General features: G+C 37.5%; 5 protein-coding genes and 2 long non-coding RNA genes across 9 annotated transcripts; 6 read left to right on the plus strand and 1 right to left on the minus strand.

The window, feature by feature from the left end:
* Positions 1 to 1,635: 1,635 nt before the first annotated feature.
* cwc27 (CWC27 spliceosome associated cyclophilin) lies at positions 1,636 to 49,469 on the minus strand. Of its 2 annotated transcripts, XM_067433587.1 has the most exons (15): positions 49,422 to 49,469; positions 49,239 to 49,324; positions 48,661 to 48,757; positions 48,438 to 48,550; positions 48,144 to 48,287; positions 47,664 to 47,762; positions 47,474 to 47,574; positions 46,330 to 46,399; positions 46,154 to 46,233; positions 45,206 to 45,233; positions 44,979 to 45,121; positions 22,099 to 22,199; positions 10,120 to 10,229; positions 8,040 to 8,152; positions 1,636 to 2,130 (listed from the first exon to the last, which is right to left on the minus strand). In XM_067433587.1, the coding sequence occupies exons 2-15, from the start codon at positions 49,278 to 49,280 to the stop codon at positions 1,968 to 1,970; spliced, it is 1,404 nt and encodes a 467-aa protein (XP_067289688.1). In that variant the 5' UTR covers positions 49,281 to 49,324; positions 49,422 to 49,469; the 3' UTR covers positions 1,636 to 1,967. The 2 variants fall into 2 exon arrangements, with proteins under 2 accessions (XP_067289688.1, XP_067289687.1); XM_067433586.1 differs by having other exon boundaries at positions 49,239 to 49,453.
* Positions 49,470 to 49,961: 492 nt separating this feature from the next.
* srek1ip1 (SREK1-interacting protein 1) lies at positions 49,962 to 53,800 on the plus strand. The gene is made up of 5 exons (XM_067433362.1): positions 49,962 to 50,176; positions 50,568 to 50,615; positions 52,488 to 52,643; positions 52,795 to 52,870; positions 53,318 to 53,800. Exons 1-5 carry the CDS (start codon positions 50,164 to 50,166, stop codon positions 53,499 to 53,501), a joined length of 477 nt encoding a protein of 158 aa, XP_067289463.1. The 5' UTR covers positions 49,962 to 50,163; the 3' UTR covers positions 53,502 to 53,800.
* Positions 53,801 to 55,411: 1,611 nt separating this feature from the next.
* Positions 55,412 to 60,182, plus strand: plac8.1 (placenta associated 8, tandem duplicate 1). 2 transcript variants are annotated; one of them, XM_067433654.1, is made up of 6 exons: positions 55,412 to 55,537; positions 58,303 to 58,334; positions 58,504 to 58,617; positions 58,775 to 58,862; positions 58,974 to 59,098; positions 59,416 to 60,182. In XM_067433654.1, exons 4-6 carry the CDS (start codon positions 58,778 to 58,780, stop codon positions 59,524 to 59,526), a joined length of 321 nt encoding a protein of 106 aa, XP_067289755.1. In that variant the 5' UTR covers positions 55,412 to 55,537; positions 58,303 to 58,334; positions 58,504 to 58,617; positions 58,775 to 58,777; the 3' UTR covers positions 59,527 to 60,182. The 2 variants fall into 2 exon arrangements, with proteins under 2 accessions (XP_067289755.1, XP_067289756.1); XM_067433655.1 differs by lacking the exon at positions 55,412 to 55,537 and having other exon boundaries at positions 58,296 to 58,334.
* Positions 60,183 to 63,375: 3,193 nt separating this feature from the next.
* LOC137062877 (placenta-specific gene 8 protein-like) lies at positions 63,376 to 64,502 on the plus strand. Its single transcript, XM_067433814.1, has 4 exons — positions 63,376 to 63,588; positions 63,747 to 63,834; positions 63,914 to 64,038; positions 64,174 to 64,502. The coding sequence occupies exons 1-4, from the start codon at positions 63,541 to 63,543 to the stop codon at positions 64,276 to 64,278; spliced, it is 366 nt and encodes a 121-aa protein (XP_067289915.1). The 5' UTR covers positions 63,376 to 63,540; the 3' UTR covers positions 64,279 to 64,502.
* Positions 64,503 to 98,111: 33,609 nt separating this feature from the next.
* Positions 98,112 to 119,226, plus strand: LOC137062739 (up-regulator of cell proliferation-like). The gene is made up of 3 exons (XM_067433638.1): positions 98,112 to 98,183; positions 110,285 to 110,370; positions 113,848 to 119,226. The coding sequence occupies exon 3, from the start codon at positions 113,856 to 113,858 to the stop codon at positions 118,455 to 118,457; it is 4,602 nt and encodes a 1,533-aa protein (XP_067289739.1). The 5' UTR covers positions 98,112 to 98,183; positions 110,285 to 110,370; positions 113,848 to 113,855; the 3' UTR covers positions 118,458 to 119,226.
* A 211-nt stretch (positions 119,227 to 119,437) lies between these two features.
* Positions 119,438 to 122,351, plus strand: LOC137062845 (uncharacterized). The gene is made up of 4 exons (XR_010901291.1): positions 119,438 to 119,966; positions 120,502 to 120,594; positions 121,122 to 121,243; positions 121,953 to 122,351. It is a non-coding gene; the product is annotated as an uncharacterized lncRNA (long non-coding RNA).
* Positions 122,352 to 135,810: 13,459 nt separating this feature from the next.
* Positions 135,811 to 136,872, plus strand: LOC137061903 (uncharacterized). Its single transcript, XR_010901183.1, has 3 exons — positions 135,811 to 136,032; positions 136,363 to 136,418; positions 136,508 to 136,872. It is a non-coding gene; the product is annotated as an uncharacterized lncRNA (long non-coding RNA).
* The last annotated feature ends 7,307 nt before the right edge of the window (positions 136,873 to 144,179 follow it).

Raw genomic sequence — 144,179 nt, forward strand, 5'->3', positions numbered from 1 at the left:
CTCACCTGGTTTAAATTTGCAGCGGCTTTGGCCACGCGGCTCTTATGGTGTAACATTAACTCTCCTTCCTGTTCCATATGAAAATTTAAGCGTGATCCCAGAGGGGCAGTAAAAGGTTGCACGCTGGCCAAACCGTGCTGCTGGTCGCGCACACTCGTGGTAGATCATTTAGACCAAACCACAGTCAGCCGACATCATCAGGAACGCCAATGGACTCGGCTCTTTGGTAACAAAATACAAGACCGATAGGAACGACAGGAAAAACGATAGGAACTGTTTATTATCTCGCCACTGTTTTAAACAAATGGGAGGTTTTTTGGTGGGAGAATTAAGCTATGATTCAGACTGTATTTTTTGGAAGTACGGCTGCAGGACGAGTCAAGCGTAACTCTGGTTTACTTCACTACGGTCATGTGTGTCTTGCATTACTCCTGTTATTTAATGGACAGGTTGAACTCTGAGGTTCGTACTTGCTCGATTTAGGGCAGATGTGGAGTGGATCTAGCTTTCGCACGTTTTCACAGCTTCTGCAGAAAAGCTCTCTTTTTTTACGATGGCAGTCATGGCCGGTGATATGAAGTAGAGATAAGAGACGCTGCTATTGCATCATACAGCTGCATAGGCCTAGCTATTAAAACAATTAGATTAAAAAATGAATAACCCAAACAGGCGTTAAAAAGACTAGTATCTGCAATAACAGATTTGCATAACGTGACAGAAAATATAAATGTCTATCATGTATATGGAAAGAAACTATTAACTATTAGAATATAATAAAATAAAATAAACAAGATCATCCAATAAAGGTGCATTAAAGCACATTTGTAATATTCTCTAAATATTACATAATTTTATAATAATTTATTATTATAGTCTATTATAGGCAATACACATTTTTATATATATAAAAATATACATACAAATATATCAGATTTAATTTTTTTAACATTTATTTCTCTATATTATTTTACAAAATAATTGTATTGTATTGTTAGATTAGCTATATCGTATATAAACAAGTATTTTTGTTGTGGATGTGGCAATTGGGAAACAGGATTTGCAATTTGTGGTGAGTTCAATTCAATATTCATAGTTCATACTACTTTTTGGTGTCATTTGTGAGTTGATAGAAATGTCTCTGGTTGTGTAAAACAGACACATAATATTGTAATATCAACCACAGGCTCCAGAATCTAACCAAACTGTAATTTTATCACAGCATGTTTTAAGATATATAGCAAATACAATGGCTAAAGTAAAATAATGCAGATTTTTATTTTTAAATAGAATCGAAGCATGTTTTTTCACAGCCCCAAAAAGTATGTCTAACAAACTACAACACTCTAATTATAATCAGTGTAGACTGTGTGAGATTTATTTTGCTTTGTTATAATGGGAGTCTACAAATAAGTGTGAAAAGTGTGTATAATCTAACATTTATATCAACTAATGGCCACCCTCTCTGTATTGGCATTAGATGCTATGTGACTTTGATTGATTTTAGAATTAATTGGTCTATGTAGCTTGACGATGAATCCAGTCTACTTACAAACATTTTTCTCCCCAAATCAATTATGTTTAAGTAAATTCAATCAATGTATCAGTTAGGTCACAAAGTGAACAAGAATGCTTAAACATTAGAAGTAATGACTTTTATTACCGGGATGAAAATGTACACTCATTTTAAAAGCATGTGATTTTGTATGAAGGACTGAGCAGATGCTGTTGCTTTTCCTCTATGGGTAAAAAACAATAAACGCTTGCCATCTTTACAAGTATCTCCAGTAGGTAGAAATTAATGTCTTTTTAATAAAGATCCCCCATTCACACTGACAGAACCATCAGTTAATATGATTCCTCTCCGGAAGAAATGCATTTGCCCCTGATGTTATGCCATTTCTAATGGTAGGAGTCATTCCAGATGGGCAGTTTGAGGCAGCAGGTGAACGAAGAGTGTAGCTGTAGTCTCACCTCCTGGCCTTCTTCTCTTTCATGAGTTTTTTGCTCTCCTCACGTCTCCTCTTGTTGACAGGGTTGCGTGGATCATAGATCTCGAATGTGTCTTCATCCTGCATGTTGGCATCTTTTACCTTTCTGCTTTGTTCATCAAAGTGCAGAACATGGGCCATCCTAAATCACAAGGGGAAACAGAGTTCAGTTCAAAAGAACAGCAAAGTGCAGCTCACAGGCAAATAAATCATCAAAATCAGAGTGGGAAGTTCCCGGTGGAATAGATCAGATCAGAGCAGACTTACAAATCTGATGAGTCCACAAACAGCCTGTTTTACAGCATCTTTAACTCTTTCCCCACCACTGACGGAAATTTCCTTCAATTACGACACAACACTCTCCGCAATTGACTTTCCGTGTTTTCACGATTATACTGTAGGGGATGCTATTACACAACTTCTTGAAAGTACTGAATCTCTTGATCAAAACACAGGCGAAGAAGAAGCAGAAACAGTATATGTAATCATATGCATATGTAAAATAATGCGATCATCAACATTAAACAGAATATAAATCAAAACTGGCTAATTGTTACTGACTAAAATGTCAACCAAGGACAAGCTATAGGACTGTTCAATCTTGATAGTCTTTGACAAAAAAACGGGATGCAGTGGCTGGGAACGTTTTTCAGAAAAGCTGGTGGGAAAAGAGTTAAAAGGGAATAACTTATCAAAATATTAAAATTGGCATTTGCTCTCATTGTGAGTGTTTCCTAGCAGATAAATAAATAAATAAATAAATAAATAAATAAATATATATTAATAAGTATTATAGATACAAAAATATAACATAATAAATAATGCAAATAACACATGCTTGTTCTTTTTTAAGTGATATAAAATGCTCTACAGTATAATATACCTAGAACCAACAAGACAGTATGTGGAAGCCAAAATAATAAGTCCTACTAAGTTGTGTCTTCAACAAAGCAGCATTTGTTCTTTTTCCAGCTGTCTTATGCCTACTTGCAAACATGTTTTCCCCCCAAACCAATTAAGTGCAAACAATGCTGCATGGCCAATTCTAAAGATTTCATTGGCATGTGATTTACACTAAAACAAATACTAACCAAACCATAGACTCTAAACTTAACCTTAGTTTTGCATTGGTGGCAAATCCGTTACCACAATCAGATCCACCCAGGAAATTTCTGAAGCATGATTGATCTTCAGCTTCTACCTCGACAGTAGGTGGTTTCAATAATCCAGCACAGATGCTCATCTACATTGCATTTCTACAGTAATGCTCTTTTCCTCTCTTTTCACGGCACGGCTGGAGAGGTGATTGGCAGGCAGACTAACATTCCATGGAGCATTCCTGAGTGCCAGCATCAAAAAGAAGAGCTCACAGCTGGCTAAAGTCGCTTCCTGAGGACTCCTGAAGACTGCAGCCCAATCCAAGACACAGTTTACACTAAGCCAATAGGTTTCTGAACACAGAACTACAGTTCTGTCATTTCTGAGTGGTTCTATTGATGGCTACAAAGATTTCAGGAGTCCCCGCTAAGATAATAAAAAAATAGGAAATGATGTCATCATTTTATCACTCTAAACCCATGTGGTTTATTTCTTCTTTGTCTTTACAATCAAAGTTAACTTTCACCTTATGCACAAAAACAGTCATAATATATATATAAAGTCATAGACTCTTAAAAATGAAGGGTTCTTTATTGACATTGATGGCTCATGAAGAACTTTTAACATCCATGAAACCTTTACATTCCACAAAAAAGTTATTTATAGTGGAAAATTGTTCTTGTTATTTAAAATATTTTTGTTTTTTTTCACTGAAAAGCTATTAGGAGAACCAACAAAATTCACTTGCAATCAATGCAAAATCACCTTTTTGGAACATTTATTTTTGAGTGTAGAGGTTTGAAATTATATGAGGTTGAGAATGGCTGAACTTTCATTCTGTCTGAGGTCATGCAGATCCACACATCTAACCCCTGCTCTGCTGACCTACATTTCATACTGAGATGATGGTTTCTGAGGAACTGTCAGAATCAAGACATGGAGAGTACCTCAAAGAAGTGTCAAGAAGGGTGAAACAGGTCATTGTTATACATCATGGACATGGCTGGATGGCTCTCTGGGGTCTCATTCTAACCACAAAAAAGAAAAAAAAGATTCTAAAAGAACTGACATTCCACACCTGTTTGAGCTATTCTGGTGAAGGTCAGAATTTCTGGAAAGACTTTATCCTTCAAGAATCCAAATCTGTGGTGCAGGTATCGTAATGAACGCTTTCGCCTCCAAAGCATAGAGCTGGTTTTAAAGAACAAGATGTGACGGGACTTTAAATAATTCAATGACTGCCAGCAGTCATTCAATACGGTGCAACTTTTGGTGGTTTCACAGAAGTGTGTCAGGAAGTAACTGTAGGAGCTGAAGGAAGATTTTTAAATTGAGCTAGTTGTCCGAGTCAAGATGAATACATTAAGGAACGGAGAATGGAACCGGCCTCCTCTCTAAAATTATGAGCCTTTTCGTTGTAAGTAATCCTCCATGCTGCTATTTTTGAGCAATCGCAGAACCCCTGAATTCGGCCAAAGAGATGCATAAAGAAACTGCGAGTGCATGCGAGCCCATTTTTAAGTGTTAAACCGAGTGTGTGTGTGCATGCTTGCATCCATTTGAAGTCCGTAGGAGATGTGACAGCTCATCTAGAATGTCATGGCTATACTCTGGCAGACCCACAGGTCTCCCGTCGCGCAAGGCAGTCGGCACTGATAATTTGTCTAGCAGTCTCGGTGATGACAGCCCGTCGGACTCCTCGCCTAGAGTTATGGCTCACACAAAAATCCCACCGTTTGATTGGGGCTCTTATCAGGGAGGGGCTCCCGCCATGATGCCGAGGCCCTCGGAAGCCTCTTCCTGAATTTATTTTTCTTTCGCTTTTGCGAAAGAGGGGGAACCAAGAGAGGAGGCCTGGGCGAAAAGGGGTTTTTGTAGACGCAGACACAGATGGAATAGTTTACAATCTGGCCCAGACTTGACTTCCAGTGTCTGACCTGTTGTAACCCATGTTCCGTTCGTGGGGTGCACCAGGCGTTCAGAAAGTGGTACAGACTTCCCACTGCTGTTTTTCTAGCACTGGGGGCCTCCTGTCCCTCCTCCGCCCCAGAATCAGTCCTGAGACGTCCTAGCGTCGTGGGGGTCCTTAGACAGTAATGACGGCCTATCCAGAGGACGAAGTAACTGATAGGAAGCACATAGGAACTCAAGCTCAGACGGCGGCGCCCCTTTTGCACTCACATGTGGTATTTGTTGGAACATTTGAGTGGATATATTTAGATAAAGACTCAAGGTCTTTGAAGAAAAGCAAATACGAGAGAAAAACACACCGTGTCCATTCATTTCCCTGCGGTGGCTTGCAGCGTGAAGAGGGAGGACGACGGTCTGACAGATCTTCGCTTTATCCTCAGCACGTCACCGGTGTGGCTGCGGCACGGACTCGCACACCATTAAGACTGATAATTAATCAAGCATAAAGCCATTACTTTCCACAGAGGCATGCACTCGACCACATTCTTTACGTTTGATTGTGATTTACGGTCTTCCTTCGAAAGCATAAAATAAATGCAGCGGACGTCTACCAAAAAGTTAAGCAAAGACGAGCTGCATCCAACCCGCAGAGTCGCTTCAAAACACATCCAGTGGAAAACTACCCTGGGTTTGCAATGAACTGCATCTATGGATTGGGCATACCTAAAAAAATAATACCCAAAAAAAGCAAACCACTGAAGCTATACGTTTTAACTGAGAGCGAAAAAGCAGAATGATTTACCAGTCTGCTTCCCGTAATCCTCAGAAAAACTAGAAGTGCCTTGTGACGCATTGGTCATGGCAGTGCTTCAGAAATAAAGCATATCTATGAATCACAGTAATGTCCAATCACGTTGAGAGTTCATTAAATAGAAAAACACATCTTTCAAACTGAAAGCCATAAACGTGGATGAGCAAAATCAGTTTTTAAGTACCTACCGCCATCTCAGAGGCCGTACTTACAAACACATGCATCTTCATCACATGTGCTCAGAAGATTATGGAGAAAACAGAATCAAACTGAAACATTTCTAATTGATATTCTATTTGTGTATTTAAGCGCACAATCAGGGCCATAACTTTATGCCTCGCATACAGCATTAAGATTGATGCTCCCTGGAGCCTGATTCATTTTGCAGCATCATAAATGTTATCCTGGCCAAAGAACTCAGCTGTCAATAACACCCTCGGCCCAACATGGAAACGTTCCCATCAGATCAGGACAAAAAATAATAATCTAGAGGATGCCAAAAAGAAAAGCTAAGCTGTGTTTAGTCTTCATATTTAAAGGAGGGCAAAAATAAAACCGAACAGACTTAATATTTGCACAGTGAGTGGTGTGTGTGATTTAGTGATCTAGCACCGGTGTGACATAGTAATTATTTAATTTCTGTCTTCATAATCTAGTAGTATGGCGTTGGATTGGAATGTCTCTAGTGACGTATAGACAGTTAAGGCAGTTGTTACAGCTCACAACATACAATACTGTCCAACACAGTGCCTAGTTGCGAGTGATAGCGTAAAAAAACAAACAGTAGGGGAGAGAGTGGGGTAAGTTGTGCCACTTTTTAGTCGTCACCAAGGAGAAAATGTAAAGAAATCCTTGATTTTATAAACAGATGTCTGCTATCAAATTAAATTACAGAAACGCATCAATAACAAGGCATAAAAAATATAAAAAGTGGTACAGTGCCACAAATTGTTAGAGGTAAACATGTCAAGGGGTAAGCCGATCCATTGGGAAAAATGGAAATGATTTACATTTCAAATAAAAATGTGAACATAAATAAGAAAATAAGCTTCTCGTTCCTAAGTACACATTATTTGCATTTTCATAAACCATCCAGAAAAAAGGTTTAATATTCATGCAGTAAAAAATATTGTTTGTTGTCACTGGCACAGGACTGTATTTGGAAGAAAATTAGTTAATAAATTCATGGTTAAAAGTGTAGCCAAAAAAAAAAAAGTGAAATTCACTAACAAACATATATTTTAAGGCCTTAATTTTTTCAGTAACGTAAAATATATTTTGCTGGATATGGTGTGATAATTTAAAATATGAAGAAAAAATATTGTAGTTTTCTGGATTCAGGCGTGCCACATCTTACTCCACATCTTACTTCACTATGGATTTAATAGTGCTGTAGAAGTCAAACTACCATGTCTCTGGTCATCATTGGGAAAGCATAGACAGAACACAAAAAAGCATTCATTTGCAGAGCTGGCGAACAGAGATACTTGGGCATATTGTTAGTGCTGGCTTTGTGCTAGTGTAGCTGAATCCTGTTGACCAACTTGGCGTGAGAAGCAAACTAAAAATTGGTCTTTAAAGTGAAGCTAGTTGCCCAAAAAAAGTCTCACTGGTTACGCGGATTAAAAGCCTGGTGGGGACACCAGCACACCCCTTATCCAAAACACATGCTGGTGTTATGGAAAATTCCAACAATGGTTTATCGCTGAACGCTCGTTCTGCTGGCATCCGTAATGAGCGTCTGTTAAAAAGACAGCACGCGTCTGACTGCAGGTTGACGTGCCCTGTCTGGCGTACGGTGGGTGTGACACGTTCCATCTGGGCACTTCGTCTGCTGAAGCAGTTATTTACTCAGTTAAGTCAGCTGAGAAAACTACTTCTCCACAAGTGGCTATTGCAGCGCAGCAAAAACAAACACTGCATACTGTTCTAATGGTGTCAGTGCACTCCAGAGCCAAACGCATTACTTGGCTGGAGAGCGAGGTGGTTCAGGCACACTTAAGGAGAGCAGCTGTGTCTGATGTGGAGAGAGGTATGAACGTTTCGCTATGTTAGTCCAAATAAATAGCCCTGCTACCTTAATGCGAAACAGTAGCTGTGCATTGGGACAACCAATGAGGCGCGAGTTATTGAGAATGCATTTGATCACAGACAACTGCAAGTCCATTAGTGCATTAAACCTCTGTAGGACTGGAGAACTCGGCGTACAGAACCAAGTAAAAGCCACTCACCAGCCCTTATCGTCATCCTCGCCTAGTTCCTCCACGTTTTCCTCTGGAACACTAGGAGTCTCCGTAATCGCAGATGATAGCTTGGATTTGAAGCTTTCCAAAAGGGCAAGTGTCTTTAGAGCCAAGAGAAAGTATGTTATTTTGACTTTTCAAATTGTATTTTTTTATTTATTACATCATTACCCTAAGTTAGTTTCAAACCTGTGCAATTTTCTTTCTTCTATAAAACAGTTGAGTAATCGAAAACGCTGCAAAAAAATGTTTTGTGATGATGCAAGTCAATAGAGTAGTATGCGAGATTAACAATTTTCTACTTTATATTGGACTTTTTAGTTTTCTAAAGTCAAAGTAAAAGTTTTCAGTGTGTCCAAACAATAAAAGTCAATAGGGTCCAATGTAATTAAACTGTAATTGTTTGGAGAAAAACAGCAGGAAAAGGCTGTCATCCACTGAAAATCACATGCCCAACAGCTCTACTTCCCACACTCAAGAAGTGACACTCGATTCATTCTTGAGTCACATCTTTTCAAATAATAATTCTTCAAATAATAAACCTTCCAAAAGGCAAACATCTCAATATTTACACAAAGTATGATATTTGTTTTAACGATTTAAATAACGCTTCTTATTCTTTATGACTTTTGTTCATTTTACACTGCTGTGATTTGTTTCCTCCATTAAAAATACAAAGCACATACATGCATCCAAAGGTAACTATTTAAAAAAACAAAAACATAATATTTATCATAGTTTGCATCTGCAGAAAGCATCTGTTACACATTTTTCATTTATGATAATGCCAATATTTACGACATATTTATGACTTATTTAATCATAGAGATATTGTACTAGGTACAATATTTAAGTTTATCACTAATTAAACAAGTATACACTGCCGTTCAAAAGTTTTTGATCTGTAATATTTTTAATGTTTTAGAAGTCGTCTCTTCACCAAGGCTGCATCTATTTTATTAAAAATACAAACAAAAAACAGTAATATTGTGAAATATTAAAATGTTAAATAACTTTTGTTTTATATATATTCTGAAATATAGTTATTTCTGTGATGCAAAGCTGAATATTCAGCATCAATACTCAGAAATAATATTCACTAATATTCAGAAATCATTCTAATGTGATTTGATGCTAAAGAAACATTTATGATGATTATCAATGTTCAAAAACACTTGTTTTCAAAAGAACAGCATTTATTTTATATAGAATATTTTGTAAAATTAAAATGCTTTTACTGTCACGTTTGGCCAATTTTAATGCATCCTTGCTGAATAAAATGTATACATTACTTAAAACTTTCTATTCAATAAAGAATCCTAAAAACTATGTTTTACACAATTGTTTTCAACATTGATAATCATAAATGTTACTTAAACAGCAAATCATCACCAATAAATCTGTTTGTCACAAAAAATACAACTTTGGAGAAATTATGTGGACAAGTAGCCATAATAATCTTCAGAAATTCACCTTTTGTGTTCCACAGAAGAAAGCAAGTTTAACAGGTTTGGAACTTTAGTAAATGATGGAAGCATCATCATTCTTGAGTGAACCGTTCTTTTAAGAAGAAACTTGTCATTTAGTTTGAGCAGGAATGAGCTAGCACTTCCAAAATCATAACAAAACCTTTTTACCATTAAAAGAGTGCTGCATCCGAAATCGCATACTTCCCTACTATATAGTATGTGAAAAACAGTATGTGACAAAAGAAGTATTTTATTTTCAGAAGTCTGAATTCACAGTACTCATAAAAGAGTAGGCAAAAAGTACCCAGATGAACTATTTGAACACTTGTCACTACGTTGAACACTTTACTGTCCCATGAGGTCACAGGAGAGGATTTGTAAATGGCAGGTAAGTGACGTTACTGGCGCTGGTAGGTCACGTCATGATAATGACATCATGGCTAATATAGTACCTCAAGACTACATCCATACTACACACACTCATACTATATAGAACATGTTTTGGCAGTTTCAAAGTCATTACTTATTCGAAATAATCACCTACACAGGAGAGCATGCGATTTCAGATACAGCCTTAGTGTCTTAAAGCAACGACCTACCTGAGCCTCTCGACCCGAACCCTTTTTTAGTTTCTGCTTCCTTACTTCTTCATACTTCTTCCTGCTCTCCAGGTACTCCATCATCGCCTCATTGGTCGGCTTACTGTCACCTTTGAGAGAAAAGAAGAGTGATCACAATCTAGATAAGAGAAATTAACTTACCCTCAGGGATCAATCTGTCTATTAGTTTAGATTTTATATATAGTAGTGTGACTAACTTGAAAGGATTTACATGAAAAGAAAAACAGCTGAATTCCAGAGCAGAAGTTATTACTATCATATGGACATAACTATGAAATACATAAAGTTTATACTGCTATAAACTTAGATGAAGATGACAGCTCCTGTGGGCCGATTTCTTCCAAGAATAATCGTATCGCCAATGCCAAAATGTAGGTCCTAAGACCCTCATCAGTGCAAAGGCCAAAATTTATGACTTTTGCAGTCCCAATGACTTTCTGTGCTATAAAGAGATGAATTTTATTCAAATTATAAGGAAACACGTGATATACATATATATATGCTGAAAGGATTACACAAATGAAATAGGAAACGCATCAAAATGTGTTTATGTAACACTGAGGCTCTCCAATCTTTCAAAATAATCACAACGAACACTACCAAACTAAGGAAAAAAGAGAAAAGGTACAAAAGAAGGTGATATGGCAATGTAAGTATGTTAAGTATTTAATGAAATAAAAGTTCTGTAATTTCCAACATGATATTATAACAGGTTTATTTGTTGGCAATTTGCAGCATACAGTACCTGTCAAAAGTTCAGAAACATTAAAAAAAAGTATGTTTTTGAAAGATGTCGATTCTGCTCACAAAGTCTGCATTTATATATGATCAAAAATACAGTAAAAAAACTGGAATATTGTGATAAATGTATCACATGTATTAAATGTATACAAATGTTCTATTTTAATAAATTAAAAAAAGTTATTTATTCCTGAGGCAGAGCTAAATTTTCAGCATCATTACTCTAGTATTCAGTGTCACATGAGCCTTCAGAAAATCTTCTAATATGCTGATTCGATGCTCAAAAAACATTTGATTATTTTCAATGTCGAGTCAATTTCATTAACTGATAACATTAATATACTAACTAACCTATTGTACTAAAATCTGTTTATAACCTTTATAATACACTGATTCATCATGTGGTTTTCTTATTACCACTTAAGGTTTTGTATCTGTCAAAGTTAATCACAAAACACCATCATGGTAACACACAACACTGACAAAATGCTAAATATTATTATTAAATAATATAAATATTATTTTTAACAACAAGACGTAGCATTAAGATATAAATCATTGAATTTAGGTGTTCCAAACACTTCCATGGCCACAGGTGTATAAAATCAAGCACCTCTCAGGAGATCAGTGAATTCAAGTGTGATACCGTGATAGGTTACCACCTGCGCAATAAGTCCATTCGTGAAATTTCCTCACTACTTTATATTCCACGGTCAACTGTTAGTGGTATTATAACAAAGTGGAAGCAATTGGGAACAACAGCAACTCAGCCACAAATTGGTAGGCCACGTAAAATCACAGAGGGGTCAGCACATGCTGAGGTGCACAGTGTGCAGATGTCATGTGGCCTTCAGATTAGCTCAAGCACAGTTTGCAGAGAGCTTCATGGAATGGGTTACCATGGCCGAGCAGCTGCATCTAAGCCTTACATCAAGTGCAATGCTAAGCGAAGCAATCTGATTGACGAATCTGGGTTTGGCAGTTGCCAGGAGAATGGTACTTGTCTGACTGCATTGTCAGTGTAAAGTTTGGTGGAGGGGGATTATGGTATGCCGGCTTCACTAACACCTCTTCATGCAGCTACCTATTTTTCCCAGTCTCCCATCCAAGTACTGACCAGGCTCAGTTTTTGAAGTCATACAGGGAAATACTTGAGAAAAAAACATTTAGAAACTTATTTAAATCATGAGGGAGTGTATTTGGCACAGAAATACTCCGTCATACGTCCAACTAGTTTTTTGAAATTTTGGCCATGTTTAGAATGAGAATCTATAAGATGATGGCGGTTCAAAATTCATGCTTCTTAGGAAGTGGAGCCACGCACAAATTAACAAAAAATATGCACATGCAGCCACGCAAAATAGGGTCTCGCACGCTCAATGCACACCTTCGTGCTTGCGCGGACGCGGAACTAAGCGATAAACCATAATTTACATAACTGATAACAAATTTATAATAAGAAAAACTTTGGGGACCTGAACCCGGGAAGAGGATAAAGACAATGGTCATTTATTATTAATTCTCATTCATTACTAATTCTCTCATTATCATACTCACCAATTGGAGAAGTGCTTAAAAATAAAGTATATTCTATAAATTCCATGCCAGATTTGCAGTAACTGGAAAAGTCAATAACATCAAAGCTGGACTGTTGACACTAGTGTCTACAGGCATTAATGTGCCACAGCAAATTCCCCCACTCAGACGGCTGGCACTGATTGCCCGGCGGGTACAGTGCTTCTTTCGACTACACCTGCCTTCACGGCAACTATGACTGAATGCTTCTCCACAACAAGCTCAAGGGGAACAAACTACATCAGACGGAGCCTCCAACATTTGGGTGATTTATTTCATGTTAGCGCTTGTCATGTAACGAAAAATCTTTTTCCCCTCACAAATGGAACGCTTGTTTATTCTTCGTATTTATGGTGCAGCAAAAACCGCATTGGAAAGAGGCTGGAAATTTGTTTTTCAGCAATGAGAGTGTGTGCCATGCGTTAGTCTGAGAGCCAGTGACTGTGTTTGAAAATGTTTAGTCTGTGGCATGAGCTAATAGAAAACTAGAAAGACAGAAAGAAAGTAATGAGCCAAAGACTATTAAAACACATTAACTGTGTAGAAAACCGAACACTCTACCTCTTTTCAAATCTATGAAAAAAAACAGGGCTGCCAATATGGGCTGAAAAGGCATGTTTATCATGATTGTAATTTAAACAATGAAAGATACAGCACTGATAGGACTGAAATAAACAAGTATTACAACAAAGTACAAGATCTTTGACATTCTTTAAGTACATGGCTGTCAATATAAATATAAATCAGCGAAAAAAAATATTGCTATAATAGTTTTAATGTTTCTTAATAAGGACTGTTATATTAAATGATATATTAAGACCATTGAGGGGGAGATTAAGCTCACAATGTCTTTCTGTAAAGCATCAATTATTAGTTATAAGTTTAATTATTAATAAAATTGGTCATTTAAAAAAATCATGAGGTAATTGTCAGTATCCAGTCCAATCAAAAAGCCCCCCAAAAAAACCCGGCTGGAGCAAGCAGTTCCATCAAATTTGTTAACTGAATTTTGTATAAGTTCTTTTTATTTGATTTCTGCCCCTCCATTAGCAGTCTAAGCAACTGCCATTTTGACGCTTTAAAAAGTTAGATTATAAAACTAATCTATAATGAATTGAGCCATTTAGTCCAAATTTTATTGAAATCATGACGGTTGCTTTGTATGATGAACAGATTAAATTTAGGCTTTAAATTTAGCTGTGATTAATGGAAACTCAAGCATGCTCGCTTGACGTGTGAGAACCAATGAGGTTTATCTCGTGTTCTGCAGCACGTTTGAGCTTCTGCAAGAACAATGTGTTCATTCTCCTGTTCCGCAGCACGTTTGAGCTTCTGCAATCTACCAATGATGTTCTTCTCATGTTCTGCAGCACGTTTGAGATTCCAGAAGAACCGATGAGGTTGATTCTTGTGTTACACAGCATGTTTGAGCTTCTGCAAGGACCAATGAGGTTCATTCTCCTGTTCCGCAGGACGTTTGAGCTTCTGAAAGAACCAATAAGTTTCATTATTGTGTGTTACACAGTACGTTTGAGCTTCTGCAAGAACCAATGAGGTTCATGCTCATGTTCCGAAGCATGTTTGAGCCTCTGAAAGAACCAATAAGATTCATTCTAGGGTTTAGAACGACAATGAATAAGTGTAATTAATGATAGAATTTTAATTTTTGCGTGAACTATCCTTTAAAATCGAGACAAAAGCTGAATTATTGTAAAGTTCTTGAATAACTACAGATTTAATAGAATACCCAAGAATTACAATAGTTGCGACTGATGCTTCACTTTAGGCAAGACCCACTTTATCAGAAAGTGAGAACCTGATAGAACCCTTCGACACAGCTTGAACTGGATCCAATTAATTTGCCTGACAGACAAACATCTCAAACTTCAGCTAAAAACATTTCTGTATGTACTGGGCCGGACTTACCTGAGGTGTAATGTTCAGGTAGAGTGGAACTTAATTGAGTAACTAAAGTTTGAGTGAAACAGGTTATTTGAACAGAATGGCTGTCATTAGCTACTCGAACCATGCATTTATTCATTCACAGTGGTATTCGACACATGAATGCCACAAATTCAGAGCCGTGATTGAAATAATCACCTTTCTGAAAAGTCAGTGCTGGTAACAACCCTTTTCTTCATGATTTATGTGAGCAAAAAGTGATGCCTTACACTCGGCTTGCTCAATGCTCGCGCTTCGGCCCAGCTGCAGACCGCGACTTGCAGGATTGCTGAATGATGGCACCCTTAGGGCCTACAACAGCAGCACACTCCATCTACTCCAGCTGGTGTTGCTAAGTACTGTCTTTGAGTTTGACGGCTATTCTAACAACATTCCATCCCTCTCCTGTCACTCGGGCCAAAAAGAGCTACAAATCAAGCAACAGGCAACAGGGGGTTGATGGGGACGACAAACACCTCATCATTTGGGAGGTGGATTATTTCCCTTTTGCTGGTCAAGAATGAGTGGATGAATTCGAAGCTAACTGTGGTCTATCAGTCAACACCAGCATCTTCAGCAAGCCCAGCAAGGGAGGAGGACACAAGTTTCTGCTGAGAATTACACTTAATAATTCAATGCTGAAGGTTAGAACTTAATCAAGAGAAACACACAAAATGGAATTAGTAAATACAGCATGCACGAGATCATTTGGCAATCAGCATTTACAATTATTTTTGATAGCCTACACTTTTATGAAAGCAGTGTTTCTCAACCTTATCATTAGTTATGGGGAGTCGATTCCAAAAGAGTCGATTCCTCGACTCTGAATAGCCCCAGAGTCAGGGTCGTCTCCAGTACAGGAATCGACTCTCAGTGTCGACTCTGTTGCTGTGTCCGAAATCACTCGTTTACTGAATCTCTCATCTAAAGTGCATGGCAGTTGCGTGCACTATAAGCAATGAGTGAATGAAATCAAGCGAGCCACGAGGTAATGTAATACATTGCGTCAGAGAGCCGTCGCAGAAACTTTGTCACACACATTTATTTGAGTGCTTACTTTAGAAATAGAAAACCGTCACAGCGACTTTAGTTTGTAATTATAGGCTTCCATGCTAGGTTTAGTTTAATAGATGGTATATATTGTTGCAATAAATATCGATTTGGATTCCCATAAACTGTGTTCATTAAACTAACCATAAATCATAAAAATACTAACATCAAGAAGAAACGCATCAATAGTGTGCAGTATTTTACGTATAGTATCTTAAACTGACAATGATCATGTGCGTTTAGCGCCATCACTCGACAACATCTTTTTTCGTGACTTTTCCTGTGTAAAATGATGTATTGGCAATAGATACAGAAACGTTGATAGCCCCGAAAGTCATCTCTAAATTGGACTAATTTGGATGGCCACGCTAAAAGTGTGCGGTTTTCATAAGAGGATTTTAGGACTTTGTGTCGGGGGGGAAATAATTTAAGTGTGTAACAACAGCAATTTTGTCTGATTTCTAAACCTGTTTTGATGTAAAGTAAATGGAGTCGAGGAATCGATTCCATAGACTCCTACAGTGGAAGTCGGGAATCGGAGTCGACTCCATAAAACCTGGAATCGAAAATCCCTACTTAGCATATCCAAAGTCAGCCTCTGGCAAAGTCGAAAGTTGAACTTCGAAACTTAATTTACATTTTAAGCGCCTCACTGTATCCCAAATTTCACACACAAAAAAGTTTTTTCCACACAAAAGAAGAGATAAGGAAACTTTACACAAATTCTGTTGGTTAATCTTAAATACACTGACAACTCTTTTGAGGACCAAGTAATTTTTTTTTTACAGTTTTGTATGCTGCGGTGCAAAATATAATTAAATTACAAAATGTAATTAAAATGTAATTTATTCCTGTGATTAAAGTTGAATTTTCAGCACCATAACTCCAGTCTACACTACAGTGTCACATGATCCTTCAGAAATCCCTGATACTTATTGGTGGCAAAACGAATACATTAAAATGCTTTGATAGAAAATCATTTGCTAATGTGTCTTTTTATAAGATTATCCTCTGACAATTTCTCTTACACATCAACGTGTTTGACTGACAAGGCTCCCTTGAAATAAAACACTCTGTGCACACAGGCATAACCTGTATAAATAACTGAGTAGTAGAAAGAATGTTGCCACATCATTTAGGGTGGGTAGAAAACGGACAGTGTTTTTAGCATGTCTCTCTTATTTTTGGCTCTTACAAATGACAGCCATGCCAAGAAAGAGAAAACCAGACTAGACGAACATGCTATAATTTATGTCTTGAAAACTAAAGTGATGCCTGTCGAAAATAATAATTCAAAAAGGTACAAATGTCTTCTAGTTTGCTTGGTGAATTGCGGAGGAGACAATTGGCTTCTTCCTAAAATAAGATACCAGATGCCAAGAGAGCGGGTTGCTGTTATTAGAGAGAGGGGAGGAATGTGTTTGCTTTTGGGGCTGAATACAAAGCTGGAAGTAGCCTCTGTGGACATATGAACACTAGAGAACCGGACTCAAACCCAAACATTGAGATTAGGGGGTGGGACCAGATGACTAGATGGCAAGAGAGCCAAATTCTGGATATTGACATAGAGATGGAAGCAGAACATCGATGAAACTAGTTTAAAATGCAATGATTGAAGTATAAATAATATATATATATATATATATATATATATATATATATATATATATATATATATATATATATATATATATATATATATATATATATATATATATATATATAAACAACAGAATATACAACATAAAACAGAACAACTAATCTTGTGCAGGAAAAATGCATTAATGTGTATTTTTTCATAGAGCAGTCATAAATAAATGTTTAATTAAATTTAAAAATAAATATTATAGAAATAGAAGTTTTTTAATAGAAGAACAATTTAGCAAATATTTAATTATTATTCTTACATGTTTATTATATAAAGTCATATTTAATTAGTTAGAAGTTGTAGTAGTAGCAGCAGCAGCAGTAAAATAATTATAAATTAAGGAATTACTATTATTATATTAATATTATTAAGGATTTAAAGGGATTTTTCTTTCCATCAGAGCAATTCAAGCGCAAGTAATATTTGAAAAGTTTTAATGGTTTTTAACTTTGACACAGCTTCTTAAAAGCATTGTATGTATAGTATATTTATGTAGACAAACAGTTAAAAACTATAGCATAGAAAGAGCACAAAAATGTGACCTGTGTGAACAGCCCAAAAAAACATACCTCTGACAGACTGACAAATGGCTCGCTGTGGGCAGACATGCATTTCTTCCACCAATTTTCTTCTCGTAAATAATTAAGATCAATACATAAATATCTGCATATTTTTCAAATGTGACTTGGGAATTTCACGTGTCTTCAACAGTTTGGTGAAATTTGTCTTTCACAGTCATTACGAAAGCCCTTCGAAACAAAACTGACAGTCTTAAAAATATAATATACCTCTGTCAGCATTACGATTTGTAACGCTTACTTTTTCATTTATTTCTTTTAAAATCTATTGCATAAGCAAAGGCTGGTCACTCTACATTACCCACAAAAATGTGGATAATGTCAACACCATACTGGCACAAGTGACTGTTTAAGCGTTTTGTCAAGAAACTGTCATAGCGCCAAATGAAGAGCCAATGAGAGAATGTTTAAGTTCTTCTATTGTGCATTTGCATGTGCTATTGAACAAACAAGACTTTTTACATTTGACAAGTTCTAAATCTAAGTTTAAACTAATGATTACCAGGGTATATTTTGTGTTACAGGTGAAACAAAAACCACGATTGAAATTCATTCCTAATTCACTGGAACATCCCATCACACAAACTCTCAGAGACAGCTCTTTGTAATTCTTTTTATAATAAATACTGTCCTGCTTGCTAAAGCAAGTAGGCCTCAAACATGAACTGGCTGCTAAGTGTAAATAGGACATTCCAGGCCAAACGTTAAAAGACACTGACAACGACAAGGGTGAGGGGACACACATTTGCCCTCTGAGAGCACACAACGTGAAGACAGTGATATACAACAGGGCCATTGCAAAGCTCTGCAGAGGTCAAAGGTTTGCCTGCACAAATCTCAAGCATGCAGTAATCCTCACAGGAAGTACAGGGAAAAACTAAGAGCCAGGAGTGCTTTCTGCATCTGACAAACAGAAAAGTCTCTGACCTTGTCTGTTTGAGCTCTGTGTGCACTTTGAGCAGTGAAATTGAATGTCCTTAGTCTCTTTACCAATGGATGCTCGATTGAATGGACCCTCTAAGAGAAAACAAATTAATTCTCCATCTCAAGTTCTGTGAGGATAATGTCTTTAGTAATGAGCAGAAACTTCGAATAACTTTTGTTCACAACGTATCAAGTTTGCAGAAATGAAGGAGATGAAAGGCAGAGTTGGGGGCAATACAAGTAATGCAAGTTACATAATTGGATTACTTTTTTCAAGTAACTAGTGAAGTGACACATTACTTTTAAAATTACACAAAATATTTTTTTTTCAAATAAGTAACAGAAGTTACTTTGTTTTGCCATTTATCAACTGACAGCTCTTCTGTCCCCATGTTGAGTGAAAGAGAAAGTAAGTCTAGAGGCGTTGTGTGCGCTGTGTGAACATGATACTTAATGTAGAACCAGACAAAATGTGAACAAGCGTTGCATTCCATTTCTTTGTTTTTTGACTGAAGTGGTTTAACTTTCTTCCGTGTCCTGTTCTTCTGCAATCTAGAATGGCAGCTGTTTTGAGCAGCGCCCTCTACAGTACAGACGTGAATTTACATTTTCTTTAGCCAGAGGTAGTTTTTTATTATTAAAAACAAACAAGCAAACCTAACGAAGATGAGAAAGGTAACGTAAAAGGTACAACGTAACATTATTTTCTATAAAAAGTAATTAGGTAAAGCGATTAGTTACTTTTTTTAGGGAGTAACACAATATTGTAATGAGTTACTTTTGAAAGTAACTTTCCCCTACACTGGAAAAAGGATAAACACATTTGCATAAATCAGCTGAGAAACACATACCTATGGGTTATAATAAATATTAGAAAGGAATGTTGTCAGACCACAGAAAGACTTGACTTTGCCAACAGAAGAATATTAGAACTAGACATAGTTCAAATTTATTGTAATAACTTGACCCAGAAATGTCTTGATGACTCGCACTGTACCTTCACATGAGTTTGAGAGTTCTGTTACATTTGCTTACACTCACTCACACCAGTAAATGAGTCACACAAAAATTTGTTCAGGACAGGTGAAAGAAAGAAAGAAAGAAAGAAAGAAAGAAAGAAAGAAAGAAAGAAAGAAAGAAAGAAAGAAAGAAAGAAAGAAAGAAGAAAGAAAGAAAGAAAGAAAGAAAGAAAGAAAGAAAGAAAGAAAGAAAGAAAGAAAAGAAAGAAAGAAAGAAAGAAAGAAAGAAAGAAAGAAAGAAAGAAAAGAAAGAAAGAAAGAAAGAAAGAAAGAAAGAAAGAAAGAAAGAAAGAAAGAAAGAAAGAAAGAAAGAAAGAAAGAAAGAAGAAAGAAAGAAAGAAAGAAAGAAAGAAAGAAAGAAAGAAAGAAAGAAAAGAAAGAAAGAAAGAAAGAAAGAAAGAAAGAAAGAAAGAAAGAAAGAAAGAAAAGAAAGAAAGAAAGAAAGAAAGAAAGAAAGTGAATATTTTAAAGCACTATGAATTAAACATTATAAAAATCATACAATTAATATATAAATACCTCATTTTAATTTATTTATTGAACATTTTAAAGTAAAAAATAATTATATTTTTTGTAATTATATATTTGATTCTTTTGATTTTGGGATTGAAATATAGTTTGGTTATGTTCATGTTTAGATTTAAAAAAAAAGGGTTTAAAAATAAGAAAAGAAAATATTACTAAATAATAATTTTGAATTTTGGGGGGAGGTAAGGGGTAATACCACAAAGGTATTGTTTGGCTTCAAAATAAAAATACAAATATTGTGCACAACTAATACAGAAAGCCCCTGGTCACTGCTGCTTTTATTGGAGATATTTAAACTTGGTCATTTTGTGTGTTTTTACCAGAGGTGGGACAAAGTCACTGTTATGCAAGTCACAAGTAAGTCTCAAGTCTTTCCCCTCGAGTCCCAAAACAAGACGAGCCAAACATGAGGCATGTCCCGAGTCGAGTCAAAAGTCTTACCATTTTCGTTTCGAGTGATTTCAAGTCATCTTACCACAGAAATAAAAATTATGCAAATAATGGATGTCTGTAAGATTTGAATTTATTTAAACCTCTTTTTATACAATGACATTAAGCAAATACAGTAAAACACAGAAAATGTAAATTTTCACAAAAAATTGCCTGTATTTCAACAGCATTTTGCACTAGAACAATACACAGCAGCTTCAGTCCTGTATTGTATTGACCTCATATTGCAAAACAGTTCAACTTTCAAATAGACATGGGTCCTTTTAGCCTAAACTTAAGGCCATTATGGGAACATTGGACGAATTACTACACCACTTGTATTGTTGCACTAATGGCTATTAGCTGTGAGAAGACAGTGTCAGTCAATGTATTTGGACAAAACAGCGACCATAAATGTAAAGAAACTAAGTTGCTTGTCATATTTTCCTAACAAGCAACCACATTTTTTAAAATAAGCCCCAAAAAACGCGACCCGTAACTCGAGATTTTTTACCGCGACTTGTCGTGTTCTACGCGGACTTTGCAACTATGGATGCTGTCGAATCAAACCAACGTCGGACTACAGTGATTGGATGTCATGGAGGCAGCGCGCACGCTCTCGGAATGCATCCAGATGCATTTTTTTTCACAGATGCAGATTGAGAGGGGTGCGACCGTGTAAAAAAAAAAAATTCCCCAGGTTTTCATGGGAAGAAGCAAGACTTCTCGAGTCAAAAGGCACAAGTCCAAGTGAAGTCACGAGTCATTGATGTTATAGTCCAAGTCGAGTTGCAAGTCTTTGTACATTTTGTCGAGTCGAGTTTGAAGTCATCAAATTCGTGACTCCAGTCTGACTCGAGTCCAAGTCACATGATTTGAGTCCACACCTCTGGTTTTTACTGACCAAATAGCTATGAGAAACCCAAGTAAACAGCAGTCCAATCAACACCTCGGAATGATGTAAATGGGCCCATTTTTAGAACATTCTGCAAAAAATTTAATCTCCTTTTGTAATCCAAACATTACACAGATTTGGAACGATACGGGGTTAAGTAAATGATTACCGAATGATGACTGAAAAAAAGTTTCATTGCTCTCTTCAAAATGCTCACAAAAGGTAAGCAATCAACTAGCACGTCCAAAAAATAAATAAAAAATAGACTAAATAACAGCTAGAAATGCCAAACGTTTAATGTTATCCACACGCTCGCTCACAGCCAACATTCAGGCTTTCAAAACACGCATAAACACAGCAGCTTCAGATATATATATAAAAAAGCCAGGGCTGATGTACAAAAACAAACGTCCAAAACTGAACAATTCAGCTGTTTGGAGGACCACAGTGCATGCTGACTTGATTTTAGGAGAGGTTGAAATGCTTTCAGTACACCATATGTGTGAAATAAATTACGCTTTCACTCTTAAAACAGTACAAAACAAAGAATACTGGTAATTTAACAGAGCTATTTTCAAATGATGTCAATAAAAAGACAAACAGCTGTGATTTTGTGGCATAGACACTCACCCTCAGTGACATCCTCTTCTTTCTTCACACCATCTTCTTTTCGCTGTTTGATTGCGAGTAATTCTTTCTTCAGCTGGCGAGCTTCTTTTCGCAATTCATCACTGTGGGAAGACATTCAACCGAGAGCTGGAATTAATTTCCAGTCTTGGAAGGAACACTTTTCCAATAAGTCTTGCAAAATGCAGAAGGGAAAAACATGTTACGGAAGGAAAAACATGTAGCACAGTTTTTTTATGCATAGCAATTGAAGATATTTCCCTGCTATCTGAGATAAATCATTCAAGTAATAAATAAAACATTTTAACAAGTTGACGTGATGTGGAAACTTACCAAATCTTAAATATACTCAAAAGACCAAATGTTCTCAAGAACAAATTGAAATAAAAAACCTTTTAAGTCTACAATAAAAAAGCACTAGAGAGGAGCCAACACATCACAAACATAAAAATATTTAGTGATTATTATTAAGTAAAATGTTTAAATAAAAAAAAGAGCAACTATAAGTCTGGTGTGCACAACTAGAAAAAAGCAATAATGAGCAAAAAGCTCATGAACTCATTATTTTTTTCTTTCTTTTTTGGTGCAAATGTGTGCAAAATCTTTCATAAGCCTTTCCTTTCCTTTTTTTTTGTTTTTTTTTTTGTTTTGTTGAGATGCTGTCACAAATCCAATTGAGATGCGATATACATGAGATCTTACAAGAGCAAATTTTAGGATGGTAATTATAATCAGCAAGGAAAAAAAACTCAAACATTTTTTGAATGTCTGCAGGGTGTTGGTCGTCTTTTTTTATTAATATGTATTTATTTGAAATGGTTGATATGAAAATACAATCCCCAGAACAGAACACAGGATATGACCATCTCCTTAGCTCCGGGGTTTCCAACTGATTAAGCTTCTCGTTCCACAATTAACAAGGGGATTGTGTGTGTTCACATAAAACGGGAATAAAACCAACAATTATCTTAGGCATAGTGTTCCAACATGTGTCAGAAACAAATATGTGCATTAGAAGTATAAAAATCTCTAATAAATCGTGTGGCGCCTTGTTAGATCAAGAGTTCAGCACGGTGTCCAGACAGTCCAGGGTTCTGGCACCTCAAGAAGGGATGTTGTGGCTGAACTGATACACCTCAACCCTAAAGAACGCCAACAGTGAGCTCTTATTATGGTCTTTAGCATGGCTGTGGACCTAATCTGTGCTCTCAAACTGGCAACAGAAACATACAGCATCAAAGTAACGCATATAAGTCCGCTTGAAAAATGGGGAATGTTAATTCATATCGACTCCAAAGCGGTTAAAAATTAGTATAAAAGCAATTTGGCTCAAATTGTGGAAGTACATTACTGTTGATGATCATCCAATAAATGGGAAGTGACACTGATGTCCTGCAAACGGCTAAGTAAATTATCACCTCTGACTCTGTCCTTACCTAGCTCCAATGCTAAAGTTAAAGGGGTCATGAACTAGCTTTTTTTTATACTGTTGTTTGACGTCAACTTATGACGTTTGTGTGGTTTTTACATTCAAAAACATCATAATGAATCAATGTAATAGGCTATTTTTTACCCTGGTTTTGAGCCTCGCTCCTGCACACTCTGTTTCTATGGGCGTGCCGAACTGAAGACTTGGAAGTAAACGCTCACTGCTACGATTGGATGATATTTACAAGTGGGAATCGTTTCGAAAGCATGTGGAGAAATGCTTAGAGGGCTAACAAAATGTCTTTATCAAACAAACACAATGATTCATCTATCATCCACTCACGATTGATTGTAATGTTAGTTTTGAATGTTACTGTGGTTCAAATCAAGTTCACCCACAATGAGTAGGCTTGACAATGGGTGCATCTCAATCAGCTCCCCTAGTTCAGCAATCAGGCCATTGATCAGGGAGTTGTCTTAATCTCAAAAATCCTAGCAGTGCACTGAAACGTTCACTCCAAAAAAAGTCCCACAATGCACTATGAAAGCCAGGGAACGTCGATGTGCACTATGTTCGGAAGTTGTGAAACGTGAAACATAAATAACTTGAGCCAACTCACTACAAAATGATACGCGATATATGTTTTTAAAAATACAAACTATTATTTAAACCATTATTTACCATTCATGTACATGATATACTAATTTATGACCTAGGAAGCTAGGGAGCTGACTGAGACACACCCAATATATTTATGTCTTGTAAATACACATAATGGGCCTCATTCATGAACCACGAGCAGAACGAATTTGTGTGTAAATTTTCGTAAAGCCGCGTTGTCGTAAATTTTTGGATTCACAAAATTCAAGTGTGTCAAAATGTACGTTTCGTACGGAAGGAATTTACACCTGCTCCCTACCACGTGCTCCCTAAATGGTGCGTAAAACATTTGAACTGTCTGTGTTGGAATTTAGGCAAACTGTTGACATTGCATTTTGATGCACTATGTAGGCTTACAACCATAATAATATGTCAAGAGTTGATTTGCCCCACCTTTCTTTTTTTTTTCTTTTTTTTACTGTTTAATGTTGGGTAATAGGCTAAACGTCAATGGAAAGGTATTCAATTTAAATTATATTAAAGGTAAATGGCTCATCACTGCACTTTTTACCAGGCCTTCCAATCAATCACAGTGGGACAAAAACTACACCGACCAATCATCCCACTTGTACACCGACCGTACAATAATAACAGAGAAGTTAATACTGCTTTTTACTGCATTTTTATTTTCAGTAATATTCTTCAAATTGAGGTACTACTAACACATTACTGCCATGAATATTCTGTATCATAGCAACCAAAGTATCTCAGCAGGAAAAAAGCTGCCCCCAACTGGCCATTTTCAGAAGAGTACCAGGCTTTTTTTCTTTTCTTTTTTTTGATAATTGATAATTGAATATTTATTGCTAATCATATGGCCAATTAGTCTCTTTAGCATTTATGCAAAAAAACTGGAGCCAAAACTGAGAAAGAAGTCTAGAAGATTGCACAGCATTCTGGGGATACATCATTTGCAGTTGTAACTCATGGGCGGGGGATTATGCTAATTATGAATGCGCGTGTACACGCATCTTATTTATGCATAATTGGAATGCATTAATATAAACACGTTTAACTACTGAATCCATGGTATACAAAATGTTTGTGAATCTGGAGAAGAGTTTTCATAAAGATCCATTTTACGCGAAAATTACTTTTGCTCATATATTTACGAAAGGTTCATGAATGAGGCCCGATGTGCCACTTTGAATAGGAGCAAGTGCTAATGAGATATGTGATGGGGAATGCCATTTATAAATTATAACTTTTGATGTCACTGCATGAACATTCTGCTAAACATCTCCTGTTATATTCCATGGAAAAATAAACTTGAGAAACTTTTGCTTTAAAAGATTTAGGAAGATATATAAAACATAAGATTGCATACCACACAGGGGCAATCAATGAACTAAACTTTGCCATTTAGCAAGGTACTTTACCTCTAGTTGCTCCATGAGGATTGAAGGTTTAAATTCAAAATGGAGCAACTACTACAAGATGACATGCTGTCTCCTGCTCCATAGTAGCTTAGAGGGGGAAAAAACAAGAAAAACAACCACATTGTCACTGATGTCCAACCAAGCAAGTGATAATCAAATTTGTTTAAACTGGTCTTACACCTGAGGTAATATAACCCCTCCCCCCCATCTCATAGCCAATGCTCTTGTTCAGACAATAGAGGCAGATGTCACAGGACAGCTGATAAGGACAGGCCCAGGCAGACACACTTCCAAGGTGTGAGGTCCTCATTGATAAACTGCCAAGCTTGACTCGATGAGAGGAAGTTGCTTCCATTTGCAAACACTGCCCCCACCCAAAGCTGCTTTCTAGAGAACCGAATCTTCTGACGGCTCCCAAGACAGACTCTTCTATTGGGGTATAATAATATTTTCAAAGGACTTGACAGCTAAGGTTTGATGCCAGGTTCTTACATGGCTACAAAGCACAGGTAAGCTGCAGAGCCTGGGCCTCCAGCCCAGAAACACGTGAGCCATTCAAGACCATAACAGTGACTTCCTTTGTTCCATCCATCTGCTCCTCTCAGCTGACAAACATTCTCTCCGGCAGCTCTCTTCTGTTACTCCTGTTGAACCTCGGGTCCCCAAATGCCAGGTTCCTTTCTATGTTCTCAAGGGACAAGCGTACAGCATTGTGGACGTTTTAAAGGGGCTGACCTTGTAGAGGACCACTTCTAGTGTTTGGAAGCTCAGGTAAAGGGGAATTGGTATTTGTTTGTTCTCCTCCTTAGGCCCCCAATCCCGAAAAGAGTGATTCACCTTCAGTGGAGCCACTCAACAGCATCCCACTGCTGGAGATCTCAGTAGCCAGATGATTGCAAAGCCCTCGGTTTTGGTTAAGGCCGACATTCTCATTTCCTGCAGACGTTTTGCTACTTCATAGAAGGAACAATAAGTTGACACAGAGTTTGAATACAGGTCAGGTCATCTTAGTTGGTTCATGTGCTTAAGAGCTCATTGACTTCAAACCTGGCTAGGGTGGAAGGTGATTTTGATTGTGGCCTCTCACACAAATCTCTTGTATGGCTTCACAAGATCTGGAATATTGTACATAACTCTGACCACTATTATGGAGCGGTTAAGTCAATTAATTTTACCACAAAGTGCTGAGTCTGTCCTTACTAAACATGGATACGCTTCAGAAACATGAATAAAAATGAATAGTTGCACTACTGCTCAAATACACTTTAATTGTACAAAAGGAAAACTCATTTTAGTGTTCCTTTAATAGCGTCCATTGTGTTGGAACAGACAAACGTACATTTCAGCAAGAAAACAAGAGGAGACGTGAAGATTCCATAAGGGTGAAGAGTTATCTATTAGAGGCCTACAATGACCCTTGGTCGGAAATAAGAAGGCAAGGCCATATGGGGAAATACCTCCAGCTAAGTGATAATTTTGCTTGCCTGGACATGCAACCATTTACCAAACAAGAGAGGCATATCCTAGGCAACAGCAACACAATGGGCCTCTCAGCCAGATTGCCAGTAAGAGTGGAGAAAGCTGAGAAAAATGCAAAGAGAGCGGAACACCTGCTAATTTACTCCTCGGGGCTCAAACATTTCCTCAGAATATCCTTTTGTTCTTCAGGTGGAGTCCATATCCACCACATTTCGTTTAATAAGCAAAGTGACAATGGCCGTGACGATATCACAAGAGATAACAACTAATTTTAACCAACTTATATCTCAACAATATTCTTTTAAAACTGTAGTTCTGCTAAGGTAGCAAAAAAAAAAAAGTGTTGTGAAATCAAGCTTGTCGAGCTAGAAGCGTTTGCTTTCATGTACTTATGTAGAGTATTGCAAACAATGCGAATTAGTACAAGTACAAAAAAGCCATTTGTATCAACTGAAAGTAATTGTGATCCTGGCATTAAGAAAATTAGGCAATTTGACTAAAATAGCACCGCTATTAATAAACAGAACTGCTCTTAAGTGTGATGGGTTGTTTAAAATAGCAGTGCTGTGAGATATGCCCTTGTTAGACAGCAGCGCAAGATAAAAAGGCATTTGTTAACTCAAGAAAAGAAAAGAACTGTGTGATAAAGTGTCCTTGTGATAAAAGGAGGAGGGGATGAGAGTTTATTAACGAGTGAGCTCTTTGAAGAGGAGCCAAAGTGTGCCCACTGTCTTGCAGCCTCATCAGCCAGAGGGCACAGACAACCCCCCTCAGCCAACACAATGACAGCCATTCACCAAACTCCCCCGGCCCGCCAGCAGGGAAGAGACCGTCATTTCACAAATCAGACGAGAGAGAGAGAGAGGGATTGGTGATGAAGTGCTGGACGAGACCTGACGCACACATTTAATGTCTGAAAAGTGGGGGAAAGACTTTGTCGTCACTCACGGCTCTCCAGACCAGCCAGAGATTGTCGCTCATTCAGACAATTCAAATAAGCGAAACCCGGGGAGCTCTGGATGATTTACTTTTCATAAAGAAAGCACACAAAGTGACTGGCCACCGACCAATCTTTCTCATGAATCGAGACTTCAAAATTTTAACCCTCGCCCCTCCACCAGCCTGCCGTCGCAGTCCAAGAACTTCTTGTGAGTAGGTCGTTTTTGATCTGTTTTTCCAAAACGGATGCAGAGTGTCTCCTCACGCTTTGCAGGAGTGGAAATACTGTTCCTCGAGCTCCACTCTCTACTGATTTTGACTTTTATGCACGGTTCAGAGTTTTATAATCAAGCAATATAATCTCAGTGTTGCGTGGAGAGGGCAAATGTTTTCAAGGTCTTGAAGCAAATTGTTAAAGCAGAGGCGGTGTATAATAATCATATGATATCACATTTCAAGGAGGATAGTTAAGAATATTCGTTTTCCAGGTCTCCCTCTGACTCAAATGTAATGTCTACCTATGTTTTTAGAAAAGAGACTGAATAATTGAATGACAGAGTTCCATAATAAATATTAATGATGGAGTTGATGAGTCAAGTGGTGGCCAAACATGACCTAAGCTGCAGAGCGCAGAAATTGAAAATAAGAATATAACACAAAAAATAATCGTAACAGAGAATGTGTATATGCTGCATCCTCCAACCACTAGTTTGCTAACAAATTAGTACACTTTACCACATTTAGAATGTGTGTATCACCACAAGTAAAGTTTACAAACATGCGGAGTACTTGCTGCAAGTAAAATTATAGTTCATTAGTAAGCATTTGAGATTCTAAAACACACTTAGATTAAAACTTACAGAAACCTTATCATTTTGCTAATAATATGGGAGAATATATTATATATATATATATATATATATATATATATATATATATATATATATATATATATATATATATATATATATATATATATATATATATATATACATTTTATTGGATATTTCGATATTTTAAGCTGACCCCTTTAAGAAAAAGATTGTTATTGTGTCGTGAGGGAATAGCGTTTCCAAAACTTGAGGAATAAAAAAAAAAAAAAAAAGGTTATTTCTGGATTGTTAATTCACAACGGTGAACAAATACAGAGATGCTCCATCACTTCTTAGCTCTGCTCTGCTGAACGTCAATAGAGCCTCACATGCTGAAGTCTAGAGCCGTTCTGTCAGACTGCCCCAAACAGGGTACACATGCTCAGCGGGCCTGGAGATCCATAAACCTGCAGATCCACAGCACAGCTGCCAAGAATTAGATGATCCCTTCTGCACTCCACACAAAAAGGGCCAGTGCTTTACTGATCCAGGTGACCTTTCACTGAGAGGCTGATAGAGCATCAGATTATGATGGATGAAAACTGACAGGTGCCACTAAGAAATAGCGACACTGCACACAAAAGTCATCATCTTTGGTGCATAATTGTGGCTGGCTGAAGTATAGGTTATAAAACCTGCCCTCTCCATGTAAAAACCTGCCAAAAAAAAAAATCTATTTATACTTCAAAAATATTTTCCCCAAAGATAGTTTCTGTTATTAGTCAGTTCTTATCACTCAGACGTATGTTCAAGGGTTTTTCCAATAAGTTTGGGTTTAGATATTTTAAGGACAGCTCCGGTGAGAAATGAACCTAGGGGTAATTAACAGATGGTTACAGAGTAGATCGTTCTCTGGGATGCGTTTTCATCGAAATCGAATGTAAAGAGTTTTATCTTTAAAAACAGATTAGCTTATAACGCTAGTCTATGGTAGCCTAGAAATCTAGACGCACCCTAGCGGCAGCAAATTTAATTTGCCCGCAAGTGTCGTCTAGGAACTCTCAATACACGTCTGAGCTGTATTCCTCAGAATCTGGACGGGCCAATCACATCGTGTCAGCGGGCGGGGGCCATAATGACGACGGCCGAGTTGCGTTTGCGTGCTTCTAGTAAACACAGAAACTCGCGAACGGCGGCGGTCTTTCGAATCAGCTTTGACCACGATCCTGGAAGACTTGGAGTTAAGCTTTTCTCTGAGAAAAGAACAGCACTGAAGTCATTCTTAAAAAGGGAAGATGTGTTCGGAGCTTAGCCGACCGGATACGGCGAATGTTTAATCTGTCAGTGAGCTCTGTTTCACCTTCGTTGCTCTGGTTGGTGTAGCGCTATCCTATCGCGTGCAGAGGGAGTTTGAAAGACAACCGTTTATCCCGCCCCTCGGATTAAGCCCTGTCTATGGTGAGTTTCCAGACCAAACATCTTGATGTGGGTCTGGCTTGTCAGGCTACGTCTATGGGGCACAGGGTAGTGAAATTAAATCGCTAGTTAATACCACTAACAAGGCTAAAAATAGCCTCACACTAACTCAGTAGCATAATGAGGGTACCTACATGCAAACCGAAGCATTGAGAACTTTGTAAGAGTACAAACAGTTTAATAAGAAGATACTTTATAAACACTGGCGTTCACGGACAGGCGCCATCTTGGAAAACAGTCTCGACTCGTCGAGCAACGAGCGCTCTGCTAAGTGATGAACTGTGACTTGGAATCTCATATGGTCCGTTGTTTCCGGAAGAAAACACTCAACACAACAGAGAAAATAAATAAATAAAAATAAAAATGTCCATGTTATTACATTTCACAAACTTAATTCCTATCGACCAGCTCACTTAGAACAGCGCTTGTGGATCGATTCGTCGAGACTGTTTTCCAAGATGGTGCCTGTCCGTGAACGCGTAATGCACTGTGTTTACAAAATATCTTCTTATTAAACTGTTTGTACTCTTACAAAGTTCTCAATGCTTCGGTTTGCATGTAGGGACCCTCATTATGCTGCCGTGTTAGTGTGAGGCTATTTTGAGCCTTGTTAGTGGTATTAACTAGCGATATAATTTTACCACCCTGTGCCCCATAGACTAGTGTTATAAGCTAATCTGTTTTTAAAGATAAAACTCTTTACATTCGATTTTCATGAAAACGCATCCCAGAGAACGATCTACTCGGTAACCATCAACACATCACCATCAACACGCGCGGTGATCGAGTACTCGACCATTGTTACTCTCCTTTTCGGGATGCATACAAATCTCTCCCGCGCCCACCTTTCGGCAAATCAGATCACTCCTCCATCCTGCTCCTGCCTGCTTATAGGCAGAAACTGAAACGGGAAGCACCCGCCCTCAGGACCATTCAACGCTGGTCGGACCAATCAGACGCTACACTACAGGACTGTTTTGATCACGTGGACTGGGACATGTTCCGTGCAGCGTCTGATGACGACATTGAGGTGTACTCAGAGACTGTAATGTGTTTCATCAGGAAGTGTGTTGAAGATGTTGTACCGACAAAAACAATTCGTATCTACCCCAACCAAAAACCGTGGATTAATAGCGATGTTCGAGCAGCCTTGTCGGCACGACCATCCGCTTTTAAATCCGGTAATGCTGATGATCGCAAACAAACCAGTTACGATCTCAGGAAATCCATCAAAGCCACGAAAAGGCTATATAAAATCAAAGTTGAAGAACAATTCAACAACAACGATCCAAGAAGTATGTGGCAGGGAATCAGTAACATCACAGACTTTAAAGGGAATAAACCAGCTATGGTGAACATTGCCGCCTCTCTGCCGGATGAGCTTAATAACTTTTATGCTCGTTTCGAGGCTCACAACACTGCCCACACAGAGAGCGCTGCCGCGGCTGCTGCAGGAGACGCGGGTGCACTCACCGTATCCGTCGCGGATGTAACCAGATCCTTCCGACGGGTAAATATCCGCAAGGCAGCGGGTCCTGATGGCATTCCAGGCCGCGTGCTCCGAGCATGCGCATTCCAACTAGCCGGTGTCTTCACAGACATTTTCAACCGTTCCCTCTGTCTGTCTGTGGTTCCCTCGTGCTTTAAAAAATCCACCATTGTGCCCATACCAAAGAGAAGCAAAACCACCTGCTTAAATGACTGGAGGCCCGTAGCTCTCACACCCATTTACAGCAAGTGTTTTGAGAGACTCGTCAGAGACTACATCTGCTCTGTGCTGCCTTCCTCATTGGATCCACTACAATTTGCGTATCGTAGTAATCGTTCTACAGATGACGCTATTGCTTTCACCCTACACACTGCTCTCTCTCACCTGGAAAACAAGAACACCTATGTGAGAATGCTGTTTGTGGACTACAGCTCTGCATTTAACACCATAGTGCCCACTACACTTGTTGCAAAGCTCCAGAATCTTGGACTAAACAGATCTCTGTGCAGCTGGATCCTGGACTTCCTGACAGGCAGAAGTCAGGTGGTCAGAATGGGCAACAAAACGTCGTCCTCGCTGACCCTCAACACTGGTGCTCCTCAGGGCTGTGTCCTCAGCCCACTCCTGTACTCCCTGTACACACATGACTGTACAGCTACACACAGCTCCAACGTCATCGTCAAATTCGCCGATGACACAACGGTGATGGGCCTGATCACCGACAATGACGAAACGGCCTACAGAGAGGAGGTAAGCACCTTGACTAAATGGTGTCAGGAGAACCACCTCTCACTCAACACCGACAAGACCAAGGAGCTGGTGGTGGATTTCAGGAGACAGAGCCGAAAACACAGACCCATCACCATCGACAAGACACCTGTGGAGCGGGTAAGCAGCTTTAAGTTCCTCGGCGTTAACATCAGCGAGGATCTCACCTGGACTGCACACACTGACGCAGTGCTCAAGAAGGCACATCAACGCCTCTTCTTCCTGAGACGGCTGAGGAAGTTTGGAATGAGCTCCAGCATCCTCAGATCGTTTTACACTTGCACTATAGAGAGCATCCTGACGGGCTGCATCACTGCCTGGTTCGGAAACAGCACCGCTGGCAACCGTAAATCTCTGAAGAGGGTCGTGCGAACTGCCAGCCACATTGTTGGAGGTGAGCTTCCCTCCCTCCAGGACATCTACACCAGGCGGTGTGTAAGGAAAGCCCGGAGGATCATCAGTGACTCCAGCCACCCGTCCCATAGACTGCTCTCTCTGCTGCCCTCAGGTAGACGTTTTCGCAGCATCCGATCCCGCACTAGCAGGCTTAGGGACAGCTTTTTCCCACAGGCTATTAGATTACTTAACATTCAAAAATAATACACTCACCATACTCCCACAATAAGGCATACCACACACCGCACTTAACTTTAAGAGTCAACACTGCACTATATACACACACACTGCATTTAACATCTACCTGTTACATCAGGCACATCCATCACATTTCTTCCAATCTGTGGCACTTCAGCATTTTTATTTTTATGTGTATATATGTCAATAATGTAGTTTGTATATTCTGTGTAATTGCGTAAACAATGTATAGTGTAATGTGATGTTAACTGTGTGTATGTATATTGTGAGTATAATGTGTAGTGTAGCACTAACTGTAAGCATGCCAATGGTACACTGTGTGTACTGACTATGTATGTGCACATTGCACATTTTACCTGTTGAAGTTTGTATGGTTATATGTTAACTGTTTCTGCAAATTTCTGGAGCCTGCTCCCAAGAATTTCACTTATCGAGGCACATGTGCTGTGGTAATGTGACAATAAAAAACTTGAACTTGAACTTGAATCTGTTAATTACCCCTAGGTTCATTTCTCACCGGAGTTGTCCTTTAATGCTATAAAAATGGGGTGTAACGTCATGATTGACAGCTGTTCTTGCGAACCTGCAGGAGTATCGGGTATCTGGGACCTTGATACCACGGCTCCACCTCAGGATCACTACTGCGCACTCAGGCTCCAAATGACATAAATGGCAAACACTGTTTCTATGATATTTGGCTTCATTTCTACAGTTGAATTTCTACTCGCTCTGTCCATCGTTTTTAACAGTCTATGGTCTGAATTAAATCAATCATAATTTGGATAATCATTTTTTAATAGATAGATAAGATAGGTAAACTAATATGGAGTTGGCCCACCCTTCTGGGTAGGCTTTTCACAAGGTTTAGGAGTGTGTTTATGGGTCTCTGCGCTAATTCATCCCAGAGGTGTTATATTGGGTTGAGGTCAGGTCTCTGTGCAGGCCAGACAAGCTCCTCCACACCAAACTCACTCATGACATCCATGTCTTTATGGACCTTGCTTTGTGCACTGGTGCACAGCCATATTGGAACAGGAAGGGGCCATCCCCAAACTGTTCCCACAAAGTTGGGAGTATGAAATTGTCCAAAATGTTTATATATGCTGAAGTATTAAGAGAAACCTTCTGCGCGTCCAGTGAAAGGAACCTCCTGTGCGTCCAACTTTCACTGGACGCACTGCTCTCCAAGCACTGTTCTTGGGCTAATCTGAAGGCCACACAAAGTTTGGAAGTCTGTAGCTATTGTCTTTGCAGAAAGTTACCAACTTCTGCACACCTCAGCATGTGCTGACCCCGCTCTGTGATTTTAAATGGCCTACCACATATTACAATTTAAAATAAGTTTCCAATTTTGATATATGTGACCATGGAACAAAACTTTGTGGCTGAGTTTCTGTTGTTCCCAATTGCTTCTACTTTGTCATAATACCACTAACAGTTGACCGTGGAATATTTAGTAGTGAGAAAATTTCACAAATACACTTATTGCACAGGTGGTAGCCCATCACGCTACCCACTGACCATTTCTTTCACAAATATTGGTAGCTGCGTCTGCATGCCTAGGTGCTTGATTTTGTATAACTTTGGCCATGGAAGTGATTGGAACGCCTGAATTCAATTATTTGGAGGTGTGATCCAATAATTATACTGGCCAATATAGCCAGAATTTATTTATGTATATAACATTTATTTTTAAGTATTTATAGAACATTTATTTTTAATGTTATCATTATCGGCCCGATAAGAAAATATGGAAAATATATTAAAGTTGATAAATAATGAATTATTTATAATATAATACTATACTATAGTACTATACATCTACTATACAATATAATACTAATACTTCTACTACTACTAATAATAATAATAATAATTATAATAATAAATACATTTATATTGAAAAACATAACATTTTATACATTTAATAAATGCATACAAAATGTTAGCTAGATAATGTTGCAATGAAAGTGCCAGGTACTTGTTTGCTTGTTCTTTTGCCCAAGGTTTCATAGTTTTCTCTTTTGAATTGTGGCTGTGGTATATCACTCGGGTTTAAATGAAAATATTAAGAGCGTATGGCTATATCCAAGAGCCATATGGAAGCACTTTGTATCCTTGTGCCCTGTCGGGTTTAGTGTAAGTGTCGGCTACCATATGTCGTGATGTCGGGACTCCCATTGCATGCTGTTTTATACATTAGCATCTATGCCAATGATATGGACAGCAGCGAGTGTTTATATCTTTCTGTGAAAAAAATAAGTTAAAAGTAAATCAATATCAGGGGGTCACTATAAATTTACAGCTAAAGAAAATGGTTTGATTGTGTGTAAATAAAATAAAAAAAAGAGAGAGAGAAAAAAAAAAAAGATTTTCATTAGAAAGAATACCAGAAGTGTTCTATTAAACCATGCTAAACCATGCCAAAAAACACAGATAGCCAACCAGGAAATGAAATACTATCTTAAGCAGTAGACATGGATCCATAGGAGCTAGCTTTCAGCTCGAGCCTCATAGACTTATTCCAACCAACATCAGATCCTTCCTACAGCTTGTGCTTCCTTCCAGGTGACTGGCAACCAAAGCTTCTCTCTTCACCTAAAAGCTCCTGTAAGCCTGAGTAGGAAAGAGCTCTGTGCTGCAACAATGCTCCCTTTGTCTTGCACCAACACTCTACCTACCAGCCAACTCTTTGATCGCAAGCCAAGACAAACCACTGTGTTGGGTTACAGTTCTTGTAGCCAAACATCACGCTTGTGTTTAATATACTACAGTCTTTCTGCATTTTGCTTCCTGTCAATCAAAGCTGCAAGACTTAGTGGGTTTGGCCATTACTTCATTATGTAGAAAAAAACTGCATGTTTATTATGATCGGAAAATTATCCAGACACATAACAACCGATGGTGAGATAAGGCAGGTGTGCTTCCAAAAGAGGCAGGAGGTTTCTCCGCCTTTAGTGCCTCAGTCAGTAAGGTTATGAATCCTTTAATCCCCCCATTTTCAAAGGTCACACACTGATTTCAAGGACCACATGAAAGAGATGCAACTGTGAAAATGAGTCTGATATGAGAGGCTTTTTAATGGAAAATGGGTTTTAAAGATGAGAAGAAAATGAGATCAAGATCTTTGTCCAAGTAGTTTTTGCACCTTGCAATTTGACTATAATCTCCCACAATGATGGATGGATGGATGGATGGATGGATGGATGGATGGATGGATGGATGGATGGATGGATGGATGGATGGATGGATGGATGGATGGATGGATGGATGGATGGATGGATGGATGGATGGATGGATGGATGGATGGATGGATGGATGGATGGATGGATGGATGGATGGATGGATGGATGGATGGATGGATGGATGGATGGATGGATGGATATAACTTTTTCCCTTGTCTTTTCTCATTAACAATATCCCCTGTTGATATGTTCACAGTTATTGTTTAATGGCGTTGGTGTCGTCTCATCATTGTCTAATGCCTGGTACACATTGTACAATTTTGGGCTGTCCCAGATGAAAGATGACCAATCGTTATGATCCCTGTGGTCATAATTCCTAAACGGTGGTCCTACGTCATACAGTGAGAGAGCATGCTATAATTTTCTGACAGTGTGAGAACTTTAGCATGATCACCACAGTGTGTTTGCTGCTACGACCTGCATGATACATCTACTGACTAGCCAAAAAAATTGCAACATGAAATTGCGATATCCCAAAATCCTGTGCGTTCCATTCGGTGAATGTATGAAAGACTAATATGGAGTCTGAAAATTGTGGTTGTAAATGTGGTTGTAAATGTACATTTTTTACCAATATTTTCCAATTCTGGTGTCATTTCTAACAAAAAAATTATTACTGTAGTAATTAAATATTTGTTTAGTTAACACCAAAGCTCGCTCTATTGTAGTGTAGTTTATAAAACTTACGCTGCCTCAGAAGTCCTAAATCAGATTTGTGAGGTGCCTCTGTATGCAAACGCTGCCTGCAGTCATTGGCACTAAGTTAAAGACTGTCCACGTTTTCGGATGCAGCCAATGATCGAGGCAATGGGAAGACTAATGAAAAAGTAAGCAAACAACTCAGCCACTAAAAGATATCACAATTTATGTCACACAATCAAACTTGAAATGGCTTGAAAACATTATTTTGGAATAAATGTAAAAATGCGTAAAAACACAAACGTGAAACAAACATGATTTAATGAAATCTATACTTGGTTTTAATAAATAGAACATTACTTAGTGTAAAAATACAAAACAGAACTGTATTTGGTCCATCTTTTTATGTAATGCTTATTTAACCAAGAAAATTAAATGACGTGTATGTAAGATTGTGGCCAAAACTGGCACTGCAATCACTTTCAAATGACTGTAGAGCGGAGTATCGAGGCTGCCAGATAGGCTGCAGGATCCAGCAGGAACGTTTGTAGCTGCAGCTGCGGTAACTAGAGCAGATCTGGCAACCGGGAAGTCGAAACACTATTGACTTTGAGATTGGTAGATAGGTGGAGGGCGGAGCTTCAGGCCAAAACACAACAGGTCAACATCAACATCAGTTGAGGGCTGCAACTTTTAAACAACAATATCCTGGCCAGACTACTGTTGTCTGTTATAAGTATTTGAAATTAACATTATTTCTGAATGTCTAGTGACCTATCAGGGCCATTTTGTGATTAATTGAAATACATTTCTTACATACAGTTCCTTTAAGTGTAACAGGGACATAAATTTACATTTGAAGTATTTAAAAAATGTGAGGACTTTGCCGACTCATTTTAAAACAAAATCGCACACCATTTATTCGTTAGATGTCATCGTTTTACATCGTACAACGGCATTTTGGGGGTCTGAAAAAAAGTGCACGTTTTTGTAGAAACGGTGACATCATGCGCATTACTTGTTCAATCTACAGGCACAAGTAGCGTTTCTTTACAAAGTGGCCCACTGGCCTGCAGTTAATTTCGTCAACAACATTTTTTCAATGACAAAATCTATAATGATAATTTATTGAAATTTTCTTTAACGTGAGTGATGAGTGCCAGCTGCGTGCTGCACCGCTCGTGTCTCAGAGGATCTCGGAAGCGACAGTGAAGGATGAGAGAAGACCAGGTCTGGATTTTATGTTGGGTTTTATTATGCGTGTGCGTGGCAGCTGTACGTGAGGGTCTTCTGTGTTTGTTTATTTATTTATTAAAGGATTTAAATTTTATTTAAAAAATGTAATTACCCCATGATTTACTCACCCTCAAGCCAACCTAGGTGTATATGACATTCTTTTTTCAGATGAATACAATCTGAGTTATATTAAAAATCTCCTGGCTTTTTCAAGCATTTTAATAGGATTGACTTGATGGGTCATTTTTGAAGTCCATAAAAGTGAATCTATCCATCATATAACTGCACCACATGGCTCTGGGGGATTTACATTTTTGGGTGAACTATCCCTTTAAAGTTGTTGAATGTTTGCCGGTTCCCACCTTCTTCCCATGACTACGAACTGTGTTGCTGAGAAAGAGAAGAGCAGACATATGAATAGATCTGAGTTCACAACGTGAAAGTGACCTCTATTTGTATTATCTGTGCGCACACACCCAAAGCACGCAGCCATAACACAGGCACAGCTACGTCTCACAGCGCACAAGTGCTGAATTGAGCACTCTTTCGGTTCTGAGTGGACAAATACAACATTATGTCAAAATTCACGTAAACAGTCGGTTATGTCTTAAGAGAACGTAAACAGTTGTGAGAAAACTGAATGTTTTCACTGGATCAGGGCATTCAGTATTAAAGTGATAGCATAAAATAAACCTAATGCAGTCCTTAATATTAAATTAAACAACAAAAGAAAAAGAGAAAAGCATTTACTGCCCTTTAATAGCTTTAATAATTATATTTAATGTATACAAATTATTTTGTTTTCTTAAAAGAATAAAGAATGATGTATGCAAGTTGTTATAAAGAATGCATATCATTCATTGAAAAGAAAACCATGTGTTCTCTAGGAGAAGTGGTTTTATTTAATTCTCAGATTAGTAAAGACATGCTAAATCTGCATTTGTATTGCATGTTCAAACTTTAAATTCATTCATATTAACAGGCTATTAGATTTTTCTACAGGAGTATATAATGGGTTTGGACATTTTAACTTAATTTAACTAAACTGATTCGATTTTAGTTAACTAAATCTAATGTAGATTTATCGGTTATTAACATAAACATTTATTATTGGCTCAACAAGCACGTCAAATGGGGACTTGGAGGTGGACTTTTTTTAATAGTTAATCGCATATCAACCCCCAAGAATACCTAGTAACCCCAAAGCAACGTCCTAACAACAATTCACAAAACTCTAATGCCATTGTAGCCGGGTTTGAACAGGCAAACAATAAAAATATCAAGTCAGTTCTTTGCACATTATTAAATATGAAAAAAAAAGCCTGTCCCTTCTCTAAATTGGACAGCTTATACCTTTAAGCCATATGTTGTAGTACCATATAAATATGCTACTCTTTTTTCAAGAATTCATCAACCTCATTTGTTTAAGAATTTTCCAACCAACCCTGAGCAGGGTCTCTGCTTTTGTAATTGAGCGAAATAAATGCAAGGAGGAAATGAAGCATCTTTGGGCACAGAGCAACAATAGCTCTCTATAAGAAAGCGCTGCATCAACAGAGACGTTCAAACGGTTTTTAAATAAAGAAAAATATTCCAGAAGCATGTTTACAATTCATTTCTCTAATGTAAAACAGAAAATTACACGGTCTCCGGAGCAGCAGTGCTGGGGTTGCCAGGTTGGCAAGGGAGGGAACAGTTTTCCCCTGCTGCGGCAGAGTGATTTGATTTGCGAGTCAGAAATCTCCTTCACCTTGAGCGACCTGACTGTGTCCACTGAAGCGGATCCACTGAAGATGAGGAGCAACTGTGCCACAGTTCTGGTCGACTGCAGGTGTCACTGGTCTTTAGTAACTTCAGGAATCAGAGATCTGGTCAACCAGCAGAGATCACACTGAGCTGACTAACAAAAAAACCCTCAGTGTATCCAACTATTATTGTGGGCTTTATGTATTTTTGCTTTGTGGCACCTGTGTCTAGCACCAAAAACTAATTTATAATAGCCATTTAGAAAGCTAAAACATGCTACAAGTTGTTTAACTCCCTTTAAAACACTATGGGCTAGATTTACTAGCACCTAATCCTCTGTTTAAAAACTACTGTCAGGATTTAATAAAGACACACATTTAAACATTAGCTCTGAAAAGACATGGACAGGGTTAATTTTTTGTGGCTGAAATGATCGCATTTGCATTTGTAGGAGTTTCCCCTTTTTGATGCAAAATTTATGGAGGAGAGTATTTAAATGAATCACGCAAGGTGATTTAATTAAGGTTTGCGGCAATTAATTTACTGGTATCTGTGCCAGTATTTAAAGCATTAGTTTACCCAAAAGTTAAAACTCTGTCATTAATTACTCACCCTCATTTCGTTCGACACCCATAAGACCTTTGTTCATCGTCGGAACACAAATGAAGATATTTTTGTTGAAATCCGATTGACACCAATGTCATTTCCTCTCTTAAGACCCATAAAAGGTACTAAGGACCTCATTACAGTCCATCTCACTACAATGGCTCTACAATCATTTTATTAAGCAACGAGATAAGTTTTACAATAGTTTGTCGCACCACGTTTTCCCCCGTTTAGTAAAGCTGACCCTAAATTAATTTGCTACATTTACTAAATAACAAATATTAAAGGTCCCATTCTTCGCGTGTTTTCAAAGATTTGATTATATTTACAGTGTGCAATATAACATGAGTTCATGTTTCGCGTGTAAAAAAAACACAGTATTTTTCACACAATTTACTTATCTGTACAGCGATGTTTCCTCTGTCCTAAAAACGGCCTGATGATTTCCTTGTTCTATGAAGTCCCTCCTTCAGAAACACGTAACGAGTTCTGATTGGGCCAGCGCTTCCTGTGTTGTTATTGGACAGCAGCTTAGCGCACTTTGCCATAACGGCAAAGGTCCCGCCTCTTACCATAACGGGGGAGATGAAAGCGCTGAATGCGCGCTCTTCTCCACGTGAGAGAGCAACAAGACCACGCCCCCTATTTTACGTGTTCTTGTGGGCGGAGGGTTCGTCAACAAACAGTTCTAGTGACGTCATTCCATCCCTGCACTTCCTGCTGTAGTCCAAACCGGCCGTTCGCTGTAGGCTTTGAAAGGGAACTTCTGTTAAATAAAATATCTCGCTTGGCATTGAACTTTGAGCTTTATAATTTTACAGGTATTATTTATGCTCTAACAGCAACATTACACACTAACTAAAGTTTGAAAGATGGAATCACGAAGAACGGGACCTTTAAGAAAATGGCTAACTACGATAGTTTTTGTGCAAGAAAACGTTATTCATATTTTGCCTGTTTATTTGCTGAATAGGCCTTCATATCAGTAAAAATGCTGCTCATCTTTGATTTAATCATCACAATTAAAATTATTAAATGTTGCTCTATGTATAAATGCACGTAGGTATCTTTTGCTTTTAAACTGTAAAAAAATCTGCAAAAAGTTCTTCTAACAAATGTAAAACAAAGATGTTTTAGAGTCAGTTTATTATTCTGTGCTAACTGAACAAGAATACTCTGAACATGTTTCTAACAAAAGTTGTTATGTTCGATTGTGGCCACGATTTGGCTGTCTTAGACAAATTTTGCGAATCCTCAAAGATTCCTCTGATCCTTAGCCAGAATCTGAAGTCTTTGATAGCTAGTCTGACATGTTCACCGACAGCCAATTAATGACCACTGCGATCAGATTTTACTGCTGATGAAATTCTGGCAGAGTCAGAAGTTTTTAGGCAGAGTCCTGCAGTGTGGCTTTTCTTACAGCGACCGTCAAATAAAAAAACAATAGCACCACAGAACATGATGACAATTAGTGAAACGACAACAAACCACCATTTGCTCAACAGACAGCCTTTGTTTTTTTCCATTTATCTTTTCGAGACAAGCCATGATCCAAATTCAAGTTAGAGATTGTTTTTGTTTGCATTTCAATCTCAGATGTAATGCAGCTCACGTCAACGAACACGTCACGGATTAATGATATAAAACTCCAGACGAGTCTTCTGGTGTGAGTCCGCTTTTAACAAGTCTTGAGTGTCGAAGTCTGACATTAAAAGACAACTGAGATCTTACAGTATGACAAACAACAATTGTAAGGACTACTATAAATCTGTGCATCCGTTTTTACTTAGATACAAGTATTTGTTCAAAATGTGTCCAAAAGTTGTCCCAACTTCATCCAAACAAACATTTTTACATTGCACAATGTTGTGTACGTTCCCAGCATGCATTGCAGCTTAAAAATATTTTAACTATAATACAAAAAGTGATATTTTTATGCTTCTACAGCTGTCACTGTTAGTTAGCTGTCATGTGGTCAGAATTGTTTAAAAAAAAAAAATTGTCAGATTGATTACAATAGGTCTTTACCTTAGGTTAATCATTTTGGTATTTGTATTTTGTATGATATTTTGCTGTTTTGGGTTCTGTTCGAATCTGCACTTCCTTAAAAAGGACTTGTCTACAAACCGATCAGGGGTTCAAACATTTTAATAAATTTTGAAAATAAAAAAGTCATTTTGCACATCGTTGTAATGCGTGAAATGCATGCACATAAGTTGTTATAGTATAAAGACTGCATTATGGTAATTTGTAATATCAACTCTTCTCACTTTTTTTCAATTAATTGTGCATATTAGGAGAAAAAGTTTCTTTCAGTTTGCCAGACTGGAAAAACACTATTGCAAAGTAGGGATTTAAAAATAGAGTGTTTAAAAACAAATTTAAAAAAAGATTTATGCATATCACCTAATCAGTATCTTATTTATTGGCCATGTAGAAACTTCCAATTCATTACATAAGTAGAAATATAAAAGTGTTAAATTTAGATATTGTTACATAGTTGTCATATTAACCTAAAATAAGTAAAACAGTTTTTTTTTTTTTTTTTAAAGACAGAGGTACAAGGCTGCAGCCCAGTTTAGGGGAACACAAAGAACCCATAAAACATTTTGTGACACTAACGCCAAAAGGAACTCATCTGCATCCCAGGAGAGAATGGGCCTCTGATCTTTACAGACCAACAGTGCCTTCTGCTGGATACACTTTAAATGATCTGTCCACAGTACGTACAGCAGTGCTCATTGGTCTTTCAGGATGTACAGAGATAACTGAATTGAGAGCACCCAGGAAACTGGTGCTATAACCCCAGGAATTGCTTCAGGGGTTCAACACCAGGGATGGAAATTAACTTTTTTGTCCACCGGCCACTGTGGCTGGTGGATTTCAAAATCTACCAGCCACTCAATGTTTTTACCAGCCACTTTCTTGTTTTTAAACGACAATGTGTAACTGCATGTGAAAAATTAATACTACAAGCTCTACAATACTTAAGCAGTTTATTTAATCTCAAGTCTCAATTAAATACTGACATTTTCCCTTTCTCTCTTATACACACACAAACCATGAACTGATATACATTTCATTAAATGAGTAGGGCTCTGTGCGCTCTTTTTTTTTTAACCTGGATGTGGCATTTGGATGATTCGTGGTCTTTTATGGCTTCCAGTTTAAGGTTTTTAGTCCCAACAATGAAACTATTAGTTTTGGCATCTTCTGAAGCATGTTGATGACATAGGCCTACTGAGCAGAACATTGTCAGTAGGGATGCACCGAAATAAAAATTATGGGCCAAAACCGAAAGACTAAAAGAAATTATGCCAATTATCCATTGCATTTATGGCTAATGTGATGACTGTGTAACTTTACCAAAAATCAAGGCATTGCAATTGCATTAATTAATATTAAAGTTTCAAATAATAAACCAATTACAAAGCATGCAAATATTTATTTAGCACATTGCAACAACCCACAGTATAACATATAATTTGAACTAAAGTGTTTACCTTGACCTCACTCATGTGTACATTAAATAATAATGTACAGGCCTACTGGCCTGCAGAAAGGTACAGAAATTGAATCAAGTAATCACATTTAAAATAACTGCAAATTTAAAGATTAATCCTTATTAAACTTACAAAAGCGATTAAATCAAGAGCAGTGAGTGATGTCCTTTTTTTTACATTAAACAGAGCAGTAAAGGTTACTGCCCCTTTAAGACCTAGTTCAGGGATATGCTCGTCTTTGTCGACTATACAGTTCACTTAAGGCATATTCAGACTATGTCTGCTTAGATACTTATCAAGATGGACATACTTTTTGCGTGAGTTTGTCCGTTTAAGCTCAAGACTTGAAAGAGAACTCAATATTTACACGCTGAGACACGTGTGCGCGCTTTCGGATACATGCACAGTGACAGATCTCCTCTCAGCTCGCACAAGTTCGTATTCACGTCTTCTGGCATTACATCCGGGTAATGAAGGCGAAAACGGCTGGTCATATTCGGACATACGGCCGCACTCGCATGCATTAAACAAAGTTTACAAAGAGGTGAAACAGTAGGCTATTTTTATATACCCGCCACGGTGGCCGGTAGGTGAAGCGAGTTTTCCCGCCACAACTCAAAAATCACCCGCATTTGGCTGGTGGTGGGTGCTAATTTCCATCCCTGTTCAACACGCTACAAACTTAACTCAACCAGTCCCAGCCCCTTTATTTTGCATATGATTGGGCAAGAATTATTTAAAAGAGGAATATTGTGATTCCAGCTGTCTGAATGTCGTTTCAGAAGTAAAATACGCAAGAATTTGTAATTACTAATTGTCAACTACACAATAAGAGGAAATTACATCATCAGAAGAGAACTCAGTGGCAAGACGAATGGCATACCTGCGAGAGGTCTTCTTCACCATGTCTTGGTGGGTCTTCTCCTCATCCATCTTGTCTTTCTTCAGTTTCTTCGCAATGTTCTCTCGGACCTTCTCTCTCTCCAATTCACGATCGCTGTCGTCCTCTACATCATCGTCTGCGTCCTGTAGTAGATAACAGACACACTCTTACACCACAGTATGAAATCATAAGAAATCTTTAAATGGAACAAATCAAAGAGAACGTACCTCGAAATCTTCTCCGGCACTTCGGTTACTTTACATACAAAAAAACAAAACAAAAATATTAATTTGCACCAGTGCTATTATTATTAACTAAATTTAAAACTATTAAAATATGTGTTAACTGATATAATGCTGAAATAAAATAAAATAGTCACACTTTAGGGTCAAATTCTCACTATTAACTATTAAAGCTACACTGTGTGATATTTTTCCCCATCTAGCGGTGAAAAGGTATATGACCATCCAGTGAATATTAGTTTATGTTCCTCTCAATTCTGATTTCGTTTGAACTCCTACGGTGGCCGATTTAGTCCAAGATTAACATGGCAATCCCCCTCTTCACATTTGACACGGTGCCATCGAGTGTTAAAACGCGAAAGGCGAAGCTTGAATTTATGGGTATTTCCCTCTTTGGCTACTTTACTTTCAAGATGGAGGGGCAACATGGCGACCAGCATTCGAACCCCTCACCCGTATGTATTTTCAATGGCATATTATAAACTTACGAGAATATTTTATTACTTGAAAGAAGTAAATATACATTAATGAGCACATATATTTTTGAAAGAATTAAGTGTTTTTAACTAAGAATAAACTAAAAAAAGTTACACAGTGCAGCTTTAACGATAACTATAGGTATATCAGGTATTAATAATAAATCTCCTAAATACTGCTTATTAATAGTTAGTAAAGTAGTTATTAAGTTTAAGCATTGGGTAGGATTAGGGATGTAGAATATGGTCATGTAGAATAAGGCATTAATATGTGCTTTAGAAGTACTAATAATCAGCCAATATCCTAGTAAAATGCATCCAAATAAGCAACTAGTTAATAGTCATAATAGAATCCATAGAGTTATGGATTACATCTGCATGATTAAGATCAATATATCATGACATTACAATAGAAAGAGGAACTATTCATGAGAAGACTGATGGATTTTTTCCTGACCTATCAAGGACAGGAACAGAGCTTAACTTGGGATCATCCTTCAGCAGGTCATGACTGCTTTTGCTTTTCCCTTTCATGGTCTGCAAGAAAGGACATGTTGAAAGCACCTACTGCTCGTTTTCCCACACAAACATTCACCTCCATAGAGGAATTTTTGTCATTGGACACAAAGCTACCTGGCTGACTTGATTGACCATCTCCTCCTCTTCCTCTGCCTCTTCTCCAAAAGACAACAAGCTGAAGTTCCTATGATAAAACTTTTCTGGTTAATTCTACATTGTGGAAACATTTTTTGTACAGCATCAAAATACAAAAAAATAAAATAAAAAATGTTTAAGTAAAAAATGTAATTAAAAATAAATTATAAAAAAGATCATATTAAGATGGACCCTTCTATAAACATATGGATTTTTTTTACATCTTTTTTTAAGTCTGATTGCTTTACCAAACTACATGATTTGATGTATCATTCATGCCTGTGGTCCAAAGTTAAGAATGATTTCCAAAAGTTTACTGGTCAGAGCATGAGCAATAGTTACAGTGGTGCTTCATACAGTGGAATCATAACAATGCCACAGCTGACTTCCCACAATCCAATTAATACTTATGGAATCAACAATATTTTCAGTTATATATTACATCACAGAATACATCAGCAGTTCTCAACCAGGCGGCTGTGTGCCCAATAGTAGGCCTCATATAAAGGCATATAAATTTGCCTTTATATTGTCATATAAAAATAAAAAAAAATGTTTTTTTTTGTCATATCAAAATAATCTAACTCTAATCTAATTCTAACTAAATCTTATTTTACAACTAAAAATCAAATTTTATATATATATTTTTTGTTATTTGAAATAAAACTTAAAATAAAACTGCAGTATAAAATACCTAAAATATATTTTAAAATTATTTTTTAAATGTATGAAATATTATATACATTTATATCAAGGTATATAGTTTACTATAAACTATATCAAGTAACATTCTATAAACTATTTATCAAACTGAAGTATTAAAACTACTAAAACTATTAAATTAAAGCTAAAAATAAAATAACACAGCTATAAGCACAAGACAAAATAGGATAATACAAGGTTTTTGTTAATTAAAAAAAGTAGCTTTTGTCATAATAACCCAAACATTTTCCATTATGAGAGGGCCTTCAACTATAGCTTTGGACAACAGGAGAAATTTTAAACAAAAAGGTTGTTAACCCTGGAAAACATCACTTGATAGATGTTAAATGCATTGTGAATGCTTGTATCATGTTGTCTGGTATCTACATACATGAAAGAAAGAAATGTAAGTGTGGCCTACTTGGTTGCTTTGGACTGGGATTTCTTTCCTTCTTCTTTGTTTTTTACTTTTTTAACTTTTAGTTCACGTGGAATGATGTCATCAAAGGCAGAATGCAAGACCTGTGTAAGAATGTAAGTCAATGACCGCATATGAAAACAAAGGTCAATAAAATGAAAATGGCAAAGCCAATTCAGGGGACTAAACAAACCTCTGCGGATCGAATTTTGTGTGGGTTGAGTGGCCGTTCATCATTGTTACACGCCACATCTGCCAACCTAAGCATGTTATACACAGTATCGCCTGTGACCTGCAAACAAAATCACAACTTTTGACAATGACACATGTGACAAAGGAATTTCAAAAGGGTATTTTAAAAAAGGTATAAATGAGAAAGATTTAAAGAAAAATGTTTATCCAATGTGGAAAAGTATTTTGGGGTAAGTAACATTTCCACACTTTAGATTGGGCTTGATATTTTTGTAATAACGGCTGATTTTCAGCATGCCCGAGAGTCGGAAAAACATCACATAAACTGTGCGACAAATCAACGCATTCCACACAAATCGACTCATAATCAATTGCATCAATGCGTCGTTTCAGCCCAGGTTTGTTTTTATTTTTGGGTGAACTCTCTTTCAAAGGGGTCATAAAGGCAAAAATGCAAGCACAAATCTTAACATTGCATTACCTTTCCAAAAATTGTATGTTTGTTGTTTAGTTCATCAGCCCGTCCAAGAGTAAAGAAAAACTGGCTCCCATTATCATGAGGTCCTGCATTTGCCATTGCAACCAAACCTCTCCGATTGAAGCGTAATCTGGAGTGAAATTCATCCTGTAATGGAAAAGATAAACTGTTTAAAACTACAGTAACATTTACAATGCTTTCCTTGCACACAAAACACAAGGTCTCTAATTGTATGCATGAAAATGTTTTTTGTTAAAGCATTCATTTCAAATAACCAACTCTTCACAAAAGACCAACCTTGAAAGGGCGACCATAGACAGACTCCCCGCCTGTTCCAGTGCCTGTCGGATCACCTCCTTGAACAATGAATTCTGGTACCACACGATGAAAGACTGTGCCATCATAGTAACCTGCAAACCAGAAGCAATGAAGAATAGTCCAGGTATTTGATAAAAAACTGAGATCATTACAAATGCTTTACATTTTATATCTGCATATTTTACCATATGATGCCACTTACCCTCCATACAGAGCTGAGTGAAGTTTCTACATGCTTTGGGTGCTTCCTTAGACCACAGCTCTATATCAATATCACCTGCAGTGGTCTTCAGCAACACCTATAAGATATTTCAGTTCAATTCAGTTGCTTTGTTGTGACTGTACAAGAAGACACAATGGTTTTGTGCTTATGTGGTATCATATTTGATACATTTTTCTGAAGATCACATTGATTTACATCAAAGCTTCAGAATTTCAACTTTCGTCTTAGCCTTATAAATTTCAGCAACTGCACCCAATTGAATATTTTTGCTCAGTTTGAGCCTCTGAATAAAATTGAGGCTGTTTTTGCATGAGCTGCATATTATCCTATATCATACTGTATGATGTAACAAATATGATTCAAAACATATGCAAATAATAATAATAAATAAGTAAAAAAAATAAACGTAATAAAAAGACTACTTTGTTACCGTGGAATATTGATTCGTTACTTGCTAACTATTACTTATATGAACCAATAAAAGAAAAGTCAAGCACATAACATATCAGTGTATTCATTATTTTCCTTAAATAGGAGTTTAAGATGTTGAAACTCACCTTTCCATTAGTGGGTGGCTCTTGAATATATATGTTGCTCATCTTTAACGCGTATTATTTTGGTATATTTCACTCAAAACTGTTTCCTTGGTTGATAGAAAAAGTACAGAACGTACACAGATATTACAAGAACATAATAAGCACGCTTAACAAATATGAACAATTTTCTAATGTGATGTTTACAAGCGTATCATGCCGCCAGACAGTTTTGGTCACTCAACTCGTCTAGCGGCGTTAGTTCGGCCTTATCGCCCCCTATCGTAGCGGAGTATATTAATTTATCCAGTCAGACTCAAGAGTCAGACTATAATTCACATAAATGATAGTAAACGATAGTAGTATCATCTTCTGTGTTTAATATATTTAATGTATATAAAGCTGAGTATACAAGTTTAAATTATTGACCAGACGTCTTGCAGTCGTTGATGGTGTTGTCATGTGGTACGTGTTACTTTTCTCCGCGAGCTGTAAAGATGGACCAATCTTATCTGATTGTGATTACTAAGTAAAGACATCTCTTTTATTTATTTGTAGAGATGTATACATCATTGGAATGTATATGTTTTAGTGTGTAAATGTCAGACAAACATGTCCTCAGATTTTAATGCGTCTCAAGGCAGGATTCGAGCGCCCCTTAAAACTTTAAACACAGGACACTAATTATTAAGTTACATTGTGCTCTTTCGAAGTTATCTATATTTATCTGGTGCTTACATTTTTAATATATTAATATTTGTCAAACACATTTCAGGGAAATCGATTAACGGTCTGTAAGTGGAACTAAAGGTTTTCCAGTCGTTTCCAGTCGGAGCCTTTTACAGACGGATTGATTTCATGCTTTGAAAAGCGGCGGAACCCAAACAACGAGTTTTTTATTTTTATTTTGCTGTCTAATAATTTAGACCAATAAACAGCCGAGTAGATAATGGCTGCCCCAGGTATGCGTTTGCAGATATGAATGGATTATCAAGTAGTTTTAGGCATTGTTGTCGTTTTGCTTCTTCTAGATTGTTCTAGAAAGTATCACTCCACTTCATTATTATCTTCATTTTAGCTGTCGATTCATATCAAGCGCATGTCAAACTTCATATTTTTCACCCTTTAATGGTTGAATTTGTGGAAACATATTGTTTTGATATAATGCAGAATGCTCGATGATTTATAAACGGTGAACCAGATAAATTATGAAATCTACTTTGTAGATATGGCCGCTTTTATTAAATATCATATGCAAACACGCGTATGATATTATATGTGATATTCATATGTGGTCATGAATTGACGTCTTGAGGCGATATAAGTTCATTTAATTGTATGCCTTGCCAACAGGTCCAAACAAGGACAACATCAGAGCTGGCTGTAAAAGATGTGGATATCGTGAGTATGAATATCAGCAAATGAATTAAAATTGTGCTCTGTCTGTCTATCTACACATAAAACGCATGTTATTTAATGTGTGTTCTGTTATTTTTCTTCTACACATAAAACACATTATATATTATCTATCATCTTCCTTCTGTCTGTCTCTATCTATCTATCTATCTATCTATCTATCTATCTATCTATCTATCTTTCTCTGTCTGTCTGTCTGCACAAAAATCATTTGAATAAATTATTTGAATTGTTTTTATTTGTCTTCTACACATACAATTATATTATTCAAACAGTATAGTTTGAATTTAATTATATTTTTCTATATATCTCTGTCTGTCTGTCTATGTATCTGTAAGTCTTTCTATTTGTTTGTCTGCCTGATTATATATCTGTCTGCCTCTGCCTGTCAATGTATATATCTAAAGTTTATTTGGAATTGTTTTATGTATGTCTGTCTGTCATCAGTTTGTGTTTTGTCTACAGTGCATCAAGAAAGTATTCACACCGCTTCACTTTTTCAACATTTTATGTTACAGCCTTATTCCAAAATTAATAATCTTTGTAAATTAATAAAATAAAATAAAACGAAAATCACATGTTACATAGGTTTATTCACAGCCGTGGCTCATTACTTTATTGAACCAATTACAGCCTCAAGTCTTTTTGAATATGACTATACAAGGTTGGCACACCTATTTTTAGGCTGTTTCTTCCATTATTCTTTGCAGGACCTCTCAAACTCCATCAGTTTGGATGGGGAGTGTCGGTGCACAGCCAGTCCCGTAGCCACTCCTTTGTTATCTTGGCGGTGTGCTTAGGGTCGTTGTCCTATTGGAAGATGAACCTTCGCCTCAGTCTGAGGTCCAGAGCGTTCTGAAGCAGGTTTTCATCAAGGATGTCTGTATTCATCAAGGACTACTGCATTCATCTTTCCCTCAATTCTGACTAGTCTCCCAGTTCCTGTTGCTGAAAAACATCCCAACAGCATGATGCTACCACCACCATGCGTGTTCTGTCATGTGCCTTTACTGAGTGGCTATCATTTGGTCACTACCATACAGGCCTGATTGGTAGTGCTGTAGAGATGGTTGTTATTCTGGAAGGTTCTCCTCTCCACAGAGAAACGCTGGAGTTCTGACCATCGGGTTCTTGGTCACCTCCCTGACTAAAGCCCTTCTCTCCCCGATCGCCCAGTTTGGCCGAGTGGCCAGCTCTAGGAAGAGTCCTGGTGGCTCCAAACTTCTTCCATTTACAGAAGACGGAGGCCACTGTGCTCATTGGGACCTTCAGTTCTGCAGAAATGTTTCTGTACCCTTCTTCAGATCTGAGCCTCGATAAATTTCTGTCTCGGAGGTCTTAAGACAATTTCTTGGCCTTCATGGCTTGGTTTGTACTCGGACATGCACTGTTAACTGTGGGACCTTATATATATATATATATCCAATCAACTGAATTTACCCCAGGTAGACTCCAATCAAGTTGTAGAAACATCTCAAGGATGATGAGTGGAAACAGGAGCACCTAATTTTTAGCGTCACAGGAAAGGCTGTGAATACTTATGTACATATGATCTTTAATATATTTGAAAAGATTTCAAACAAACTTCTTTCATGTTGTCATTATGGGGTAGATTTAGCAGAATCTTGAGGAAAATAATTACTTTATTCCATTTTGGAATAAGGCCGTAACATAAAATGTGGAAAAAGTGCTGTGAATACTTTCTGTCTGTCTATCATCTACACATAAAAACATCATTTTCAGTTTAGTTTGAATTGTTTTGTCTTGTGTATATATTTGCCTATTTGTTAATCACTGCTGTTCATCCTCACCATATTTATACTTTATCTCTTTTGTATCATCCAATTTTTTCATCAGCCGGACATCTTACTTTTGAATGTCGTAATTTTGTTCGCGTGGATCCGAGGAAGGACATTGTTTTGGATGTGAGCAGCACTAGCAGTGAGGAGAGTGACGAGGAGGAACAGGAACCTGTCAGTAAAGAAAAGATCTTCGGCAGCAGCCAATCAAAAGGTTCCTTCATTGTTTAGACTTTAAATGCTTTACATTTCCACTTCTGTCTTGGGTCTTTTCTATATGTATATACTAAGAATTTCAGTGAGGTATTTGCTTGGCTACTGTTAGTTCTCATGATATCATGAATGATTGGAAACTTTTTACACAGGTTCTCATGACGATTCCAGAAAAGAAAAGCATAAAAAGAAAAGCAAGGACAGATCCCATGAAAAGGCAAAAAAGAGGTACATATTTGATAAATCACAGTACTTTCTAACTTGCTTGGCATTTGATTAAAAAAAAACCTGAATGCTTTATAATGTGTTTTAAATATTGCATTTAAAAATTATTTATCAACGTTTGTTACGATTACGAACTACCTTTTAAACAAGAATTAAAGTTGTTTTTATTATTTATTTGCTTAATTTTTTTTTTTTCAAATTGGTGAGGGGTATGTTGTCTGTGTACCTGTTTTTCCATGCAGAAAAATCCAATAAAATAATAATTGATATTTTTTTAGTGGCACTCCTAGACTTTTATAAATATGTACCTGCATAGATTTTTTAAAAATAAAACATTTTAATGTTAAATGTTTCTGTTTTCATCATAAGAGTAGTGATGTCACATTTTTATATATTTTATGTCATTATTTACAGAGGTTTGATCATATGTTTATGCTTTCATAACCTCAGGTCTTATTCATCAAGTGATGATGACGAGGAAGTGAGCAAGAAGAAGAAAAAGCACAAGAGCCACAAGAAGAAAGGGAAAAAGGAGAAAAGGGAGAAAGAAAAGAAACATAAGAAGAAACAGAAAAAGAAAGACACAGAGTCGTCCTCATCCGACAGCTCTGCTGAATCTTCAAACACGGATTGAGGCTGAATCAGTTTGTTTATTTGAAGCAGTTACAGGACCACACAATCTCAGCCAAGCAAAAAAAATCTGGAAAATATTGTGAACCTATAAAATACCTTCTGCCAGAGCCATTTGTACATAATTCTGCAACAGACACCTCTGATTGATGGTCTTTTTTGTGGTGTTTCTGTATTTTGTATATAAATGAAATGAAAAATACCCAAAAACCTTTTGGGCAATACTTTTACCAAACTTGTGTTTTTATAATGCTTTACTAAAACTGTTGAAAATGTGACGCATTTATTCAACAATAAAGGGTCATGGGCAATTGGTTTTACTTTTTTAAACTCTTAATCAAAAAATAGACAAGCCAGAAACTAATGTGTCAGAGCAGTGCCTGCCAGCTACCGGTATATTTACAGTTAAGCAGTCATATCAAATATTTCAGTACAGAATCGACGACCAATGACCAATCAGGATCAAGTATTCCAGAAACGCAATGAATAATAATCTTTGTGATCTCACATTTTCCTCTGGTTATCTAAAGTATCTGGTTATCTAAAGTATCTAGTTAACTATTTCTGCTCACATCCAGAAGTGGAAAAAAATAGCCCAAAACATGAGATTTAGCTGGTCTAAATATAGCTCACATTCATATTTTCCTCTGCTTTGATGGCTTTATTATCCTTCTGATTTTGTAGGTGGAGCAGACACGCATTATTGCTCAAGATTTGGGTCCAGCCTCTTAGACTTTGTCAGGGAAGGGAATGACCCATGTACACGGATGACAAAACTCATCGATATTGACTCTCTCTGTTTGGAAATGAGTTTGCTGATTTTTTTAACAGATTGGGGTATAATAGGAGATTGTAGTGTATACACTCACCTAAAGGATTATTAGGAACACCATACTAATACTGTGTTTGACCCCCTTTCGCCTTCAGAACTGCCTTAATTCTACGTGGCTTTGATTCAACAAGGTTCTGAAAGCATTCTTTAAAAATGTTGGCCCATATTGATAGGATAGCATCTTGCAGTTGATGGAGATTTGTGGGATGCACATCCAGGGCACGAAGCTCCTGTTCCATCACATCCCAAAGATGCTCTATTGGGTTAAGATCTGGAGACTGTGAGGGGCCAGACTGTTAGTACAGTGAACTCATTGTCATGTTCAAGAAACCAATTTGAAATGATTCATTATCCTGCTGGAAGTAACCATCAGAGGATGGGTACATGGTGGTCATAAAGGGATGGACATGGTCAGAAACAATGCTCAGGTAGGCTGTGGCATTTAAATGATGCCCAATTGGCACTAAGGGGCCTAAAGTGTGCCAAGAAAACATCCCCCACACCATTACACCACCACCAGCCTCCACAGTGGTAACAGGACATGATGGATCCATGTTCTCATTCTGTTTACGCCAAATTCTGACTCTACCATCTGAATGTCTCAACAGAAATCGAGACTCATTAGACCAGGCAATATTTTTCCAGTCTTCAACTGTCCAATTTTGCTGAGCTTGTGTAAATTGTAGCCTCTTTTTCCTATTTGTAGTGGAGATGAGTGGTACCCGGTGGGGTCTTCTGCTGTTGTAGTCCATCCGCCTCAAGGTTGTGCGTATTGTGGCTTCACAAATGCTTTTCTGCATACCTCGTGGTAACGAGTGGTCATTTCAGTCAAAGTTGCTCTTTTATTAGCTTGAATCAGTTGGCCCATTCTCCTCTGACCTCTAGCATCAACAAGGCATTTTCGCCCGCATACTGGATGTTTTTCCCTTTTCATACCATTCTTTGTAAACCCTAGAAATGGTTGTGTGTGAAAATCCCAGTAACTGAGCAGATTGTGAAATACTCAGACCGGCCCACCAGGTACCAACAACTGAACACGCTTAAAATTTGCTTAAATCGCCTTTCTTTCCCATTCTGACATTCAGTTTGGAGTTCAGGAGATTGTCTTGACCAGGACCACACCCCTAAATGCATTGAAGCAACTGCCATGTGATTGGTTGATAATGCATTGATGAGAAATTGAACAGGTGTTCCTAATAATCCTTTAGGTGAGTGTATGTCTTGATATGATAAAAAAAAGTATATAACACATCATAACAGATATAACATTTGATGTGTAAACTGTTGCAATATTATGGATTTAATATATATATATATATATATATATATATATATATATATATATATATATATATATATATATATATATATTAAGAAAAGAACACAGCAGGTATATTTTACAATATTATTTGAAAAACTTTACCTCTAAATCAAAGTCATTGTGATAAAACCTATTTATCTTTAGTTTATCTATTAATTAAATCATTTTAAACGTTATTACATTGCCAAATATGTTTTAAAAGGGCTTTTTGTGAGTGTGGTGTAAGGAAAAAGATCTAGATTTTTAAAAGATTTTTAATTTACTTTAAATTTACTCAAAAACTTTAATTTACTCAATTTGCAGTAAATGCCATGTTTAAAGGATTTTGACTTTTTATCATCGTATATTTTTTATGTCACCACTGCAGTCAGGAATAAAGTATTACTTTGGTGTAAAGAAAATAATTTACTTTTATAATTGACATGTTTTTAATGCTCATAAAAGTTTTGATTTTTTTTTTTAAACAAATATTTAGATATTATTTTATTTCAGATTTATTTCAATTAAGGGATAGTTCACCCCCGAAAAAATTTCATTCGCCCTTAAAGTGTTCCAAACCTTTATGAATTTCTGGACCCAGTTAAGGTGGCCTTAACTACTACATACTTACATTTAAATGAATAATTTCAAACAGTGCACTTATTGTGTACATTCATGTTTTTATATTGGACTTACATTTTAAAAATTACCTGCATGTAATTACATCTGTAATTAATTTCTGTAGTTACATTTATATTTACACTGTTGACACTTCCCTTACACCTAATCCTACCCTTAAACTTACCCATAACACCACACACCTGTCCCTAACTTTACCCGAGGCTCAATATCAATAAAAGTGTTGGTTACACTTTATTTTACTGTGTCATTGTAACAGTGTTATTATATATTGAAGTACTGAGTAATATTAATTAACTACATGTACTTATAGGGTTGGGCTATAGGGCTTGGTTGAGGGTTAGTTGCATGTAATTATGCAACATTTACTGTTATTACCATGGGCGTAGATTACGTGGGGGACGTGTCCCCCTCACTTTTAATAAAATGTATTTTCATCCCCCGCACTTTTACTGGGTCTCACCGATCCTAGTTGACCCGCTCCGAGCGGGATTCGAACCGGCGTTACCTGCGCAGCGGCGGGCAAATTAACAGGGACACTAAAAACAGCTTTCTCTATCTCTGTTGATAGCGCATTTTTTGAGGTCACGGGCAACTTAAGTGTATTTATTTACATAGAAACCAATGTGAATACATTAAGATTTAAATTCAAAGACCAAAAATATTTATCTATGCATGACCTGTCATTTTATTCGTTTCTAAATATGAGGAGGGCGCTCTCATAAGTCCAAAAGCAGATTCGTTGAAGTAATGTCACGCTGGTGCTGCACCTGAAGGATGAGAGATGAAACGAGACGACGAGACGACAATATATTTTATGTGTGTTTTTTAAGCCATCTCAATCTAGGCTATTTGTTGACAATAAAGTATCATATGAATGATGCAGCTTTTTTAATATTTAGTATCTTCTGCTCACCACGGCTGCATTTATTTAATCAAAAATATTTAAAACAGTAATTTTGTGAAATTTTATGAAAAATTAAAACAGCTTTTTTTCCTATGTGAATATATAGTAATTTATATGATCAAAGCTGAATTTATCATTATTCCAGTCTTCAGTGTCACATGATCCTTCACTAATCATTCTCATATGATAATTTTATAATCAAGAAACATTTATGATTATTATCTGTGTTGAAAACAGTTGTGCTGCTTAAAAATGTTGTGGAAACCATAATACATTTTATTTTTCAGGATTCTTTGATGAATAGAAAGTTCAATGGACAGCATTTATTTGCATTTATTAAAGAAATGATTATATTTTGTAATATTAAAAATATCACTTGTGATCAATTTAATGCATGTCTGATCAATAAAAGTATTAATTTCTCTCTTTTTTAATTTTACCACAAATGTTTAGATGGTTTCCACCAAAATTAAGCAGCACCATGAGCAGCACAACTGTTTACAACTGATAATAGATGCGATAAATTATATCGGTCAAAAAAAAATATATGGTATTACGACATTTCTGTCCCCCTCACATCTGAAAAGATGGCTACGCCCATGGTTATTACTATGGTAAATACATAGTTTTTGTAATGAATTTGCATGTAAGTAACTTTTTTTCCCCCAAGAAATTCATCCAGGTTTGGAACAACTTGAGGATGAGTAAATGATGACAGTTGTTTTGGGTGAACAATCCCTTTAACAGGACTTTGTATAAAATAAAAAAAAGAACTGGTATAGACAGCCGCTTAGCAGCGTGTCCTTAGAATCTTTAAAGTCATAAAAATTGTACGTCATTACTATACTCATGGCAACAGTGTTTATAGCTAGCAATAAATCAGTTCTGAGCTTCAAATAACTGAGCAAACAATATCTGTCACAAGTCATGCATAAGCCCACTGGTGCTTAAATGTTCTAAAAAATAAATAAATAAATAGTGATATCAATGTTTAATGGCCTTATGGATTAGCTTTATTCATATTTAGACAAATATTCCACAATATAAATGTATTTGTTTCAAAGTCTGACAATTCCATTCATAGGTTTTTAACTATATTGACATTGTATGTTTTGTTCCTCTGACAGGCACAGGAGGCGTGGCAGCACATTGCATCAAGGTGTGAAAGCAAATAGCAACTAATAGCAGATTCTTGGAAAACACATGTTATTTATGACCATTAACTACGCTACAACTTCACTGTTGCAGGACTTTGAACCTATAGAAAGGCAATAAATATTTAGAAAATAAATGATTACATATTGACCTTTTTCCATGAATTTGCAAAGGTGCGCCTGAACGTGACATTTCAAATCATAGGCTATATAATAGGCATAGCCTGCTGTGGATGTTTCAGTGCATTGAGGAATATCCTGACTCAACTGTAAAGAAAAGAAAAACAGGTAAAGCTACTAATAAATATTACTTAACTTTTGGTAGACTTTCTATGTAAGTAAATGCTACATTTAAATGTCAACTTAAAATAAAATAAAACTCTCAAATGTTTTTTTTGTTTTTTTTTCAAAATAAGTGTGATGCCCTAAATGTCTTTAATTGTAGATCATGGAGGTCACATCTCAACCTGCTGCATTCCAACCGCAAGAGTTTCACACAGGCCTAACAAGCTGCTGTGACGACGTGGGTGTATGTAAGTGATTCCAATGGCACTTAACACAAATATTTTCTAAGTAAATTGTGAGCTATACATCTGTCCTGCTGATGTGATTTACATGTAAATAAATCATATTGTTTTTATTAGGCTGTTGTGGTCTCTTCTGCCTCACTTGTTTGGGCTGCTCCATTGCTAAAGACATGAATGAGTGCTGCTTATGCGGTTTAGGCATGACGATCCGAAGTGTATACAGAACTAAATACAACATAAAAGTTAGTATCTATCTATCTATCTATCTATCTATCTATCTATCTATCTATCTATCTATCTATCTATCTATCTATCTATCTATCTATCTATCTATCTATCTATCTATCTATCTATCTATCTATCTATCTATCTATCTATCTATCTATCTATCTATCTATCTATCTATCTATTTATCTATCTATCTATCTATCTATCTATCTATCTATCTATCTATTTATCTATCTATCTATCTATCTATCTATCTATCTATCTATCTATCTATCTATCTATCTATCTATCTATCGAGTATTTACATTATTGCCTTTGGTTTTGTCTCCAGGGTTCCCTGTGCAACGACTGGCTTACCGCGTATTGCTGCTTGTCTTGTGCAGCCTGCCAGCTGAAGAGAGACATCAACATAAGGAAGAGTAACGGAACACTGAAACCATGAGAACTGAAAGAGTTTCGGAGTTATCTGTAGCTGTCTGTCTACACCATTGCACTGGAAACTAAAGATCAATGCAAGTTGATAGAGTTAATCATTTAGTAGAGAAAATGTCTTTTAAAATAAAGGTTCCGAAAGGGGGTTTTCGCAGCGATGCTGTAAGATCCATTTTTGGTTCCCCAGAGAATTTCAGTGAATAGTTGTTAAAAGTCATGTTTTTTTTCACCATTTTAAGAAGCTTTTTTAACTTTAAAGAACCTTTTGTGTAATGGAAAGATTCCATGGATGTTAAATGATCTCCACTGAACCATCAATGCCAATAAAGAACCTTAATTTTTAAGAGTGTATCAAGTTTAATTAAACAAACATTGCATTTTCCATTTAGTATGTTTAGAGTTTATGTCTTCCAAAATGGGCAAAATGCTCATGCTTCCTTCATGTTATCATAAAATGGAGCTCAGAAAAGTTCCACTGGTGTAAACAGCACATTACTGATTATGTGATATTAGTATATTGTCAGTGTGGCCAGTTTGTGTTAAAACATGTTTTCCTAGAGAGTCAAAGTGAAGCGTAATAATGGATGTAGATAACGAATTCTGCTGTTTGCAACAGTGTTGATTTCATTACACTTACAAAACTTACAAAGTCTTGTAAAGGCTACTTAAAACACATTTTCAGCAAGATCATGTTGTAAACTGTTTAGTACAGCATGTATGCATAAAAACTATTTCTGTTAACAGATTATTATAACAACTTTTCTCCAATCCTTCCAATATTATGAGAAAATAAACAAATATTAGTTATATTAATGATAACTAAGTTATATATAGATTATTTATATAATAATATATATTAATGTGTAGCTTCAGAACATCATTGGTTGAGAGCTCAAGCACAGAATCGTCAGAGGTTAGACCAAATGAGGAGAGTTATCAGTGTTATAACAAAGTTATCAGAGTTATTTAGCGTCTGTGAAAAGTATGGGGCCGTCATTTACTGATAACTCTCCTCAGCTGATCTGAGGTCTCAACCAATGATGTGTTGAAGCTACACAAGGACCGCCCTCCTCATGTCCATGTTGCACATGGAAAAATAAAGAGAAATGAATCAATCGATCAATAAATGTAAAAATAAATACATGTGGGAAAAATAAATGTAAAAAATAAATGAATGCATAAATATAAAAATAAATGTTAAATTAAATTAAAAAAATAAATGCTAAAATGATTTTACAAATAAATAAAAGTTAAAAAAATATTTTTTTTAATAAAAGCAGAAAATAATAAATTAAGGGAAAGATAATACATTTTATTGGATTAAAAATGATCCTAATTTATTTTATCAAGTCGTTTATTCTGTTATTTATTTTCCTATTATCACATTTATTTATCTAGTTATGTGTTTATTAATTAACATATGTGTATACGATTTATTAATTAATTTATTTACTCATTCATTCATTCATTCATTTATTTATTTTTAATTTCTGCAGGGTTGGTCCTCCATACATAGAGACGATTCACACAAAACATAGCTATAAGTTCCAAACATAATTAGCAACAACATACTTCTGTTCTGTAGAGCCCCTGAGTCCGATTGTACATAAACAGCAAACTTACCGGGGCGCCTTCGTTTTCCCTTAAAGGGTTATTCCCTCTAAAATGAAATTGATGTCATTTATGACTCGCCCTAATGTCGTTCCACACCCGCAAGACCTCCGTTCATCTTCAGAACACAGTTTAAGATATTTTATATTTAGTCCGAGAGTGTATCTAAGTGTATGCACACTATACTGTCCATGTCCAGAAAGGGAATAAAAACATCATCAAAGTAGTCCATATGTGACATCAGTTAGTTAATTAGAATCTCTTGAAGCATCAAAAATGTATTTTAGTCACAAAATAACAAAAACTAGGACTTTATTCAGCATTGTCTTCTCTTCCTTGTTTGTGTTTAATCCTCAAATAAAAATTCAAACGATTGCGAATCAGTGAATCGATTAATGATTCGGATCGCCAGTGTCAAGTGATTTCAGCAGTTTGGCATGCGATCCAAATCATTGATCGATTCACTGATTCACAACCGTTTGAATCTTTATTTGAGGTTTCATTCATGATTCATAATCATTGAGGATGTTTTTATTCCCTTTCTGGACATGGACAGTATAGTGTGCATACACTTAGATACGCTCTCTGACTAAATATAAAATATCTTAAACTGTTTTCTGAAGATGAACGGCGGTCTTACGGGTGTGGAACGACATTACACTGTAAAAAATTATTTAGAAAAAAAGTTACCTGGTTGCCTTAAAATTTTGAGTTCATTGAAATTAAAATTTTGAGTTAATACAATGAACATTTTTTGAGATTCGACAAGATTTATTAAAATATTATTAAAAGATTTTGTAAGCATATTGGGTAATTGTGAGTGTTTTATTTCTGATGATGCAGTGAAACATGCCACATAGTGCTATTTTCATGATTTATCAATTTTTTTATGTGGTTCAGATACAATAATATTTTGAGTTTCTACAAATTTCCTTCATTGTATCAACTCAAAGTTTTAATTTCAATATACTCACAATTTTAAGGCAACCAGTTACTTTTTTAAGTTAAACCAACAAAGACCAACCAAATTTTTTTACAGTGTAGGGTGAGTCATTAATGACATCAATTTCATTTTTGGGTGAACTAACCCTTTAAGTCATCTTTACAGGTTTAATATCCTTTGTGCCGATCGACTTCTTGAATCAAGACAGACAGGTCATCGTCTCTGATAGGTGCTCAACTGTTTTTCCTGTCCTGAGTATCTTGGATGTTACCATGTGAATATTTAACTTAATTTTTTCTATCTGAATTTGAGCAGTCGAATTAGACTGTCTTTAACTTGAAATTTGAGTTTTGAATTTGAATCAAATTTGATTGTTTTATCTGAAATTCTGTGTTTGTTTTTTTGTTTTTTTGTTACTTTCTAGCTTCCCTGAGGATGGCACTCCTCTGATTCTGCTTGGTGACTTCAACATCCATCTTGATAAACACCTAGCCACAGACTTCAGCACTCTACTGACTTCATTTGACCTTAAGTTAGTATATACTACGGCTCACAGATCAGGTAACCAATTAGACCTCGTCTACACACACAACTGCTCCACGGACAACACTTTAGTTACTCCATTACACACCTCAGACCACTTTCTCATCACTCTTAACCTCATACTGACTCCTGATACAACACGTACTCCTACACAGATTACCTTTCGGCGTAATCTACGCTCACTCTCTCCCTCTCGCCTATCCACTATGGTTTCATCTTCACTCCCTCCACCTGCTCAGTTCTCAGCACTGGACACTAACAGTGCTACTGACACTCTTTGCTCCACTCTAACATCCTCCTTAGACAGTTTTTGCCTCCTTTCATCCAGACCTGCCCGCCCCACCCCATCTGCCCCCTGGCTGTCTGATGTTCTCCGTGAACATCGCTCTGGACTCAGGGCGGCAGAGAGGAAATGGCGGAAATCTAAAAACATTGTGAACTAACATGTACGTGTATTTTTATTAACTAGCATTAACAAAAATTGATAAATGCTGTAAAACACACATTGTTCATTGTTGCATTAACTGAAGTGACCTTATTGTAAAGTGTTACCAAAAAATCTCCCAACCTCAGACTTTAACTGTAGTTTAAATGTTTTCAATTTTCCCAGAAATACAACTACGCTTGCAGCGGCCAATAGATCAGATGCATTTTGTAGTTTATTTTAATCTGATGTTAAGTCATTTAATTTGTTTGACCATAATGATACGCTATCATTTTCCTTCCTTGTAAAAGCATTTCACAAGGACTGGTGATGTGGCAGCAAATATCATCACCGGTGTGACAGCAAATGGAAAATGTTGCTTTTAACTATTTAGCACTTTGGACCTAAATGAAGTGCAATATGAATTTCAACAATATATTAGGCTAACTGTAGATTTGAAGGGTGTGTCTGAACCTGTGACTTTTCAGACTGTATATAAAGACATGTGCCAGTTTGAGTGTGCAGAGTTTCCTGACTCGGTGGCACGAAAGGTATGTTATCTACTTTTTAGATAAACTTTGGGAAACTTGTTGTTTGTAAATGAATGCTTTACTTAGATATCATGTGAACTAAATATGTTTATAACAGTTTTGCTATATTTTCATTTGGAAAAACATTTTAATGTTCCTGCTGCCTCACATTTCTGCAGATCATGGCGGTCACATCTCAACCTGCAGCGTTCGCACCCAGCGACTTTCACACGGGCCTAACGAGCTGCTGTGAAGACATGAGCATATGTAAGTCCAAATTCCATAATCTATAAAGCCTTAACTGGTCATAATGTTATTTTAACATCAATCATGTTGTTTTTATTAGGCTGTTGTGGTCTCTTCTGCCTCCCTTGTTTGGGCTGCTCCATTGCTAAAGACATGAATGAGTGCTGCTTATGCGGTTTAGGCATGACGATCCGAAGTGTATACAGAACTAAATACAACATAAAAGTTAGTACCTACCTACCTACCTACCTACCTACCTACCTACCTACCCACCCACCTACCCACCTACCCACCTACCTACCTACCTACCTACCTACCTACCTACCGCAAATTAATATATATTTTGTTTTTTCTTTCCAGGGATCCATGTGTGATGACTTTAATGCCAGTAACTTCTGCTTGCCTTGTGTAGCCTGCCAGCTGAAGAGAGACATTGAAATTAGGAAGCGCACTGGAGAATTTTGAGGAAACGTTTTTACACAAGGCAAAAGCGGTGGACTGTGGTGAATTGTTGTGTTTTCTAAAGGCAACAAAGAAAAATGCTATCTAGCCATATAGTCCTTAATTTCTGGAAACTATGATAAGCAAATACACTAATCAAACTTTTATGACCTGTAAGAATGAAAATACAGGCTGTTGCTGGTGTCAGAATGAAAATGGGCATTGCTCAATATCATGCTGGCCCTTTATCAGATTATGCCATGTTAGTTTTGGTGAAAATATGAACATATGTAAGTTTATAGGAGAATATATATTTGATTATTTTGAGTATTGAGTATTATGACTTGAAAAGAGCATGTGCAATAAACATGTGAAACACACATTCAGTGTCGTGCACACCTCACTAAATACAGCAATGTGTAACTTTACTGTATTTTTCAAATGGCTGTCTTGAGCATTTTCAGGTAGTGTCCCCAAGATCTGACTTTTTGCATTGGAAAACATTTACAGAGTAAACACTGTCATAATGAAAACATGACAAAGCCATTTGACTATCTTGTTCATAAACAATGGTGTCAGGACTTTTCATCTTGATGTCACTTTCACTGACATGAATACTTGCTTTTGAGGAATGAGCTATCCAATTTGGGCAAGTGACACTTTTGCAGGTTCTCAACTAGGTTTTGCAGTTTGTTTTGAGAACTGCATTAACTGTTGTGCAAATGTAAAGAGTGATGTGAGAAATGCACCAAAGCGACTGAGAAAAACTGTAATACAGTTGTAAATATAGTGTCATGTTATTGTCAAACATTAGTCTATATGATCTCTAAATGCCTTACTATAAGTTACTCAAAACTTTCATAAAGCATTCCAATGTAACACAAAATACATAAAGAAAATAATAGCTTCTTGTCTTTTTGAAGAGATATGATTTAGTGTTTGCTCCATGTTTCACCATGTGAGGAATTCAAATTTTTCACTTTATAATTCTGAGTGCTTGTGGCTACATCATTGCTCCAATTTCAGCATAATGCCCGGTATAATGTTATTCATGGTGTGGTGGTGTGGGTTTGAATAATAATGTTATTCAAAACGTTTAGATGTTTTTTTTCACCATGGCAGTCAAATATGGAACTTACTGTTATATACAAATTTCATGCATGCACATTTTTGAGGACACAGTGCTCATTGTAGCCTACTAAACAAAAATGTTACAAAGCTTACAGTATGTTTACTGAGATTTACTGCAAAGAGTTAGTACTGTAGAACACAGAAAAATATTTAGTACATTTATTTTATAAAATGTTTAAAGGGATAGTTCACCCAAAAATGAAAATTTGATGTTTACACTGGGGGTAAGTAGATAAACATAAAGTTTTCATTTTTGGGTAAACTATTCCTTTAACATTTAAACTGAAAGCTTAAATTTGGCCCAATTTAATTTCTGTGTATTAAATTGCATCAATTCACAGAAATTCAATTTGGCCAACTGAAAAATTTAGATGTGAGTCACTATAAAATTTTCAATTGGTGACATAATTTTTTTTACTATTTCATTATTTATATGTTTTATTTATAGCATCATAAAATGAGAGTTTTTTTTTCTCTCTCAACAATAGTATGACATTTTAAGTTATTTTCTGGAAAATAAAGTCACTTACCAAATTGGTCCTTATAATTAAAAACTGTTTTTCACCGATAGCAACTAACTAAGTCAGTATAGTAACTGACTGTTCAGCAACTCCAGAGCAGCTAAAGGGGAGGTGTCTTCACCACATGACCATATTTTTACCTCTTATATGATCTTTTTTAGGATGGCATATAGAGTTTTTCCTGTCCTTGATACTTTCTTTTTCAGACAGGGATTTTTCAGTTGTATTTTTTTGTTTCATTTACAATGACACCTTACTTTTCAACGGATTCCCTAAAGGAATATTTTACACCCGCCAGCAGTGCATTTGTTGCCTTTTTGTTTTGGATTATTTTACAGTTTGTGTTTAAACTGAATTTTCAATGTCCTTGTGACCCTGGGGAAAATACTAATGTCTGTGTAGTTTACATGATTTTTCCCGCCATCTCACTTTTCATTATAGTGATGATTGTTGACAAGCGCATAAGGAGTATTTTCTGCAGCAATGGAACAGGAATACAATGCAAGAGCGTTATTCTTATAATGTCAATAATTAAAGCATTCTCTGTAGCGTGCCTGTGGATAACTTCAGTACTGATTGATGGGGACTGGTATGTGTGTCTTGTAACAACTAACCCTACTTTGCCTTCTTATGAGCAAAGTTTTTGCAAAATTATTCAAACCCCTGCCGAAGCTGCAGAGATTCGAACCAAGAAAAGTTTGTCACGAGTAAGTATGCTTTTATTTATTTTAAACAGTGTACATTAGGCTTGCCAAGGTAGAAGGTAATTAGTAGAACATACTAGTATTAACATTTACAAGAACAAAACATATATTTATCTATGTTTGGGTAGATGCTGAAACTTACAATATGGACATATTCAAAACAACTAAAACATTATCATTATTACATATCTACAGCTGTATAGCTAGTTGTATACAATTGTAAGTTAAAACATATTGTAATGCACTGTTACCATTTCATAGATACATTTTTGATACCTTAACCTATCCCTAAACACAAATATAACATTTAATAGAGAAAATAAAATAATATGTAAAACACAAGGGACAGAAATATGTAGGCCTACCATGATAATTTTAGTAACAAAATAATTGTAAAATATATTTTGAGCTGCTAATCCCACTCCTACATCTAAACTGTCATGGTTTTGCTTTTGCTTCATGTTCCTGTTTCATGTCTTTTATATTTCCTGGTTCCTGTTTTTCATGTGATTTCCCTTGTCTTCATGTGATGATGTCATCTGTTCATCAGTTCCGTTTTGTCACTTTTGCTGAGCGGTTCCTCGTTTACAGTGGGAATTGTGGTTAAGGGGCCCCACAATCCTGCAGTCCACACCACCGCCAGCACGCAAGGGCCCATTCATGCCTGCCAAGCCATAGTCTGTTCACGTAATGGCTGCCACACCAGAATACGTTAACGTAATGCCTGCTCGCCAGGGCCTGTCCATGTCATGCCTGCCAAGCCTTTTTTTATTTCATGACTGCCAAGCCTGAGCTTCATCACGTCATGGTCGCCATGCCAGAGTCTCAAGCCCTCATGGTCAGAGTCTCGAGACGACGTGGAGCTCCACTACTCCAAAGACCTGGGGCCGGATTCACAAAACATTCTTAAGAATAAGATTATTCTTAACTGCCAATTTCTTCTTATTTTCTAACTTAAAAATTTAACTTATTAAAAATAAATAAGAATATTTTGTATTCCCAGAAACATGTTCTTATCTTTTTTCTTATGATTGTTCTTAATATAAAATGTAAGTATTCATATTCACGAAAAGAATGTTCTTAAAAATCATTGTTAATAACTTCTTAAAGTTAGGATAACCTCCAACCTAGCTTAAAAACCCAAATGTAAGATGTTTAACCAATTTATTAAGTTGTTTCAAATATTAAGCATTACAACATAACAGTAGCCAGCTAAATATAATACTTATAACTAATAGTACCATATGGACAAGTATGAAACCAGCAAAGCTCGCACCAACCGGCAGGTCATTAGCGGATGAGAAACTCCACGTAATTTAAAAATAGTAATACTACTGTTTTTGTGTCACAAACAGTAATTTTAAGACTTTTCAGGCGAGGATGAACTTGTTTAAAGATTAAATCTTTGGTTTATTTCTAAAGAGAGCGCCTATTTGACAATTTGATCTTTTTCTTCTGACGTCTGCCGCGGGCTCGGATGTCTCTGAGATATGATTCGTCTTGTGTAGATCTAACGGCCGATCCTTGGTACCCGAGCAGCGTTCTTGATAAATGGCTAGGCTCTTATAAAATACAGATTTTACCGACACTGCAAAATTAAAACACAACATTTAGTGATTTAATCCCGTCAAGCCAGTGACGACGAACATAGGCTGCACACTTATTATGATATCTCAATACATGTCTGAGCTGTAAAAACCTAACTCTGGTCAGGCCAATCACATCGTTTATAGAGTCGGTTGGCGGGGCTTAACATAATGACAGCCGAGTTGCGCTTGCGTGCTACTAGTAAACACAGAAGCTTTCGAATCAGCTTTGACCGCGACTCTGGAAGACTTGGAGTTGAGCTTTTCTCTGAGAAAAGAACAAAGAACGGCACTGAAATCATTCTTAAAAAGGGAAGATGTGTTCAAAGTTTTGCCGACCGGATATGGCGAAAGTTTAATCTGTCAACTAGTTCCGCCTCACGTTGCTCTGGTTGGTTGTAGCGCTATCCTATCGAGTGCAGAGGGAGTTTGAAAAACAACTGTTTATCCCGCCCCTCGGATTGAGCCCTGTCAATGGTGAGTTTCCAGACCAAACATCTTGATGTGGGTCTGGCTTGTCAGGCTACGAGTCTTCAGTAATACCTTTCAATAAATTAACACCAAATAACACCATTCATGTACTTACATCAAAAAATAAGTACAATGTACTTACTGTGTTCAAATTGTATTGAAAAGCACTTTTGCTGATATTGAAGTGGGATACGGGTAGAATTAGGGACAGGTGTGGTGGTGTGGGTAAGTTTAAGGGTAGGGTTAGATGTGAGGGAAGTGCCAACTGTGTAATTACAAATGTAACTACAGAAATGAATTACATGCAAGACGTAATTACATGCAAGTATTTTTTAAAATGTAAGTACAATGTAAAAACATGTATGTACACAATAAGTGCATTGTATCAAATTATTAATTACAATGTTAGTACATAGTACTTAAGGCCACCTAATATAAAGTGGGTCCAATTTTCTTAACTTCTTTCTTAAGAAAACTTTAGTAAATCCGGCCCCTGGTCTGCCATTGCTCCATGGTCCAGGCACGACAACGTTCCAAAGTCCAAGCCATGATTCCTTCACGGGCAATGGCCTCCATCCCTTCGACTAGGACTACCACGCTCCTGGATTTTTTGTTTTGTGGTGGGTGTTCTGTTAGGGTTTTAAGAGCCACTCATAGAGTGGGGGATCTGTCATGTCTAGTTTTGGTTTTGTTTCATTTCTTTTATTATGAGGTTTACCTGTTTGTCATGTGATTTTTTTTAAGTTCCCTAGAGTATTGAGAGTCCTTCAAGATGGCACTGTGTGTGCCCCCTCTGATGCCAGCACTGGAATGGAGAAGTGCCAAATTGCAATTTCCTCATTGGAAAGGGATAAATTGTACCCTATCAACACCTTACTCTGAGTCTCTGGTTCATCCAGTGAGACATTAACAGATACACCCAAATCCTAAATCTCCAGCCAACAAATGTGACACAATAGCAGATACAAGGTTCTGAGTCTCCGGGCTGTAAAGGTGAGACAATAGCAAATAAACCGTTTTAAATCTCTGGCCTGCAACGGTGAGATAATAGCAGATACAACATTCTAAGGGTCTGGTCTGTAAAGGTGAGACAATAGCAGATACAATGTTCTGAGTCTCCAGGAAGGGACATAAACATACATTATGTTCAGAGTCTTCAAAAACGGATTGACCAAGTTCTGAGTGTCTAGCCCAGAGAGGCAAAAGACATACAGACACATTTGCAATAAGGTTGCTGGCGATGGAGACTGTCACTCCATCACAAACTACATTACCCATAATCCTTTCCCCGGACTCATTAGCACTTACTGTTTACACCTGTGTCTCATCACCTCATTACTTCTGCCTATATATGCCTGGTTTTCTCTGTCCTTCATTGCGAAGTCTTGTTTAGTATCACAACTGCATTTCTGAGCGTTTCTCTGGTTTCATGTATCTTGGTCTTTGATTTCTTGCCTTCTCCGTGGATTACCCTTTTGCCTGTTCCTTCTGTTTTGTTTGCCTTTTCGGACTGATTTCCTGTTATGACCTTTTGCCTGTTCTATTGACTACGACTTTGGATTACCCTTCAATAAATACTGCGTTTGGATCTTCAACCAACCTTCTGTCTCAGAGCAGTTCGTTACATCTTCGCAGCAATTATAAATATTATCATTAGTCCTAAATAGCATATATATTACGCAACATCACTTCAACCCCGCTTTCTCTCTATACTTCATATACATGCAGAAATTGCATATTACATTATTGTGTGTCTGATAATTGAATTAACTAATTGCTCAAATTTATTTTGTATTTAAAGCTGTAAATGCTCATATATTTCTGTGAAGGACCCAAGTAGAGGATGCATGTACAATTCATTGATCTTTCCACTCAAGCATTACTCTGATTTGTTTCCTTCTTTTTGGATGAATGTAGCAGGAAATTTTACTACAATAGAGGGGTAAGTGTTTTCTCTTGCTCTGCCTTGGACGACTAGGAAAATGACAGGATCTATGTCCCCACCCCTAGAACAGTGCATGTTTTTCTCTGTCTTGATTGTTTGTCTTTCTCTTTTAGTGATGACTGGCAAAGAGAAGGGTCCAAGACTAAAAATGTATACGGTAGCTTCTCAGAATTTTCTTTTTCCCAACTACCAGCCTAAAAGACAGGAGAAATGTCTCTACTTCAAGGAGACAGTAGTCTTAGAATTTTTTGTGTGTTCAGTAAAGAATAATAAAAAATAGTCATGAGATAAACTCTTGTTTCATTTCACTTATTTTTTCACCACAGCAAAATGTAAAAAACGAAAAGAAATAGCTTTGTTCAGATTCACTATTTTGTGATAACTCTTTTTGTCTCTTTTCTTCAATTATGCTCAAACCAAACAGAAATAGGAAAACAGTTTTGATAGAACGTTCAAATGGTACTCAGTTGACTCAAAAGTACATTATAGATATTACATTCCAGGTCAGATATTCCCTTCAAGTCAGTCCACATACCGGAATGAGATTCACAACCCAGATTTAAATTTGACCTCACTGTAGAACTGAGTTGGTGTTGGAGTGTCCAGATATGGCAGGCTAATTTAGTCAACAAATGGGAACCTGTTCAAAAACAGAAAGTCACTTTCCTTTGTCAAACACAAGAAAAACAGTTCAGAGAAAATCCACACACAAAAAAAGGTATTATCCACATGAATGCTTGCAATAGATGAGTGTGCAAAAAAATAGGGAATATAGCGAATATTGAGAAAATATAGAAAGGAAGAAAAATAATTCCCAAGGGCAATAGCTGATGTACTCAAAATAGGAAGAAAAATACAGTGAAGAATTTCAAAGAATTCGTAATGCTGTTTGCATCCACACAGTGGCACTAATCTGTCAAAAAGGGCAAGCAAGGATTTTTCCCCCCAACTTTATTCCAAAGCAAAAACATCCACATCATCATCAATTAGATATTTCCCCTCTAGAACATCCATGGGCCACCTTGTGGGAGTAACCTTTTGAGGAATGAACATGTAAGCCATAACTACTTCAGGCCGGTACGTTTTCCAATCCTTTTTTCCCCCCAGGTAACATCCACACCATATCATGCACCGTGCGATTGAACCTTTCACACTGCGCGTTCCCTTGCAGATGATAAGGACTGGTTCAACTCCTGCTGATTCCATACAGCTTATAGAGATCCTTCATTACATTTGCTTCAAAACACCTCCCTTGATCGAGCACGAAAACACACTTCCCTGTAAGCAGACTTCTCATGCACTCTATATCTGCCTGTAGACATCCAAGTACAGGGATGTCTAGTCCGTTTGCAGCAGCGGGGCACGCCCAGTTAGCAGACAACAGCTGTACCATCTTCCATGAGCATTTAATCTTACATTAAAAAAAAAAAAAAAAAAAACTCTTTCCCCCTCTGTTTCTTCTTTCCTTTTCTGGTCTTTGCTACTCTGAGCAGTGTACAAATCTTGGTATTTAGGGCACTTTTTGTGTTTCGTTGCCTCTTCTTGACGGATCGCTTCCTGTTCTCCTGAGTTGTAAGTCGCTTTGAATAAAAGCGTCTGCTAAATGCATAAATGTAAATGTAAATGTACCTCTTGCCCTCTGATATGTTGTTTAAAGTGAGACTCTGAGATGGTGGTGACCTCTGAACCTGTGTCCGGCAAGCATTTGGTGGGCACCCCTGCTATTCTTACATCCACTATCAAACAGTCTCCAAAAGCATTCTCTTTTAGCGTTTCTGGTATTGCATCGGCACACCAGTCAGCTGTATGGCACTGCATTACTGAAGGCCCTTTGGTGCTTGGCAAGTCCCCTGACGAAGCTCCTCTTAACACCTCAGTAACTTGCACCATTTGTGATGACGCAGCTCCCAGGTTACCCAGCTCCTTATGCTGCCCACAACCTCGACTAGTGTGACCTGGTTCACCACAGGTGTAACACTTATTTCCCTTCGCTGTTTTTCAGTGGCTGTCTCCTCGGAAAACCAGGCTGGGGGTCACCTCTCCCTTAACTATGGACTATTCTGTACAATTCTTCCTGACTCACAGCTATCTTCTCTATTGCTTCGTGAAACTTTTCTAACATTAGTGGTGATGAATTGTCACCAGTCTCAACTGTAGTGTGAATTGCTGCTCTTGCATGTACAGGGGTATATATTTAGGGATATTTAGCTTCCCCCTTTAGGTGCTACTTTATTAGCTCCACTTGATCTTCCTTTGGCACCTTCATGACTCAGAATGCTGATTAGATAGAGACTATCCACTCTTCCACACTTCCTTCTCCAGGCTTGGTGGAGCCAGTGAAATCAGTAAGTTTATGATCTCTTGGGATATAAATCGTTGCTGGGGGTGGACGAGTGGATGCTTGCTGCTCCATTACTGCTCTAGCCAGTGACAGCTTCTCAATGTTCTGTCCTGGCATGATTCAATGCCCTGGCTTGTCCTCTGCATTTGAGCTCACCTCAACACTTGTCAAATGCTGTTCACGGAGAATCAAAGAAGTCACAAGAAACTAAAACTTTTTGTCTTCCTCTTCTCCATATTTTCTCCAGTTTGTCTAGCTCATCCCCTCTTCTGTGCACAACCTTTTTTTTTTTTTTATACAAAAACCCCTTTTCAAATTATAGTCCTTGCATACCTCCACATGAACTACTCTTTTAACTATGTGAATTAATAATTTGCTTAATTTTATTCATTTTCATATTTAATTTGTATTTAAAAATACTATGACCATACCAAGCTCAATTTAAAACTGAACATTGGTCTGAGGAGTCTGCTTGGTCTGCTCTTTATTTTCTACTGTACAAGAGGCGTGATAAACGAGCATTATTCAAATGAGTCTGTATGCAATGGATAGTCCTTCAACCAGTCAGACCACAAGAGGCATGATCAACAGGCAACAACCCATCGCTTGCATTATGACAATTGTTATACTGTGGCAAAAATTTTTTTTTTAATAATAATAATAATGTGGTAGTGATTTGATTGTAAAATCTAAATAATAACATCACAATAAGCACATGATTTATATGTCTGTTTTTAAGTTAAAAATAATCACATTTTGATTTACAGAAAGTATAGCTGTAGTAACTGAACTTCTTCCTATTATCTTGCAATTCATTCACATTCCTTTCTTTTCAAGGAGATCGCCATTTTAGTTTTATTTGGAGTAAGTGTAATTTGGACATTCTCAGCAATAAGACAATCTCACTGCATGCAACCCCTTGCATATCAGTACAACAAGTTTCTGCTGGAGGAGACTGATCTCTATATAACAAAGGAACTGAAAAACCTGGCAGAAGACAAGGCAAAGATAAGAGGACGGGAACAAATAGACAACATCAAATCATTTTCACATCTAAATCCTCAACAGGAGTGTGTTGTGCTTGTTTCCCAAACATCAGAACCACAACAGCTGGCAACCTTACAAAACAATGTTGCAGCAAACCCAGAGCAACTAGATACATTTTCAGACACATCGGCTGCATCCAAAACCTTGTAAATCCTGCCTTCGGAGGACACATTTCAAGGCAGGAAGTCATCAAGCCATGTCTGAATCTAATGTTAGCTTCACATCCTGTCTCCTGAGATACCGTCATCAGATTGATTTTTGAAGGCTGCATACATGTATCTTTCGCTGCCTTTGATATCCCACAATCCTGTGCTTTCCATTCAGTGACAATTGAGCTGGAAAAAAAGATGGCGTCCGAAAATTGCGTTTGCTGGCCAGTTTGTGTGTAAATGTATGTTTTTACCAAAATGTTCCACCTCTGATGTCATTTCTAGTGAGAAATTACTAATTGTTACATATCTGTCTGTTTCTGTTGTGTTTTTTTGCATTTGTCACGTTTCCTGGCTTGTCACCATGGTTACCCTTGTTATTCTAGTTCTGTTCAGCTGTGTTTAGTTAATCTCATCTGTATCACCTGTGCCCTTCGTTTATTCAGTCACCTGTGTTTGTATTTAAGTTCCTCTTGTTCACTCCCTCCTTGTCTGGTCACTGTTATGTTAAGTTGTCATGCATGTATTGTGAAAACTGCCTCCCTTCAGAGCCATTTGAATAAATCCTGCATACAACATGACACAGACAAATTTTCTCGGTTACTTTCGTAACCTCGTTTCCCTGAGAGAGGGAACAAGTATTGCGTATGGGAAAAGCTCCTTTTCTCGAGAATATGAAGCAAAACTTTATTATATAAAGGTATCTATGTAAAGCGCAGTGCCGCTGCACTGCAATAGCTTTGATCTGATTGGCCGAACCGCGGCAACTGCAGGAACCTTTGGAGAGGTGGATGAGGAGAGCGAGCCAATGGGGGCGCTCTAGAGAGACCGCCGAAAAAGGGACTTAAATTAGCATACTGGAGGCTATATAAGACCCGGTTTCGCCATAGGTATCAGGTTTTAAAAATCGACTGAAGTGACACCTGAGAAGCACAAGCACGGCACGGAACACAATACTCATTCCCTCTTTCAGGGAACCAAGGTTACGAAAGTAACCGAGTACTTTCCCTATCGAGAGGTCTCTCATATTGTGTATGGGAACACAATGTAAAACGCTGTGTGTGCTGACTTACCCAAAATCCCCAACTGAAATGAGGGAAAGTCAAAAAAACTCTAGAGAGACCGACACAGGCGGGCTTCATAAGGGGAATGAAAAGAACCAGAAGAGTCGGTTCATTTGAACACTTGACCGGACATAGTCGGATCTATGGTAGAGTGCTTATGAACGATTGTGTATAAGCGGAACGCAATATAAACAATCGTGTTGCCAGGGCTGCAGATAGAGCCCTTAGATGGAGAAAAGCACTGCTTGTAAAGCTGGGACCTCTAAATTGTGGAATCTGATAAAAGCAGACGGAGAGGCCCAGCCTGCCGCCGCACAGATATCTTCCCTGGAAGTGCCACATGACCAAGCCCAAGACGAGGCCATGCCTCTAGTGGAGTTGGCTTTAATGCCTATAGGACAGGTTAGGTTCCTAGACCTATATGCTAGTGAGATCACATCCACTATCCAGTGTGAGAGTCTTTGTTTCATGACAGCACAACCTTTAGTGTGGCCGCCGAAGCAAATGGAGAGCTGATCCGACTGCCTGAATGGGGCGGAGCGCTCTAGATGCAATCTCAATGCTCTGACTGGGCAGAATAGGTTCGCGTCTTATTCTCTCTGAGACGCGGGTAATGGAAGCAGTGTAATGACCTGCATTCTGAAAGGGGTTGATAGTACTTTGGGTATATAGCCATGTCTCGGTTTGAGAACAACCTTGAAGTTGTTGGACCCGAACTCAAGACAGGAAGGACTCACGGAGAGTGCGTGTAAGTCATCCACTTGCTTAACTGAGGCCAAATCCAGCAGAAAAGCGGTTTTGAGTGATAAGTGCTTCAAGCTCGTGGTCTGAAGTGGTATGAAGGGGGGACCCTTCATGGCTTCTAAAACCACGGCAAGGTCCAAAAAGGGACTGAGAAATGGCGAGGTGGGTTTAATCTCCTGGCCCCTTTAAGAAAACGTACAATAAGATCACTTTCCCTTGTGAATGTCCCGCGATCTGAACGTGCCTAGCTGCTATGGCAGCGACATAAACTTTGAGCGTGGAGGGGGAACGACCCGTGTCCATTAGCTCTTGGAGAAAACAAGCACTTGTGCCATTTCGTGTGAGTGTGCGTCGATGTTTTGCCCAGCACACCAGTTAGAAAACCACTGACCACTTCAGAGCATAGAGCCGCCTGATAGCAGGGGCTCTAGCTTCCAAAATAGTGTTCATAACTTTGTCAGAGAGGTTTCCGGATACCCATTGATGGGCCATACGTGGAGGGCCCATAGCTCGGGACTGGGATGCCAGATCTTCCTTTTCTCCTGCGTGATGAGGTCTTTCCTCAGCGGAATGGGCCATGGGGCTGTGTCTGACAGCTGAATCAGTTCGGAGAACCATGTGCAGTTCTTCTAAACTGGGGCTATTAAAAGCACTGTGGATACTGTCTCCCCGATCTTTTAAAGGAGCATATAGAGAGAGTCTGGGCCAAACATGGGCCAGGGCGTCCCTGCATTTGGAGAAAAATATTGGGCAGCGAGTATTGTCTTCTGAGGCGAAGAGGTCTACTTCCGCTCTGCCGAAGGTGTTCCAAATGAACTGAATCGTTTGTGGGTGAAGAGACCCTTCCCCTGGGGGAATGGGTCCTCTGGATAACATATTCGCACCCTGATTCAGAATACCTGGCACATGAGCTCAGTAGGGAGCTCAGATTGTGCTCTGCCCATAATAGAAGATGCTTTGCCATGCGGTGAAGAGAGTCTGATCTCGGCCACCCTGGCGATTTTCAGTCACCTGTGTTTGTATTTAAGTTCCTCTTGTTCACTCCCTCCTTGTCTGGTCACTGTTATGTCATCATAACTTAGATGTGCTGTGTTTGACAGAAACCTGGCTAAAACCTGATGATTACATTACTTTAAATGAGTGCACCCCCCGAGATTATTGTTACAAACATGAGCCACGTCTGAAAGGTAAAGGGGGAGGTGTGGCTGTAATTTATAATAATATTTTCAGTATTACTCAGAAGTCTAGTTTCAAATATAATTCCTTTGAAGTTTTGGTGCTTTATGTAACACTGTGTAGTGTAAATGATAAATCCCTTCTGACATTTGTGTTGGCTACTGTATACAGGCCACCAGGGCACAATACAGACTTTATCAAAGAATTTGCTGGTTTTGTATCGGAGTTAGTATTAGCTGTAGATAAAGTACTAATTGTTGGGGATTTTAATATCCACGTAGACAATGAAAAAGACGCATTGGGATTGGCATTTAGAGACATTCTAAACTCTATTGGAGTTAGACAACACGTATCGGGACCCACTCATCGCCTTAATCATACTTTAGATCTAATAATGTCACATGGAATAAATGTTGATACTGTTAAAATTCTGCAGCAGAGCGATGACATCTCAGATCATTACCTAATATCATGTATACTTAATTTACCTAAGGCTGCAAAGCCATCCCCTCGCTTCAAATATGGCAGGACGATAACCGCTGCGACTAAAGATTGCTTTGTACATAATCTTCCTCATCAGTTCCATCTCCTCAGCATTACAGATAGCCAAGATGAACTTGATGCTGCAACCGAAACTATTGACTCTCTCCTTACTAGCACTTTAGACATAGTTGCTCCCCGGCGCTTAAAGAAGATTAAAGCAAATAATCCAACGCCGTGGTACAACGAGCACACTCGGGCCCTTAAAACAGCAGCCAGAAAAATGGAGCGCAGCTGGAAGAAAACAAAACTAGAGGTTTTTCGCAATTTGTGGAAAGAGAGCATGATTGCATACAGAAAGGCCATAAAAACTGCTAGATCTGCTTATTTCTCATCTCTTTTAGAAGAAAACAAACACAACCCTAAGTATTTATTCGATACAGTGGCTAAATTATCAAAAAATAAAGCTTCAGCTTCTGATGTTTGTAAACAACACAGCAGTAATGACTTTATGAACTTCTTTACTAGTAAGATTGATAATATTAGGAATAAAATTATAACCATGCAGCCGTCTATTACAGTATCACTTCAGACAGAGCACTGCAGGGTCACTGAGGAAAAATTACACTCATTCACTGCTATAGGAGGAGAAGAACTGGCTAAACTTGTAAAATCATCAAAATCAACAACATGTATGCTTGACCCTATACCGACTGGCTATTAAAAGAGATACTTCCAGAGGTCATAGATCCTCTGCTTAATATCATTAATTCATCTTTGACATTAGGATATGTACCGAAAACTTTTAAGTTGGCTATAATTAAACCACTTATTAAAAAAACGCAACTTGATCCTAAAGAATTAGTCAATTACAGGCCAATCTCGAATCTACCGTTTCTATCAAAAATACTAGAAAAGGCCATGTCTTCACAATAATGTTCTTTTTTAGAAAGAAATGGTATATGTGAGGATATCCAGTCAGGATTTAGACCGTATCATAGTACTGAGACTGCTCTAATTACAGTTACAAATGATTTACTCTTATCATCTGATCGTGGTTGTATCTCTCTAGTAGTGTTACTCGATCTTAGCGCTGCATTTGATACTATCGATCACAATATTCTTCTGAATAGAATCGAAAATTATGTTGGCGTTAGTGGAACTGCTTTGGCATGGTTTAAATCGTACTTATCTGACCGTTATCAGTTTGTAGCAGTAAATGAAGAGATGTCACACCGATCACAAGTTCAGTATGGGGTACCGCAAGGCTCAGTGTTAGGACCGTTGCTTTTCACCCTGTATATGCTACCACTGGGAGATATCATTAGGAAACATGGCGTTAGTTTTCATTGTTATGCTGACGATACTCAGCTCTATATTTCCTCACGCCCTGACGAAACCTACCAATTCACAAGATTAACAGAATGCATAGCTGATATAAAAAATTGGATGAATAGTAATTTTCTGCAACTTAATTCAGATAAAACTGAATTTTTAATTATTGGACAGAATAGCTCCACAAGTAGTAACCGAGAATACTGTCTAACACTTGATGACTGCTCTGTCAAGCCCTCGCCGTCAGTGAGGAACCTGGGTGTGCTCTTTGATACCAATCTTTCATTTGAAAGCCACGTTTCTAGCATCTGTAATACCGCATTCTATCATCTTAAAAATATATCTAAATTACGGCACATGCTTTCAATGCAAAATGCTGAACAGTTAGTACATGCGTTCATGAGCTCAAGGCTAGATTATTGTAATGCTCTACTGGGTGGTTGCCCTGCTCGCTTAATAAACAAACTCCAGCTAGTCCAAAATGCAGCAGCTAGAGTTCTTACTAGAACCAGGAAGTATGATCATATTAGTCCAGTTCTGTCAACACTGCACTGGCTCCCTATTAAACATCGCATACATTTTAAAATCTTGCTTATTACTTACAAAGCACTAAATAGTTTAGCTCCCCGGTACTTAAGCAAGCTCTTAACGCATTATACCCCATCACGTCGATTGCGGTCTCAAAACTCTGGCCAGTTGATAATACCTAGAATATCTAAATCAACTGCAGGCGGTCGATCATTTTCCTATTTAGCTCCTAAATTGTGGAATAGTCTTCCTAGCATTGTTCGGGAAGCAGACACACTCTGTCAGTTTAAATCTAGACTAAAAACACATCTCTTTACTATGGCATACACATAGAACATTTTTAACTTTCATTATTCAATTCAATTGACTGATTGTTAGGCTGCATTAACTAGGTCAGCCGGAACCGGGAACACTTCCCATAACACCTGATGTACTCGTTACATCATAAAAAGAGTGACATCTACGCTAATGTTAGTCTCTCTGTTTATCCCGAGGTTTATCCCGGATCTGGGCCCTGTCCGGATCGGATGGTGGACCTGCCTGGACATGACCAACGCATCCTGGAGTGTCTGCTGAGCCGTGTCAAATGGTGTCTCCTCCGAATTTGCCTCACTGGCACGACATGCTCAAAACCCGTCTTCGGCGCAATAATTCCGATCTTTCATGTATTCATACTCTTGTGTAATTGACGCCCCATCCTAAATAAATCTGTCTCTTCCGTGATACCCTGAAAATTTTGAATAATCCGATCTAATATGATTTCCGACCTGTAAGGTTGCCAGAATAATAATCTTACACGGTGTGTTAATAGGCCAGAGGAGAACTGGCACCCCGACTGAGTCTGGTTTCTCCCAAGGTTTATTTTTCTCCATCATGCCCCGATGGAGTTTTGGTTCCTTGCCACTGTCGCCTTTGGCTTGGCTTGCTCAGTTGGGGACACTAAAAATATGATTAAAGTTATTCAACTTATTATACAAATAAAATATATGAATTAGGTCTTATTTAATTCTATAAACTATAATACTGATCTGCCAACATTGTCGCTATATGATAAATTAAAATAAGCTGATAACATCACTGTTTTCTCCAGTACGACTGTACAGCCAAATCTAATTTTGTCGCAATATTATCCTGTTTGACACTGTGAAGCTGCTTTGACACAATCGTGATTGTAAAAGCGCTATATAAATAAAGTTGATTGATTGATTGATTGATTTTATGTACGTTACCACCAACATGTCCGTACGGACCAAGATGTGGTGGTTCTTTATGTCTGGAAGGAAAACTCTCAGGGACAGGGTGACCACTTTCATCTCTAGACAGTTTATGTGTAGCTGTTTCTCTGGTTTTGACCGTGCCCATAAGCACACCCTTCTGATATCACACAGTCTCCCTCCAAGGAGCCAGAGCTTTGATACAGCCGTGGTTCACTTTGATGGGAAGTTGGCCCCATTTCCATGCATGAACCGGAACGTGGGAGTATAGCCAACGCTGGAGTCTGCGCCGCCAAAACATAAACACTATCCCCACAGTGTTTCAAGCTAATAGTGTTACAGCACAAACCAATCGGGTTACCAGGTCCCTATTACTAAGCGACCCGCCCCTGAATCTAGTTCAACCCCTGGCTTCACGAGCCCAGGCTTGGCAGGCCATTCCTGGTATTAGAGGTCGACCGTTTTATCGTTTTTGCCGATTAATCGGCACCGATAGCTGATTGGTGGAACAATCGGCTATCGGCAAAAATCAATACAGATAATTTTTCCGGTTTGCGTCCGTTGTGGGAGCAACTGAGAAGGGTGAAGGGTCAAACTATCACTGATTGTTTACATTAACATGTGAGGCTCCGCACTTCACAGCTCACGCTGCACAGAGCGCGCTGACAAATCTGATGAGCGTTTAAAACACCAACAGAGAAATGGTATGAATACTTAACACTTCAGTACATGTTGCCAAATCATTATAAAGTAATTGATTTGTTGACTAGCTTTAGCAGGGAAAGACATTTTTAACTTAGACCACTGTATGTGTGTATGGGAAGCTTTTTGGGTAGGCCAAATCCATGCGGAAATCCAAAAAATGGTCCCAGAATTTAAGAGGTTTCTTTCAGTTTGCATAAAAGCAAATAACTCTCACCATAGCAAAATAAATCAAATTTTTTAAAATTTTATTTATATCAGTGTAATTGATGTGAAAACCATATTGTCGATTTACCGGCAGCAAAAAAATGATTGTGTTTTTTTTTTTTTTTTTTCATTGGTACAGTTACCTAATAACAGAAAATATGATCGATGTTTTAAAAAGATACTTTTAAGTTGTCATTATTTATAGTAAGTAAACTAATTTAAAAATTGTGTAACAAAATAATTCCACTTTCATATTATAGCTAACTTAACTTTTGCTTATGGTGAAATTAGGTTGTAAATAGCCAATACAATATTTATTATATTAACCTACATTAAGTAAAATGTTGTTTTATGTCTAAAGAAAATACATTGATTAGGGCCTGGTTACACAGACAGGGCTTAGATTGAGCCAGGATTAAACCTTAGTTCCCTGGGACATTTAGCTTTTATAAACATGCCTTAGAAAAAACATTACTGGTGTGTATCTTGAGACAAAACAATGATATACACAATCTAAGATATGCCAGTGCAAGTTGCTTTCAGTTAAAAAAGCTCAAACATGCATTTTAGTTTGAGACTAGTGAAACTGTATGGTATAATAAAAGAGTGTGAAAACACAGATTGTCTGATTTACTCAATTATATTATTTGTGATCTACACAAAATTGTTTCTCTTCTAAATTTAATTTCTTTTCTTTTTTTTAATGTTATTCTCTAACATGTAGTCTTCTAGATTAAATTTGAATCATTCATAAATCGGTTGCATCTATGCTGGTATTAATTTTACACGCAATGTCTGTATTTGGTATCTGAGAGTCATTTGTTTGTCATCATTACGATTCTATTTGCCATTTTCTTTGTTCCTGAACATTTGATACTTCCTGTTTCCTATTGGTTTGTCTGCCATCTTTGTATTCCTTTTGTAGTTTTCTTGTTGTTATCTTCTTTATTGTCTCCCCCTTGTTTGTCTTACTAAAATTCTCTGAACCAAATGGCAAAAACATATTTGTCATATAATAAATCACTCATTGTGCAAAACCTTAAACAACTTCAGGCAATTATTATCTACAAATCTCATGCATTCTTAATCACTAAAACACATTTTGCACTAATGCACACTGTGTTGGCAAGCAGGAATAAATACGCTGGCCCAGTAGTGCACAACACAGCGAAATTTAAAAAGCCTATAAGTTCACAACACAAAGAAATCAAGCCACAACAGAAAGAAATCAAGCCACAACACAACGGAAATGCTCCCGACCACTAGGGGGCTCTAGGAGTGCGGTAAAGTTTGTTTTTCTTGTCATTATTTTATAGGTTATCCAGTCTTATAAAGATGTAAACACTGACAACGGGTAAAAGCGCTCATGAGTATAAATATACAGCTATAATGCATGAAGGTGATTTTGAATTGATATTTTATGTCGACACACTTAAAACTGGTTGTAGTGTTTATATATTTGTAAGACTGGTGAATCTATACCCAGATAGCATGGTGACATTGATTCAATGTTGAAATTCCATCAGAATCATCATTTTGGTTGAGGTTGAAATTTCAATGCTAAGTAATATTGGATCAATGTTGAAAATTCAATGCTAACACCATACTGGACCAATGTTGAAAATTCACTGCTAAATAATATTGGATCAATGTTGATAATTCCATGCTTTTCAGTGTTGAAAAGACAAACATTGAATCAATGCTGATGTTTGGTCATCTTAATTCTCCACCGGTGAGGCTTACGGTCAATCTATCTGTCACGTTATTCAACATGTTAAGGCAAGTCCAAATCAATTGGCTACATTTGTGTGAATGTGAGCACATTTATTATCCTCAAAGGATACAATGAGTACACCAACAAGTGTGTGGATTAACAAAGAATACATAAATGTAAATTTTGTAATTGTAAGCCTTTCTTTAAATTTTTCTGGAAGAGTTAAAATTGTATGCGTGTTTGATTTCTGACTCTTCCAATAAGAAAGCTGTAAAAACTATACATCTTTTTAAAAGGTATATTATTTTCCTGCTTACTGGCATCTAATGTTGTCATTAATAACATTTCATGTTATTATAATAAAAAATGTAAAAATAAAAATAAAACAAAAACAAAGAACTTCTAACATACATTTAGTCTATCAGTTTTAAATAAATAAAAATGTAGGCTTTTATTATTATTTAAACCATGTAGAATGTACATGCATTTCATTATTTATCTGAAGAATACAGAGTTAATGAAGAATTTAGAATATGTCTCCCTATCGAATGCGCCACAATCCAATCCAGCAGGTGGCGGTAATGCACCTTCAAGACAACCACCAATCAGACCAAAGCAAGCGCAGCTGAACAGACTTCAATCGCGAAAAAGACACAGGACAACGACCATGTTTTTTAGAGGTAAGTAGGCCTACAAAAATATATTTATAAAATTCATCTCAATTTTAATTTAGTGTTTTTATTCATCTTTATGTTTTACAACTTGTGTGCTTCTCCTCAGCGAGTTTTAGTGAACTGCAATGTTAACACATGAGCGCCCTCGTAAATTACACAACCAACGGCCAGGATAATCTTAATACATTGAGTTTCAGTTTGTTTTTCACCAAACCATATCATATTTGTATTCTTTTTTTTTTTTCTTAAGATTGGCATATACACTGTGAATTGCGTCCGAATTCTGGCTTGTCAGTAATTGTGTTCGCCACTCGTGAGAGTATCTCACAGCTGAAGCAGAACTAGAACTGATTAACCCGTTAGCGCCGTGAGGGGAAATACAATCAGCTCAGCTCTGCTTCAGCTGCCAGATATCATCACGAGAGCAGATCACAATGACATCATTACAGTTTAATCTTTAATGCAGCAAGAAAAAAGAAAAGAGTGAGATCTTTAAGTTCTGTAGGCAGCTATATCAAACTACAGAAATTTAGTAAACAGTTGTGCCTCCAGTTCGTGTTGTAAATGGAAAACAAATCTCTTCCAAACCACCATGTAGCCTATACAGCTCCTCTTTTATTTTCTTAATTTAGCTATTTGGTCATTCATTTACTTGTTTCATTTTCACACTTTATTTACTATTAAATACAATAATATTATTAGATAAAACACCGGATATAGTCACTTTGCTTTTTCATTCATTGTGTGTCTGCAGGTCCTTTAAAGTCTTTACTAAAATGCATTAAATAGTCCTGAATTTAATGTTACCGTTTTAACTGGGATATCAAGATTTTGATAAAATTTCAATTTTCACTTCATTTTGTAGTAGGCTATATTTGTAATGTATAATTAATCACATTTCCAAATATTTACTAACTTCTTGTTGTTTTAGATGCGGTGAATGCTGATAAAAAGAGGCATCAGAGTTTATCTTTGCTGGGACGGTGCAAAACTCTCCATTACAACCTGAAAGGCTTCGGGGCATTGCTCATGGTGGAACCCCCTGAGTTTGGAGTATTTTATTCTTTCTTCTACCTTCTTTCTTTCAGTAGTACTGTGTCATTTCTGTATTTATTGGCAAGTTTACATTTGTATTTACTTCCATTTTGCAGATGCACATTGTCATGTTTTTCCAGGCTCTTCTCATTTGTGTCATAAATTCAGATGTAATTGTTTCAAGTCAATGTGATATTTCCTGTTGTAACTTTGGGGGCATAAATAAAGACATTTGCATGTAAACTGAAGGATGTTGTTTACTTTGAGTGACCTTTTGATGCAAAATCATATCGACTGCAGCCACACATGGTCTCTGATTAAAATGAATAAAATAAAGAGACAAATTAACTGGCATAGAATCCTGCTGTACATAAAGCAAGATTGATCTATTTTTCATTGTTGAAATAACATTATTTCAGGGTGCAAACCTGATGAAAAATCAATGTTATATTTCAATATTGATTCAATGATATTTTGATTGATGCATTAACATTGATTCAACATTGATTCACTTAAATAAGTGGTTTAATTTTAGTTGGAAAACTATTGATTTTAAGCCCATCTTGATCTATTTTTCATCGTTGAAATAACATTATTTCAGGGTGCAAACCTGATGAAAAATCAACATTCTCAACATTGAGATCTCAACATTGATTCAATGATATTTTAGTTGATGCATTAACATTGATTCAACGCTGATTCACTGTTTGTCTGCTATCTGGGTAGACTTAGTCGGCATTACTGTGAACACCCACAAAAACTTCATATCCAATTATACCGCGGGGGGAAACAACCGATTCAAATGAATGCACGTAGACCGTGTGAGACACTTTATCTTTACTTTTTGTAATGATTACGATAGATTTTGCTTGGTGCAGTGCCGTGTGGCGTTCTGCACCTCTAGTAAGTTATCTGAAGTTTTATACTCCCGAATAACAGACAGAGCCATTCGTCAATTCCGAAAGCCTTTGCAATACGTCCATTACAATTAGGGATGTTCGATTCCAGGCTTTTTGGATTCGACTCCGAATCCCGACCCCCACTTGTAGGAGTCTATGGAACTGACTCCTCGACTCCATTAACTCAAAACAGGGTCAGAAATATGAAAATTACAGACCCCCGACACAAAGCCTTAAAATCCCCTTAATGAAAACGCACACTTTTGGCCTGACCGTCTAAATTAGTCAAATTTAGCGATGACTAGATGAGTGGCTATCAACATTTTTACCTATCCGTTGCCGATACCTAATTTTAGAAGGAAAATTCAATTCTGTCAAGTGTTGGCGCTAAATGCACATGATCATTGTCTTAAAAGGTGAGTTATAGATATTATATAGTAGAATACATACAATAATGTACATTTATTGATGCGTTTATTCTTGATGAGATTTAATAATTTATAGTTAGTTTAATGATTATAAACTAAAGCTAGCATAGAGGAAGCCTATATATAATTACAAACTAAAGTCACTGTGACTATTTTTTTCTCTTTTGGAGTCAACTCTCCATCACTAATTATAATGAAACATTTGCACTATGATGCTGGTATTGTTGTAAAGATGAAAACATCTGAGATTTAATTACTGCAATCCCAAAAGTTTGTTTAACAAAAACGCCAATTTAGTCATAGGTTGGTCACGGTACTCGAACTGCGTCAAAAACGGCGTCAACTTCTCATTAAAGCAGTTTCCATGCAAGCTGTGTGAGGTTATTAATGTACAGTGCATTTAAAAGTCTTCTTTATTTCATTATGGGAAGTGCTGGGCTCATGTTTGTGCTTCAGGCTTACAAGCTGATATAGTCGCATTACATGGACGACACTTGAATGACATTTTCTCGTCAGAATACAAGAGAATAGTATTGTGACACTGACATGTCAACTCCAAATTTGCTTTGTAAAATGTAACTGCTGAACTAATTAATTCATGCATGGCTGTACTAACAAGAAAAACTAATAAATAAAAAAATAAAGCCGCATGCATGCGTGTCATTGATGCCAAAAAGCTCATCATATTACTGGATGTTGGGCATTTGACAAATGTTTGTTAAAGGGGTGATGAATTGAGAAATCAACTTTCCCTTGAGCTTTTGATATATAAAAGATCATGGTAGTATAAGAATATCCTGTAAGTTTCAGAGCTGAAAACTTCATTGTTAGTCAAACAAAAGCTTTTATAGACACCAGGCCCAGAAAACGATGTGTTTGAACGTGTGCTTCATCCTTATGTCATCGTGCGACGAAACACGCCTCTATAGAACAATAAGCACGTGTCATTCGGTAGCCCCGCCCACCGTCTTCATCGGATCACGCAGGCCAGCAGAAATACACGTCGAAGAAGATAGCAAGATATTGTGGAAGAACACAGCATAAGCTTCCTTCGGATCCTAATATTAGGAATGTATGATACTTAAGTTCCAGCTCATGTGGGGAAGACAATGTACGTGTTTGCTTCATGTCACTGCGTAATCTTTTGTAAAAAAAGTCTCAGGTGCTGGATTTGCAGACACAATGTTGTGCCTTCTATATTGGATCCAACAGGAATGGTGCAACAAACTTATGTGCGTTATGAATCTCAAATAATGAAATAATATTCCTTTCTTGATTTGGGCCCGTGCGCAAGTGTGTGTGTGTTTGTGTGTGCGTGGTTCACGCATATATATATATATATATATATCGACGTGAAATGTAATACAGAAATAATATTCCAGTCAATCGCGGGTGGATGACAAATAAATCATTGTGTTTGTTTGATAAAGACATTTACTAGACCTGTGATCGAGAGAATTATTCGGGTTGCTGCTTTCAAAACAACCCCTCCCTCAAGTGAACTGAACTGACAGGGGAGCTGAAGCTCATTAAATATGTAAATCTTATCCAATCCTAGCCGTGGGCGTTTACTTCCAAGTCTCCAGTGCAGCACGCCCATCAAAACCCAGCCTCAAAACCAGTGTAGAAAATAGCCTATTAGTTATGAGGCTTGTTCGACTTCACCTAGCGATGCGCAGACCGATCGGCGGCTGACTTGAAGCAGTGCATGCTGGTTAGAAATGTTGTCCGACTTGAGACAGCGCCGACAGCACGTGACTGTGTATGTCAACAAAGTACCGCGAGAGCGATTCAAGAGCAGCCGGCTGATGCAACCGCTGCAGATTCTCAAGGGGGAAAGCCAAGGGGGTAATCTAGCACTCGGAAAGCGTTCCACCCCTTGGGGCTGCCATTGCTAACCAAGCCATCACCTGCTGTTAGCATCCCATTGACTCCCATTCATTTTTGAGTCACTTTGACAGTGAATAACTTTACATCAGAGGCGTTTAAAGACTCCATTTGTCTATTGTTTATTTAGAGAGAAGCAATTCAATTGACTGATAGACAACTACTCTGTAAGTGTTTGTAACTTTTCTCATTTGATTGTTTGTTCATTTGTTGTTGGATAAGTGTGTCTGTGTAGTGCTGAGGTGTGTATTATTAGTTTTGGTATATTCTCTGGGTGTGTGTGGGAGTTAGCATTTGTTGAGTTAGCATTTGTTTGGTCATTGCCACGTTGGAAGCGAGTTTGTTGGGGGCGTTCCCAGCTGCTTTCAATAACGATACTCAAGTGAGTATAAATAGCGTGATAGTCCGCGGCAGCGGAAGCGGCAGTGTGAAGCCCTCCTTGTGTGAAGACCGACGAGTGTAAAGACTTCAACTCTTCCCTGTGCAACTCCTCGCGAGCAAGGACCCCGGCAAGGCACTTGAGTATCATCGTCCTTTTCATTATTTGTGTTCGGCTCTAATTCCTATCTGGCCTTTTCACCATGTGCTTTCAAATCTCAACTATAACTACTAGCACTCGTAAATCACGCTCCGTACGCACGAGACACCGTAATCCTAATAATTTGCGCTATATCCTAACATCCTCTGCTACTTTACTCTTTATTCCAATTGGTCTCTGGAATTGCCAGTCGGCTGTAAACAAAGCAGACTTTATTTCATCTATTGGGACTCATTCTCAGCTTAGCCTCATGGCCCTAACTGAGACCTGGATCAAACCAGAGGACACTGCCACTCCTGCAGCACTCTCAAGCAATTATACTTTTTCACACACTCCTCGGCCTATTGGGAGGGGTGGGGGTACTGGTTTGCTTATCTCAAATGATTGGAAATTTGATCCATTACCGTCTCTACCGGCCAATTCATTTGAATCGCACTCAATCACTATTACTCACCCTGTTAAAATCCATGTGGTAGTGGTCTATCGTCCTCCAGGTCACCTCGGTAACTTTGTGGAGGAGTTGGATGTGTTACTTTCTAGCTTCCCTGAGGATGGCACTCCACTGATTCTGCTTGGCGACTTCAACATCCATCTTGATAAACACCTAGCTGCAGACTTCAGCACTCTACTGACTTCATTTGACCTTAAGTTAGTATCTACTACGGCTACTCACAGATCAGGTAACCAATTAGACCTGGTCTACACACGCAACTGCTCCACAGACAACACTTTAGTTACTCCATTACACACCTCAGACCACTTTCTCATCACTCTTAACCTCATACTGACTCCTGATACAAAACATACTCCTACACAGATTACCTTTCGGCGTAATCTACGCTCACTCTCTCCCTCTCGCCTATCCACTATGGTTTCATCTTCACTCCCTCCACCTGCTCAGTTCTCAGCACTGGACACTAACAGTGCTACTGACACTCTTTGCTCCACTCTAACATCCTCCTTAGACAGTTTTTGCCCCCTTTCATCCAGACCAGCCCGCCCCACCCCATCTGCCCCCTGGCTGTCTGAAGTTCTCCGTGAACATCGCTCTGGACTCAGGGCGGCAGAGAGGAAATGGCATAAATCTAAAAACAATACTGACCTTGCCTTTTATCAGTCTCTTCTCTCTTCTTTCTCTACAAATGTCTCCACTGCTAAAACAACATACTACCACAACAAAATCAACAATTGCTCTGACTCTCGCCAACTCTTTAAAACATTCTCCTCTCTCCTTTGTCCACCTCCTCCCCCTCCTTCATCAACTCTTACAGCTGATGACTTTGCATCATTTTTCACCAACAAAACAGCTCTCATTAGCAAACAGTTCTCCTCATCACTAACTGACATGCACATCTCAACAACTAACACGAACACGCTTCCATCCTTCTCTCCACTCTCCGAGGCAGATATTTCTAAACTCATCCTTTCCAATCACCCTACTACCTGTCCACTTGATCCTATTCCCACTCACCTCCTTCAGGCTATTTCTTCTTCAATCACTCCTGCACTCACTCACATTGTCAACACTTCTCTTCACACGGGAACCTTTCCCACAGCATTTAAGCAGGCTCGGGTAACCCCACTGCTTAAGAAACCCTCTCTGAATCCAGCACTTTTAGAAAACTACCGACCGGTATCCCTTCTGCCTTTCATTGCAAAGACCCTTGAGCGAGTTGTGTTCAATCAACTCTCTATGTTTCTTGAAAGGGACAACCTCCTAGACAACAACCAATCCGGCTTCAAAAGCGGCCATTCGACTGAGACGGCCTTGCTCTCGGTAACTGAGGCACTGAGACTGGCAAAAGCAGCTTCCAAATCCTCAGTGCTCATTCTGCTGGATCTGTCTGCTGCTTTTGACACAGTTAACCACCAGATCCTCCTGTCAACACTTAAGAGGACGGGGATCTCAGGATCTGCTCTCCAGTGGTTCAGGTCTTACCTCTCTGGTAGGTCCTACAGGGTGTCATGGAGAGGTGAAGTGTCTAAGTCTTATAATCTAGCTACTGGGGTTCCCCAGGGCTCAGTCCTTGGACCACTTCTCTTCTCCATCTACATGTCATCATTAGGTTCTGTCATTCAGAAACACGGCTTCTCCTATCACTGCTATGCGGATGACACTCAACTCTACTTCTCATTTCAACCAGATGATCCTACAGTCAGTGTTCGTATCGCTGCCTGTCTGACAGACATTTCTGACTGGATGAAAGAGCATCATCTTAAACTCAATCTTGCAAAGACAGAATTACTTGTTTTCTCAACCAACCCAGCACTTCATCAAAATTTCTCCATTCAGCTTGGTTCATCGACCATAACTCCATCAAGGACAGCAAGAAACCTTGGAGTTGTGATTGATGACCAGTTAAACTTCACTGACCACATTACTGCAACAGCCCGGTCCTGCAGATTTGCTTTATACAACATTAGAAAGATTAGACCCTTCCTATCAGAACAGGCTGCACAACTCCTGGTTCAAGCTCTTGTTCTCTCCAGACTGGATTATTGTAATGCTCTTCTGGCTGGGCTTCCAGCATGCACTATCAAACCCTTGCAGCTGATCCAGAATGCAGCGGCGAGAGTGGTCTTTAATGAGCCGAAGAGAGCGCATGTTACGCCTCTCTTCATTAAACTGCACTGGTTGCCAATGGCTGCTCGCATCAAATTCAAGGCACTAGTTATCGCCTACAAAACAACCTCTGGCTCAGCACCAATATACCTAAATTCACTTGCTCAGACTTACACACCCTCCAGAAGCTTGCGTTCTGCGAACGAGCGGCGCCTCGTGGTTCCATCCCAAAGAGGCATGAAATCGCTCTCACGGACATTTTCCTGGACCGTTCCTACCTGGTGGAATGACCTGCCGATCTCAATTCGTGCTGCCGAGTCTGTAGCCATTCTTAAAAAACATCTTAAGACACATCTTTTCCATTTGCACTTGGGTTGTAGCTATCTTAGCTATCAAAATCCAGTGTTCGGCACTGTGCGGACGTGAGTTTTTGTTGTAGATGTCTGTCTTTTAAAAAAAAAAAAAAAAAAAAAAAAAAATTGTGTATTGTGCTAATTAATTGAGATTTCTTACAGCTCTTACAGGTTTTTGGCCTTGTCTGTTCCGTTGCTTCTATTACTCTCCCCTTTTTTGTAAGTCGCTTTGGATAAAAGCGTCTGCTAAATGATTAAATGTAAATGTAAATGTAAATATAAAGAAACACGACAATGCATAAAAGGCTCCATGACCTTGTATCTTACACTATCGCCCCGCAGAAGCTGTTTTTGTAAAAATAGGCTAACTATTGCGTCATAACCAACGCGAGTCTGTCGCACAGTTGAGAAATGACCGTATAGACCTGAGGAGACGCTCGCAGGCAATCTTCTACTGTCTATGAGACAGTCGGGGGGACGTGGAGACATAAAGTCTGATAAAGTCAAGGGAGAAGAATGGGGAGAAGCCCATAGTGAGCCAAAAGCAACGGAAGAAAATATTCAGATTTCACTTTCCACAACTACTAGAAGACCTACAGCTGTCCGACAGGAGGCTCACGTCACATCTACGTCGTCAAGCTCAGTCTGAAGCCGCCTTTCCACTGCACACGACATTCGGACACGACTGTCGGAGTTTGCCCCCTAGTGACAGTCGCACGGAAATGTTATTATGATCGTACACGGCAACATGGGAGAGATCTTGCGGTCTCATTTGTATACTTCTCTAGAATCATATCGCAACCTTTTCATATACGGTAGACAAAAACATGACGACACACTGCGTCTTTTAAATGTTTTTTTTATTTATTCTCTGATCTGTTCATTCTTCCAACAGCCATAGGACCGGACCAGCCGCCTCAAACTAGTAAACTAGATCACATAAGTTAAACTACTAAGGTGAACTGTGACTCACTCTCACAGACACACACACACACACACACACACACACACACACATACACACACACACACACACACACGAGCGGCGCAGCGATCGTTACACAAGAGCCAGACAGCAGCCGCTGACCTATCTAATATCAGCACTAAATAACACCGTTTACTCTTATTTACACATTGAATATAATGATTGTGTGTGTGTGTGTGTGTGTGTGTGTGTGTGTTTTAATTACCAGCTGACCCCGACCCATTCGGCAGATTTATTTAGAAAAACATATATTTCAATATTAATATATTATGCATTTTTAAAAAGGTTGTAAAACAAAATAAAACCTGATAAACAAAAATAATAATAATTCTCAACTTGCGCGCACACTGATTTGATTGGACAACTTTAAAATACATCACATCCGGTCGGCGTGTCGCATACGGTGTAGTTGCTCAAGTTCAAATATTTGAACGCATCCGAAGCTCAAATCGGATCCGTAAATTCCGCATTTGCATATTGTCGGCACCCCACGCAATCCCTGTACGACTCTCCATTGGAAATGAATGACTTCCGGTCCGACGGCGGTCGTTTGTCGTGTGCAGTGGAAAGGCGGCTCTGCAGTTCGCTCAGCCATCAGGAAGTGAGTGCTCCTTTACTGACTTCACTTAACGCCGTAGAAGTCAATGGGAACGCTCCGTCCATTTCTTTTACTGTCTATGGGGAAAGCAGGTGGATGCAAGAGCTCTGATGACGACACAGCTGATCCATGATTGGCCGATTCACCGCATGACAGCGAACACGTGCGTTTCGTGTTTATTCTAAAACCTTACGTTGTGCTAATGCTCAAAAATCATTTATTTATAACAGTAAATGTATAAATGTATAACTTATTTTGATGTAGCTGTGATGTTATATCATCATGTTTATCAAACTAAAACTGATAAAAACCGTTGACAACACTTCATTGATAGTCTATGTTTATATGTTGAACATTAATCTTGTCCAAATAGACGCTTTATTAAACACTACATAAAGTATTGAATGAAAATGTAATTTGAAACATCTGTGTATTTGAGAAATATTGTATTTATTTAACTTCAGCTGTGATAAAGTTTGCAAACGCAGTGCAAGCGTCACCACGGGAAGCAGAAAGGGTCCGGCTTCACGTCTCCGTTTGCAGCTCCTCCCCGCCTGCACTCGGCTACTCTCGCCGATCGCATCCAGCCGCAGCCGATGTCGAACACATCTATGATGTCTTTGAATGTAAAAACCACACAAACGTCATTAGTTGACCTCAGACAACAGTATAATTTTTTTTTTAAAAGCCAGCTCTGACACCTTTAAACATGGCACAGCAGTAAATTAACATTTGACATTAGACTACGCATTTCATTCTATTCTAGCCCATTCAAATATGAACAAACACCCTTTGCATTACACAAAGCATATACAGAAAAACATTTTCATAGCACAAGACAAGTTTTATGATCATTTTAAAACGTTAAATGTATGTAATGCATACTCTAAATCTATTACATTCGGGAACGCTGAATAAACGTCTTCATTGAAAGACGGTGATTTATGTTAAGTAGGCATGTTGTGTGATATTTCAGGGAGCAGCATGCATTTGAAAAGAAAAGACACCTCTGACCATTTCGCTGGTTCATTTTTCCAGTCTACGATGTTATTTATGACCTAGTTAATTTGTTAGCCACACTTGTGGCATCATTTCCATGTGCATAAATATTGTTATCCGCATACATTTGAACATCCACCTCACCACACACTGTAGGGAGATCAGTAATATAGAGTGTTCACTCAGATATGATTTTATCCAATGCAGTGCACTGTTGGACAGTTTGTAGTTGCTCAATTTCTTCAGCAGCACTGAGTGGTTGACCGTGTCAAATGCTTTGCGAAGGTCTAGAAACACAGTGCCAATGACCCTCCCTTGTCCAGTTTAGCTTTTACCCCTTCTATAAAATGACAGCATGCAGTTTCAGTGGACTGGTTTTTCCTGTATCCAAATTGCATGGGATGTAGAAGATTATTTTTATTTAGATGTTCCAATAACTGGGGCCTGTTGCACAAAAGGGATTAAGCCAGGATATCTTGGTGATCCTGGCTCAATTGATCCCTAATCCGGTTGCACTAAAGCTGGATAGGGGCCAGGAGGATATGTTATGGTATAAATTACCATGGAGATTTATTCTGTGGAGCTAGCCTGCTCCAGACCAGGCTAAATTCCAGGATCTATTTAATCTCATCCCTAATGTCAGTCAGCAGTCGCCACAAATGGAAACCAATAGTTATTTCACTGCTCACTATACATTGTTATCACATATAACTAGACCCACTGTAAATTATCTAATGATAGCAACATCATCTAAAAATCATTATTTATCCAAAATGATTGAAATTAATGATCACAAACGTTTAAATAATGACAGTTTCCAATAGACTATAAGGCTATATATAAAATGATAGAATATTAGGGCCACAGAGAAAAAAAAAAAGACAAGTCATAATATTGTAACCAGTTGTTTTAAAGGAGGACAGTTGTTAAAATGACAGATGTGGGGCATTTCGTGAAATTGTACTACAGTATGGTTTCATAAACAAAGACATGCTGATGTGCCAGAATATGAAGTATCACATTGTCATAACTATCAAAACTGTAAAAAGAATATGTTGCTTTTCTGCAGAAAGAACCAGCCTCATAAATTTATGACTTTATCCTTTTTCCTCAGTGGGGCCCTAGTACTCTGTCATATAAACAAATACACATTCCATATGAATATAAAAACACAATGTGTAACATTATGTTCCTTTATTAAATAAGGACAAAAAGCAGGTAAACTATCAGCTCCTTTCGAAACTGAAGTCACAGTGACTCTACAAGAGGGAAAGCACAGAATCAAAGCATATTATACAAAATGATACATACACAAAGGTCTGTATACAACACACCCTGCATGTCTGCACACTAAAATAAATGCAGGACAAATCCATACACATCAACTGAACAGACAAATGAATGGATGCAGTAGCCTCCCTGCAGCCTTGTATTACACACAGTATACCGCACAATCATCATAAGAGGCCAAATTCGTAAAAAAAACAACCCAAAAAAAAATTCCTCTGCCACAGCAGGACATTTTTTACCTAAATTGAAAGCACACATACTAACTAAAATAATTCAACACATATTGGTCCCTCAGCAGCCGACCACTGTCGTCATCAGGGAAGATTGCCGGATTGTCCCAGTCCATGGCTGGTGGCACTCTGGGGGCCCTCTCCTTCCTCAGGCAGGCCACATTGTGGAGGACAGCACAAGCCACAGTAATATCACATGCCCTAACAGGGTTGACCCTTAATTTGTGAAGGCAGTGAAAGCGTGCCTTCAGGAGGCCAAAGGTCATTTCAACTCTGGCCCTGGTCCTGGCATGGGCATGGTTGTAGGCCTGCTGTGCTTCCTGGGGGTCTGTGAAAGGTGTCAGGAGAAAAGGCTGGCAGCCATACCCCCTGTCTCCCAGCAACACACCAGAGAATTCACCTGTCAACACAAAATCTCATCATTACTACCTCATAAACAAAGTGATATTCTTGACACAGCCATGATGGTTATAAATAGGGGTTGTGTGGCTTACCTTGTGATAGGCACTGATAGATAGATTTTCCTAGGTTATTTTGCTCTAGAAAATATTTAAGATTTTTAGATATTTTTTTTTAGACTGAAAACAAGACAAAAATACTAAGTAAGAAAGGACCCAAGGTTGGTTGCAGTGAGCAACCAACCTTGGGTCCTTTGAAAGGCGCTATATAAATTAAAGTGATTATTATTATAGCTCATCTATGTATTCAAGAAAATTTTATTTATATAGCACTTTTCACAATTGTTTCATTCTGTCAAAGCTGCTTTACATTAATAAAAGCAGGGGAAACACAAAAAAAAAAACCGGTGGACAACATAAGCAGAGTACAACGGCTAAGATTAAACCGTACTGAGCGTAGTAACGTAAAATAATAATGTAAGGCTTTAATAATAATATATCATAGCTTTATACAGTGTGATGGAGTTACGTTACACAATTTCACTCATATATGCAGTGCATTTCAATAAAAAATTTAACCGTTTCATAATTACAGTACAACTGCGTTTTTGGAGATGTGAATTAAATATTTGATTTGTAATTGTGATGTTTCAGCGGAGCGGTGAGTGTGTAATTGTGCACTACTTACGCATTCAGGCGGTCTGCAATACTTTGCCACGCTTTTTCTCTTTGCTTTATCACTGTGGCGGTGTTGCCTTTCTTCTTAATTATATCTTTTACCTCCTCGTATGCCTCCATGAGGATTTGTGCTTCCATCGGGGAAAAGTACGCGGCTCTAGTTACCATGGTAAATCAGTTAATCTGTGGTCTGTGGCGGGGTCTATTTGAGTGAGCCGTGAGCGCGCACCTATCCAGGATTGGTTTCACCTGGCTTAATGAATCCGTGTCTGCTCATCCTGGCTTGGTCTTTGTGCAACCAATTAAGCCTGGACGCACATGTTTTGGCTTTATTGAGCTCAGCTGAGTCATTTATCCCGGATGTCTTAATTCTACTTTTGTGCAACAGGCCCCTGTTCTTTAATTACTTTTTCAATGACCTTTGAGACAACTGGAAGTATGCTGATAGGTCTATAATTGCATACTTCATATCTATTACTGTATTTAAAAACTGGCGTGATAATTGCATTTTTAAAAAACAGTGCAGACAATATTTTCTTTGATTGATTTATTAGTCATATAAATAATAGGCGTCATAAAAAATATCTTTATGTCTTTTTAGGATTGTACTATTAAGCCCCCAAACATCTCATTACATTTAGAGTTCGTCAGTGATTTTAAGATTTTGTATATTTTAAATTCATATACGCTTTAGTCTGGAACAACATGCGTCAAGAGCACACTAGTTTGAAAGAATAAAATAATTTTAAAAATCTCAGTTTTTCAGAGGACCCCATATTACTTAATTTTGGCCCCTTGGGGTGAGGGTACCTTGAACTCCAGAAATAATTTCCAGATATAATTTGGGAAGTTCATCTGTTCTAAGAAGTACAGGACTATCAGCTTAACAGTGAAAACAAATTCCATGTTTTCTAATGATATTTCCAAAAGGCATCATAATGATTTGTCTGAATGCCTTTCAGATCTGCATAAATGGCAGTTTGTTTTTATTATTTTACTCCTGTTCAGAGTCCTGCAAATCAAATGACTTCAAGAAAGAAAACAGAATAAGAAACTGATCTGAAACTGAAACTGAAAGCAAATTAAAACGGAAAAGTTTAATATGAACTTTTGTTTTATGATAGTAGAGATAAATCTATAACTCTTTAATCTTTTACTTAATAACAGGACTCTATTGATATAATCAAACGTTTTTGTAACTATTACGTCATCCTCCCCTCTGTGATTTGGTACAGTCCGATGAGATAAAAGAGACAGGTGCTCGGGGTGGTCTGGTCATCACCCTTCTGACGTCAAAGGAGCATTTTAAGTTCAGGGTAAGTAGCCTAGCTGTCTTTTTTAATGTAGCATTAATATAACGTTACATGGCTGCTTGTAAGTTGTGCCCCACTGGGGAAATGCATGGCCTACAATTTTCACAAAAACAGCTTTAAAGGGATCCCCTGGTGTTAAGACTTGTATGGCTTAATATAACATAAATGATGTCTCTTACAAAATGAAGTAGAAAACCCATGAAAGATCTACGTTATTTAAATTTAAATCTTTAAATCTATAAAAAAAATCTATTTTATATTTGGACCATGGGCAGCGCCATTTTGTTAGCGTTCTAGGGTGATGACGTAGAATGGTTAGCTATTTTTACCACAGCAACTAGAAAATTGTTTCAAAGTTAAACTAAACCAGTTAATTGCTTTGTAATTGTACTTAAAAACACTCTCAAACATACATGTGCACACAAAGTCACAAACAGATCGGCGGGCGCGCACACACACCTGACACAGACTGCTCTGTCTCAATCGAGATGTTGAGCTGCTGCAGTCTCCACCGACAGGGACGGCCATTTGTAGTGGTGTCCGAAACCATAGTGGACATGTTTGAGTGCACTCATTCAGTCTCTCGTTGCACCGCAACGACTACAGCTGATGTGTACACAACAGCTGTCCGACTTCACACAGTCGTTTTCATTCACTCTTCAAATGAACTGTATTGGTGAATTAAAGTAGGGAGTGTCTTAAAGATGAGTTTTAATAATGAGGTTTTAATTCACATGTTTGAGCTTGTGCTCAAACTTTAATTTACGAACCAACATCATCAGCAAAACGTATGAAAACACCCGTCTCTGCTCTTCCTCATGCCCCCCTATCCCATGGTGCTATACCTAGATAGTTCCCTCCATGGTTCCCTCTGCTGGTCACATTAGGCGTTACAGTTAATTACTGCATATCAACCGTCTATCTATGATAGCAAGGATGGTGAATGAGGCTTTGAGGGTGATTTCAGATTCAACCATGCCTGCTGAATTGGAACCGTGTGTGTGTGTGTGTGTGTGTGTGTGTGTGTGTGTGTGATTCCCGCCAATTGAATTGCGCACCACAAATTCATTTTGAATTCATGATTCAGTTTTGAGCAATATAACTTTAAACTTTTGTGTAAACTTTCGTTTACAGTATAATTTATTTCTGTAACCGCGTTGTTTGTGATTCTGGTTAACTTTGCATTGATTTTTCAGTTTTGTGCGTTATATTTTCACAGGTGTTTTTAAAATTGATTCATGCTTATTTTATGCAATTCAATTGGCGGGAATCTGATCCCATAGTGACCCTGCGTCCCAATTCGCATACTATCCATCCTAAATAGTATTCGAAAATAGAATTAGTATGTCCCAAATCGTAGTATGTTGAAAAGAGTATTCCAAAGATTCCCGGATGGTTTACTATTTCCGGTCCGAATTCACAGTATGGATCGATGGGCACTCTAACAGCTGATATTGCCCACAACCCATTGCGAGTTGGACGAGGATTCGATTAGAACTACAAACGCGGATAAAAAGCGTTAAAAAACTACAAACATGACGGATGTGCGAGTTCGACGGTTAAGTAGAGAAGTTTAGATAAAGGGGTTTGAGTGACCAACTATCAATATTTAACCTGACAAAAATATATTTATTCAGTGTTGTCACATTATATTTCACCCACAGCAGCATTGAGAACTTTTGAAATGACACGTTTGGCCATTAACTTTTAAATGCATCATTATATTTAAACTGTAAATACATGAGGAGAGTCTCTGCATTAAAGACCCACAAATGGCAGATCAACGAGCGGCTACATTTCTCTCCGATACGGTAGGAGATTAAACTGAATGTGAAGGATTTGAACTGTGACGAATCTGACGATGATTGACAGGGCAGATAAACGGTGACGGAATGCTCGTAACCAAGCGACAGAGTCCGTTAAAGATGGCGAAGTAGTATGTCCCGAAGCTTGCATACTTTTCTGCTACACACTCAAAAGTATATACTTTTTCTTCACAAAAAGAGTACATACTTTTAGGACGTAGTATAAGTAGGCGAATTGGGACGCAGCACGAGTCTGTGTGAGAGTTTGTGTGCCCATGTATGTTTAAGTGTGTTTTTAAAGCTACACTGTGATATTTCCCCCATCTAGTGGTGTAAAAGTGTATGACCATCCAGTGAATATTAGCGTCCCTGCGTCCCAATTCGCATACTATCCATACTAAATATTATTCGAAAATAGAATTAGTATGTCCCAAATCATAGTATGTTGAAAAGAGTATTCCAATGATACCCGGATAGTTTACTATTTCCGGTCCGAATTCGAAGTATGAATCGATGGGCATGTCACTACTCGATCCTTACCGGAAACACGATTTGTTCTGCGCATGCGCGAAAATGTTTACTTCCTGTTTGACAATGGCAAAGCAATTTACGGCAGTTATTTGAGTTGCTACCACTCGATCCGATAGTTTTTTATTTATTGCATAACTATAAATCAATACAAAATAAACAATAAAGGACAATGAATATGGTTATACAAAGAAGAAAATAAAGATAAATTACAATTTACCTAAAAAAAAACCTATAATATTCTATAATACGTTTTCAAGGTTTTTTTTTTTTTTTTTTTTATTGGAGGGGATTTTTTGAAGAGTTGATAATAATTGTTAATTGTTGTGTTTTTGTCAGGAGATGGCGCTATAGTTCACATGTTGTTACCTATAAAAAGGGTATCGTAAGAATGGAAGAGTTGTTGCACCTGCTGTCATCGTAACCATCTGGTACTGTTGGTTTGTTTGTCCTGCTTGTGGACTGAATAAAACTTTGAGAATTGAGAACTTTCTTGTCCTCATGCTTACCTGGATTTAAACATAACATTAATCATAAGCAAATACTTTGCAGTTAGGTTTGAAATTAAAGTAGGTAGGCCTATCTTGCTTTGTCAATATAATATTTACCCATCATACAAATACAATGTAAGACATCATCCAGCTCTTTACTCTCCTTAGTGACAGAAATATTACACAGTTGGTAAAATGCAAGTGCTAATCATTTCCCATAAGCCTTAATTGAATAATCACTAACAGTGATGAATTTCCTTAAACACTGATTTGTACATTTAAAGGGTTACTTCAGCGATTAGCATATGGCTTTGTATCAGTAGAAACCCTGGAGTATATTCAAATTATTGTGCTTTTCCCCCTCATATCTCCCTGAGACAAGAGATTTATGCATTTTATTTCCGGAAAAATTCCTCCTATGATGCAAATTGACGATTTTTGCATCATAGGAGGAATGTTTGCCCAATGGCTAAAGACTACAGCCAGCAGAGGGAGCCATTTCCGCATGTTTTGAATCCGCGCATGGGGATGGGAGATCACACTCAGCTCGCAGGGAGAGCTCAGCTGGCAGCTACAGGCACTCATTTAAACGGAGCTATGGTATGCAATGTAAGTCTTTTAACTTCTCAAATTAATTTCTATGAAAGTTAAGCTTGTAAAGGCATGAACTGAAACGCGCCAGACTGAACTCGCGTTGTGAATGTATGCCGCGAGTGTAGTCGCGATTACCTCAGCTCTCATCACTCGTGCAGTTAGTGCTCAGTGCTGTGATACTCGCGCGGTGACTCACTCATTATATTGAACAGACACGTTCAGTTTTTAATTGTAGTGTCTCCTCTAACTCAGTCACTGTAATCAAGTTGGTGGCGTTGGGAATGGCACAGGGCAGCGAAGCATTCTGGGAATTGTAGTCTTTCATCCCCATGGGACAAAAATACATTTTCTGTCTTTTCTCAGTCTAGAAGACACCAAATTCAAAAATAATTTCACATTTCTACTACATTGATGACCCAGTTTAAATACAGATTCATCTTCCCAGCGCTGAAGTACCCCTTTAACATCAAGGATATCAAACTTGTAAAACTAGTAGAGTGATATTCAAATGCAATCTACAAAATGCTTTATAAGATGTAACCAAAAAACAACAAATTAGCAGCAAGTATTTGTAAGCTTAAAGTAGTTGTTTTGATGCTTTTATACCATATTGCCTAGTTAAATAAAATCTTTATAAGAATCTAAGTCTCCACATTTACAAGACCTGACTTGGAAAATACAAATGTAGACTATATATTCCAAGGTTATTATTGTGTGGCACTAATTACATTGATTAAATAGTTTACACTTGCTTGACCCCATTTGGGAAATTCAGATGTTTTTGTTTGCATTCAATATTTCATTTTTTAAAGATTTGTACTACTTCAGCATACTTGTCTACAATATAAAGAATACATATCTGCATTTAAGAAACACACGGGACAATTTATTTATATCAAAAAAATGTTTCCTGAGATTGATCCCCTTTGCTCCATTTGTGGAGTGGAAGATAAGTCTGTCCCTCACCTTTTTGGGATTGTTTTCAAGTAATTTTTTTTTTTTTGGAAGAAATTTAGTTTGTTTGTATGCGTTTCTCTCTTAGACCATTTTTATTTGGAGTTTAAGGATGTCCCATTTGTATTTTTTGTATAACTTTGACAATAGTCTTAAAGACAAGTTTTTTTTTTCTTATAAATCTATTTATTTTTCTAGCTACGTTTTCTTTTCTTTTTTTATACACAAGTGCAAAATTTTTTGTCTGTAAAACCTTTCTTTATAATTTTTTTTGTAAAGATCTGAAATGTTATTTAGGTTGTCTTTTCTTCCAGCAATGCCAAAGCTTTAAAGTCCTCTATGCGGTGCAATAAGTATATATACCTTTTTATAATGTAAAAAGGAAAAAAAGGCATTGGCATATTTTTCACTGTCTCACTCTCTTGAACATAATTTAGGCTACTATAAATTGCATGTCACCCCTGGCTCAATGTTGTTGTTGTTGTTGTTGTTGTTTTTTGTGCTTTTTTTTATAGATTCCTTTTTTATAGTTTTCTTTTTTATTATTTAATTATGTATTTGTTTGTTTAATTCATTTTGATGCCTCGGTCTATTGTTTATATTTGTGTTGTTGTTGAATCCTTTTTGAACTGTGGCTGTTTGCTTTTGTATTTGTTCAATAAAACAACTATATTTTAAAAAAATAATGTGACACCGTTGGCAACATGGCGACCAGCATTCGAACCCCTCACACAGTGTAGCTTAAAGTACAAAGCAATTAACTGGTTTTGTTTAACTTTGAAACAATTTGAGTTGTATTGTGGTAAAAATAGTTACGGATAACGCCAGCTGATTGCCAAGTGCAACCATTCTACGTCATCACCCTAGAACGCAAACAAAATGGTGCTCCCCATGGTCCAAAAATACAATCTTTTTTTGTTTTTGTTTTTTCATGGGTTTTCTACTACATATTTCAGTAAGATACATCATTTGTTATATTAAGCCATACAAGTCTTAACACCAGGGGATCCCTTTAAGACTGTTCATTACTTATTTTGCTTTATTGTGTAGGAAATATCAGTTAACAGTGATTTAAATTTGCACTTAAATAAAAAAAGTCGGATTCAGGGTCGGATCTACAATTTATTTATCGGGCGGGAGTCCTGATGGCTTGGACAATTCATATAGCCCTGGCAGAACCCTAACCCACAAAAATGTTGCTTGCTGAATGAAATCTGATGAAATAGCGCATAGTACGCTGAATAATATGCAATGTATTTCTCCGAGCGGTGCTAAAATCTACTGGCATAAATCTATGGCGTGATGGTATAAAGGGCTTCAGACAACGTCGAAGTGAACCTATGAAAGGGAACTGTTAAAGGTCCCGTTTTTCATATGCTTTTGAAGCTGTGATTGTGTTTACAGTGTGCAATATAACATGAGTTTGTTTCGCGGTTAAAACACAGTATTTTTCACGCAATTTTCTTATCTGTACAACGCTGTTTTCTGTCCTAAAAACGGCCTGTGATTTCCTTGTTCTATCAAGTCCCTCCTTCTAGGCTAGCGCTTCCCGTGTTGTGATTGTGCGCTATGCTGCTGTCCAATGACCCTCATTTATCAAAAGTGTGTACACCAAATTTCCAGTGTACACCTTGCGTACGCCCAAACCCACGGTGACTTTGAGATTTATCAATATGGACGTTGGCATACGGCACGCTCAAATCCTACGCCAGCTCAGGTGGTGGTGTACGCACGTTTTGAGTTAGTGCGAAAATGTGCAGAAAAACAATTCCAAACACCACAAAACGCACTGACAAAGATGCTATATTATGACCCACTGTAAAAAACAACAACATAGTAATTATAAACTTCAGTGTTTATTTTTGTGCAACATGGACTTCAATGTTTAATTTGTGTGACTATACCAAAGATATTTGATTTGTAGGCATATGTATTCCTCCAGTGCGAGCCTGTGCGCTTTACCTGACGTTTCAGGGGTTAGGCCCGGCAGCTGCGCACGGACTGGGACTTAAAATAATTTTGACTGACAAAATAATAAAAATGACCTTCTTCTTTTAAATAATACTACTAATAAAATGAATAATAACGACATATTTCTTCTAAATAACAATAAGCGTCATTAATAATAAAAATCATAAGAAGAATCTTACAAATTGTCATGCTATTATTAATGTGACTGAATGGTACTCCACATCACATCGTCATCACTATCGTACACCCCAATAGCCTACATGTGCCGTGATACGAAATTAAATGGTAATTGTTTCAAAACATGTTCTGTAAAACAATGCATTTGATAATTTCTCATCCAAACAGCTATTTAAACTGCTGGAGTGTGCTTCTCAACCCCCACACTATTAACAGTACTCTTAACTTAGGTCCACATTTTGTTTTTGTGGGTGCCTTTAATCCCACTCTTTAAACTGGGAATTGTTTCGTTGCTTCTATTGCTCTCCCCTTTTTTGTAAGTCGCTTTGGATAAAAGCGTCTGCTAAATGATTAAATGTAAATGTTTAAAGGCGTACTTCAGCGCTGGGAAGATGAATCTGTATTTAAACTGGGTCATCAATGTAGTAGAAATGTGAAATTATTTTTTAATTTGGTGTCTTCTAGACTGAGAAAAGACAGAAAATGTATTTTTGTCCCATGGGGATGAAAGACTACAATTCCCAGAATGCTTCGCTGCCCTGTGCCATTCCCAACGCCACCAACTTGATTACAGTGACTGAGTTCGAGGAGACACTACAATTAAAAACTGAACGTGTCTTTTCAATATGATGAGTGAGTCACCGCGCGAGTATCACAGCACTGAGCACTAACTGCACGAGTGATGAGAGCTGAGGTAATCGCGACTACACTCGCGGCATACATTCACAACGCGAGTTCAGTCTGGCGCGTTTCAGTTCATGCCTTTACAAGCTTAAGTTTCATAGAAATTAATTTGAGAAGTTAAAAGACTTGCATTGTACACCATAGCTCCATTTAAATGAGTGCCTGTAGCTGCCAGCTGAGCTCTCCCTGCGAGCTGAGTGTGATCTCCCATCCCCCATGCGCGGATTCAAAACATGCGGAAATGGCTCCCTCTGCTGGCTGTAGTCTTTAGCCTTTGGGCAAACATGATGCAAAAATCGTCAATTTGCATCATAGGAGGAATTTTTCCAGAAATAAAATGCATAAATCTCTTGTCTCAGGGAGATATGAGGGGGGAAAAGCACAATAATTTGAATATACTCCAGGGTTTCTACTGATACAAAGCCATATGCTAATCGCTGAAGTAACCCTTTAAACTCTCAAACAAAACCATTTTGTTTTTTCCACTTCCCTGGTAATTGTCTCGATGGGCACGTCTCAATCATATCACTAGTCCACTGATCAGGGAGTCAGCCCATTGACTTATGTTCTAATCAGTGCCCTGACTAGTGAGATGATTGAGGCGCGCCCGATCTCCACGTCGGAGAAGTTTTGCTTCTTTGCCGTCTTCCGTGTGTCCATGGTGTAAAATGAGGGTGTGGGGAGGTGGAGACTTGAATATATAGGGCCGTGTTATTCTAATGATGATCGTTTTCAGCCGCGGAATTTATCAAGGGCAGGTATCGCGTACACCTGGGCCCTCATTTATCAAGGGTGCGTACGCACAGTTCTGTGCGTAGTGAGTGCGTAAGAACAGTTTCACGCAAAGTGTGGGATTTACCAACTTGTACTTATACGTAGAAATGTGTGTAAATATAAGAACACCTCTGAGCATGCTTACGCAGTGGTAGAACAGCGATACTACACAAAACAGCATGTAAAGGGTTACTTCAGCAATTAACATATGGCTTTGTATCAGTAGAAACCTGGGAGTATATTCGAATGATCGTGCTAAATTGGTTTGACACTAAATTTATATATATTATTCGAAATTGTGCGCATTGTGTATATATATCTTTATCTATAGATTATTTGGATAGATAGATGGATATATAGATATAAATACAAATACAATACAAATGTTGGATGCAATTATTTCCTTGGACCCAACCCACAGTTCCCTTACTGAAATCCTCAACAAGCCAAAATAAAATGGGGCTTGCATGCAATCGCCAGATTTCCAAACATAATTGGATCCACAGACTGCCCCCACATCGCCATAAAAGCACCATCATAAACCGACAAATTTAATTATGTAAATAGAAAAGTGTTTCATTCTGTTCTCTTCTAGACAAATAATCATTTGTGTTACAAATTTGTTGTTGTTGTTGTTAAACGTCATTGTCGTCATTGTCGTCAACGTCAAAATGTTTGACTCATTTTGTGTTTGTGAAGTTCCTCTTTTTGCCATAATTGCGGTGAGGTAAAAAAAACAATCTCGTGATTTTTAAAGGGATGTGTTGTCACCATATATGGTTCATTGGAGGCGTTTCTGAATGCTAATGACTGAACGTGAACGGGCACTTACGCACGTGGGATTTATCAACAACGATTGCTTACTCATGTGCGTAAGAACTGTGTACGCACGTTTGATAAATACAGATTTTCTTGTACTTAGACACATTCTAAATTTCAGTCTTATGACAAAATGTAGAACCTTTTCTACGCACCGTTGATAAATGAGGGCCCTGGATTGCAGAGGCGCGCACAGCTTCATAAATCAGGTGGTGAGAGGAGTGTAAGCATAATCTTACGCCAACATATTCGCTCGTTTCTACGCAAGAATGTTAAATGAGGGCCATTGCCCGGAAAGGTCCCGCCTCTTACCATAACAGGGAGATGCACGCGCTCAATTCAGCTTAAATAGCTGTTTGGATGATAAATTACCTATCACAATGCATTATATTACAGCACGTGTTTTGCTGTTAGCAATTAGCATTTAATTTCGTATCACGTCAGATGTATTGGGGTGTACGATATGATGTGATGTGGAGTACTATTCATTTACAATAATAATTGCGTGACAATTTGTAAGATTCTTATTTTTATTATTAATGACGCTTAGTTATTTAGAAGAAGAATGTTATTATTTTATTATTATTTAAGTGTCATTTTTATTTATTTATTATTTTGTCAATCTGAATTATTCAGTCCCAGTCTGTGCACAGGCTCGCAACTGGAGGAATACATATGCCTACAAATCAAATGCTTGGTATCACGCAAATTAAACATTGAAGTCCATGTTGCTCAAAAATAAACACTGAAGTTTATAATTACTATGTTGTTGTTTTTTACAGTGGGTCATAATATAGCATCTTTGTCAGTGCGTTTTATGGTGTTTGGAATTGTTTTCTGCGCATTTTCGCACTGACTCAAACGTGCGTACACCACCACCTGAGCTGCGGAGGATTTGAGCGTGCCGTACGCCAACGTCAATATTGATAAATCTCAAAGTCACTGTGGGTTTGGGTGTACGCTGGAAATTTGGTGTACGCACTTTTGATAAATGAGGGCCATTGTGCACTCTTCTCCACATGGGAGAGCAACAAGACCACGCCCCCTTTTTTGTGTATTCTTGTGGGCGGAGGGTTAGACAACAAACGCTTCTATTGACGTCATTAGAGCAGGAAGTACAGGGCTGTAGTCCAAAGCGGCCGTTCGCTGTAGGCTTTCAAAGGGAACTTCTGTTAAATAAAATATCTCGCTTGGCATTGAACTTTTGAGCTTTTATAATTTTACAGGTATTAGTTATGCTCTAACAGCAACATTACACACTAACTAAAGTTTGAAAGATGGAATCGCGAAGAACAGGACCTTTAATAATGTAACAAAAACGACTGTGAGTTTAATGTCTCGGGGAATAATTAACTCAAAAGGGATTTAATATTCAATATTCACGAATTTATGAATATAATTTGCTAGTCGTTCATTACGTATTAAAATTTTCCGATAGGGAAAAATGTTTAATTAAATACAAGTAACCCTTTACGGAATTGCTTGAAATTATCTTACCAAGTTTGTCCTGCAAATTAGTTATAGACTTTCAAATCAATTCTCAATAAAGGATTACTGCTTTACGAGCGCATAAGAAACATTAACTTTACTGATCAGGACAAAGTAAATTTTTCAAATGGTCGTACAAGTTACTTTACTAAAATAGTAGCATAAGCAGTTAGGTAACGTTAGATCGTAAGTTTCATTGACTTCGTGTATGTGGAAGAATAACAGATTCAACTCATTAAATGTCTTTTGGAAGTTTAATAAACACAGACTAAAAATAACACTACGATTCACACAGAAAGTACACACTAAATATTCATCAAGACAGTAGAAATATAGATAGTAAACGAAAGAATATGGTACATAAACGAGAATAATGAATAGACTAAAATTAGAGAGATAAAGAGAGAGATAGGGATGAGAAGCAGCTTTCCTTCAGTTCATCAAACACAGAGGCCTCAAGAAGTTAACTTGTCCCAACGGGAAAATAACACAACCCTTTTAACAGCAGTTTGGATTTTAGAAATAAGAATACTTGCTTTAGTTTTGGCTTCTCGCGTGTGTGCGTGTGTTCCGAGTTCAAATGTCCTGCGTGTCCGGCGGTTCTTTCCGAGGTCAGTGTGGAGCGGCTGGTAGCTCTAGAAATGGGCTGCGTTCTCCTTCTGAAGAATGCCCTCGGGGGCTAGTAAGTTGATGAAGCAGTAGGGAAGCGAGGAGAGCAAGGAAGAGGGGAAGAGCAAGAGAGAGGGAGGGCATCCGAGCACCTCCCTTTTTAAGGTCTGGGAGTAGTCTAACCCAGGAGGGTGGGACTTAACCAATGAGATTGTTGGGATTTCCAAGCGGGAAATTCCTCTGGAGATTTTATGGCTCTTTGTTTCAAGCTTGAATCTCTGCCCATTCATACTCTAATTAATGCAACAAACACACACTGCATTCTCTGAATAAGTGACATACATGGAAGTGTAAGTCGTGAAGTGAGCATTAATTTGATAGGAGACATGACATATGAACATGAGGAACATGAGGTTACCTGAACTAGTAAATTGTTAAGACAAAGACAAAAAGATGCAAAATACCATACAGAAGAAAATTTTACAAGACAGTTATGTGTTTACATATAATGTCCTGGGGTGCATGTTCAGTTATAGATGGTTTGTCTATAATTTGAGGCAAAAGCGTGTGTTTTACAAGCTTTGTGTCTTAAACTCTTTGTGTCTGAAACTTCATGTGGCCAAATTCTTTTGGGCCGTAAAACGTCTTATCAGATGGTTTCCAGGGTAACGGAGAAATCTTTCTCTGTTGTGTTGGGGGAAGGTCTGTTACTAAGCACAAAGTATTCAAAACGTATTTGTTAAATGTAACTGGCGATTGTGTGTTTAGGTTGTTCGGACGGTGTCAGATATCGTGCAGGCAATAAAAGTCACAACGGGGTCTGTTTGATGTCCCCCAAGGGAGATCAAAAGGTTTTTTTTTTCAGATGTTGTGGTGCCTTTACCTGACCATCAATCGTATTAACATGATCTGATAAGCACCTCCGGAGAAGCGAGAGGCATCTGGCTGTTTGCCAAATGCACAGACGGGCATTGTGGCTACAATAATAAGAGGATTGAATATTATCAGGGGGTTGAGGAAATTCAAGATATGGTGGCAAAATGTTTTCTTTTTTAAATATTTATAACGTAATATTAAGCAATATTTCCAGAATATTAGTGTGATTGCAAACAGATATTGATTTTATACAACAGTTAAAAAGTTTATATTGTGACAAGTGATATTTTATATTGTCATTATTCTTTGTTTTTGCTCTCTCGACTGACAATAGTTCCAAACAGCCACAGCAAATGTGTCTATGGGCTGCATCCGAAACCTGAAAAAGGCTGCCTTCAGAGGACTTTGAAGGATTTCAAGGTAGGAAGACATCAAGACATGTCCGACTCTAATGTTTGCTTCACTTCATGTCTCCTGTGATGCCTCCATCGGATCGAGATTTGTCAGTCGCATAGCTGTTAGTGGAGGGACCGAAAGCTCTCAGATTAACACGAGTGTGAGTAATTAATGACAATTTTAATTAATTAAATTAAACTTTTGAATGAACTGTCATTATTCATTCACTCACCCTCATGTTCCACACCTGTATACAAGAAGTCTGAGAACGAGGCTCCTTTTTGAAATCGTAACCAAAAAACATGCCGGGAACAAAGCTGGTAAATTAAATATCTTTGGTCTCAACCGAAATATAGTTCTGTAAGTCTCGTCTCAAAAGCCATCAGGGTGAAGAGAATCAAGAAAAAGTATCTCCCTCTTCGCTGTCAACATAACCTGCAATTGGCATTTTGTTAATAACCATGAAAATTGAACGCACTAACCCTTTCTGTTGAATTTGAAAATATTACAGAAACTCCACACAGAGCAGATAGTGGTCAGCTTCACCCTGCTGCCTGCTCCAAGCTGGAAATACTATGACATCCTTAGACCACACATTGTCATAATAGTATTGGGACAAAATATGCATGCTCAAATCATATACTTGTGTGTTGGTTCTTTTTCAGTGGATGAGTATATGAAAGCAAAAAATAACTTGCAGGCAAACAATTCACTAGCTCCACATTTGTCTTTCCAGGTGGGAACAACATAGGGGTCCACCATGTGAAAAAAAAAAAAATCCCTTATAGAAAGAACATTAAAAGTTCAACATGGATGCATCAAAATAAATACTTAATATAATATATAATAGTATAGATATAGTAATATAAAGCCTTTAAATTTCCAATCTAAAAGCGTTATTGCAGAACAAATACATCTCTGTGAACGTTGGAAAATTATGCATTATCTGGGAATTAGTTTTTTGTGCCATTAACTAAGACACTAAACATACGCACATTAGATTAAATGCACCGGCTTAAACCCAAAGAGAAAGTCTTCTCATGTGTGGCAAAATTTGCCTTCCTTTATGATCAGCTCCCGTGATGACCTATGTGTGTCCAGCACATACTTTAACTAAAAATAAAGTGTTTGACATGATTAAGTAATGGTTACCATTTAAAGTGTGGCTGCATGTTTTCTCAGAGAAAAGCTTAACTCCAAGTCTTCCAGAGTCGCGGTCAAAGCTGATTCGAAAGACCGCCGTTCGCCAATTTCTGTGTTTACTAGAAGCACGCAAGCAACTCGGCTGTCGTCATTATGGCCCCGCCCACCGACTCTATACACGATGTGATTGGCCCGGCAAGAGTTAGGCGATTACAGCTCAGAAGGGTATTGAGAGTTGCTAGACGACACCCGCGGGCAGATTAGATTTGCTGCCACTAGGGTGCGTCTAGATTCCTAGGCTAGAATTTATCATCATTACTCCAGTTTTCAGTGACTACGTTTTTATGGACAACAATACTCCGATATTAATCTGATTAAGACAATACTCTGATTAAGAGGCTACCGTGTAGACAGTGATTTCTAATTATCTTAATCTGATTAAAGTCATAATCTAACTAAACATAAATCGGATTAAGACATGTGGAGTATGCCTGTGAGTATGAGTGTGGAGAGCATTACAGACACGTACACACCTTAATCTAACTATTAATGTCGTGTCTGAGATTTCGCCGCATTTTGTGACAGGACACAATGTTACTCACACCAGGGAAGTGCAGAGGGGAGGCTTTGTGGTTTCAAACCTCTGCCCTTTTTGAAAATTAATCAAAAGTGCCCCTCTCAACAATCATCGATAATACAGTAAAACAGAATTGGAATTATAATTAATATAACAACGTCTATAAACCAGTAACAAATGGTGGAAAAGTCCCGTTTATCTTTTACGTATGTCACCCTGCGTCTCGATCAGCTCCCTAGTTCACTATTCAGGGCACTGATCAGGACATAAGTCAATGGGCTGACACCCTGATCAGTGCCCTGACTAGTGAACTAGGGAGCTGATTGAGACGCACCCTGAAATGTCGTTGCCATAACGCGTTGCTATGGACGGTGTGTGTTTTACTTGACTGTTCATTCTAAACACTGCGTCCTCTCTCTCTCTTTTTTTATTTATTTTTGTTGTAATTATTATGCTCATTGTAAAGGTAAAATACAATAAGTTTGTATCTGTAATCGCGAACCAGATGGGTCATTCAGTGAACGCCTGTGGCTTGCCGGCGGGAAAAACAATCCAAACAGTCACGATTTTTAAACCTTTTTCATCATTAATCAAAGATATTATAAATGTAGGCTGTCAATAAGGAGGAAAGAGGGGCAGTGTCTCTTCAAAAAAACAGAAAGAAAAAAATCAGTTGTAATAAAATAAGATCTTTTTATTATCTGAGAAAATAAATCTGTGGTGGATGACCAATTTTGTTTTCAATGCAGTAAGAGCACGTCATGTTTAAACAATTTATTATTTATTTATAATTTACAATCCTAGTCTGTTCTTTGTGCTTGTGGAAGAACTAAAATTGCCAACACAAAATTACCTGTTAATGCGTTATGTGCCATGACGGCACATAACGTCTTAACCCGTTAATGACATGTTAACACGTAATTACGTGTTTATGGAGCCTGATCTCACGAAAATGCGTATAAATTAGTATGAGTGTGCAATCGTGGAATGTATACGCCAAAATGAGTTTTTAGGTCGTTTTTCGCGTGCATTTGATTCACACTTTATGGCGTATTATACGTACGAACACCCCAACCTACCACCCTAATCCTACCCAAGAGTATCATATGCACGCGAAAAACTGCGTAGCATTTGCATGTCAACTCATTTTGGCTTATCCATTCCACAAGATTTCACACTCTTACTATTGATATGCATTACCATGAGATTGTGTTGGTTTATGCGTAAATGTCACACTCTTTGGCCCAGTTGGCCTTCCATATCTACTTTACCCATTTGACGTCACTTCGACCCTTACTCGAAAAAAAAACGTTCCAAAACTTATGAGAATTTTATCAAAATTTGTCCAAGTTTAGCATGGGAATAAAAGTCTTTTAAAAACTCCAGTATACATGAAACAGCATTTCACCCCTGAACATGACTTTCACCAACCACTGACTCCTCCTGGATCGACATTTACTTCAGTAACATTAGGCACTTTTGATTTATATGTGGTTTAATGTTGATGATTTTGTTTTTACATATGCATCTGCTTACTTGTGAGCGCTTGTTTCTGCATCTTATACACACGTTTTTATCAGGAGATTCAGTACTCTTTTAGAAGAGGTGTAATAGAGCCCCCTATCATATAACACTGCACGCCAGAAATGTCCATCAATGGGTGGGAAGGGTTTTCTCACAAGTTACGGAAATTTCCGTTAATTGCAGGAAAAGATTTAAAACCATGCACTGCTGACTGGGCAAGAGGCAGCAAGTGTAACTAATTTTCTTCTAATTTACAGGGAAGATCATGAAGAAACTCCTGGAAAATTTGAGTTTGGAAGAGTATTATGACAAGAAACTCACACTACGCACAGTGCTGCAGATCAACAAGAACAGTGTGACAGATGTGCCTGTCCAGTCCCTTTCAGATCTGCCATGGCTGTTCTTGAAGAGACTGATGTTGCTACAAAGGACAGCGAGGAGTGTTAAGTGTTCCTCATCAGACGGGGCAGAAGATTCAGAGTGGGGTGATGATCAGGATAGTGCTGAATCAGACTATCCTCAGTCAGTAAACCCTTTAGACATATTGACTGCAGTGTTTCTTTGTTCTGACAGTTTTCTTCAGCAGGAAATGATCATGAAAATGTCAATGTGCCAGTTTGCGGTTCCTCTGCTGCTTCCAAACTGTGATAAAAATCAGATCACTCTTATGCTTTGGGCAATGAGAGATATTGTGAAAAAATACAGACCACATTCCCTGTCAGACACAAGTGGATTTGTAGAAGAAAGGATTGTTCTTTCAGAGCTACCGTTAGTGTCTTTTGTGAGACTTGGTAGGAGCAACATTTCCAAATCAGAAATTCTGAATAAACTGCTCAGCAATTCACAGCAGTACACTGATACCTTTGTGCACTTCAATATGGATTGTGGAAACATCAACAAGAAAATATCAGATGGCTTGGTTGAGATGGCCTGGTATCTTCCTTGTGGAAACAAGAACATTGATGTCTTTCCTGAGCCTGTAGCATTTGCAAACTTGAGGGGCGACATCCAGCACTTTGAAACGCAGTACTCTTTTCTTTGTGAGGCTTCAACTGCTGTGTTTGTGTTCTTTGAATCCCAGTTTTTAGATTCACAGTTAATTTCAGTGCCCAGTCAGAAACTTACGCCTCAGCTTTTTTTTGTGGGGGACTCCAACAATGAGGACATAAAAGCTACCGTCAACAAGCTCAATCTGAAGAAAAGCAATTTCATCTTTAAAGCCAAGCAGAATGATGCAAACTTTGTAGACAAAATACAGAGCAAGTTACAAGATGCCATTAGGAACAACGGAAAGAAAATGTCAGTTGTTCGTTTAGCTGAGATTGCACAAAATCTGGGAATCTTGGTTGATGAGGATGCTCAGGAATGTCAGCGTGCAAAGAAAATGGCAGAGGAAATCACTTCAAAAATAGAGGATATAGTGCAGTTCAAGAAGCAGGAGCTGCCCTTGCAAGGAGAGATCTTGATGGAGCTGGCTAAGTTAGAGAAGGAGGAATGCCGATTGAGAAAAGTTGGGGATAAAAAGATTGAAGACTACCAAGAAGGCCTTAAGATGCAGAAAAAGAAACTCAGAGAAGAGCAACTCAGAAAAGGCGTCTCTGCTGCTATGAGCTGCTTCATCAGTACAATATCATCACCAGAACGGGCCTACTTCTTAAAATGGTTGAGAATTGGCCTAGAGAATCGATCACATGAAGTACTGCCTCAACTCAGAGAACTGTACAAACAGAAATGTCAAGATGTTTGTGCAAATAAGCAGGAAATTGCTGAGCTTGATAAAAAGATTTCAAACAGTTCTTTAGGAGTGGAACACTTCATTCGAGAGATGAGCCAGATTTCCGAGGCTGGAGTCTCACTTCCAGAAGATTCAAATTACCGAAAACAGCTGAAACACTTACCTATACTCTGTGCTGAACTACTGTTGGATGGATTTTCACTTGAACTATTGGATGGCGATTCTTCAATTATTCCTGTGGAATGGCTTTCTGGTGTGTTTTCTGAATTAAAAACACTGGTGGGGTCCAAAAACAAGATTATGGTTGTCACCGTTTTGGGGGTCCAGAGTTCAGGAAAGTCAACGCTGCTGAACACCATGTTTGGAGTTCAGTTTGCAGTAAGCAGTGGAAGGTGCACCAGAGGAGCCTTTATGCAGCTTCTTAAAGTAGCAGATGATCGCCAAGACGAACTCAATTGTGACTATGTAGTGATAATTGACACTGAAGGACTGAAATCCCCTGAGCTCGCACAACTGGACAACAGCCATGAACATGACAATGAGTTGGCAACTCTTGTTGTTGGACTTAGTGATGTAACAATTGTAAACATTGCCATGGAGAATTCAACAGAGATGAAAGACATTTTGCAGATCATTGTTCACGCCTTCCTCAGAATGAAGCAAATAGGTAAGAAGCATAAGTGTTTGTTTGTACACCAGAATGTTGCTGATGTCTCTGCTCATGATTCAAACATGAGAGACCGTAAATTTCTGTTGGAACAGCTGGATGAAATGACACAAGCTGCAGCCAAAATGGAGAACAAACTGGAATTCAGCAAATTTACAGATGTGATGAATTATGACACTGAGACAGGTGACCACTACATCCCTGGATTGTGGCATGGAAACCCCCCAATGGCACCAGTGAGTATTGGCTATAGCGAGTCTGTGTATGCTCTCAAAAAGCATATAATGGAAATCTTCAAACGTTACGAGTCCTATAACATTGATGAATTTCTTAAATGGACCAAAGACCTGTGGAAAGCTGTGAAATATGAGAAATTCATCTTTAGTTTCAGAAACAGCCTGGTGGCTGATGCATACATGAAACTGTGCACGGAGTACAACAGATGGGACTGGACACTGAGAAAGCAAACCCACACATGGGCATTAGAAGCTGAAACCAGGATCTTAAACCATGGAAAATATGAAAAATCTGAGAATTGCACCTTTGAAGATGTCCATTGTCTCTTATTGGATGAAATAAAAGCTAAGATTTCAAAAGGACAGGATGAAATTAACAACAAGATCGAATCATACTATGAAAAAGGGGAAGGTCATGTTGAACTAGTTGAAAATTATCGACAGGACTTCATAAACTCTGCCAAGTCTTTGAAGACGGAACTTTCACGTTTTATCACAATCAAATTGGATGCAGCTGTTTCACGTCGAAATGGAATGATCAAGGTGGAAGGAATTCAAAAGACATACATGGACACAATGGAGAAGAAAGTCCTAAACCTGCTGAAAGACTGTCGTCAGAAAAAGTCAGACATGTCAGACGCAATGCTGAAAGAAGCATTTGAAAATATGTGGCAGGAGACTGTCAAGACATTTGCATGCGTAGGACTTAAACCACAAGATATCAGGACAAGAGTTTTTCATCAGTTGAGGACAAATCTTCAGTCTAGAGGAAGTTCAACTGCCCAAAGCTTAGACAAGGTGAAGAATTTAAACAGTTGTGGCCATGGGAAATTTATTGCCTACAAAGACAGAACATGGACTTTTTCCGATTGGAATGGAAGTAATAAAAAGCTGGCTCAAGTGATGTCAGACAAGCTTGTCAGGGATTGTCAGGAATATGCTAAAGTAAAGAGGCAAAGTAAGGATGATTATGATGACACGTACATCAGGGAAATTCTTAACCTGATCGATGACAAACTTAAGGCTCATGAAGATCTTAAGCTAACGGAAGATTTTGAGCTGTCCCTTAAACTGCACATATGCGGATTTGCAAGCAGAGAATTTCAAGAGATTCACAATAAATTTATCAAGGAAAACGACCCGCAAACAGCCTTGGAGAACTTGAAACAAACGTACCGCTCTGACTTCATTGACCTTTACTGTGAACGAGACCAGTGTCAGAAGAAAGCTGATGAATTCGTGAGAAACTGCCTAAAACCTGCTATAGAAAGATATATTTCAGAGAACTTGGGCATGAAAATGGCAGACAAGATGGTGACAGGTGAAAACTCCGCAATTTTCGGATCAAGGACAACATTTCAGATTTCAGTCTTGAAATATCTTCTCGATGAATCTAAATTTGAAACATATGTGCATTTCATTACGTCATATGAGGGGTTTGTTAAAGAATTTATTTTGGACAAAACCGAAACGCACTTTTCAGAAGAGAACAGAATGTTCAAATTAGAAGAGAACCTTGTCAATGAAGTAATCGGTGAAATTAAACAGGCAATCGAAGAGACCGAGAAGGACCCAAAGATGAATGACATCAAGGGATTTATTGAGAGCATTTGTAAGAAACTTGTAAAAACGCTTGTTTTTCCCAAGGACGCAGTGGACAAAATCAGCTCACTGACCAATGCAAATCCCCCCAAATTTGCTGAATGGCTTCAATTTTCTTTGATGGACATGCATACATCACTGAAAACCTCTTGCTTTGAAACTTTCTTTCAAAGCAAGATATCTAGTCTTCAAACCAAACCACAGGATGTCCTCTTCAAACGAGTACATGGCTGTGGAAAACAGTGTCCATTCTGTAAAGCACCATGTGAGGCTGGAGGAGACGCTCACACTAAACACTTTGTCTCAATTCACAGACCAGAAGGTCTTGGCCACTACAGATTTGATGATTCTAAAAAACTAGTGACCGACATCTGCACATCACTAGTGCACAGCAACAGATTCTTTAAGTGCACAGACACCAATGATCAGTGGCATCCATATAAAGAATACAGCAAAATCTATCCAGACTGGCAAATTGATCCAGACTCCAGCAGAGAGGCCACCGCATACTGGAAATATGTGATGGCAGAATTCAATGAGCAGTTTGCAGAGGAGTATAATGCAAATCCTGCAGAAATACCCTGGGGAGAAATCACAAAAACGGATGCAGAGAAAAGCCTAAAGTAATCCTCAATTGACCTCTCTGACTTCTGTTTAAATTAGTTTGGTACATAATGGTAAGAAATGTCACCTTACTATCCAGGTATCCATTAATATTAACTATGACAAGTGAAAAAAAAAAAAAAAAACCCAGCTTGTTTCAATATTCATCATAGCATATCCTGACTAATGCATGAGTATCAAAAGGTGCTTGTACTTGCTCTTGCCATGTAATAAGAAACCATGCAAAAGAATGAAACGAAGCTAAGAATAAAATAAAGATGTGTATTGTATACGTAAACCGGTAGCACTAATTCAAATGTTGTGATATAGTGACAAATAATGATTTCACCTATATTCATGAATTCTTTTGTTCTGTTTACTAAAAGCTCTAGCATTGCCTCCAGAGTTAGTTTGAAACGTTCTTTTACCTGGGATTAAAAATGGTGAACAACGATATCCCAGGGTTAAGCACAGTGTAAAAAAAGCCTTTTGGTTTCCATCATTTATTATTTAATCATTGTCATCAATATATTTCTTTTGTGTAATTTTGTGTTTATATTACTATTTTTTTTTTCTTTCTATTGTTGTTTAATCAAATGATTGTGTGGTTTCAAGGGATGTTTATCTACATGAGTAAGAGATAAAATATGTCCATGTCGAGGTTTTTAACATCACAGAATCGCATTGTGAAGCAGAAACACTTTTGCTTACTTGTTGGATTTGTACTTGTCAGACAAAGAGCATTGAAACACACAACTAAGATTAATCAATAAACTCTTCTTTATTATCATCACTTCATCTCCTGTTTCTGCTCTTCTCTGGATTTCTCAGTCTATATCAACACAGTCTCACCCCTACTCGTCAAATGTTGCCGAACGGTCAAGGGACCCTGACGTCAGCTGTTGACGCACAGGGTACCCCTAAATCGCCATTTTTCGACGTACTGGGTAATCCACTGATTTCAATGAGAAACCTAGGACGTCATAAACAGACGTGTTGGGCATGTGAATGTTATCGTTATGATGGAATATATTGGGTTATAATTTTTACATTATGACATGTTGGAGTGTGATTCTCAATTTAATCAGCCAGCACAATTGTATTTACATTTATTTACGCTATGATACACGTTTGAAACAGCAGTCAAACCCCACCCCGCCCTAAACCTACCCATTTGCGTATTATATGATATAAAACACAGACTGTAACAGACAACAGGCACACTTTATTGAAAAAGTCCAACTATTCCGAGGCCAAACGATTGAATTGTGTGAAGAAAAGACCCAAAAGCAATCACCGTCTCTATCCGCGCCGCGCGCCGCGCACCGCGCGCGCCCCGGCGTCACACTGAAGACGCCACAGGTAGACCCCTCGGCGTCACGCGATGGACGAACTGGGAACCCAATTGCTTTCAGTGGGAAACCTTTGGCGTCAACATTAGACGGCAATTCTATCGGTATGAAATCGCGCTGAAGAAGTCTCATTCAGAACACATCGCGATGTTTGGCATCAGATCACGTGTGCCACATGTTGGTGAGTAGTCATACATATTATGTCCTAATATTTGATATAAAGTATTTTCTGCTTGTCGTTATCGATCATGTTCAGTCACTGCATTGTATCTGTCATCATCTCCACTGAGGCTTTGCATTTCTTTGCTTTCTAAATAAACACACCTTGCTAATAGGGTGATTAAACACTGTCACGTGACGTGCTATAGACCTTTAAAAAATTGTTAATATTTAATAATAATTACTAGTGTAGTTCCAACGTGGCATTTGTAGTAGAAGCACAATAAAAAAATAAAATAAAAAAACACTTGCCATGCGTTTACCACAGTATTGGTAGTTTTAATGTGATATTTGTTGTAAATAAACAGTAACCACAACAATTGATATTTTTAATGTGATATTTGTTGTAAATAAACAGTAGCCACAACAATTACCATGCTTTAAATGCATTTTAATGTAAAATCCAAATATTGTTATTTAAATAGTATACTTTATAATGCTATATATTATATATTATGACTTTTTTCTCTCTTTCTTTTTTTTTTTTACCTGAAAAGACCAAAAGGGCCTCTCGGACTCAGTCAACCCATTCTTGTTTGTGGAGAAGTAACGGAGAAAACCAAAAGCTGCAACAGCAAATATTTGTAATGGTATGTATGTGTTGGTTTGAACCCTTTATCAAACATTTTATTTAGCATTTGTTGTTACTTATTCTTACAAATCCCATATCTCAATCAGTAAGAACATATTCCCGAAGTCTTAATAATTCACAAGATTTAACAAGTTGTCAAATTCGTATGATTCTCGTACATATAGCTCTGAAAAAAATGAAGAGACCACTTAACATGGATTTCTAAATGTTAAGTGGTCTCTTAATTTTTTTTCCAGAGCTGTATTTGTATATGAAGAGTTCAGATGCAAAAGCCTCAAAAAGCCACTTTGGTCACATGACATCAGATATTCAATTATTTTTTCTTAATCAGATCACTTGCACTGTTTATAACGTCCCGTTTGCATGTAAATAATTTATGTGATCACAAAATCAAGTGAGTTATCTACATTTTCAAACAAATTCTTATGATATAGCTTGCTATTACATACTTTTAACTGTCTTAATTTATATGTTTTAAAAACAATAGTATTTGCACAGAGTAAATGATACTTTCTTGTTTTACAGAAGAGAAGAAAGACCAGACCTTATATCGAAGCAAGCTAAGAAAATAAGTCCTTTGTTTAGGGTGAGGAAGGAAGATGGACATCTTGTGCCCGAAGAAGACAGAAAAGTGCGCAAGTCCATTGGTATGTCTTGTATTGAAGCAATGCTGTAATATGTAGTACAAAATTTGATGTTGATCTCTCAAAGGACTATTCATTTCAACAGTGATCATTCTTTCTACTCTGATAAAATACGTACCATTATTCATGTCTAAATATTTTAATAACTCCTAAAATAAGCAAATGAGGTTCTGTATCTTGGATTTATTTAAAATGGTAAATATTTGTTTTCCCTTTTTGATACAATTATTATTACACTTTTGGCCTTCAGTTCTTAAAAACTGCACCGTCTGTTTGTCTTAGATAAAAGTAGACAAGTGTGGGAAAAAGCATTTAGTTGTTATAAACTCCATGTATTTCTCCATTGTTTTGTAGACCATGGATGGTTCTGGGTAGCTTTAGAAGATAATGAGTTGGGACATATTAGGAATCAAATAGTAAATGTTCTTTGAAATATCTGGTTAGTTCTTTCTAAAAGATCTACTGTTTAAAAGGTTGCTGTTGATATGGGTAAATTAGTTTTTGTTCAGTACTTGGCTAATATTATGGGCTGAAATATTATACATAATGCTTCAATGTGTATATTATTTTATGTACTGACTGCTGCTTTGTAAATTTAAATCAGGAATTGGCATTTCTGCCCATTTTGAGGTGGAGAGTTTACTGAAGAACATAGGTTAACCTGACTGTACATTAAACTTAATATGAATTGTGTTTGTTGTTTTACTTTTAGACCAGGACTGGAGAACGCCGGATTATATGACTTCTTCCTCTGGTTGAGAAAAGGCTACACAACATCAGTGATCACATCATCTGTACATTGATTATACTGTAGGGTACAAGTGGGCGAACTGTTTAGAAGAAGAAGAACAGGAACATGATAGAGGGAAGAGACAGAAACCAGTCTAGTTGTAATAATGAATCATTATTTTCCAACACTATATCAAATCTGTTTTCTGTATCATAGTTGACTGGATGGGATTATGTGGCACTCATTTGTGTGGCTTCAGCAGCTGTGAATGGATTAATATGATGTTAATGTGTTTTTTAAAACCCATTTTTATTTATCTTGAATCTAATTTGACTTTATTCTACTTTATCAACTGTATACTGTATCCTCCAATAAAGTGTTGAGTGATAAAGTAAGGTGAGTATTGTGTATGGTGTTTGGTACAGTAAATACACATTCAACAAGTTTATTTAGGTTATCTAATTAATTACCAAGAATATTTTTACTTGAGAAGTAAACATTTTTTATCTGGTTATATTATATTTGGTACAATGCTCCAAAAAGTTGTATATACTTGCATGCTGTGACAAGTATGTCAGTTTTCAGTGAAATAAAGGGAAGGATTACAAACACTTCAAGCTTAACTGAAGATGATCCATGTTGATCATTCTGGTACATCTACTACTGCAATACAAATTAAAGCATGCACATTTTCGATGCCAGGTACGTGAAGAGGGTGTAGATGAAATTGTGACAATGTCTCTTGTTATTTTACTTAATGGTGCATTGTCCTATATTTAATAGTAATAATGAAGTGTAAATAATATAAATAGTTTTTGTTTACTCTGGAAAGTGGATAATGGCAAGTTGTTGCAGGTTCATCCATTATATTTATTAGTGTTTATCCATAAAAGAAAATAAAACTTAATAATTATTATTTTACAACATTTCTTTCAAATATTTCTGTATTTCATCAGATGGTCTTACAATATCAAAACCTATACACAAGCATGACGTTAGAATAGAAAAGACAAAATACTCTGATATTTAAATGTGACTCAAAGTTTGTTGTCCGTGATGAGGAGAATAGATCTGTGTATGTTGTACTGCCCTTACACCTCCAGGGACCCAGAAGTGGCCCCTTGAAGAGCAAAAAAAAAGCATATTTCAAATGGCTTTAACTCAAAGTCTGGTTAGCGTATCACAGAGAAAATTGGCAGGACAACTGCATATGCAATGTTTACTAAATAATGTTGGCCACAGTTTTCAGACATATATGGAAAGCTGCCATAAAGGTTTTTTTAAAAGTGCTCACAGTAAAATATACAATTTCAGCTTGGCCCTCATATATGTCATATAGGTTTACACAATGAACATATTTTAATATCCAGTTGTCCATTAAATATGTAATTTACTTAACATTTATTGTTTCATTATGAAACCTTTTAAACTACATTACCCATATATCTGTCATTGTATCAATGCAATGGGAAACATGGCGCTGTAGTTCATAGAAGTGTGCAGAAATGCTTAGGGTTAGGGTTGGGTTCTCAGTAAAGGAGTCATTTCTCACAACATAGCGACACTTTATAGTTAGCTTAACGTATTACTGACGTAATAACACCAAAACATACTTTGTAACATGAAACGCCGTTTTATATGAGTTAAAACAGATAGTCCAATCACAGCGTGTTCTGCGATAAAGTCACAGCCAATGACAACCCAGCTGAACACAGGCGTCACACTTACTTGTCCATTTATGGTAAATTATATCACATCTCATCCGGTTCAACTGAAGGGGTAGATTCCTTAAAGAATTAATATTTAGGCTAAATATTATATTTATTATAATAAATATTAAACATTATTTATTCTAAATATAGGCTAAATATTTATTTATTCTAATTAAATAATAAAACTCACATTTTAAAATGAAAGTCTTCTTTGTGTGGTTAAACGGATGCATAATAAATATATTTGAAAGAGAATCCTTTTTCTATGCAATGGTCTACAAGCATAAACTTCTTTAAGCCATCCTTTACAATCTGAACTCTTGGAATTAAAACAAATATAACAAAAGCACAATGAATGCACACAATTTTGTAAGCATATTCCAAGATTTAATGTCAAACAGTTTAAATACAAATGTAGTGCCCATATATATATATGCAAAAAAATAACATTTTACATTCTAAACTTTAATACTATATATTTGCAATTATTATTCACTTTTATTGTAACTAAATTAAATGCCAATTAAAATAGTTGATGATTATTGTAAATGTTAACCATTTTCAGTAAGAAAATACTTCTATAAAGTACATTCATGTTACAGTTACATTAACAAGGTAGTGATATAATGATAGGTAGTGAAATAATGATAGAGGTAGTTATGGTAGACATGTACTTTAGTGACCATTGTAATAAAAGTTTTAATGAATAATTATTGATTTCAAAAGGTATTAACTCTCACTATCTTCATTTGTTCAAACAAACAACAAATGCAGAAATATACATTGGACTATAGCATCATGAAGTCAATGCATGACTAGAACTAGTGGATGGCAATAGATATGTCCTTCACTAAAACTCCTGATGATAAAGGCATAGGCAGACATCAAGAACAGTTTATGAATATTGGTTCTGCATATATCAAAGAGATCATAAGACTCCACAGACTCCACGTGAAGACTTTGAGACACTGTGACAGAGCAAAGGGTGCACTTCACTGGACATGTCCTATGCATGCCCAAACAACAACACCCAAAAACACTTATGAAGTGGACACCACCAGGAGGACGCACGAGACAGGGAAAACCAAGGAAGATATGAGACAGATGTTTCACGAAGACCTCAATGCCGGTGTTCCATGAGAAGATGTGAAAACGTGGCCACAGATCGAATATGTTGGAGGACACATGTTGCCCAATGCGCCCAGGACAGGACATGATGATGATGTTGTCAGTTTATACATAACTGTAAGATTTATTTCTGTAAAAAACGATGCATAATTAAATGTTAAATACATTTATGTAATAAGTTCACAGATATGTGTGCATTCCCATTATTAAAAGTATATAATAGCAAGCTATATCATATGAATTTGTTTGAAAATGTAGATAACGCACTTGATTTTGTGATCACATACATTATTTACATGCAAACGGGACGTTAATAATAATAAAAAATAATTGAATATCTGATGTCATGTGACCGAAGTGGCTTTTTGAGGCTTTTGCATCTGAACTCTTCATATACAAATACAGCTCTGGATATACTATACTATTTAAATAACAATATTTGGTTTTTACATTAAAATGCATTTAAAGCATGGTAATTGTTGTGGTTACTGTTTATTTACAACAAATATCACATTAAAACTACCAATACTGTGGTAAACGCATGGCAAGTGTTTTTTTATTTTATTTTTTTATTGTGCTTCTACTACAAATGCCACGTTGGAACTACACTAGTAATTATTATTAAATATTAACAAATGTTTAAAGGTCTATAGCACGTCACGTGACAGTGTTTAATCACCCTATTAGCAAGGTGTGTTTATTTAGAAAGCAAAGAAATGCAAAGCCTCAGTGGAGATGATGACAGATACAATGCAGTGACTGAACATGATCGATAACGACAAGCAGAAAATACTTTATATCAAATATTAGGACATAATATGTATGACTACTCACCAACATGTGGCACACGTGATCTGATGCCAAACATCGCGATGTGTTCTGAATGAGACTTCTTCAGCGCGATTTCATACCGATAGAATTGCCGTCTAATGTTGACGCCAAAGGTTTCCCACTGAAAGCAATTGGGTTCCCAGTTCGTCCATCGCGTGACGCCGAGGGGTCTACCTGTGGCGTCTTCAGTGTGACGCCGGGGCGCGCGCGGTGCGCGGCGCGCGGCGCGGATAGAGACGGTGATTGCTTTTGGGTCTTTTCTTCACACAATTCAATCGTTTGGCCTCGGAATAGTTGGACTTTTTCAATAAAGTGTGCCTGTTGTCTGTTACAGTCTGTGTTTTATATCATATAATACGCAAATGGGTAGGTTTAGGGCGGGGTGGGGTTTGACTGCTGTTTCAAACGTGTATCATAGCGTAAATAAATGTAAATACAATTGTGCTGGCTGATTAAATTGAGAATCACACTCCAACATGTCTTAATGTAAAAATTATAACCCAATATATTCCATCATAACGATAACATTCACATGCCCAACACGTCTGTTTATGACGTCCTAGGTTTCTCATTGAAATCAGTGGATTACCCAGTACGTCGAAAAATGGCGATTTAGGGGTACCCTGTGCGTCAACAGCTGACGTCAGGGTCCCTTGACCGTTCGGCAACATTTGACGAGTAGGGGTGAGACTGTGTTGTCTATATTGGCTGATAGAAGACTGTTTATATCAGACTGAAACCTGATTTTGAACTTGCTGTTAACTAGGTTTTGGGTATTAGACAAAACTGACTGGTTTTGGATACCTGACAAAATAGGGCATCTTCAGGCAGGGATCCAACATCTGGGATAAATATTTCTGAATTGGAGATGTGATCTAACTTTTTTTATCGAGATAATAGTTGCTCTGTTATTCTAGTGTCAGAGTCAGGATTGTTTCTCACACAGTCAGATGATGGAATAACTCAGTGGCCCAAAGTTTCCCTCACTACTGGGTCAGAGGACATCAGAGAAGTCAGTGGTTAAGCTGCCATAATTAAGGACTTAACACAGCTAAAATAATCTTTTAAGATCAAATAATCAGAAGCATGTATACTTGATTAATAGTTACTAAGTTTAAGTACCTCTCAGTACCTTCCTTTTGCAATATATGAGAAACTGAGTATTCTAAACTGTCCAGTCAAGGCTTTCTTTTAACTAAAGTTACAGACATGTAGTGACAAACAACACATGTATTCTGCAAAAATTTAACATAACTGAAAACTAAATTATACATTTTTGTCAAAAGAAATGTAGTAATTTATACATAAGAACCTAATAAAACGAAGTTGATGATGCTCTATTGATCCATTGTCTAAGTCAGTCATCTCTGGTCTTGGGGACTGCTCTGCACATTTTTTTATGTCTTCTTCATTTATCACAGGGGGTATAAAGAGTAAAATTTAGTTTTAGTTGTGTCAAAATTCTAAGAATGCCGTAATTTTACTCTTAATCTTAGACTTAAGAATAAGTGTGATTCATAAAGGTTCCTACGTGTTAAAGGGATAGTTCACCCAAAAATTCAGTCATAATTTACTCACCCTCTAGTTGTTCCAAACCTGTATGAGTTTGTTCTGCTGAACACACACACAAAAAAAAAGATATTTTGAAGAATGTTTGTAACGAAGAGAGAACAACTGTTCACCATAATATTGCTCAGCAGAACAAAGAAACTTATACAGGTTTGGAAAAACTTGAGGGTGAGTAAATGACAGGTTTTTCATTTTTGGGTGAACTATCCCTTTAAGATTAGGTCTCAGCTCATACATTGAGAGAGCTAGAGAGGTATTCTAACCTAGTTAAGAGTAACAAGATGACAGCAAAGAGGAGGAGACCACACATCTTCCAAAGAAATTATGACACTGGGAGTTGGTAAAATGATAAAAAGCTTGATCGACAAGATATTCTTTTTGTAACTGACCTAATAGTTAATAACTGTGAAGGTGACGTTTTTTGTTGTTGCATTTTTTAAGACCCTACAAGTTTGCTTAAACCATCAAAATATGAGGACAAAATTTTTATACTTATATATTTTTAAATATGAGGGAAGAACATAACATTAAACTTGGTGAAGGTATTTATTTGACAACATAATTTGGCAAAAGGCAAACTACAGCAACATGTTTAAGAAAAAAAAGAAGCTCATTCACAGGGGAAAAAAGCATACACTGACTGCAACATAATCAGTTATTAATATTCCATTGGTCCTCTCTTGTTTTTGCATGTGTTCATTATTTCTTTGCATGACAGCATCAAGCATATACCGTCAGTTCTGACAGGTCACGTTAGTCAAGCTCGCACCAGCTGATCACGTCTATCTATAGGAATATGACATCTATCATAGCATTCAGCTCCTTCAGTAATATCAGCAGCTGTCGCGTTTCTCCAGAGCTCATTTACCCTCCTCCATCCCCAGCTCCTCCTCTCGTCCGGCAAGGATTTGGTACTCTGCTTCCCCTTGAATCAGACTAAATTCCTGAATTGTTTTGTACATTTAATATCAACATTAATGCTATCTGCAATGCATTATGTTGGTTGTACTCTGTTTACCCTATAAGGGGTGTTATTGCTGCTCTTATCCATGCTAGGCCGCATGGATGCGCAGGGAGTTCTTGCCCAGAACAGAACCATACCTCCAATCTAAACTATATGCTAATAGTAGTGCTAGTCAATCAATCATCTCTGACGACTGGAAAATGAAGTCCGTACAATTTGGCATGTGTCATTGTGTTATTACAAATAAAACAATTGATTCCAATCACAACTAACATTCGAATTTAAGTTAGAATCCCAATATTTGGTAATTTATATTTATTAGTTTAACTACACATTTTATTATTCTGTTTAACCCTTTGTTGAAATTAAACCCATTCATAATTTATAAGAGTTAGTTAATGATTCTAAAGTCACAATAAATCCAGTTTATTAACAGTCAGGTAAATATAACACCAATTACATAATCAATTCAAAGATAATCTACATCAAACATCAAATACTCTAAAGTAAAGAATAAAATATGGATACCTGACTTCTGAAAATTACATAACGTTACGGGCTGACCCATATAAAGATTTGAGTCCGACCTCTTTTTAAATACCCAGACCAAGATGCAAAACTCTTTCAAATGTGAATATGAGTTGAACATGAGGGAATTTGCATTAATCGAGTCCTATAAACCTGTATTGACGACAGGATGTAGAGAACATTTGGCTGGAGACACACCCATCACACATTAAGCAAAACATCTCTAAATTCTTAAAACATTTATTATCTTGTGGTTAACTTCTGTGGGGATGAGACCTTCTTGGGGAGTAATCTCTTCTCAGTCAGACAGCCCGGCATCTGCTAGTTAATTCCAGCCTTACAACAATATTGGGCCACTACTGTTTGGCAGTTCATTGACTTCCCAACTAACATTCAAGGGATTTCAGGTATCCCTGGAGTTGTTGGAACCGTTGATGGAACTTGTGTTCACGTCAATGCTCATTATCATTGATATAAGAGGAGACCTATATCAATAGAAAAGGATCCCACAGCATCACTACTAATTTATGATAATTTTGCACAATGCAATTTTTTCATATAAATGTAAATATAAAAATGTTGGTGTCTTAAATAAATGCTTGTACTATAATTACAAAAAATGATTGGTGTCATGATGCTGTGATTTTAGCCTTGCCTATATTGGCGGATTCAGTGGTTGACGGCCATTTTGCGCTGACATCATTGTAGTCCTTAGTTTGCAACATTTAAACTCATTCAGCACTTAAAAGTCTTAGACTTTAGTGAATGCTTTTAGATTCTTCATAAAAGTCCTACTTTTTTCTAAGAGCTTTTTGACACTTAAGTCAAAGCTTAAGACATTAAGAATTAAGCATTTCTGAGAAAGTTTATACATACGGGCCTGGGGTTGTATTCACAAAACGTTTTAAGGCTAAAAGCTCTTAACTTGCTGATTTACGAGAAACTCTATATGCCAATTCTAATTTTAGGTCTACTTTTTTTTTACTTTTTTTGCTCTCGGATCTCTTAATACATCACTCTTGAAGGATCCAAAATTTGACAGCTACTTCAAGAAATAGTGGACATCCTTCCTTGAAATAAATTGAAGAAAACTCTTCAAAGTCACCAGCATCACTGCTCTGGGAAACATGGAAAGTACTATTACGGGGAAAAATTATATCATATTAAGTCCATAAAAAAAGAAGGAAAAAGAAAAACAAGTCCAACTAGAAGAAAATAATTAAAAATTAGAAATTTTACATGCAAACAACCTATCAGAAACCATCCATAAAGAATTAAGAGAAAAAAAATATTTGCTTAATGAAATAATAAACAAAAGAAACCAGTTTCTTATTCACAGACTTCATTATGAGACTTTTCACCAGAGCATCAAATCTGGTAAATATTTAGCCAGTCAAATCAAAAGAAATAAAGAAAAAACAGCTATAACCTCTATTAGAAACTCAGCAGGGAAGCTAACCAATTCACCAGTTGAGATAAACAAAATATTTGAAGAATACTCTCATTGCCACCTTAGACACAGAAAAAGCTTTTGATAGGGTCAACTGGAAATTTTTATTCACCACACAACAAAAATTTGGCTTTGGAGAGTCATTTATTAACTGGATCAAGATTTTATACATATCAGTCACAACCAATGGACTAACATCACAAAGCTTTGCACTGCACAGGAGGACGAGACAAGGATGTCCTCTCTCTCCATCTCTATTCACCATTTTTATTGAACCCCTACAGGTCCTTCTCAAAAAATGTGCATATTGTGATAAAGTTCATTATTTTCCATAATGTAATGATAAAAATTTTACTTTCATATATTTTAGATTCATTGCAGACCAACTGAAATATTTCAGGTCTTTTATGTTTTAATACTGATGATTTTTAGCCTGACAAGCCAGACCCACATCAAGATGTTTGGTCTGGAAATTCACCCTTGACAGGGCTCAATCCGAGGGGCGGGATAAACGGTTGTCTGTCAAACTCCCTCTGCACGCGATAGGATAGCGCTACAACCAACTGAAACATCGAAGGTGAAACAGCTTGTTGATAGATCAAACATTCACTGTATCCGGTCAGCAAAACTCCGAACACATCTTCCCTTTTTAAGAATGACTTCAGTGCCGTTCTTTTCTCAGTCTTCCAGAATTGCGGCCAAAGCTGATTCGAAAGACCGCCGTTCGCCAGTTTCTGTGTTTACTAGAAGCACGCAAACGCAACTCAGCCGTCGTCATTATGGCCCCGCCCACCGACTCTATACATGATGTGATTGGCCCGGCAAGAGTTAGGCGATTACAGCTCAGAAGGGTATTGAGAGTTGCTAGACTACACTCGCGGGCAGATTAGATTTGCTGCCGTTAGGGTGCGTCTAGATTTCTAGGCTAGATGATTTTGGCATACAGCTCATGAAAACCCCAAATTCTCAAAAAATTTGCATATTTCATCCGACCAATAAAAGAAAAGTGTTTTTAATACAAAAAAAGTCAACCTTCAAATAATTATGTTCAGTTATGCACTCAATACTTGGTCGAGGATCCTTTTGCAGAAATGACTGCTTCAATGCGGCGTGGCATGGAGGCGATCAGCCTGTGGCACTGCTGAGGTGTTATGGAGGCCCAGGATGCTTCGATAGCGGCCTTAAGCTCATCCAGAGTGTTGGGTCTTGCGTCTCTCAACTTTCTCTTCACAATATCCCACAGATTCTCTATGGGGTTCAGGTCAGGAGAGTTGGCAGGCTAATTGAGCACAGTAATACCATGGTCAGTAAACCATTTACCAGTGGTTTTGGCACTGTGAGCAGGTGCCAGGTCGTGCTAAAAAACAAAATCTTCATCTCCATAAAGCTTTTCAGCAGATGGAAGCATGAAGTGCTCCAAAATCTCCTGATAGCTAGCTGCATTGACCCTGCCCTTGATAAAACACAGTGGACCAACACCAGCAGCTGACATGGCACCCCAGACCATCACTGACTGTGGGTACTTGACACTGGACTTCAGGCATTTTAGCATTTACTTCTCCCCAGTCTTCCTCCAGACTCTGGCACCTTGATTTCCGAATGACATGCAAAATTTGCTTTAATCCAAAAAAAAGTACTTTGGACCACTGAGCAACAGTCCAGTGCTGCTTCTCTGTAGCCCAAAAGTGGCTTGACCTGGCGAATGCGGCACCTGTAGCCCATTTCCTGCACACGCCTGTGCACGGTGGCTCTGGATGTTTCTACTCCAGACTCAGTCCACTGCTTCCGCAGGTCCCCCAAGGTCTGGAATCGGTCCTTCTCCACAATCTTCCTCAGGGTCTGGTCACCTCTTCTCGTTGTGAAGCGTTTTTTGCCACACTTTTTCCTTCCCACAGACTTCCCACTGAGGTGCCTTGATACAGCACTCTGGGAACAGCCTATTCGTTCAGAAATTTCTTTCTGTGTCTTACCCTTTCGCTTGAGGGTGTCAATGATGGCCTTCTGGACAGCAGTCAGGTTGGCAGTCTTACCCATGATTGTGGTTTTGAGTAATGAACCAGGCTGCGAGTTTTTAAAAGCCTCAGTATTAAAACAATAAAAGACTTGAAATATTTCAGTTTGTGTTTGCAATGAATCTAAAATATATGAAAGTTTAATTTTATCATTACATTATGGAAAATAATGAACTTTATCACAATATGCAATTTTTTTGAGAAGCACCTGCATAGCACCAACCATCTACCAAAACCCATCAATCAAAGGTATTGAAACACCACAACAAACACATAAAATCTCACTTTATGCAGATGATATTCTACTATTTATACAAGAACCTCTAGTATCTTCTCAAGAAATAATTTTTAAAAATCCAGTCCTTTTCAAAAATCTCAGATTACGCTGTAAATTGGAACAAATCATCCATCCTCCCTTTAAATAAAACCAAATGGGATGTGGCACCCCACCAATCATACATATGTCATGATCACATCACTTACTTAGGCATCAAGATTTCCTCCAGACTGTCAGAGTTGGTAACACTTCGCACCACTGCTAAAAAAGAAAGAAGATGATGACTTGCTGCGATGGCTCAACCTTCCAATCTCCATAATTGGCAGGATAGCAGCAATAAAGATGACAATTTTACCAAAAATCAATTATCTATTCTCAATGATTCCAAGCCGCCCACTCACCTGGTTAAAATCACTAGACTCCATTATCACTCACTTCTACTGGAAAAATAAAACGCCAAGGATCAAGGAGGACTAGAAGCACCACATTTTTATTATTACTCGATAGCTAGCCAACTGCAATACATAAACAAATAGACCCACCCCACCCAATCCGATATTATATGGCAATATATAGAACAATCACTATGCAAAGAATTAAATATAGCTGATTCCTAATACCATTTCTTACCAAATCAATCAAACAACACACGTTTTAATGCTGTAACTATAGCTTCCACTCTGACACCCTGGTGGAAATTTCACCAAATAACAAATTCTATACTAGCTCCATCCATTGTGGAACAACCGTGACTTCATAAGCAATAAAAAAAAACTGAACTTTCGCACATGGGCTGAAAAGGATATCACTCATATTAACCATATTTTCAAATCCAACACATTAACAACATTTCCGCATTTGGCCCAGGAGTTCGGTATCAGGAGCAATGAATTTTTAAAATACCTACAACTCAAATCTTCCGTTCTGGCAAAAATAAAATTTACACAAAAACACAAATTTAGAACTTCCACCAGCAGTATCAGACTTGGTTAACATTTCATCTCAAAAGAAACTTTTCTCTAAAATATACAAAATCATTTCAAATCAACTTCAGACCATATACTTACCAACAATAAAATGGGAAAACGATCTCTCAATAGCCCCTGATGCCAACTTCTGGACCCAAATCTGTAAAAACATCTATTTCATGTCCAAAAATGATAATCTTCAATGAATACAATACAAAACACTTCACAGAACACACTACATGGGCAATAGATTAGCTAAAACGGGTTTCACATCAAAAGTTTGCACACATTGCAGTCAGAAATATACAGATACATATACATCCATGCAACCTGGCACTGCACTCCAATCAAACACTTTTGGGAAGAGGTCACACAGTCACTATCCACATCCCACTATCGCCCTCTCTGCTTGCTAGGGGACCTCACACTAATTACAGATAAAACTATAAACTTTAAAATTCTCATCATAGCCCTAACCATCGCCAAGAAAACTATCCTCATGAACTGGAAAACTCGTAATAACATACACATTAACCACTGGATAAATCTTCTCATCGACTTTATTACAATGGAATACACATCTCTCCCCAATAATTACTCATCTGAAAGCGACCTCTGCCATCCAACACTTTCTGACCTCTTACAACTCTGAATCCATTCTCTCTCCTTAACTCCAACTCCTCCCACCTCTTAATCAACCCACAGATATTACTGCATTGTTCTTATTATTGTCATCATTACTGTTTCCTTGTTTCATTACTGTCACAATGTCCCCCTTCTTTTAACGCACCTTAGACACTAAACACAACATACACACAAAAAAATATAGGATATTATAGGGACTAAAAAGATGTGGGGGAAGGGTTATCTTATATTACAGTTTTTCTCAATTGCTAAAACACTAAAACCCATCGGCTGAACAAATTTCTCAGTTGCCTGAACTCATTTAGCTAATTGTGCAGTCTGTTTTCAATACCTTAAACCATTTCACATGGTAAAACACAGTTTGCAGATCTCACTTAGACTTTTCAGCAAAACTCTAAACACATTCTCATTGTCAAGACACATTCTGCACTCTAATGCACATTCCATTCATACGGGTTAACACAAGTGGCAACAATCAAATACAAATAGAGAACACAATGTCCTTGATTGAACACAACCACTCAAAACTGATTTAACCTGTTTCAAATGATGAGACACAACCAATATAAGTACAGTGCATTGTATACTGTACAAAATCATATTGCCCTGAACATGTTGCTTTCCAGTTGTTGACAGTACAGACTGCTCAATAGATTTTGACTGGTTGCAGGTTCATATCAACAAAGAACAAGTATTACAGTATCACAGTAACAAAGGAAAAGTTTGTGAGATGCAAAGTACAGTACTGTAAAAATCAGCCTAATCTAATGAAAATGCATATCTATAGCACAAATTGTATTTATCGTGCGATTTATATGCCAAAATGAGTTTTTATGTGCATATGTTGCGCAGTTTTCGTGTGCATATGATATGTACTTTATATTATGTTATCTGCACGTACTCCAAACAACTCAACCTACCCAATGGGGTGACAATGCAAATCATATGCACATAACGAATTGCTCCATCGTACAATAAATACAATTTGTGATGTATATGCATTTCATGAGAATGACTTGGTAAAAATAGGGCTACAAACAAGAGGAAGAACAAAAAATTGCAAAGCAAAGCAGCAATAATTTCTGACCAATTTTGAGCTACTATGATGGAACACGTTTTCATTCATCACAAGACAATGACAGAAAAATATGAAGTTTGTTTTGAGATAAAAAATGTACTTCTGCTTGAGAACTATGTTTTGAACAATGTGTTTTGTGTTTAATGGTTTCAGAAAATGGAGCAAGGTTTCAGACATGTTTATTGCATTTTGAATCCAGTGTTACATTTTGAAGGAGATGTGAGGCATTTTGCATTTTGTGTGTGCAGTTTTGAGAATTGTGAGTAGAGTTTTGAAAAAAGGAGACAGTTTTGAAAACGTGCAGTTGGAAAAAAAAACTGTAATTAATGTTTATGTCCCTTTTCCATCCCCTTTATAATGTCTGGAGCAACACCTTAATAAGAAACCCAGCACATGCAGCATTTAGTTTGCTATTATTCCTTTATTTCTTTATGCGGGGGGAAAAGGAGACAGTTGATCCACCAAAGCAGCCCAGACAAACCCACCTGAAACACAAGATCTGGGTCTCTCTGTTATACTATCCTTCTCCTATTCACCTTCGATGAACAGATACATGATCGTGATTATTTCATGTGTGGTGGCATTCCATGTGTCACAACCTGTTTGACAAGTTTAAAAGAGAACAACACTCACCTCTGGGTTGTGCATGAGAAAGGGGGGCTGGCCATTAGGTATACATATAGCATATAGATGATTTTTCACTCAGAGCTCAAATCTCATTTAGAAACCTTTATTTTTGAGATACAGCAACACACAACTTGGTGAGAGAAACAGTAAGCACAGTGAGGAGAGAAAAGGAGAAAGAGGGAGATATGGAAAGCAGAGAACAATCTTCCGCTTCCAGAAAACGGCTGAACTGGTCTAAAAGAAAACAGGAGAGCATTGAAATAAGACCAAATTGTGAGTATATTATAAAGTTGTAATAAAACGCTTTGCTTCTAGTTTAATATGATACATGTATTTTTTTCTTCTCAGAGAAAAAAAATCTAAAAGTTTTATTTAATATTTTATTGTACTGTGACGGCCACTTGTACCTTAAAAGGTACAATTTTTTACTCTCTTTTTTTTTTGACAGTGTAAATTTGGGGTAGCAACTTACTTTCATGTACTTCAGTAGAGACTGTGTGTTCTTCACTATATCTAATGATGACAACGTATCTTTGCATAAAGTTAGCAAAAATGTCTGTTCACCACATATGCCTATAAAGAGAATCTAATGTATTTCTCTAGTTTCTCATGATCCAGATGAGAGTCCACTTGATATAGCTGAAGACATCCACGACAAGGTGAGGTATTTAGTTGTTCAGAAATAAAAATGGAAAACTGACATGTGAACTTATGTGTGTTAATTTTTTTTATTTATATTTCCACTTAGAAAACTACAACAATGTTGAAAATGTGACAGTGGAGGAGGGACTTGGCGCTTCCTGGAAAGTTGTACTAGCTGATAAGCACGCTTTACAGCAACTCTAAAATACTTACAATAGCTCCAGAGTGACACAAAAGCCACTGAAAATGTTGAGATTCATGGATTCCAGCCTTCCATTTATTGGAAACTTACTGGCTTGTTTACAGTCTCTTTACAGACATTACAGACAGCAACTTTGAGATGACTTTGCATTTACACTTAAGACTTCTCTCAGGATGAATGGGAAACACTACTGCTCTTACAGGATTTCAGAAGTGTGTTTAAAGGGATAGTTCACTTTGAAATTAAATTTTGATATGTTTTAGCTTACCTCATGAGAGATGTAGGAGTATTTGTTTCCCCAGTAGTTTCAATTTTGATCATTTTAGGTCAAACCGTTCTTGTCTGTGCCTCACATAATGCAGGTCTATGGTCACCACCTCAAAGAGCATACACAGAGAAGTCCAAATTAAACAATCCCCCATCGTAAGTACACACTGATGGCCTAAGACACGAAACGAGCGGTTTGTGTGAGAAAACGAACAGTATTTATATCGTTTTTACCTCCTGTACACCACTACGTCCAGCTGATCTGAGGGCGCGCGTGCGTGTTTCCTGTTGTGACATTTGTGCGTTCTGGATTTAGTCTGCGCATGTGCGGAAAGCGCTGGAAGTGGATCTCTCGTGCGTGTACGTCTATCATTGTTTACACAGAAATTTGGGAAGTGTTACCTTTCACTGTGAACATCTAAACATATTTAGACGTACAGGACATCGCAATGGAAGAAGATTTTGATATATTAACAGACAACGTTGAATTTTTTTCACAACCTTATTTATTTGAACCAGAATACACTGATCAAGAACTCAGAGCAATGGAGGAAGCATCCGCTGCATTAGCACGTCTTCAAGCCTCAGAGAGACAGAGATCTCTTCAAAATTGGTGGTGTTCTTGTAGCACAAGACGACGACGAGGACATTGACAGTAATAATAAAAATACAACACATTACTCACCCTCTTGTACACCACTCTAAGTGGTGTACAAGAGGTAAAAACGATATAAATACTGTTCGTTTTCTCACACAAACCGCTTATTTCGTGTCTTAGGCCATCATGTGTACCACTGATGGAGGATTGTTTAATTTGGACTTCTCTGTGTATGCTCTTTGAGGTGGTGACCATAGACCTGCATTATGTGAGGCACAGACAAGAACGGTTTGACCTAAAATGATCAAAATTGAAACTACTGCGGAAACAAATACTCCTACATCTCTCATGAGGTAAGCTAAAACATATCAAAATTTTATTTCAAAGTGAACTATCCCTTTAACCCTCAACCCTCGCATCCTGAAACAAGTCCTTCCCTCGTGGATCAAAATGACCCGATGCGCTAAAATACTAAAATCTTAAATACTAGATTTGACCAATTAATAATATAATTTAAACACATTCTTCACATTCTTTCAACTTAAATTCAAAATTATGGAGAAAAAAAGAAGATAATATAATATGATATTTCATGACTCCTGGCCTTATAGCTCTATATGGAGCAAATGCACTATTTTGCTGGGTCCTAAAGTCAGTTTTTGAGTGTATCTCTTCAGTATGTATCCAGATACACATGTAGACATTAAAAAAACATTTTTTTAGTAAAGTTTTAGAATTTTTAATTTTTTGTTGCATTTTTTCTATGTATACTGAAGCATTCCTCACATTCCATTGTGTGTGTGGGGGTGGGCATGTTTTTTGTGACATATGCAATTCCTATTTTTTCGTTATTCCCTTATATCTCTTTTAATCTTTTAAATATGTAATTTTTTTAAATAAAAACAACCCCCTACAATTTTTAGTTTTTTTGTTCAAGACATGATTACTGACTTGAGAAGCTTCTGCAAGTGAACGGTGTCTTGCCATCCCAAAGAGACATAAAATCACTTTCACAGACCTTTACCTTGACTGTTCCAAGCTGGTGGAATGTCCTGCCAACTGTAGCCCTATCTTAAGCCATTTTCAAGAAACTACTGAAGAACTACTGTTGGCTTGCTTTTGGATCTTCAATACATCTCTAATGCAGTGTTCCAGATGAGGTTAGACGTGGGAATATCCCAATTTAAATGTCCCATTCAGACCTCTGTGAGTTCCAGGCTATAAAACGGGGTTCCTCAAACTCAGTCCTGGAGGGCCACTGTCCTGCAGAGTTTAGCTCCAACCCTGATCGCACACCTGAACAAGCCAAGACTGCTGTAAGACATCACATTCACATAACCACATGATGTCGCCAAAACACAACACATTGTGTTTTTGTATCAATTATGGCAAAAACAAAATAAAAACAACACAATTGCTTTGAAAACAGCTGGTATTATTGCAATAACTTAATGTCTAATGTTAAAGTTTGCTTTTACATTTATGCTCATTCATTGGATTTGCTGACACCATGGAAGTAACTTCAAATGGTGCATCTTGCTGAGGTCGGGGTTGATTTGAATGGCATTCCAGGCGTTATTTCCAAGAAAGAGGTGGGAAAAATCAAAATTTCGAGCTGTCTGGAACGCAGCATAAGAAATAATGCTGCCATCACATTATCTGAATTTTTTTTTTTTTACTTTCCTTCTATTTATTGGGAAAATCTAAAGCCAAAATTATATTTAACATATCATTAAGCCTTTAAAAACGCTTCCAGTTTTAACCTAAAAACTTTCCCAGACAATTTGAGTTAGAATTATTTATAAGAGCACAATTATAAGCATGGCTGTAAAAGCAGACTGAGTTTACCTGTTTGGCATATTGATGTTTAAACTCCACAACAGCCTCTCACATTTAGCCACACAACTGCCTTTAAAAAGACACATAACAGCTTTAAACAAAGCATGAGTGGGGTAATACTGATCTATTTTATGTCGTAAGAATAAAACACGAAAGTGGCTAGCTTAGAAATCTAGACACACCCTAGCGGCAGCACATTTAATTTGCCCGCAAGTGTCTTGATGTGTCAAACATCTTGATGTGGGTCTGGCTTGTCAGGCTAGTCTTGAGCATGTCTTCACCTATTTCAATTGTTTAACCAGAACACCATTGACGAAACCCATTGACTTCGGGACAAGGGAAACAGAAATGATAAAATGCTTGGCCTACAAAATGTTGGCCTACAAATTGATGTCATTCCTGCACCACTACCACTAGGCTATATTATCAGTTAAGTGTGAATGTAGGCTACATTAAAATGAACACGTTAAGGGGTCTCTTGTGTGTTTGGCATCGAATGTGCTATTTCATGTTGAGTTATTCGACTTTGTATTACAAGAGCTGATAATTCCCTCTCACGTTGTCTTGTGTTATATGTGGGATTGATTTATCCCCTGCTCCCATATTTCCACTTTTTGTGTCTCCATTGTGCAGCTGTGTCGTAAATGTGTTGATTTAATGTGTTTAAAGGTTCACATAACTATATGTTTTCAGTGGAGTATAAAGAGCTTACATAATGTACCATTATGTTTTCTATTACCTTACAATGAGCCATTTTTATCTACAGGTCCCCGTGAAATGGCCATTTGGCGCCGTCACGGTAGCCCTAAACGGATAAACTTCACCACAGAGCACTGATCATTCTCTTTTCAATTCACAGCCTTGCTAGATGTCGTTAAAAATCACACACTGCACCTTTAATGGATTAAATGATTTGTTATTTATTGAAATATTAATGTCCACCACTAGGTGGGGATGTTTTCCTTCACATTGAATTTGAAATTATGGTTCTGTAATTCCCTAAAATTGTCTTGAAATTGTAAATCTGCAACAATGCACTCGCTATGCTGTGATTCACAATTTCATTAATTTGAGAAGATTAAAAAAAGAGTAGGCTACTGTTATGAAGTTGATGAGAAATGCTGTGGGATTGATTTATTCCGTCTTTTATCTCCCATATTTCCACCTTTTGTGTCCAGCCACACACGGCGAACAGACCGCCCAGGCAAGACCGTCACACTTTGCATCCATCTAAAAAGCTCTTTGGCCAGAGGCAAATCATCAACTTACATTGTCAGGCTTTCCTTTCATTATCATTATCAGTTGCTCTCGTTACTGTTGCGTGTCCTCAAGCTGGAAACCCACGATCGTCGAGGAGGGGGAAAAAACTCTCCAATATTTGGATTTTGGAATAGGCTACAGTAGGCCTACACACATTTCAGCAGGCTTCACATTTCAACTACTAGATGGCAATATACTGCACCTTTAAGGGATAGTTCACCCAGTAACGAAAATTCAGTTATTTAGGCTATTCATCCTCAAGTTGTTCCAAACCTGAGTTTCTTTCCTTTGTTGAGCACAAAAAATATATATTTTCCAGACAGTTGATGGTAGCATTCTTCAAAATATCTTCTTTTAAAGTCCACAGAATAAACACGAAAGAAACTCATACATGTTTGGAACAACATGAGGGTGATGACAGAATTTTCATTTTTGAGTGAACTATCCCATTAATATTAATAGAATTAACTTTATAATGATAGTAACTATAGGCTACCATCTTGTTTTCTGTTCAGTGTCTATCATAGGCAACTAAAATAATCGCCAAGTCTCTCATTTTACTAAATTATAGATCCCATTTACAATACTATAACAATATACAAATAATATTTTCAGATCACCAAAACATACAATTATTTGTTTTAATGTTATTTCCTTGTTTCAAAACATTCTAATAATATTCAAAAAACTGACATAATCTGTATAAAACCCGGACTAAAAGAGTTAAAATGGATCACAGCAATCCAGAACATAAATTCTAGTGATTATGCTCACTTCAAAAATCTTCAAAACCTTTTGACATTTATGCTTAATTTCCGCTTGCTTGCTCACAGATTTAAATATATTTTAGGCTACAATATACAGTATAAAAGAGTTTATTAAAGTTAGACTGCAGGTTCAACACTAGGGGGCGTATAAATGTCTTTGGCATATAACTTTGGCTTTGTCAAAAACCATTTACCAATGCTTTTTAATAACTATAAGTGTGAACTCAGATTATTAAATCCATCTTTGGTTTAAACAGTCAAAATATTTGCCTATTTTACTGGGGGGGGTTGTTATTTAGTTTTTTGTTACAATTAATTGTCAAATATATTTTTTTGGTGTCCATTAGATGAAAAAAAACAAAAGTAAATCCAAGACTAATAGACCAAGGCCTAAATGGTTTATTTTCAAATAGTTCTCAAGTCATTCAAATAAGACCAAGTCAAGTCACCTGAACTCTGATCCTTCTCTCTGTAAATTCTTTTTAGTGTGGGACTTTGCTTAATCTGTGCCTGGGAAACCAGGCCCCCCTGGTTCATTTAAGGTCAAGGCATTTCAGGACATTCATTTTGAGACAAGCACACATCGAACACAGACTTGTTTCTTTAGGTAATGTTTGTAGGTTCTGCAAAAAGTCTTTGAAAGCTCTAGAATGTGTGGCTCTTTGCCCAGGGGCCACACTCCTGTTCCTGCTGAACTGAGCCAGTAATTTACTACAACTGATATCAGCTCAGAAGGCACCGGAGCTCAGGTCCCGATGAGACACACAACTATACAGATTATCATTGAACTTTAAAAAATAAAAATAAAAACAATACAGGTGTGTGGAAAGACATTACCAAGTTAGAAAACCAACTCTTACTTGTTCAGGATTGTGATTTCTGGATCATGCCATGTATTTTATGTAAGCCTAACTTCAGAAAGAACTACATGTCAACCATTTGTAGGTTGATTCCCCCAAAATTATAAATACTGAGACAAAACATTGCTCTGTTTGTTTAAGGCTCCTGACCTACCCGACAACCGCACAACCAATGGGGTTAGTGGGGCGTGGCTAACTGTTGATTGACCAATTGCAGACAGTGAGTGTTTTTTGGGAAACCTGTTTGAAAACAGTATTATTTTTGCAGCTCTGTTTGGTGGCTTTAGTGGCACAGAAATTACACAATTCACCTTTAAGATAACGACCATCTGCTTTGAATGAGACATTTGCATACACAATGAAAGCTTCTGCCAGCAGTCACATGGGAGCAGTGTTCTGTTTCAATATTGGCTCATCTCTCTGTTTTTAAGCAAGATTTATCATTACCCATGTGTGTTTGATTATGACACTAAACATATATCATCTACAATTTAGATATGTTTGTTATTCATTATGTTTGGCTAATGCTAATGCCTTCCTCGTTAAACATTTTGAAAAATGGCCTGAGAAAATTCTGTCAGCAGTTTTCCCCAACCCTGTTTGAAACCTGTGTGACTTTCTTTGCGCTGTGAAAAATAAAAGGAGATATGCTGTATTTTTTACAGAATAAAGAACTGTCATGCTCCAAAAATGAAACATAAGTATAAAATACTTCCTAACAAAAAAGTTAGAAATTGATGTTTCCACATATTCAAAACACATGCCAGATATACTTGAAAGTGCAGATTACGCTTAAGTGTGTAGGGCTTTCAGTTAATACATTTTCACTTTTACTCTTTTCTTAAAAAAGCTATATTGTATGACTTTAAATGATTTGGATTATAGTAGATGTAGGATACATGATACATGATTCTTTTTTGTCATTTACAATCACAATATGCTTTAGTTGTATTGAAAAGAGCAGCATGAACATTCTTACAAGTATCTCCTTTTGTGTTCCATAGGGGGGAAATGTCATACAGGTTTCAAGCAACATGACAATGAATAAGTGATAGCATTTTCATTTTGGGGTCAAATATTCCTTTAAAGAAGCGCTCTTAATTGTATTGAATGTGCACTTGTAGTCTACTTCAAATCTTAAACTATATAAAAAACTGCAGATTGTTTTTTATATACTTAAAAAACAAAGATAAAAGGCCACTTAAGTGTACTTAAAGGGTTAGTTCACCCAAAAATGAAATTTCTTTCATTAATGGCTCACCCCAATGTCGTTCCACACGCGTAACACAGTTTAAGATATTTTAGATTTAGTCCGAGGCCTTTCTGTCCTTTGAATGTAAGTGTATGCCCACTTGCTGTCCATGTCCAGAAGGTAATGAAAACATCATCGAAGCTGTCCATATGTGACATCAGTTGGTTAGTTAGACTCTTTTGAAGCGTTGACAATACATTTTGGTCCAAAAATAACAAAAAATACGACTTTATTCAGCATTGTCTTCTCTTCCGTGTTCCTCACATAAAGATTCAACCGGTCATGAATCAAGATTCGTATCGCGTGTCAAACTGGGAAACTGCTGAAATCACGTGACGTTGGCGATACGAATCACGAATCAATCTGCTGATTCATGAACGTTTAAATCTTTATTTGAGGTTTAAAAAAAACAAAGAAGACAATGGAAGAGAAGACAATGCTGAATAAAGTCGTATTTTTTGTTATTTTTGGACAAAAATGTATTGTCGACGCTTCAAAAGAGTCTAACTAACCAACAGATGTCACATATGGACTACTTTGATGATGTTTTCATTACCTTCTGGACATGGACAGCAAGTGGGCATACACTTCCATTCAAAGGACAGAAAGCCCTCAGACTAAATCTAAAATATCTCAAATTGCGTTCTGAAGATGAACGGAGGTCTTACATGTGTGGAACGACATTGGGGTGAGGCATTAATGAAAGAAATGTCATTTTTTGGGTGAACTAACC

Source organism: Pseudorasbora parva, chromosome 23 (genome assembly GCF_024679245.1).
Source record: "Pseudorasbora parva isolate DD20220531a chromosome 23, ASM2467924v1, whole genome shotgun sequence".
NCBI lineage: Eukaryota > Metazoa > Chordata > Actinopteri > Cypriniformes > Gobionidae > Pseudorasbora > Pseudorasbora parva.

Excerpts from the sequence above, each read along its gene's own strand:
- cwc27 (XM_067433587.1), bottom strand. The coding sequence starts at position 49,280 with ATGAGCAACATATATATTCAAGAGCCACCCACTAATGGAAAG. Across the intron at positions 45,234-46,153 it reads TCTGTTCCTGTCCTTGATAG|TAACCGAAGTGCCGGAGAAG; the intron begins GTCAGGAAAAAA and ends TTGTATGTAAAG. Across the intron at positions 22,200-44,978 it reads GTGAAGAAGACCTCTCGCAG|TGATGAATTGCGAAAAGAAG; the intron begins GTATGCCATTCG and ends GTCTTCCCACAG.
- LOC137062739 (XM_067433638.1), top strand. The coding sequence starts at position 113,856 with ATGAAGAAACTCCTGGAAAATTTGAGTTTGGAAGAGTATTATGACAAG.
- plac8.1 (XM_067433654.1), top strand. The coding sequence starts at position 58,778 with ATGGAGGTCACATCTCAACCTGCTGCATTCCAACCGCAAGAGTTTCAC. Across the intron at positions 58,863-58,973 it reads CTGTGACGACGTGGGTGTAT|GCTGTTGTGGTCTCTTCTGC; the intron begins GTAAGTGATTCC and ends TGTTTTTATTAG. Across the intron at positions 59,099-59,415 it reads GAACTAAATACAACATAAAA|GGTTCCCTGTGCAACGACTG; the intron begins GTTAGTATCTAT and ends TTTTGTCTCCAG.
- srek1ip1 (XM_067433362.1), top strand. Across the intron at positions 52,644-52,794 it reads CGGCAGCAGCCAATCAAAAG|GTTCTCATGACGATTCCAGA; the intron begins GTTCCTTCATTG and ends CTTTTTACACAG. Across the intron at positions 52,871-53,317 it reads CATGAAAAGGCAAAAAAGAG|GTCTTATTCATCAAGTGATG; the intron begins GTACATATTTGA and ends TCATAACCTCAG.
- LOC137062877 (XM_067433814.1), top strand. The coding sequence starts at position 63,541 with ATGTGCCAGTTTGAGTGTGCAGAGTTTCCTGACTCGGTGGCACGAAAG. Across the intron at positions 63,589-63,746 it reads CTGACTCGGTGGCACGAAAG|ATCATGGCGGTCACATCTCA; the intron begins GTATGTTATCTA and ends ACATTTCTGCAG. Across the intron at positions 64,039-64,173 it reads GAACTAAATACAACATAAAA|GGATCCATGTGTGATGACTT; the intron begins GTTAGTACCTAC and ends TTTTCTTTCCAG.